Source organism: Neovison vison, chromosome X (assembly GCF_020171115.1).
Source record: "Neovison vison isolate M4711 chromosome X, ASM_NN_V1, whole genome shotgun sequence".
Taxonomy (NCBI): domain Eukaryota; kingdom Metazoa; phylum Chordata; class Mammalia; order Carnivora; family Mustelidae; genus Neogale; species Neogale vison.
Window position 1 is genome coordinate 82233962 of NC_058105.1, and position 141663 is coordinate 82375624.

At 48.7% G+C, this 141663-nt stretch overlaps 2 protein-coding genes and 1 pseudogene across 10 annotated transcripts; 2 read left to right on the forward strand and 1 right to left on the reverse strand.

Moving 5' to 3' along the window:
* Positions 1-9701: 9701 nt before the first annotated feature.
* LOC122896630 lies at positions 9702-10695 on the reverse strand (annotated as a pseudogene).
* Positions 10696-12440: 1745 nt separating this feature from the next.
* Positions 12441-90588, forward strand: IQSEC2 (IQ motif and Sec7 domain ArfGEF 2). 5 transcript variants are annotated; one of them, XM_044234475.1, is made up of 16 exons: positions 12441-13211; positions 37839-37868; positions 50197-50292; positions 70678-70939; positions 71897-72298; positions 74798-75693; positions 77097-77258; positions 77734-77856; positions 78836-79002; positions 81541-81680; positions 82614-82739; positions 84646-84745; positions 85236-85397; positions 86971-87144; positions 87636-87685; positions 88272-90588. In XM_044234475.1, exons 1-16 carry the CDS (start codon positions 12505-12507, stop codon positions 89235-89237), a joined length of 4563 nt encoding a protein of 1520 aa, XP_044090410.1. In that variant the 5' UTR covers positions 12441-12504; the 3' UTR covers positions 89238-90588. The 5 variants fall into 5 exon arrangements, with proteins under 5 accessions (XP_044090410.1, XP_044090411.1, XP_044090414.1 ...); XM_044234476.1 differs by lacking the exon at positions 50197-50292; XM_044234479.1 differs by lacking the exon at positions 87636-87685 and having other exon boundaries at positions 88272-88374.
* Positions 90589-97531: 6943 nt separating this feature from the next.
* KDM5C (lysine demethylase 5C) lies at positions 97532-130159 on the forward strand. Of its 5 annotated transcripts, XM_044235719.1 has the most exons (27): positions 97533-98008; positions 102084-102161; positions 104371-104493; positions 104817-104987; positions 105516-105650; positions 106597-106720; positions 106831-107012; positions 108083-108241; positions 110041-110160; positions 110291-110449; positions 111063-111244; positions 111338-111500; positions 117815-117934; positions 118044-118238; positions 122416-122597; positions 122686-122810; positions 122939-123086; positions 123690-123795; positions 124444-124802; positions 125398-125536; positions 125999-126178; positions 126324-126461; positions 126649-127248; positions 127524-127602; positions 127735-127934; positions 128036-128161; positions 129293-130159. In XM_044235719.1, the coding sequence occupies exons 1-27, from the start codon at positions 97859-97861 to the stop codon at positions 129428-129430; spliced, it is 4581 nt and encodes a 1526-aa protein (XP_044091654.1). In that variant the 5' UTR covers positions 97533-97858; the 3' UTR covers positions 129431-130159. The 5 variants fall into 5 exon arrangements, with proteins under 5 accessions (XP_044091651.1, XP_044091654.1, XP_044091650.1 ...); XM_044235716.1 differs by having other exon boundaries at positions 97532-98008; positions 105519-105650; positions 128036-129380; XM_044235715.1 differs by having other exon boundaries at positions 128036-129380.
* The last annotated feature ends 11504 nt before the right edge of the window (positions 130160-141663 follow it).

The following is a 141663-nucleotide window of genomic DNA, read 5'->3' on the forward strand; positions in this document are numbered from 1 at the left end:
CTCTACCATTTCACTGTGTTCCTACCCACCTCCCCTCTGGCAACCTCCAGTTTATTCTCTATATTTTAGAGTCAATTTTTTTTGTTTGTGTCTTTTTTCCTTTGTTTGTTTCTTAAATTCTGCATATGAGTGCAATCACATGGTTTATTTATCTTTCTCTGACTGACTTGTCCCACTTAGCATTTTACCCTCTAGCTCTATCCATGTTGTTACAAATGGCAAGATTTCATTCTTTTTTAGGACTGAGTGATATGCTTTACACAGTCTTGCTCCAGAACTTCTTTCCTGCTTCATCTAATATCAGTCTCCCCTCTTGCTCTCCCTAGTCAAACTTCCTCCTGAAACCCTTTGAATATACCAAACTCATTTTCATCTTAGGGCCTTTGACCTTGTGTTTCACCTTGTCTGGGATGCCATGGCTCTGGATCTTCAGGAAATGACTACTTTCTTGTCATTCAGTCTTGCCTTTGCTGTCACCTCCCTGGAGAGACCATCCTTGCCTACTCTATTTAAACTTGTTCCCCACCCCTACCCAGTCACACTGCCTTTGTACATTTTTTTTCCATTTGTTTTCAAAGAACTTTTAACTTTTGGAAATGATCTTCTTGTATGTGTTGGTTGTTTGTGTCTATTATCTTTTCTCTAAAATGTGAACACCAAGAGAGCTGGGACCCTCTTAACCACTGAGTTGTCTATACCTAGAATAGAGCCTGGGACCTGAATATATATTGAATGGCTGCACTTCCACTTGGACATCTCCAGTGACTTGGAACTGACTGCATTGATCTATGAGGAGCCAATGCCTCTGTAGGTACTTTTGTAATTTAGAGATTTCATTTTTCTCTTGAGCTAAATACTGCATCCTTGGCCATAAAAACAGATCAGAAAAGAAAAAAAATGACCATTACAAAAGATGCTGAGGAAGGCTTTGATAAAATTTGACACCTGTTAGTGACCAAAACAAAACAAAAAACAAACAAACAAACAAAAAACCTTGCATACTAGGAGTAAGAGGGAACTTCCTTAACCCAATGAAAGCAACCTCCAAAATCCTACAGCAAACATATATAATGGTGAAACATTCAAATTTTTCCTTTTAAAATGAATAACAAAACAGGGATGCCCATTATGGCCCCCTTTGTTCACCATTGAACTGGAGATCCCACACAGTAAGATAAGGACATAACATAACAGGAGTAAGGTTTTAGAAGGAAGAAACAAAACTGTCATCTAAATCTACTTTTTCAAATCTTTCACCCACTCGTCCTCCTTCTGTTTCCTGGAGGCACACAGACCAAAGCTGTCCCCTCTTCTGCATGACAGCCCAGGTCTTCTTCCCTCTCTGGGCCTCAGTAACCTCAGCTGGAAAATGAAGGGTTGGACAAAGTAATCCAAAAAGCTTTTTGTGGTTTCATCTTGCCATGATTTATGAGTCTGTACCCTCTCTACTACTAAACACCTCTATTTTCTTTAACAGTTTCTAATAGTGATGACTTCCAGAACCTTCCTTTCTTACTGACATGCTGAACCTTGTTTTATTTTTTTTTAAGGTATGATGCCCAGAACTGGGCAGAAGGTGAAAAAAGGATAAAGCACGAAAAAGCATGAAAATATTGGAGTAGAGGGAGTTAGCCTGAAAATAGAGCCTAAAAATGAAATGGTAGAGAGAGGTAGCAGAGGGAATGGTCAAGGGACGGCATTTGAGGAAGAAATTGCCTGGTGGGAGAGAACTCCTTGACTTCTCTCCCTGGGATGGGAGAATGGTCCCCCTCATGGTTTAGGGGACAGTGATGGGAACTGAGTTGTAGTTGGTCACAAACATTTGGTGGCTCTGTCAGTCTTTCCTTCCAGCTTTCCTATCCCTAGGCTGTAGGACCCTCCTTTCCATAGCTGAGATTGGGGGAAGAATATTGACTAAAGCCAGCTCAGGGCGGCAAGGGAGGCTGCACCGAGCCAGGTCCCTGTCCAGGAGGCAGGAGCCGCCATCACAGTGGGAGGGAGCAGCAAGCCAACAGCTGAGTGAGACAAGGCCTGGGTTATTTTTTTTCCAGTTTGTTGGCATGTGGGTGGATTTTTCTCCTTTTTTCTTCTCTCCTGCTCTCTGCCGTTTCCACAGAGATGTGGGAGTTTGCAAATTTGTCTCCGTGGAGGGGAGAGGCAAGAGCTGATTTGGGGGGTCCTTGACAGGGACCAGGGGACACCAAAGGACACTGCAATTCTGGTAGCAAGAAACTAGGACCTATTCCCTGATGGTATCACTGGGGCAAAGAAGGCTCTCACTCTCTCTCCTTTCCTCTTAAGGTCACAGATATGCCTTCTCACCTCTGCTCAGCTCTTGGCTCTCAAATCCATCCCACCTGGTAATTGCAAAAAATCTCTCTCTTCTTCTCTCCTTGCTCTGCAGTGCCAAATGCCTTTTCCTCGGGGCATGGGAAAATAGAATATTTTCTATGGGAAATATGGGAACAAACTATGGGAACACCTGACACTCATGCCCAGAGGCTGCTCCCCTCCCCAGTACCTGTGGGGGTTTGGGGGGTGGGAGGCCAAGGAGTCTTACTTTTTTCCCCAGTTATTTATTTAAAGCATTAAAAAACCCCAGTACTTATAGCACATGCTAAGTGTCAGATGAGTGTTTCAGGGGAAAGCTTTCTGAAAGGACTGAGAGGTGGGTAGTTTAGGAAAGGCTTCCTGGAGGATGTGGGACCTAGACAAATTGACAAAGCACACAAGGGCATGCCAGGCAGAGAGCACGGCATTGTGGGTCTGGATACCTACATGTTGATCCCAGTTCTGCTATAAATTTGTAATGTGATGTTGAAAAAGGAATTTGCTTCTCTTGGGCTTTCTTTTCTCATTTGGGAATCAGGCTGGGTAGCTAACGCTCTACAGGTCTCTGGAGCCTGAATCCTCATTCATGGCCCTGGGGGCTATGAGCCATCGAATGAGATCGTGTGTATGCATCGTGCACTAAACATCATCAAGGGGTAAAATGACCAAATTTCACTGTTTGCCTGGGACCCAGAGGTTCCCCAGAAAGTGGAACTTGAGAGCTGAAATGATCCCGGGCAAACCGGAGTGGATGGTCACCCTAATAAGGGCCACATCCATTACTTGATATTATAGTGATCATGAACATTATTACCACTAGAGGGCAACACTCTCTTATGCTTGGGAGAAGGTCTTACGAGACCCCCTCCCCCACCGCCCCGCTGCCACCACCACCAAAGATGTAGAACTGCCCCCTCATTCCATTCCAGGACCAGTTAATCCTCTGGGTCTTTCTCCTGTAGAGGACATCACTGAGAGATCTGTGGATTTCAAATGCCAGCAGCGTCCTTTTGGTCTTGCCAGCCCCATGTCTGGTTCTGCCTTTCGTGCCTGGTACTCAGGTGCCCAGTCTGTGCGACTGTGGCAGAACTACTGTGATTCTCAGGTACTCACAACTTTGGTTTGTCTAAACACAACAGGCACTTCTTTTCTTTCTTCCTTCCTTTCTTTCCTCCTTCCTTTCTTTTTTTAGGTAATCTACACCCAACGTGGGGCTTGAACTCATGACCCCAAGATCAAGAGTCCCATGCTCTAATGACTAACCCAGCTGGGTGCCCCCAACTGGCACTTTCTCAAGGCTATGCTGTCAGTTCCCTGCTTTGATTGTCTGGCAGTGTAATTATTCTACAAGGCCAGATCCGTTGATACAAGAGCTGGCTTTCTCCCTCCTACGGAATTGATTTCTGTATTACCATATATCCCTTATCACAGTGAATTGTAGTTATATCTATCTATATACCCGATTAGGTTGTTGATTCATGCATTCAACAAACATAGATTGCTTATTGCTTACCTACCATGTCCCAGGCTTTTTGCCAGACTCGTGGTACAGTGGGGAGCATAACAGACGGAGTATCTGCCCTTGTAGAGCTAATAGTCTAGTGAAGGAGGCAGGAGGAAAGCAAACAAAGAACCGCACAAATCAATATGTAATTACATACTTGCTAAGCTCAAGGAAGGAGAAAGACTCAGAGCGTTTATCAGAGGGATCTGCCTCGTCTGGGATTGAGAGACGGTGCCGCTGAAGAACTGACATTTGAACTGAGATCTGAAGGATGAATAGGCAGTAAGTAGGCAAAGGCAGTGAAAAGAGCTTTCTACGCCAAAAGAACAGCAGGTGTGCAGGGCCCAAGAAGGGAAGAGCCCAGCTCCCAGGAGGAGCCGGTTGCTCCTTGAGGGCACAGCCTGCCTCTTGTTCCTCTCTTGCTATAGCTCCAGGCCTGGCACACAGATATGCCAAATCAGTGTCTGTTGAATTGAAGTGGATGAAATTTTGTCATGGAAAATATTGTGGGCTGTGGGTGGGGGTGCCAAAAGACCCAGCTTCTACTTCCAGCTCTTCTGGGCAATTCAGTTCCATTTTCCAACTGCCTACTGGGCATTCACCATGTCCAAGGACCTGCAGCCCCATCTAGGTAAACAAAATAGTCCCTTCCCCTTAGTATCACATGTGAAGGGGCTGACAGGTAGACAGGGAGGCCCCTTCCACTCTCTGGGCCTCTTTCTCTCCAGTTCTAAAGTGTGGGGTTGGGATAATAGGATCTCTAAGGCTCCTTCCAGCTCTAAAGGTCTTGATGTGCTCTTTCTTGAATAACAGCACTGGGAGCAATGGAGCTGATTTTTTCGTTTCTCCTGCCCTGTGGGAGTCAGATGGAATAAGACTAGGGAAATTGCGGCCGGGGATTCTGTTTGTGGACCATTTTTCCATGTACAAGGATCTCGGAAGCAATTAGGGTTTGCTGCTTCTGACTAGAATGTTCTAGCATTTGATGAACTTTTGTATCTTTCCTGTCTCTTTCCCCACCTGTCCCTGCCCCAGTCTTCTTTTCTACACATAGAGCTGTGTTTTGCATCTATTAGGGCTGGAAAGGGCCTTTTAAATAATCTCATCCAAGCCTTCCATCCAGTGCTTACATTCCCTATGCAATAAGCCCCTCCAAATGAGGCCACCCAGCCACTATATGAAGACATCCCATGGTAGTAAACTCACCGTCATTGCTAAGCTTTGCCTCTGAGAGGTTTCTTCCCTCTGGGAATTTGTCTTCCTGTACTTTTTATCCATTGCTTCTGATTGTGCCCTTCAGAACTAAGCACAATAATTCCACTGCATTGCCCCTCTGACAGCCTATTGGATATTTGAAGCCAGTAATCATGTCTTCACAAGCCTGCTCTCTTCTAGGCCAAATATCATCTGTTCCTGCAAATGTTCTTCACTAGTTCAAATCCCCTTAGCACCTGTAAATATAGTTTAGTTTATGTAAGATTTATATCCCGCCTACCTTAAAGAGGATATTAGGAGGCTCATCAGTTATAACATGAAAGAAAGACAATTAGGGATAAAAATGTGGAAGAAAACGGACCAGAGACCATGTAAAGGAAGCATGAATAGATGTTGCCAGGTACCCAAAATGAACTGGATTATAATTGGACTCTGAATTTGGCTCAAAATTTTATGGCAGCTAGGACAAATTTGGAAACACATTGGGTTATGTGGTTTTATGTTCTGACAGGATCAAGCTTACAAATCCTCTTCGGAGAGAAAATTTTTCCTGAAACAAAACTCCCGACTAGCCTATTAGGATTGCTTTCTGTGAGACTGTTCAAGACTGACAGGCACTTTGGATATATCTTGTCCCTTCCCCCACTAGGGGAAAGAAGACTGGAAAGATGATTAATTAATTAGCTAAATGCTGTCTCAGTTTTAAGCACTGCTATCTCTTTAGGGATCCCCACAGAGATGAGAGAATTCCTTTTCCCTTCCTTCTTCGTTCTCCTATGTTCCTCACGGATAGGCACTTCCTTAGCATTCCGCTCTTTATAGTCTGCAATCTTAAGACTCTTTGGAGGGCACCTGGGTGGCTCAGTGGGTTAGGCCGCTGCCTTCGGCTCGGGTCATGATCTCAGGGTCCTGGGATCGAGTCCCATATCGGGCTCTCTGCTCAGCGGGGAGCCTGCTTCCCTCTCTCTCTCTCTCTGCCTGCCTCTCTACTTACTTGTGATCTCTCTCTCAAATAAATAAATAAATAATCTTTAAAAAAAAAAAAAAGACTCTTTGGAACACTGGACCTCAGGAAATAGCCCAAGTAAGGAACTGTAGCCTAGCGATCACACAGCAAGTATGTGCAAATCATTTCTCTGGGTCCTCAGCACCCTCATCTGAAAAGTGAGTTAATCTTTAACGTCACTTCTGCTCTGACATTCTGGACCTGTAAACTCTCTGATGGAAAGAACAATGACTTTTAAAAAATTTTTGACTTTCCCATCTCATGTCTGGCAGCTAACCGGTATAAGAGAAGATCTGTTTATGGACAGAGTTGTGAGAACCCAACAGGAAAAACCAATTTGAACAGGTGCCACCTTTACATCTGAGGAAAATATTTCCTGGCTCTCATTATCGTGATGAGTTTTTGTTGACTGGATACTGGTAATGGTGAGATGTGGTTTTCAGGGCTCTTTCCTGCTCTGGCTCCATATTCCTTGGCAAAGCCGGCCCTAGGATAAGGAGAATTGGAGCAATCATGCCAGAGGCTGAGGCTTCTGGGAAATGACCCTGGGAGCCAGCAGGCAGGAAAAAACAAAAAGGTAGTACCACAGTTTCGGCCAAATAACAATGAACCAAGACAAAACTCACCTTATGGTGTGTAATGTTTGGTACATATGATATCCATGTGGAGCCCCCCTCACCGCCTACCATGTTACTCTCTTGCTCAAAAATGTTCCTGACTTTTTATTGCCTGTAAGAGAAAGTCCAGATGCTCCAGCTTGGCAATGGAGTCTTCTCTAAGCTAAATCAAGCCATGTCTTCCCACTACCTCCTATCCCTTACAACACACACACACACACACACACACACCTGCTCATGAACTTATATCTTGTGCTCTCTTCAACCAAACTGTGTGTGGCTCCTCAAACACACACTGTTTTACTGACCGTTCCTTTCCTCCCACCACACGTGGCTCCATGCAACAGGTATTTTTCTCAGCTCTTTCACTTCCACCTGTTAAAATCTTTTTTTAAAATATTTTATTTATTTATTTGACAGAGAGAGATCACAAGTAGACAGAGAGGCAGGCAGAGAGAGGGAAGCAGTCTCCCCGCTGAGCAGAGAGCCTGATGCGGAACTCGATCCCAGGACCCTGAGATCATGACCCAAGCCCAAGGCAGCAGCCTAACCCACTGAGCCACCCAGGCGCCCCCACCTGTTAAAATCTTAAGCTCAGCTCAAATGCTTTCACAGCCATAAAGACATCCCAGCACCCCAGTCCTGCTGTGCCTCTGCTCTGGTCCTTTACACCTTGTGTTGTTAGTCCTGTCTGTGACTTATGGTTGGAGCTCTCTGACTAGACCGGCAGCTCCCTGAGGGCACAGGCTATGTCTGAGTCACCCAGGGCTCTCTATCATCCTTCCCTGTTTGGTCTTTCTCCAGAGCACCAGTGTTAGTCTCCTAGGGCTGTTATAACAAAGTACCCCAAACTGGGTTACCTCAAACAATGGAAATTTATTTATTCTCTCAGGGCTCTGGGGGCTGGAAGTCTGAAATCAAGGTGGTGGGGGGGCCACGCTTCTCTCTGAAGTCTCTAGGGAAGAATCTTTCCTTGTCTCTACCTACCTTCTGGTGGTTACTGGCAATGCTTAGCATTCCTTGGCTTGTAGATTGCAATCTCTTCCTCTGTCTTCACATGTCATTCCCCTTTGTGCATGCACGTTTGTGTGTGTGTGTGTGTGTGTGTGTCTATGTCCAAGTTTCTCTCTTCTTATAAGGACACCAGTCATTGGATTAGGACCCACACTAATGGAGTATGGCCTCACCTTAACTTGATGACACCTGCAAAGACATCTAGTATACCATCCAACATGCTCTGTATTTTCTATTTGTTTATTGTCTCTCTGTTCTACCAGAACGTTAGCTTCATGAGGTTAGAGATTGTTGTCTAGTTTGTTCATTATTCTATCCTCAGCGTCTAGAACAGTGTTTAACACATAGTAGAGACTCAACAAGTATTTTGTGAATGAATCTCCCTACCAATTCACCCCATGCCCCACAGGGAATCTGAATGAAAGAAACAAGGATAAGGATGAGAATGCAGGTATTGCCTAGAACATAATACTCTGTAAGTGTTCACTGGATGAATAGAAGTGTGCGATGTGTTAACTTAACACAAAGATGGTGCATCATTTTTGTATAAAGTACTGAGAAACGATATGAAGAAGCGAGAAGGAAAACTTGGAGCATCCTGGCTATGCCTCCTTGTGACCCTGGGCAAGTCATTCAACCTCTGGGTTTCACTTTCCTTGTACCTGTAACATGGGGGTAATAACACTACCTACCTCATAGGATTGTCATAAGGATTAAGTGATGTAATGTAAAATGCTTAGCACAGTCCCTGGCACATAGTAAGCTCTGTAGAAGTGTTAGTTATTACTACTGTAATTGCTGTTATGTGCTACACTCTGTGCAAGGTATTTGGTTTTTTCTTAAACTAACCTTATCAAAATAAAATTTACATATCATAAAATTCTCCCTTTAAAAATGTACAGTTCAGTGGTTTTTAATTAACAGAGTTGTGCAACCATCACCACAATTGAATTTTATTTTTTTATTTATGGTATTTTTATAGAGGGAGAGAAAAAGAGGGAGGGACAGAGGGAAAGGGATAGAGAGACACGCCCAAGGAGGAGCCTACCTCGGATCTCCATCTCACAACCCTGAGAACACAAACTGAATTCAAGAGTCAGGGGCTTACCCAAGGGGGCCACCCAGGAGTCCCACCAATCTAATTTTAGAACATTCATTCTCTCTCAAAAAACCTCATACCTGGGCGCCTGGGTGGCTCAGTGGGTTAAGCCGCTGCCTTCGGCTCAGGTCATGATCTCAGGGTCCTGGGATCGAGTCCCGCATCGGGCTCTCTGTTCAGCAGGGAGCCTGCTTCCTCCTCTCTCTCTCTGCCTGCCTCTCTGCCTACTTGTGGTCTCTCTCTGTCAAATAAATAAATAAAATCTTAAAAAAAAAAAAAAAACCTCATACCTGTTAGTAGTCACTCCGCTTTCCCCAACACATGCCCCAGCTCCTGGCAAGCACTACTCTGCTTTTTGTCTCTATGAATTTGCCTATTCTGGAATTTTATATAAGTGAAATCACGATATGTGGCCCTTTTTTCTTCTTAATAGAGAAAGAGAGAGAACGAGAGAGTGAGTGCATGCCAGGAGCAAGAGGCAGAAGAAGAGGGAGAGTGAGAAACTTAAGCAGGCTCCATACCCAGCATGAAGTTCAAGAGGGGGCTGCATTTCAGGACCCTGAGATCATGACCTGAGCCAAAATAAAAAGTGAGCCGCTAAAGCAACTAAGCCGCCCAGGCATCCCACAATATGTGGCCTTTCGTGTCTCATTTAGCATAACGTAACATAATGTTTTTAAGGTTTATCCATGTTTTAGCATGGATCAATACTTCAGTCCTTTTTATGGCTGAAAAGTACTCCATTGTGTGGATATGGCACATTTTGTTTGCCCATTTATCGACAGATGAACATTTGATTGTTTCTGCTTTTTGGTTTTTGCAAATAATGCTGCTATGAACATTCATGTACACGTTTCTTGGTGGACATATGTTTTCATTTCTCTTGGCTATGTACCTAGGAGTGGAATTCCCGGGTCATATGGTAACTCTATGGTTAACATTCTGAGCAAATTTCAAACGGCTCTCCCAAGTGACCACACCATTTTGCATCCCGAAGGACCACCCAACGGTTGTTCCTACCCATTCAGTGGCCAAAGCAGTGGGAGTTGCAGACCAGTCTTCTGTAGTGGGTTGAGCGCTCCAGTCTTCAGCAGGGAACTTCTAGGAAGGCACCAAAGGCACATACACACCTTCAGACCAGTTTGGGACCTTGGGTTGAGTAACAGTAAACTCAGGAACTGGAGCAGTACATTCACCTTGAAATTCCTCCTTGGACACAGCCTTTTCATCAGTGGCCTGCTCTTCCTCTTCAATCTCTTCAGGATCTCTGTAGAAGTAGAGATCAGGCATGACCTCCCATGGGTGCTCATGGGAAACGTTGCCATGCATGCACAGAAAGAACTTCCTGGTCCAGACCCACTGAGGGTTCTGCCTTGTTGTTGCATGGAATGGCAATGCCCACATGGCACAGAGGAGTGTCTGTGTAATACAGAGCACTGGTAGGCAGATTAACATAAGACACTTAGGTGACAGGCTGGTGATCAGCCCGGGGACCAGACATCACCAGAAGTCATGGCTCCAGGGAGGCTGTCTGGAGCTGGCTAGTGAAGTTTCGAGGAGTGACGTGGCCAGCAGTAGGATTGGATCCAGGAACAACAGCAAACTTGAACACAGCTCACTGGCCACTATTACTGGAGTATATGACACTGGCAGCAACCAAGTTTTCAATGGTAACAATGGTACAAGCCACCAGCAGAAGCTTCTCCCAGGTTTTCTTCAGATTTAAGCTGTATATGCCTTCATTTTTCTCTTTAGAGATGTACAGTTCCACTTGGAAGTCAAGCTTGGTGCCACTTAAGAGGAGGGTTCTTGCTGCAAAGATTTTAAGGACAGCCGCCTCCTTCATGTGGAGGACACTAAAGGCTCTGGAAATTGTGAAAGTTATGACAGGAACCCACAACACCACCATATGGGTAGCACAGAAATCTCATTGTGTGTGTGCGTGTGTGTGTGTGTGTGTCTCATTGTGGTTTTTGATCTACATTTATCTGGTGGCTAATGATGGTGAGTGTCTTTTCATGAGCTTATTGGCCCTTTGTATCTTCCTCAGAGCGATATCTCTTCAAATTCTTTGCCTATTCAAAAACATTGGGTTGTCTTCTTGTTGTTGGGCTCTAAGAGTTCTTTGTGTATTCTGAATACAAAACACTTATCAGATATAATATTTTCTCGGCAAATATTTTCTCCTATTCTGTGGATTGTGCTTTCTGTGCCAAATGTTTTTACCTGCTTTTTTCTAAGACCACTCCTACCAGACAGGTGTTATTGATTGGGGAAGTGGAAGTTCAGAGAGAAGATAGAATTTAAATCCATTTTTGTCTCACTATAAAATGGTTGCTTTCTCCTCTACCCCAACCTGCTCACAAGGATGAATGAAGACATGTTTCTGGCTTTAAGGAGCTCGACCTGGCAGAGGACATAAAATAAGAACACAAACGAATGCATTTTAAGGCAGAGATCCACTTGCCCCATAGTACCACAAGAGAAGTGTAAAGAAGTGAAATGGGAGGTTGAGAGGAGAGAGAAAGCGAGCACTTCTGGCCAGGGAAATTAAGGTTGGCTTCAATAAGGTGGCATTTAAGTCTTGAAGGATGGGTCCAGTTCCCACTGGATGAAGACGATGGACACAATGGAGAGCATTTCCAAAGGAGGGCAGAAAGTGAGAGTTGGAGGAATGAATGGAGCTTTGATCCTTAGCTGCGATGGGGAGTCCCAAAACTTGTTGGGATGGGATCCTGGGACCTCCTTGGTTGGAGGACCCAGGGACTGGGTAACCTTCCTGATCCTGGGGTTGAGGGGGTGGGGAATCTGGATGTTGCACTGGATGGAGAGTTTAGGAACTGGCTGCAGTGGGGGGTGGATGGCTGTGATGACTGTGGGGAAAGGGAGGTGATGTTCTAGGGGCTGCCTGGGAAGTGGGAGCTGTGGCCTTCCTGGGCTGGAGGGACATGGGGCTGGCTGAGATGGAAGAATGGTCCAGGGACTGGCTAGGATGAGAGATCCCGGGACTACCCGGGATGTGGGCGGGAGGGAGGTCGCCTGAGATAGGACGTCCCGGGGCTGGATGGGATGTGGAATCTGACGCTTGGGATTGGCAGGCCCGGGAATGCGGAGTCCTCGGGAGGCCCGGATCCGGAGGCTGCCTGCAATGGGGATTCCAGGGATGTCTTAAATGAGGATCTTGGGCTGAGAGGACCCCAGGGACGTTGGAACGGACCGAGATGGAGGGCTGCGTTGGGCTGCATTGGGTGAATCCCCTGGGAGCGGTGGCACAGAGAGATTCCCCGCAGCCTATGCTGCCGCCGGCGCGAGTGTGTCAGAGGGGATCTGCCTTCGGGCTCGGGTGGCGGCGGCAGGTGGGGCGCGCGGGGGCGGGCCGGGCGCGCGGGGTGGGGGCAGGGGCGGGGGGCGGGCCGGCGGCCGGGGCGGTCCCGCGCGGCCGCGCTGCGCAGTGACTCCGCAGCGGGCGGAGCGCCGTGGGCCGCGTCCTCCTGAGCCGTGGCGGTGGCGGCGGCAGCGGTAGCCTCAGCTCCTGCTCCCGGTGCCGCCGGCCCCAGAGCTGTCTCCCGGGCCCCCCCGGGCCCCCGGGCCCTCGAGCCCGGTGCGCGCCCTCGCGTCCCGCCGGCCCCCTCCCCCGGCTGGGCCCGGGGGAGGGTGGCGCCGTGAGCGAGCGGGGACCGGGCTCTCTTGCCCCTTCCCCTGCCCCTGGGCCGCCAGAATGGAGGCGGGGTCGGGGCCCCCGGGCGGTCCGGGATCCGAGAGCCCCAACCGGGCGGTGGAGTACCTGCTGGAGCTGAACAACATCATCGAGAGCCAGCAGCAGCTGCTGGAGACCCAGCGGCGGCGCATTGAAGAGCTGGAGGGCCAGCTGGACCAGCTCACCCAGGAGAACCGCGACCTGAGGGAGGAGAGCCAGCTGCACCGCGGGGAGCTGCACCGGGACCCCCACGGCGCGCGGGATAGCCCCGGCCGCGAGAGCCAGTACCAGAACCTGCGCGAGACCCAGTTTCACCACCGAGAGCTGCGGGAGAGCCAGTTCCACCAGGCGGCTCGGGACGTGGGCTACCCGAACCGGGACGGCGCCTACCAGAACCGGGAGGCGGTGTATCGGGACAAGGAGCGGGACGCCGCCTACCCGCTCCAGGACACTACCGGCTACCCAGCCCGCGAGCGCGACGTGGCCCAGTGCCACCTGCACCACGAGAACCCAGCCCTGGGTCGCGAGCGTGGCGGGCGGGAGACCGGGCCAGCTCACCCGGGCCGCGAGAAGGAAGCCGGCTATTCGGCGGCGGTGGGCGTGGGGCCCCGGCCACCGCGGGAGCGGGGCCAGATGAGCCGTGGCGCATCCAGGAGCTCCAGCCCCGGGGCCGGCGGCGGCCACAGCACCAGTACCAGCACCAGCCCGGCCACAACCCTCCAGAGAAAGTAAGGAACGTGTGTTCGTACCACCACCCACCCCTCCGTTCATCCCAGCTCTTCCCTTCTAGTTCCCTCTCCAACTTGTATGGCTGATAAAGTAAGAAGCCCGTGCCTGATTCCATGTCCTCCTCTCCCGTCCCAGCCTGTCAGGAGGAGCTGACACCCCTTCTCTAGCCACCCCAGCCTAGGTTGGCCAGATGAGTGCAGGTGTCTCTTCTTTCTCAAAACCACGAAGTGAGGGCCTACAGCAGTCATCACCCCTCCACTTCTTCACCCCCTTGCTGTACCCTTGCCAGAGGATGGCTATTTATTTATTTATTTATTTTGGAGGTGCTGCTTGGGATTTTTATTATCTGATGGTGTCACCTCAGAGCCCCAAGGAAAAGAAAGCCCCCATTCTCCCCCCGCCCCCTCCAACCAACCTTTGGGTTTCCTCTGCAGGTGCTGAGTGCAGGCCTGATCTTGTCTCTGACGGTCTCAGACCCATCCTTTCCCAGATAGGCAGGTGGGGATTGGAATGGCTGCTGGAGGCTGAGACGCCCCTCTGAGGAGAACTGCAGCACATTCTGGCCAGGGGAGCAAAGACGGGAGAGCAAAGATGGAGGCCAGGCCCTTGGCTAGTTCCTCAAAGACCACCCCTCTCCACCCTGGAGAAAAACACCACCCAATGAAAGAGCTACCAGAAAGGGAAGTCTACAGATCTTCCCTCTTGTTGGATCAGTGCCAGTTTCTCTTCTGGGGCCTGTATCAGCCTATTCGGGACATGTTGGCAGTGTCTCTTGGGTTGGTGGGACATAGGCTGGGTCCACTTCTTCCTTGCAGACAGTACCATGAGCTGGTCGAGATAAATGTCAGGCTAAGAGAGTCAAGGGCATGCAGGCTCACAGGGCTTCCCTGAAGGCTCCCTGCTTTCCCTTCTGCTGTATTGGAAAGAACACTGAACCGGGAGTTAGGAGACCTGGGTCCCCCTTCCAGCTGTGCTGCAGATTGGCTTCGTGACCTTGACTGAATCCCTTCCTCTCTCGGGCCTTCAGCCCTCCCATATCTTGTCTGCCTCGAATGCTCTTTAAGGTCCCCCAGCTTAGATTTGATGGTTCTGTGACTAATACAGCCACACTACAGAGCAAGTCTGAAGTCCTCTAGCGAATGGACAGCCTTCCCCCTCCTCTCACTGCTCAGCTGGTCCTACCATGTGCCACAACCAGTGGAGTGTCTCTTGGAGGCTGGGCTGGGGGTGGGGAAGCCTTCTGCCTCAGGAAATCTGCCGGGAGACAGCTCTCTGCAACTCCCCCGTGGTGAGGCAGCAGGCTGGGGTGCTGGGTTGAGATGGCTGGGCCCCAGGAGCAGCAGCTGCAGCTCGAGGGCTCAGCTGGGCTCCGCTGCAGTGCACCCTCAGCTGAGTTTTGGTGTGCACTGCCCCAGAGTAGTCCGGGGACGAGGGAGATGGGTTCTCCTGTCCAGGCATGACTACTGGGAGCCCATTCCCCGTAGACCGACTGCTTGTGTGGGTCCCACGCTGGAGGAAGGAAGGGGTCAGACCCACTGAATGAGGCTGTTTCAGGAGAGGCCCCTGGTGGGAGTGGGAGCAAGAGACTGGATGGACATGGTGGTCCTTGAGCCTGGCTGTGGAATACTTTTCCATAGTGGTCAGACGTGTGATAGTCTCATTATGTGTGGCTCGAGGGAGCAGAACCAGGAGCAGGCGGAAATTGGGGGATAATTCAGGGAGAACTTTCCAACCTGGCTGGATGGTGATGCAGTGGACTGACTCAAGAGATGGTTGGGGGGCGACGCTGGCCATGTCCAGTAGAGGCCCAGTGGGTGTCGGGAAGAGCTAGAGAAAGCACCATTCCTGAATCAGGTATAGAGCCCAGTGAAGTGACCTGGGTCTTCCCCAGTTCCAGGATTCCATTACCCTCAGATTCTCCATCCTGCAGCCATGGATCTGAATCTCTTGGCTGGCTGGAAGCCCATTTGCTCTTGAGCTCTGTGCTTCTGCCATCCGCACAGGCCTGCCTCTCGGTCCGTCCCTCTTTTGTAAACCCTCCAGGCTGTTTGTTGGATTTCTTTTCCTCAACTAGATTAATAGGAGGGTTTAGATAGTACTTTAAATTTCTCCTAACCATATATTAAATATTTGCACATCCACCTTTGCCTCTTTGAGGCCTCACAACAGGCCCTGTACAGTGATCAGTAGCAACTCCATCTTAGAGATGGGGAAACCGAGGCTCCAAGATGAAAGGGTTTTGCTCAAGGTTATGCTGCGGGCTTCTAACAGAGCTGGGACTCGAACCCAAGTCCACCTGCTCCAAGGCCTGTCATTTTTCCACCAGAGCTTGGCGATCCACAGGAGTCTGTTGGCTTTGGGACCTGGCCAGTTCACAAGCTGGGAGAGGCCAGGAGAGCCTTAGATATCTAGAGGATTTGAGCAGGAGGAGCTGACGCTGGGATGGGTGGGGAAGCCAACGGGGGAGGGAAGAGGGTCCTGTGTCTCCCTCCTTTCCACTCTCCCTCGCAGCCAGGCATCAGGAAGGGGCCTGTTGCTGCGGTAGCCATTGCTGCCACCACAGCTGCCAAGGAGACTCCCCTGCCGGGCCGTTCTGGGTTTGTAAGGAGTGGGTGAGAAGGCTGCCTCCGAAAGCCAGGGCAGGTAGGGTGGGAGTTTTCGCAGCAGAGGCTGCCGCACTGGGGGAGGATAGGTAAAGCGGGTACAGGCTATAGGCGTTTCTGGTCCCCAGGCTCCCTCTGGCGGAGAGAGAGAGGAGAGAGGCCAGCTGCCGCTAGCTGAGGGCCCCGTGTGCCTGGAGACTTAATTCAGTCCTCGCCGCGATCCTGTGCGTCTGTCACCACAATGCACATTTTATAGCTGAAGAAACAGGGGGCTCAGAGGAGTGAAGCGACCCGCCCGAGGTCACACTACCTCGAAGACAGACTTTTGGTCCTGGGAACTTTAGCTCTGCTGCAGCTGAAAGTGGCTGTCTTGTCCACCCCCACCCATATCCTACTCCACTCCCCCCGCTCTCCCCTCCAGAGTCCCACATCCTCCTGCACTGTCTCTTCTGGACAGGTTCCCGGATGCCAGTCTGCCTTCTGCTGTGCTCTGGGTGTGGCCTTTTTAGTGCAGCATAGAGTGAGAGGAGGCTCAACCTCCTTCCGGCCACTGGTCTTCTGGATGTGAGGGCTTTGCTTGGTTGTTTGCGTCTTTGTTTGTTAGTCACTGCTGGGCTCCATCAACATTCAGGTCTTTTATCCTTGGCATGGCTGCCCCTCTCCAGATGATCAGAGAAGAGCTCTGCATTCCTGGTTGATCTTGGCCTGGCCCCCTTGCAGTTCTGGCGCCTGGAATGATTTACGGGTGTGTTGGGGGGCACTGCTGAGACACTCCACACTGAAGAGAGCTGTATTTCCCACGCTTTGTGCATGGGGCCCAGCTCTGGCTCTGCAGTAGGCGGTGGTGGGCTGAAGCTGGTTGGATGGTAACTCTCCATCTTCTGCCCACCCCCCTCCAGGCATACCTCCTCCCCCGCCCACCCACCCTGCAAGCTAGCTCACACTGGGGGACAGCAACCAGAGGGCCCGGCCTGGTGTTCCTGACAGCCAGGGCAATGCATGGTCTACTGCGTGGCTGCTGGGCTGTGTCAGTGTGCTCCCTGCAGGGGCCGAGGGCACTGGGGGGAAGTGGGGGTGATGAGAGTGAGCCCAGGGAGGGGCCCCAGGGAAGTGTGTCTCCTCTGGGGTCTTGGTTGCTTTTCCCGGGGGGGGGGGGCTCTCCTTCTTCCCAGGAGGGTAAGCCATTTATTTTCCCCCCACTGTGTTGGGAGCATTATACTTGTGTGGGAGGAAATGATAATGTTGAGTTGAATGAGAATTAGAGGAGTCTTGCTTCTCCGTTTAGATCTGGGGCAAGAATGGGGTTGTTGTCATCCACAAACATTTCTTGGCTGCGTTCACAGATCAGGAGGGGCCCCCAGGCTGAGTAAACACCGTGCTCTCAGCACTTATAGAGCCCCTTCCTACTGGCCAGAGACACAAGGTGCCAGGCTCAGCCCATGGCAGCGACAGTGCTCAGCACAAAACAAGCAGCAAGGGTGGTGGAGGTGTGCAGGATCTGGGAGGAAGGAAGGATCAGGGCAGGGCAGGCCTCTGGCTGAGTACCTGGCTGGAGGGCTTTGAAGGGAGTAGGTGTCTCCTGGTGTCAGATGGGGGCCTATGCGGGAGAAAGACTGGACTCTGGCTTGCCCTCTGCTACTGTTTGATCTCATCCCCACCACCTCTTTCCTTGCCTACTGGGGCCTCTGAATTTGCTGAGAGCATAGTAAAGGCCTGGAGCATGGAGAAGAGGCCACACACATGCTGAGTGAGTCTCAGCCTTCTGTGTGCCAGGTGCCACCCTATGTGGCTTTATGTAAGAATAGCTAGCTCTTCTTCTTCCTCTTCCTCTTCTCCTTCTTCTCCTTCTCCTTCTTTTTACTGAATTTACTATTCGTTCTAAGCGCTTTCCATGTATTAATTCATTCAGTTGTCACATGAATCCTTTGATGTGGATGTTGTTATTTTTTTTTAAAGATTTTATTTATTTATTTGAGAGAGAGAGACAGTGAGAGAGAGCACAAGCTAGGAGAAGGTCAGAGAGCGAAGCAGACTCCCCATGGAGCTGGGAGCCTGATGCGGGACTCGATCCCGGGACTCCAGGATCACGCCCTGAGCCGAAGGCAGTCGTCCAACCAACTGAGCCACCCAGGCATCCCGATGTGGATGTTGTTATTAAATCCATTTCACAGATGAGGAAACCAAGGCCCAGAAAGGGTTGGTTAACTTGCCCAAGGTCACTCAGTGAATAAGCAGCAGGACCAAGAAGGAGCTCAAAGGAGCCCAGGTGGCAGGCTCCAGAGTCCATCTGCAGTGCTCTCACCCACCATGCAGTCTGGCCGCTTATCTCATTCGCAGATTCCCTTGCCAGGTTAGTGAAGGGGTAGTATTATCTTCATTGTTCAGACAGGGCAACCAGGATTGGAGAGGTACAGCGACCTGCCTGAGGTTACACAAGCTCATGGGGCCCAGAAGTGTCTGGCTTGAGTCTGTGAGACACCATGGCCTCCCGTAGGCAAGGTAGAAAGACTTTAAAGACACTCCAGGCACAGCTCTGGCCTCCCCTCCACCCCCCGGCAGAGCTCCGGATACCACTAGTCGAGTCAGGGTCCGGCTCCTGATTGCCGCCTAGATTTTTGCCACAGTCTCCTCTCATAGATGCCTCCCCTGCTCTTGCTCCATCAAGCCTCTGGTAACACACAGCCAGGCCAAGCTTTCTGCAGGGCTCCTCCACCTGCCACCCAGGGCCCTCTTAGGATCGGCACCCAACTCACCATTCTCCTCTCACCTCTTCTCCAGGACCCTTCCCATATACCGTGCTCCAGCCAGAAGGGCTGGCGTACCCCCTCATTAGCCAGTGCAGCCTGCTCATGGTCTCGCGGTCTTCACTCATGCTGCCTCCTTCTCCTAGGCTGCTGCTCCATCCACTTCCCAAGGCCAAGCTGCCCTCTCCCCTCTCCCATGTTGGTTTGCTGGGTTACCTCCAGCCCTTGAAACGAGCACTTTGCCCCAGTTCTTTGTTTGCATCTCGTGTCCTCCCTACTGGATCGAGAGCTCCTTCAGCTTGAGATTGAACTGACACGTATCGAGAGCATGTTGCCTGTGGCAGGTGCTCTGGGCATGAGTGAGAGAGCAAGCAGCTTGGAAACACAAACACACAGCACAGCACACAGTAGCTGCTCAGGAAACAGTGAATAGACAAATGAATGTCAGATTAAGCCTTGGCGCACTAATGGCCAGAGGTGCCTCTGTCTTTCCTTATTCCAGGTCTCTGGCGGTGTGAAATAACTCCACTTCAGAATCCTCTTGGCTCCTGTGTGGCCTTGTCCTCATGCTCCCAGGAGTGGTTTGGCCTCCACTCTTTGGTGCTTTTTGTACTCGCTCATTTTTCCAGTTGGTAGGATGTCAGGGTAGCAGAGTCAGACAAAACTTTGGGGACGCCACGGCCAGTCCACTCATCGTTACCTCTCCCTCCCACACTGTGGCCATGTCATACCATGGTCCTGCCCCTTGGTGCAGGATCTTCTTCTCTGAAAGGAGCAAAGAGACATGCATAGGACCCATGCACAGTCTGCCCAGTCTAGTGGAAAGTTACTTATTTTTCATCAAGTCTTTATTGGGTTCAGACCCTGGGCCAGGCATGAAGTCTTAGAGTCAAAATAAGACTCAGCCCCTTTGACTCTTTCCCTGCTGTGTTCCCTGGCAGAAGGATAAACCCTGGTCTTGGGGAAGGATGATGAGTAAATGATTGGTTTCCACTTTTGATGTAACTCACGTAGGGCCAGGTAGTTTGCTAGTTACTCCGACTTTCTCCTGGAAATTATTTGGTCTCTCTGCAAGCACCCACATTGAAAGTACTTATGTGGGGAAGCCTGTTCTCAAACACTTAAGAGCCAAATCTCTCTAGGGGCCTTAGCAGTCAGGGAAAATGCAGCACCGTGGAAGGAGGACTTTTCTCCAATTCTGGGCAAGTCACTTAACTCTGAGAACCTCGGTTTTCTCAAGTAGCAAATGAGAAAACTGTTTTCTGATAGAAAATATTCATGTTGCACCTCTCCCCACCCCCACCCCACTGCCAAATATATCAGAAAATTGCCTCTCTGCCTAATATACCCATCAAGGCTCTGATTGGGATGGAAAGCTGAGAGAGAAGGATGGCAAATAATCTGTGGGGCTACCCTGCCCCCTAGAGGTGTAATGTAGCAAACAAAACAACTCAGCCAGGAACCTCACTGCCCATCTTCAAAACAAAGGTAACAAGGCAGAGCCCCATGGGCTCATCAGGATGAGTCCTCTAATATTTTGGAAGGAAATTTATCCCAAGTAGCACCTGATATGTACTGTTTCCCTAATATCGATCCATTTCTTTGTAGCTATGTGATTTTTATACCCTTTTAAAGGGATAATATGACCGCAGATCTGGGCCTTGTGATTTCCTGCTGGATTCTAGGATGCTGCCCTCACCTGAACAAAGCCAGTATTTTTCTCTCTATAGCCACGTTAGAATCACTGTCATCATATCCGTGATGAAAAGTACCTAAAACGTTTTCCCTCCCCAAATTTCCCTTAGAACAGTGGGAGGGAGGCAGTTGTCCATCTGATGGGCTGGCCAGTTCCTAAATGGTTATGAATCTTCTCATGATTATTGTGCAAATTAAATAAGATGACATAGGTGAAGCGTTCAGCACATGGTGTCTGCTTCCTTAGCAAGAAGCATTATTATTATTAATAACTTGGCCAAACTCTGCTGCAGAGGAGCTGGAGGGAGAGTCCATATGGGATCTCACTGCATTTCTGAAAGAGAGGTCAGTCCAGTGAATGTTACGAGCCTAGTATGTGCCATGTCTTGTACTACTGCCGGCAGGAAGTTCTGTGGTTAATATTACTCAGTTCCCGGATTCCCGGCATTCACAGTTGGGGAGGGAAGATGAATATACTGAGGTTTCCTGTGGGCTAGAGGGGAACACAGGGGGGCTGTGGGTGCCCAAAAGAGGGAGATCTACCTAGACCATCAGGGAGAGCTTCCTGGAAGAGGTGATGCCTGAGCTAAGACTTGGAGGATGAGTAGGAGTGAGTTAGATGAAGAAGGACAGTATGTGGGTTGGCGGAAATGGAGAGCAAAAGGGAGGCTAAGGCAGAGGGGACCACATCAGTGAATGTGCGGAGACATGGAACCAGCCGGGTGTGTAGGGGAAGGGAGCACTTACTTTTATGAAGTCAGTACAAACTGAAGCTCAAACAGCGAGGCAGGAAGGGTTGCTGGAGGAGGGTCTTCAGGGTCAGCCAGCCCAGATCAGGAGGACACTTGAATAGCAGGATGAGGAGCTTTATTCTATTGGGAATTGGGAGCCAGGAGAGGGTTTTAGATTGAGGAAAGAGATGCTCATTTTAGACTGTGGGGTGATGTGTTGAGAGCTAGGTTCTGGAGAGATCCCATGAGTGGACAGTGTGGAACACAGATTGGAGGGCATCCAGTGAGGAGGCTAGTGGGACAGTCTGCATGAGAGATGTTAAGGCCTGATCTCAGTCAGTGGGGAGTAGAGATAATCTACTGGAGGAGAAAGACAGTGACAACATAGGGGCAAGAGCCGTGACAGGGGTGTGTAGACAGCTGCTGGGCCTTGTTCGTGACCAGCACGATTTCAGTGATTCCAGCATAAAAGCCAAGAAACTTGAGCCAGAGGGACCCTTAAAAAGCATCCAGCTCAAGCTATTCATTTCACAGATGAGAAGGTTGAGGCCCAGAGAGAAAGGGCTCGTCTGAGGCCAATGTGTGAGTAGAAGAGCTCTGACCAGAAGAGTGACGCTAATGTTAGTGCCCATGTTCAAAGGATCATCCCTCAAACGTGCAGTTTTATGCCTTGAAATCCTGGGAAGTTTGCAGGGCCCATTCTCTCTGTGTCCTACAGATGAGAAAACCTGGGTTTGAGGAGGCTTGATGACTTGCTGGGGAGGAAGCCATGAAGAGGAGGCATCCCTCAGAGAAAGGGTCTCTTGCTTTGATGGCAGACAGACCCTCCACCCTGTCTGGCTCAGCCCCTCAGAAATCAGATCTCCTAGATTCACAGTGAGGGAGAACGCCCAGAATTCCCTTTCTCCACCCAGGCCCACCTTTCTCCCTGCTGCTCTTTGCCTTTGAGGTCCTCATTTAATGTAATTGAGACAGCTCAGAGGCAACTTTCAGCTTGAGAGCTAGGCCAGTCACCCGCCTTTTTTCTGTTTTCATGGGAGAGGGCAGGCTTGTGTCTGTCATCACTTGGGTGCCTCTTGCCTTGGGCAGAGCATCTCCAGCCTGGATGCCTTGGTTTTGAGGCCCCACTGTATGATACACAAAGAATGAGCTTTGGAAATGGAGAGATCTAAGTTTGTCTCTGTTTTTTTTTTTGTTGTTGTTGTTGTTGTTTTGTTTTGTTTTGTTTTGAGTGTAGTGGACACACAATATCACACTTGTTTTCAGGTGTAGGACACAGACTACACAAGTTTACACGTTGTGCTATGCTCCCCACAAGGGTGGCTACCAGCACACAGACCCAAGTTTGAATCTCGGCTGTGCCCCAGCCCACTGGAGGACCTCAGCTATGTCATCTTGCCTTCTCTGAGGTTTAGTTTCCTTGTCTGGAAAATGGCCTGATAATGCCCATCTCTCAGGATTAACCGAGATCATTTCAATGGCATTCCCTGATACCCCTAGGTGCTTAATAGTCATTTTCAGGGGAAGAAAGCATATGGAATCATTCAAGATTGTGCCAAAGTACATGCTCTTATACATTATCTCTCTCTCTTTTTTTTGTATTTTTAAAAATATATTTTTTAAAGATTTTATTTATTTGACAGAGAGAAATCACAAGTAGGCAGAGAGGCAGGCAGAGAGAGAGAGTGGAGAAAGCAGGTTCCCTGCGGAGCAGAGAGCCCGACGCGGGGCTCGATCCCAGAACCCTAGGATCATGACCTGAGCCCAAGGCAGAGGCATTAACCCACTGAGCCACCCAGGCGCCCCTTTTAAAAAATATTTTATTTAATCATTTGAGAGAGAGAGAAAGAACAAGTGGGGTAGGGTAGGCAGAGGGAGAGGGAGAAGCAGACTCCCTGTTGAGCAGGAAGCCCCAACTGGGGCTCAATCCAGGACCCCGGGATCATGACTCGAGCTGAAGGCAGATGCTTAAATGACTGAACCACTCAGGTACACCTCTTATACCTCATTTCTATAATCATGATATTACCTGAGATTCTTTAGTTTTTATAGGCTTTAACTCATCCAAATATCTGGATAGCACATCATTAAAGTAGGACAACTTTAAGTTTAAAAAACAAAACCAAACCAGTCCTTTCCTTCTCCTTCATGAAATCTCCCACAGACAGTGATCTGCAAAATTTCTTGCCCAGCAAAGATTTATGTCCCTGGAGAACGGCTGTATTTCCTCCTTCCTAACATAAGGCTGTCATGGCTCATTGTATCTCGCTCTAGTTCCCCAGCTACCGGCCAATTTGAAATACAGTTTGAGCATCTTTGTTGATCTCTTTTTCTGAGTCCTATTTTCTAGTTCAATTTTTTAATTCTTTCTTTATCTGTGTTATTGGAGTAAGCCACCTCAAATCCTTTGTGACTCAGGCAGGTATAAATAACTAACTGGTGTAAATAGTCAAATGAATGGAAGGCTGGAGAGGCTGGACAGACGACCGTGGGGCTAGAAGGGGACTGGAGGGCCATACAGGCTGGAGCAGCTGAGAAGGTACCCTCACCGACTACTGTGACTCCAGAAGGAGTTGAGGTGTTAGTTGGGGGTGGGGGGTGGGGGGCATCCTTCACTAGCCTGTCTCATTCCTGCTCTAAAAAGAAGGCTGCACTGGAGAACGGGCCCTCACATCACGTGGAGTCATCACCCTCCCTCTTCTGTCCGTCCTGTGAGGGAGACTGAGGTCCAAAGAAAGAGGAAAGAGGAGGGGCTTGTTCTTTTTTTTTTTTTTTAAATTAAGTTAAAGCTGTACATTTGCATAATTTTAAAAAGGCAAATACTGGGCAGGAGGCTGGCTGGTTCAGGCATTAGAGCATGCGACTCTTGATCTCTGGGCTTTGTGGGTTCTAGCCCCACGTTGGGCAGAGAGATTACTTAAAAATAAAACATTTTTTTTAAAAAAGGCAAAGAGTACACAAAGATGTATATAATAAAAAGCCTATGTCTCCCTATTCCCCCCTTCCAGCCCTCAGAGGTGACTGCTTTTACCATTTAGGTTTTCTGGTGGTGATTTCACATCTCTAAATAACATGCTTCTGTGGTTATTTCTTCATTTATCAACTTGATCTTTTTTTTTAAAAGATTTTATTTTATTTATTTGACAGACAGAGATCACAAGTAGGCAGAGAGGCAGGCAGAGAGAGAGAGAGGAGGAAGCAGGCTCTCTGCCAAGCGGAGAGTCCGACGCGGGGCTCGATCCCAGGACCCTGGGATCATGACCTGAGCCGAAGGCAGAGGCTTTAACCCACTGAGCCACCCAGGCGCCCCTTCAACTTGATCTTTTTTAAACATTTTATTTATTTATTTGAGAGAGAGCGCACTGTGAGAGAAAGAGATCACAAGAAGCAGGGAGGAGGTAGAGGGAGAAACAGACTCCCCGCTGAGCAGGAAGCCTAGTGCAGGGACCCTGGGATCACGACTGAGCCACCCAGGTGCCCTTCATTTATCAACTTAAACATTATTTACTGACTTCTTTCTACTAGGACAAATGAGGATCTAGCTTCTTTACAACACCCTGACTCTTTCTCTCCCTTTCATAGATTGCGATAGTTATACAACTACTTCGGTTCCTCTGTTAGTTACCTTTGTAACTTTAACAAGCAGTGTTTTAAACTACGGTTTCCTATTCCATCCATTTTCCACACTATCTCTTCACCACTTGGTCTCTAAGACATAGTTATTAGGGCCCCATCCTTCCCTCCCTCTCTCCTCCACCCTGGCACCTCCCACATTCTGTGCTCAGTACTTTTGCATTCCACAGGGTTGACTGCATTTGCATTCTGTAATAATTAGGTGTTTGGTGGTTTATCCAGACAAACCGATCACCAATAATGCACTGTGTTGATGTGCTTAGGACTATAATTGCACCTCAGTTTCCATGGTCCACTGTCACAATCTCTGTACTCCCAGGAAGATGTTCCTAGTGTGAAAAGCAAATGCAGGGTCACCTGGGTGGCTCAGTTGTTAAACGTCTGCCTTCGGCTCAGGTCATGATCTCAGGGTCCTGGGATTGAGCCTCACATCGAGCCTCACATCGAGCCCCACATCGAGCCCCACATCGGGCTGAGTCAGAAGCCTGCTTCTCTCTATCCCACTCCCCCTGCTTGTGTTCCCTCTCTCGCTGTGTCTCTATCAAATAAATAAATAAAATCTTAAAAAAAAAAAAGCAAATGCATTTTCCTTTCTTATGTTCTACGACATGGCTCAAAATAATGCCACTGTTTACTTTGCTTTGTATTTGAGACCAGAACTTACTTTCTCCCTTATTTGTTCGCTCACTTGCTCATTTATATCGTTACTGTCCCATGGAGTTCCTTGAAACTGCAGATAATCATAGCACACCTTCTGGAGAGAGTTTGCTGGGAGATTTCGAGAAGGTGTTTTTTTTTGTTGTTTTTTGTTTTTAGATATCACATGGAAATATGATATGCATACAGAAAAGTGCTCATGTCACAAATGAATTGCTCAGTCAATTTTTACAAGCCAAATACACCTATGTAACCAGCTATGTAAACTATGTAATCAGTTCAAGGTCTGTTTTCCATTCACCCAATCTGGTACTCAGTGAGTCGGTTCAGTTGGATTCTTTTGATCTCTCCTTACATAATTTCTTTGGTAGTTTCTTTCCTTTCATTTTCTCTGTTTTCTCTTTCTGGAATGTCCGCCAGTTAGATGTGCAACTTCCTGGGTTGATCCCCGAGGCTGCCTATCTTTTCCCTCATACTTTCTATCTTATAGTCTATGAATGAGTTAGGAGAAAGTCTGATTGAGTTGCCTTACACCCAGACTGGCTTGTCCACTTGCTGGCTTTATTTTAGGTGAGACTCCAGCGGGCTGGCTGTCATAATGGGTGCCCCCTGAATGCCAGAATGAAAAGCACTTCATCCTGGGGACACCAGCAGGCCCCTGGGGGCCCTAATTGACTGCAGATAGGTTCATTCCCTTAGTCAGGAGCTCTCTGATATCTTGCCTTGCCAGGCAGCTTGGATTCTGGATTTGGGGCTTAGGGGAGCAGGGGAGGATTTCATGTACTTACCTTCAGCATATACCCCCATTTTCAGATCCTGACCATTCCTGCCCTTCCTCATACCTACCATCTCCATGTCTGCAGTCTCTTTGGAACTCTGCTGGCCAGATTGGCTCCCACCCTGGCTGCAACCCCCTGAGCGGTGTCCCTGGCTCTCCTTCAACTATGAATATTCTCCTCTTTCATTGTTTTTATTTTTGTTTTGCTTCCAGAAATTTGTTGAAATCTCTCATCAGTACCACTTTCTTCCATCCTCTTCACTGTTAGGACTTCATACCTTGTTTTATTTTTCACATTCGTTTTAGTGGGCTCCCAGGAGCTCAACCCAGCCTCCTTTGCTTAGGCAGTAGGAGCAGGTAGGCCAGAGATGGGCCCCTAGTGCACAGGAGGGGGCTTTGAGTCTGAGCTGAGGTTTCTGCAACATCGAGCTGCTCTAAGCTGCTCCCCTTTCCACCCACTCTCCTCCCCATCATCACTGAACCTCCATCCCTCTGCCTCTAGCAGAGGGAGGCAGGAAGGGAGGGCTGGAGAGAGAACCAGTTCCATTTTCCTTTTTTCTCTCTCTCCCCCTTCTTCTTCTTTCTTTTCTTTTCTTTTTTTTTTTTTTGGTCATAATGTGGAGCTGATCTGGGCTGCAATACCTGTACCTAACACCACCTTCCTGTTTTGGCGCTCCCCCTCTGACCTTGAATGATTGCTTCTTTCAGAAGCACTCCCCCCCACCCCAATGCTCATGGGTGGTGGGAAGGTGGGGGCGGGGGGGGCACGGGCTTGGGCGGCATGTTGTGTAGGGGAGATTGGAGCCAGGTGAGGGAGAGAGGCCAAGCTCACAGGCTGGTATGGGAGATGAAGTGCCACTTAGCTCTGACATGACAGAAGGAAACCACAGCTGTAGCAGTTAAAAGCATTGGTTTTAGAGTCAGACCAACCCAGACTTGAATCTCAGCTCCACCGCTCATTAACTGCGTAACTCTAGGCAAATCACATTGCTACCCTGAGCCTGAGTATTCATATCTATACAATGGCAAGAAGAATAACCATCTCGCCCAGCTGTCAAGAACATAACACAAGCCTGAACCTTCGTAGGTGCCTAATAAATAGTCACTTTATTCTTTCTGCATTACTAAAAGGCAGAATAAGCGAAAGACCAAATAAAGCCTGCTTGACAGGAAGGAGCATGAATTGGGGGAAGGCAGCTTTTGACCTTATCACGCCCAGGGCTGAGCTCCCCAAGGACTCCCCAGAAATTACAGAACAATATACCCTTGCCTGGTATTCAAGGCTCTTTGTTGTAGCCTCTGCCTGTCTTCTTTTTAAAATAAAAAATGTGAAGTGGCACTTGCCTCATTATTTTCTGAGGAAGAAATTTAAAAAACAATAGCCAAACATTTCTTTGAAGTATGCAGCCATCTTCATCATCATCCTCAGCATCCCAGAACTTGTTCAATGGATAGTGGTAATCAAGGACCCCTTAGGAAGAGTAATCACCAGCAAAAGGATAAACGGCAGCTGAAGTTGCCACGGCCTTCATTTTGCTTCCCTGCCACCATTTTGGCCTTGGATGTCAGGTGGATCCATTACTGAAAGTGGCTTCATTATCCCCCAAGCTTTCTGATTTGTCCGGTGGTTCATCTGGTTGTTCTCTCTTATTAACCCTTATGAGATTTTCTTGCGTGTCACCATTCTCTTACCCTCCTGACCTCTCTACCTCCCTCTGTGTCATTTCTAGGTCTGATTCTGGGCTCAGATTGGTCCCTTAGGCAGGAGTCTTTTTCTCCAGCTGAATTATCTTTCAAGAGGTTTTTTACAATCACTTTTCACATTGTCATGATTTAGGTGGCTCTTGAACTTGGGAGGTATCTTTGCCTCTCCCCGAGGGCTTTTCCATTCCCTGGCCATCATCACAAGTAAGTCTTTATACCATTTGTGGTCTAGGAAAGCTCTCTTGTGCTCCTTTTGATCAGACCATGGCTCCACTCATCTCTCTAGCCACGGTCTTCCCTTCCTGACCAGTATTCAAGTTGTACTGAACTGTCTAGGGTTCCTAAGCATAACAGACTTCTGTGTGCCCCCATGCCTATATTCTGACTATTATATTCGCCAAGAATGCCTTTTTGCCCCTAAGGAGCAGATATCCACTTAACTGTAGAAGAACATCTTCTCTGTTCGCATTGTTCTAGGTGTTTGGACCCAGTGAACAAAAGAGATAAAATCTCTGCCCTGTGGAGCTGATATTCTATTGTGTGTATGTTGGGGGGCGGGGTGTGGAGCAGGGGCAGAAAAGAAACAAGATGACACAGAAGATGTCCTATAGTGGTCAGAGCTATGGAAAAAAAAAAAAAAAGCTGGGCAGAGGGGATGGGGAGTACAGGAGGCCCCGTCAACTCTACCATAACCAATATTTGTACAACGATTATTAAGCAGCCTTTCCTCATTTAAGCCTTTTCCAATGTTATTACATATTCTTTACAACCACAATCCTTCCAACAACTCTGTTAGGTTAACCCTGTTGTTATCTCCATTATACTAAGGAGTAAACGGGGCCTTATAGATGTAAATCACATAGTTACTGAGGCCAGAGCTGCCACTGAGGCCTAGGCCCCTCTGACCCAAAGCCTGTGTTCATAACCACTAGGCCTATCTGTCCCTAGCAAACCTCACTGCAACCCTCTGAAGTTGGAATTACTATACCTATTTTACAGTTGGGGAAATTGAAGTTCAGAGAAAGGAATGGATTCATTCATGGTTTCACAGCAAATAAGTGGTTTTGAACACAGATCTGTCCACCTCTAAGTATTAGGCCTTTCTGTAAACCCTGAAGGCACAAGGACCTATGGACTTGCCTGCCTCTACTTCTGCAGGGCCCATCAAGGTACTAGCTGAGGCCCTTGGCCCTCCCCCCTTCTCTTCCCACCTGTGGTTCATATAGAACCTTGAGATGTATATGGACACTCCAGATGACATCAAAGCCCCACCTCCACTCCAACTTCCCCTTGGCCACCTGTTGGCCCTAGCAGATGGACCTGGATAATAAGACCAAAAAATTCTTGCAAATAACCTCAAGAGATATGAGCAGGGAATTCTGGGGTTCTGGGTACCTGGAGTGCAGTCTGGAAGACAGAGAGCCAAAGATCCTGACAGTCATATTCCCTTGGCCCCACAGACTCTTCACCTCATGGAGAGGGGCATCTGAAGTTTGGAGCCCATGTAGAGGTCTCTGTTTCCCAGTATGGCCCATGGTGGTGTGATTTTTAAGAAGCTAGACTCCCAAGATCCTCCTCCTTTGGCTTCCAGAGCAACGTCCTTCTTTTGCAGTGAGAAGGGGTGGTGTTCCGTGGGTCTGAGTCTTCAAGGCCTCTGGACAGTGGAGAACAGAGCCTTCCCAGCAAGCGCTGCTGGACCTGCACTCAGACTCTCAGGTGCCCTTCACAGTGTTTTCTCCATGGCACTCTCAGTACATTTACCTTCGTTTCTTAGGACCTTTTTAAAAAATTAGACATTTAATGCACTTGCATTAGAAAATGTAGAAGAACTCGGAAAAGTAGAGGAGAGGGGCGCCTGGGTGGCTCAGTGGGTTAAAGCGTCTGCCTTTGGCTCAGGTCATGATCCCAGAGTCGTGGGATCGAGCCCCACATCGGGCTCTCTGCTCCTCAGGGGACCTGCTTCCTCCTCTCTCTCTCTCTCTGCCTGCCTCTCTGCCTACTTGTGATCTCTGTCAATTAAATAAATAAAATATTTTAAAAAATGATTTTATTTATTTATTTGACAGAGATCACAAGTAGGCAGAGAGGCAGGCAGAGAGAGAGAGAGAGGGAAGTAGGCTCCCTGCTGAGCAGAGAGCCCGATGTGGGGCTTGATCCCAGGACCCTGAGATCATGACCCGAGCCGAAGGCAGAGGCTTAACCCACTGAGCCACCCAGGTGCCCCAAATAAATAAAATCTTTAAAAAAAAAAAAGTAGAGGAGAAAAACATTACCCGTAATTAGAGCGCACAAAGATAGCCACTGCGAGCATTTGGTGTATTTCCCTTGTTCTTTTTATTCTTTTCATATAGCTGAAATGATATAGCACATATAATTTTTTCTTGCTTCTTTTCACTTGAGCATTTCCTGCATGTAATTGCATATTCTTCGCAAGCATTATTTTTAACGGCAGCTGATATACCATAATGTACTTAACCATCCACCAAATGTAGGGCATAGAAGCTGGGCCCATTTTTCCATGGCTTTAAGTCACGCTGCCATGGGCAAGCATGCACATATAGCTTTTAGGGAACTTACAGTTTTTAGGGAACTGTTCTTGGAGAGGAAAAATCATCTTCAGCTTATTTCCCTTTCTGGATGATCCCTCCAACTGGGTCTGATTCATTTAGGTAGTCATTCATTTATTCATTCATTCCATCACCACATAGTAGCTCTGTACCTCTGTGGGCCAAACCGTGAGGTCTGGAGGTACAGGCATGACTAAGTCACAGCCCTAGACTGCTCCTAATCTACAGGGGCTCCTAATCTACAGGGAGAGTGGGGCATGGAAATGGACACTTTCAGAATAAGTTTGATCGGGGCTGTGATGGAAGCAAGAAAAGGACACTGCAGGAGAACAGAAGAGGGCCTCCTCATCCAGCCTAGAGACATTCAGATAAGCTTTCTGGAAGAGGTCCTCCCTAAATGAGTCACTGAAGATGAATAGGAGTTGGCTGCAGCAAGAAGAGGAACTTCCTGTTAAACATAATGAGTTGAATAAACTTATTTATCTCTGCTGCTTCCCCAAACCCAACTGAAATATGAGTAAAGAAATAAAAAAGGTAGAAACACACAGGGTCTGGGAAGCTGACCAGAAGTAATCTATTCTGCCCAGAGAGACCCAGAAATGCTTAGGATTCAGAGATGCTAGGAACCACAGAAGGCTGGGTGAGGTGTGGAATTAAAAACAGGGAGAATATTGAAAGTCTGTGAACAGACCTTCTTGTCCCTTCCTGGCCCCATCTAGTGAGGGACCTCACCCCCCCACCACCAAGCCCCAACTCGGCAGATGGGGGTTGACTCTTTGGAGAAATTGAAGTTAGGGGGCCCTGGGCTTGGGGATATCAGGCACAATGAAGTGTGGGATGAAACAGGGATGTAAGCAAAGGGATCTGCATCCCAAAACAGTGGGACCCCAACCTCCTCCCACTCCCCTACTTCTAGGACACCAAAGTCAGGAGCATACAAGAGAGGAAAGTAGTCTTCTGTGAGGAAACTAAAAGGCTCTAGAAAAAGGCCTCCAAACGATGACACGTGGGAGTCTTTCAACAAAAGAACAGGCTTCAGCCCAGCAACTGTAGTGAAGCCCACCACTTGGCAAGCTTCAGCTATGCAGAGAGCTTCCAATCTACTTGTTAGTGTCATGGGAACCAATTGCCAAGGATCACCAGCCAAGGACCCTTAAGACAGGTATATTTGATTTTTGATTTTATGTACATTAAACCTCAGTACAACATTTCTCACACACACACACACACACACACAAACACACACGCCTGCACGCGTGTGTGCTCTCATGCATGCACACATGCACGGGCAAGTCTTAGGTAGCTAGAGATGATCAGATAGTACAAAGCTATTTGAACCTCTAAGAGTGACCAAAAAAGCAAGCAAACAAACAAACAGAAAACAAAGGAACTTGGAAGGAACTGAGGTCAGGAGGGAGGAGAAGAAACCTGGGAAATTAAAGATAGCGAGAGTCAAAATAAAGATTTCAGTGGGAAGTATTAGAAAATAAAAGGAGACAAAATATCCTAGGAGGCAGAATAACAAGATGAAGGAATAGACAACAGAAGAGAAAAGATGAGAAAATTGGAGGATCAGTTGAGGAACTCCAACATCCAACAACAGGAGTTCCAGAAATAGAATGGAGGAAACAGCAGGAAGGAAGGGATCAAAGCCAAAATACAAGAACATGTCCCAGAACTGAAGGATGCAAATCCCACTGAGTAACCAGCAAGATAAATGATAAAAAGATCCACACCAAGGTATGTCTGTGGAATTGCAGAATGCCAGGGATAAAGAGATGATCCTGAAAATTTCCAGGGGTTGGTGAGAAAAACATATCATGCACAAAGTTTCAAGAAAGAGAATGGCATTGGATTTCTCAACAGCAACACTGGAAGCTAGGAGACAGTGGAGCAGTGTTCTCAAAATTCTGAGTGAACATAATTTCCATCCTAGAAGTCTATACTCAGTCAAATTATCAATCAAGGCAGAGAGCATAAGAAAGACATTTTCAGACAGATGAGGTCTAAAGATTTTATGTCCCCGGCCTCTTTTCTCTGGGGAGCTCTGGAGAATGTGCTCCAGCAAAGTGTGGACCTAAAGTCAGAAAAAAGGCCAAGGGATATAGGAAATAGGAAATCCAACACAGAAGACAGGTGAAAGGAATCCCAGAGTGCTAGGGCAGGGACAAGACCCTCCATGCACCATTATGCGGGTCTAGAGAGCACCCAGCCTGAATTGCAGTTGGGACAAATTCTCAAAAGGAAGAAAAAAGAAAAGAAAAAATCTGATGGGTTATCTGAGGTGTCAAAACACATTGAGAAGAGAAATATACTCCCAACAGAGTTCGGGGAAAACCAATCATAGATATGAAGAAAACTAAGCAAGCAAAGACATCACCATCAATACCAGGGAAAAAGTGGGGTGCCTGGGTGGCTCAGTGGGTTAAGCCGCTGCCTTCCGCTTGGGTCATGATCTCAGGGTCCTGGGGTCAAGCCCCGCATCGGGCTCTCTGCTCAGCAGGGAGCCTGCTTCCTCCTCTCTCTCTGCCTGCCTCTCTGCCTGCTTGTCATCTCTGTCAAGTAAATAAAAATTAAAAAAAAATACCAGGGAAAAAGAAAAGTTGTATGGGAAATGAAGTACAGTTACCGCACATACTATGGTGAGCATGAGCAGGGGAGGGGAAGAGAGAGAAGCAGGCTCCCTGCTGAGCAAGGATCGGTCCTGGTTCTCGATCCCAGGACCCTGAGATCATAACCTGAGCCAAAGGCAGCTGTTTAACTGACTGAGCTGCCCAGGCGCCCTGCCTGGGTTCTTTAGAAATGAGAAGGCAAATACCTGAGCAAGCAGTTAAAAGAGATGAAGAGGGTTTGTCTCTGACAGTGGGGGTCAAGGGTGGGAAGGGCGTAGAGTGGGGAATTTGTGTTTTCTGTTATAATCCTCACAGTCCTTGTGACTTGAAAATCTGCATACATTTATTACACAAAAAATGTAAAAAGACACACAAGAAAATAAATTTCACAAGCAGATTAGCAATATAATATGAACATATACTTTAGAAATCTGAAAGTGAACTCAGAAAAAAAATATCATTGAAAAGGAGTCTCATTCTTTTGAGATCCTTTCACAATTTGACTTTTTAAACTATTTCACATATCGCTGTAACACAGTTAAAAGACCTAGAGAGGGGCAGGAGTGTTCCAGGTAGCAAGTACCAGATGTGCTAGAAAAGTCAATGGGAGGGCAGAGTGAGATGGAGAGCTTTGGAGTGCTTGGGCTGAACAGGCAGGGAAGTCAATGAGGGGAGTTACTGAATACTTGAAGCAGGAGAACCACCTCAGCTGATTTGCATTTTAGAGATGTTCTTTCAGCGGTGAGGAGGGAGTGCTCCACTAAGGAGACTTGTAGTTAGACTAGGTGATGGCTAGGAGAGAAGGTCCATGGCTACCCCAGGATTGGTTCTGTGCTTTGCAAGAGACCTGTGAGATCCGTGGGCTAGTGTACCCCTCTTTCTCCTCAGGGCACTGCTGGAAGGAGCCCTATTCACAGTTGTCCTTCAAGCTTCCTTTTTAAATAAAAAAAAAAGATTTTATTTATTTATTTGAGAGAGAACTGAGAATGAGAGAGAAAGAGCATGAGCAGGGGGAGGAGCAGACTCCTCAATGAGCAGGGAGTCCAGTGCGGGCTGGATCCCAGGACCCCAGAATCATGACCTGAGCCAAAGGCAGATGCTTAACCTACTGAGCCCCTCCTTCAAGCCTCCTTAAAAAAATATACCTCCAGGGGCGCCTGGGTGGCTCAGTGGTTTAAGCTCAGGTCATGATCTCAGGGTCCTGGGATCGAGTCCCGCATCGGGCTCTCTGCTCAGCAGGGAGCCTGCTTCCTCCTCTCTCTCTGCCTGCCTCTCTGCCTACTTGTGATCTCTTTCTGTCAAATAAATAAATAAAATCTTTAAAAAAAAATCTACCTCCATGGGTGTCCAGTCTCCTTTCCTTTGACACCAATTTTTTAGACATGTTACTCAACTCAAATCCTGACTTGAGGACCAGTCTTTCTCTTTCAAGTAACTTTGCATGTCTCATTTTTATGTATTTTATGTTTATTAATTTAGCTCTCAGAGGATCATCTTGTTTATCTAATTCTAGGATATTAGGGCAAAGCACCTTATTATTTCCCCACACACTGTTTACAGGAGGCTCAGAGTACCAAAACCAGAGGCAGGGAACGAGTCAGGAGGCTAAGATAGAAACCCCAATATGGCAAATCAAGGGCTTACATTCTTTTCAAGTATTCCGGCCTATTGTCCCCTAAGTCCCTCAAAGTTTCAAGAACTTCCAATATTTTGCTATTTATTGTCCCATCTGCCAAACTGCTTCTCGTACCTGGAAGCAGCAGTGTCAAAGTCCTTGGTCAGGGGCTCTTGACTGGCTCAGTCAGAAGAGCATGAGACTCTTGATCTCAGGGTCATGAGTTTGAGCCCCACATTGGGTGTAGAGATCACTTAAAATCCTTGGTCTGATTACAATGGCCAAGTTTTAGATTCAGAAAATGTGGTCACTGTACTCACAGCTTATAGTAAGTTACTGTTTATTGGGGACCACTCCTGAGGATAGGAATTGGCCCAACTAAACCTTTTGAGACTGGGGTCCTAAGAGGCATTTCATAAGGAGAAGACATTTGGAGTAGCAGGAGAGATGGATCTCTTCTCCTGACATGGATTGATAAAGAGAGGCCTGGTACCCCCAAGTCTTTGGGTCTCTATGTAGGCAGCTGAACCCAGCTGATGCAAAAGAGAAACTCTGGCATTCTGAAGAAATGAGATATTTTAGGGTTAAGGTTAGGGCCTAAGATTGTCTGGAACTCAACTAACATAGCCCCATTATTTATAGATGAGGAACCAAGGTCCAGGGGCAGTGACTTATCCAGGTCTACGCTGTCTCCCAAAGAATGGTCCTGGGATTGAGCCCTGCTCAGTGGGGAGTCTGCTTCTCCCTCTCTCTCTGCCCCTCCCCACACATGCTTATGCACTCCTTCTCTCAAATAAATAAATAAATAAAATCTTTTAAAAAAGAGAGAGAGAGAGAAATGCTTTTGGAACAGAGGTGCATATGTGGTAATCTCTCCGAACAAAGAGTGCTGGAGAAGAAGATTCTGTCTTGACATTAGGGAGGTAGGATAAGGGAACTCATCTTAACAGTGTGTATGTGTCCAGGGTGGTGGTAAGAGCATGGATTTTGGGGTTTATGCCAAGCTCCCCTACCTGTATGCTATATGGCAAATCATTTTGACCTCTCTGAGTCTCAGTTTCATCATCTTAGTATATGTGCTGCCGAAGCGAGCACAGTTTCATCATCTTAGAATTGGAGGAGCAGTTCCCATATTGCAGGATCAGAGAGTCTGCCTGGTGCCTAGCAGGGGCTCAGTGATTATTCACATGCTGATGGCAGTGATTATATAGGTTGCTTATGCTCTAAAGAAGATTGGGGCAAGGGGGTCCACCTGTGAGCTCCTGGAAGGCTCCTATTTATTCCCAGGTCTGGGTCTGATTAAGTGTGTGCTGGGGGTTAGGGATGGGGTGGGGTATCCGAGAAGACAGAGCCCGCTTGGAGCAGAGTATTAGTGTTAGGGAGGGTGGCTGAAGGGTTTGGCCTCAATTCTGTTGACAGTTGGGGAGCCAGCGAAGTCAGACCCCTCCAGCCTGGTCCCTATGAAGAATTGGGCCAGGCCTCAGAAGCAATCTTGCTGCTACAGTGTGAGATGGAAAGTTTTAATAAATGCAAAAAGGTGCTTTGTGGCCCTGGTCCTCTGTCCCTTTAGGGAGCTCTGAAGGCTAAAGGTTAGTGCTACTGTCCTTGGCTGAACACAGACCACGGCCACGCAGACACTGTCCTAGGCGGAGCCTCACAGCCTCCCGGTGGAGGGGAGGGCTTCTCTCCCCCACCCCATTTTCCAAGTGAAAAAGCTGAGGCAGGGCATAGGGGAGTGCCTTCCCCAGGATTATGTGGCTAGCAAGTAGCAGAACTGGGCACTTCGGTGGCTCAGATAGTTAGGCTTCTGCCTTTGGCTCTGGTCATGATCTGGGTCTTGGGATCAAGCCCCACTTCTGGCTCCAGGCTCGAGGGGAGTCTGCTTCTCCCTCTGCCTCTCCTCCTGCTCATGCACTCGCTCTTTCTCGCTCTCTCTCTCTCTCCCCGTAGCTCTCTGTCTCAAAAGAATAAATAAAATCTTTAAAAAAAAAAAAAAAAGAACTGGGCATGCTGTACTCACCCAGTTAGAGCTCCAGCACCCTGAGGCCTGCCTGCCCACCCGCCCCGTGAAGGCTCCATTCACTCTTCTAACAAATACTCCCTCCTGAGGTCCACCTCCTCTCCCTGTGCATCCGTCTCTCACTTTGCACCCAACATAGATGATGCTCCTCTCACTGAGGTTGAGTCTTGGCTCTCTCACCTGAGGATGGAGCCTGTGATGTGTTTTCTTTCCCTTCTCCGCAGGGGAAAAGGTGGGGCAGGGAGTGGGGAGGGGTGTGAAGGAGGAGGAAGAAGACAAAGGGGATGAGAAAGGCTGCTTCCCACACTTTCCCACTTCTTCCAAGTTCATTGGTATCTCTTCCTCCCCTTCCCCACCCCCAAGGCACCAGCTCCACTGTCTAAGTGCCCCCCCAACCCCACCACACACCCTGCCCTGAGGAAGAGCAGCCAGAGGGGCGGGTCTCAGATTTCCTTCATTCCCTCAGTTCCTTCAAAGCTGTCCTGCACTCCATTCTCTTCTCTCGCCCTTCCTTCACCTCTGAGGGGGCCTCACAATGAAGAAGGCAGACCAATGTAGTAGAAAGGAGCCCAGTGGCTGACTCACTTACCCCCTCAGCCTCTTTCTCTTCATCTAGAAAATAAGCAGTTTGGACCAGGCAATTGGCAAAGCCTTTTCTGTGTTGTTAATAATACCTGGCATTTGTCTGCTGGGTTACAAAAGGCTTAATCATCCCAACAACCCTGCCAGAATTGGCCTTGTATTCCAAGTGGGGAGACTGAGGCTCAGGTCCTGAGAAGGGAGGTGGCTTGCCTGGGTCACTGGGCTGGTATGTGGCAGAACGAATATCCAAGGGGAGGTCCCTCTGTGTTTAAAGCTTGGGCTGTGCTTTGGCCCACAGCTGCAGGCTGCCTCTCAGCCACTTGGATTTGGGCCTCGCTTCCCCCTCTGACCCACGAAGCCCCAGGTGGTTGGTTCCAGGCTCCTCTCTGACCTCACCACTTACCACTCCTCCCCTTGCTCCATCCACCCCAGGCACACTGTACCCCTCCCTGTCCCAACAACCCAGGCAGGCCCATCACCATCTCCCAACCTTCGTGCTGGCTCTTCTCTGCATGAAATACACCATCCCTCATATTCGTGATATGTGTTGGCCATGAGGGCAACAGGGAGAAGGCACAGGGAGCCTTTTAGGGCACAGGGCACAGGGAGCCGTTTAGGGCACAGGGAGAAGCAGCATTGAGAGCATATTGCTGATTGTTGATTTTTTTTTCTGTTTCCCTTTCAGATCTGATGGTGAGAATTCCAGGACAGTCAGGTCAGTACCCCCTTTCTCTAGTAGCAGTTGGGAGATGGGACAGAGATTGGGGTGGGGCCCTCTGGTTTGTTACTTGGGGAATCCATGGGCAGGGGCAGGGGTCAACCCCAGGGGTTTTGCCCCATTGGTATTAGGAGTGGGTATGGAGCCGAGTGGGAGGGCTAGGGTGAGTATGGCAGGCGTGGGCAGGGGGGTGAAAACTGTTCCTCAGCCTTTTTGACCCTAGCTCCTCTGGGCTGGTCTGAATTCTAGAGGGACTCATGGCTGCTGCCCCGGTGGGAACGCCAGCCTGCAGAGAGGGTGGCTCTGGACCTGGGACCTTCTCCATCTTCTCCTTTTAGGAGAAGTGGGCATGAGAGAAGGGGGGCTTCCCTGGTCTAGCGCTGGTGCTACGCCCCAAACTGCACCAGCCCTTAGTGGTGGGATCCAGGTGGACTTCCGCTGACACACTCTACACATTATAAACATACCTTATGGTGACTAGGGCACATTTTTTATTTACATGCTGGCTAAAAAGGGCTTACAGGCTTTAGTAAGTTGTCACGGTGTGATCAGTCTGCCACTGGGGGAGGTGGGGTAAAGACAAGGGCTGTTTGTGCCTTTCTGGGGCCTTAACCCATTAGAGGCTTCGTGAGGTCACAAGTATCAAGGATACGGTCTATATGGGAATGATGGGGGACCCAGGCTGAGGCCCATTCACTCTTAGCATCTAGGCCAGGGGCGATGCGGTGGGCTTCTGAGATGAGAGGGACCCAGGCAACAGAGGCATGGGATGGGTACACTGAGTCCCAGCCAGGGCTACATGGTGCCTAACTAGCATACACAGTGCTTTTGTGAAGGGTGGAATCCACTGAGTGGATCGGTGGAAGAATGTTTCCTTCCTGCTACCACAGGGTTACCACAGGGTACCAGGGGCTACCACAGCCTCTCACCAGGGTTCCCAGCTCAGTGAGCAGAGCACAGGTTGCATGTCAGCCCCCGTTTGTTCACAGCCCGCATCTTGGCTGTGAACCCTTGCACAGGGCACAGCTTGCCCAACCGTATGCAGTGGCCCAGGTCTGGCCATTCAGGCAGTGCGGGAGGAGGACTGAGGACCCAGTATCCAGCTGGGAGTGCATAATGAGACACTCCGCTTCCTGGCATCCCAGGCAGGGACCACGGGATGAACACGCTGATAATAGGCCCAGGGTAGGGTCTGTGGCCAGCAGGAAAGCAGGGGACCGTGACGGAGGCAGTCAGGCCTAGCGTCCTGGCAAAGAGTACATGACAAGATGCGATTAGTCCCAGCATGTAGCCAAGGAGTAAAGCATGGGCACAGCCTGTCCTAGCTTTTAGGAAGCCACTAGTCTGACAAAGGACACAGATCCCACTGTCCCACTGCAGGTTTGGAGAAAGACAATGGGGCAACACCACTGAGAGCCCTGCTACTTACTCGTCAAGGAACCTGATCAAAGCCATCTCTAGCTCCCAGCTCTCTGCAGCAGAGAAGTCCCTGGGACCTAGAGCTCAGGGTGTTTACTAATGATCCTAATCATAAGCCACAATGACATGCGTTGGTCCTTTACAACTTACAAATGTTGTCAGGGCCTTCCTTTTGTTTGATCCTCCCAGTGACACTGTAGGAGGGACCTGGGCCGGCTTTATCATCACTGTTTTACAGTTGAAGAAACTGAAGCTGGGGCTGGGTGTGGGTTTTGCCTACAGCCACGCAACAAGGAGATGGCTGGGCCAGGATTCAAACCCAGGTCTGCCTGGCACCAAGCCCGGAGCCCTGCCCACGCCACCACTGCGGGAGCTCTTGACAGCCTTGCAGATAATAATAATCCTTCTCATCATCATCCTAATATTAGTAATAATAGCGGTGATCATTTGCTTCTTACATATTAAGAACTCTGAACATGATCTTATTTAGTGCTCACAACAGCCCTGTTATATGTGTTTTGGGATCCCTGATTTACAGATGAGGAAAAGGAGGTGCCCCAGAGGGTCAGCGCCTTGCCTGAGGAAAGAAGAGCAAGAGGTCAGGGTGGAATCACTCTGCTGTTTCCAAAGCCAGCATTTGTTTTATTAAGGCATACTTCCCAAATCCGTCCTGGGCCCCCCCATCCAGGAGTCTGCAGGGGCCTGGAAGACTCAGCAGTTGGGAAGCAAGGGTCACATTTGGGCTGTGGAAGGGTCCTCAACATAGCCCCTATGCGGCAAGATCTGGCAAACATGGTGGGAAGAGCCTGGAACTTGGAACTGAGGGCTATGAGCAGGGGCCGGGGGCGGGGGGCATGTGAGGATGCTACCAGGACCTCACCTAGATTCTTGAGCTCACTTCAGTTAGGAGTCTGGGAGAGCTTCCTGGAGAAGGCAGAATCCGATCTGGGCTGTGGCAGACTGATAGGCTGACTCTGCATGGAGGCTGGGTGGGGGTGGGGTGGGGGTGGGGGATGGGGTTCACATCTCTGGAAGTGGAACCAGTGTGCATCAGAAGTAAGGACAAGATCAGAATGGGTTCGGTGGATTGGGCTGAAATAGATCTGGGCAGGAAAAGAGCTAAAGTTCAGAACACGGACGGGAAGGGAGCGGGGGTTAGGTCAGATACCGTCTGTCATCAGTGGGAGCCAGGGAAGGCTGGCAGGGAGAGACTGGACTCTGCAGGGTAGCAAGGGCAGTGACTGGATCTGGGCAAAGGGCTCTATTTATGGCCAGGTCACTTTCTAGCTATGTGACTTTAGAAAAATCTGTTCATCCCTTGGAGCCCCCAGTGTCCTCATCTAATAAAGGTCGTGTGTCTGTGTGTGTAAAAGGGAAAGGTTTAGATGGGGAGAAGGCATGCCAAGGAGAGGGGCTAGGCCTTGGCTATTTCGACAGCAGTGCAGCAAGGAAGGAGCAGGGTCAGTAAATCGAAAAGCCACTGAGGCCTGAGGGCTTCTAAGTATGGGGTGCCAGAGGAAGTGTGGAGTCTAATTAGAGCTGAACAGCTGGTGTTGCGTGAGGACTGTGGCAGAGGAAGGTGCCTGGACTTCCTGTGGATTTGTGAAAAGTTGTCAAGCCTACAGGCACTCAAAACCAAGGTCTGCAGAGGGTGATGGCTCAAGCTCACAAAGCTAGTTCTCAGTGGAGCCTGCTTCCTAGCTATGTGCTCTCTGCAAAGTCTCTGAACTTCTCTGATCCTTGGCTTCCTCATGGTGAAATGGGGACAATTCTGACTTCTCTGGGTGAGGTGGAGAAATGAAAGTAAAACAGGTTTCAGCATCTAATAGTGCACAATACAGAGTAGTGCTCTCTGCCCTCCTCTACCCCAGTCCATTGTCTTTAATGGATAGTCAAGCTTGAGGATGTGGAGATGTGCCCCAAGAGGTAGGAGGGCACGATACCTCTGCTGCCAGAAGCCAGAAGCCTAGGAATCCCAGGTTTGGACGCACTGCCATGGTAGGGAGGCTCTGGCTGAGACTTAGGGGGCTTTGGGGACCAGGCTGGGGTTGCCAGGCACGCAAGGATGAGAGCCGAGGAGGTGGCCCGTTGCTAGGGAAGGAGGGAGAAGGGGGAGTCAGTGACACCCGCAGAGTCAGGGATGTCCCCATGGCAACAGGAGCCGCTGCATTGGGGAGGAGAAGTGGGAGGAGGAGCCACTGCTGGCTTGGTTCCCAGAGGAGGCCTCCCACTCTGGGCTTCCGTGCCCCCATCTGTCCAACAGCGATGGTGATGGTAGTTTGAATTAGATAATCTGTAAGATTCTTCCTTGTTTTGACCTCTTGGCAATCCAGGGTAGCTGAGACCTCACGAATCTTCTGTGGCTCCCCCAGCCACATATCAGAGATGCCACCAGTCCCCGGAGGCAATCCAGCTGTGTTCAAGTCTTCCCTCACATGCGGCCTCTTGTTCGGTGGTGTAGCCTTGTTGCCCTCCCTGTCCAACTCTCTGTTCCCACCACGTCCTGTGCCTGGAACCCTGTCACTTGAGTGTCTGCTGAATGCCTTCTGGCTCTGGGGGCCCAACGCCATCCTGCTCACTCAGGGAAGTGTTCCCTGGCTGCCCCGGTCCATCCAGCCTGCTTCCTCCCTCCTGGGATGCTCTGGCCCTGAAGGTCTGAACTCCTCCCTGCTGCCCTGAGTATTCACTGCTGCCATTTCTCAGGCAGCTTCTAAGGACCGGGCTCCACATGGAATGCCTGACAGGCTCAAGTCTCTGGCATCATGTCACGAATCTCCATTTTTCGGGTGAGGCAGGCTCTGTGAGCATATGTGACTCTGTTTGCCGTTCCCCGGGGTACTGCAGGGTGGAAATGGGCTTGAAACTCGGCTCTGCCTAATTGCTGCTACCCCAGGCCTGAGGTGGGGTGTTGTTCACAGCGGCAGCACTCAGTGAGCCCTGCTGAAGCCGTGTATGCCAGGCCCCTTGCTGACCACTTTACCTGTACTCTCTCATTTAATCTCCATAATAATGCTATCGGGTGTATATTCTTGTAATTTTACCAGTGAGGAGACCAATCTTAGCTGAAGTTATTTAGCCCACAGGAGACCTAGGATAGAAATTCAGACCATCAGAGCTGCAGTCACCACTGTATACTGGAGTCAACCCAACTGCATTCCAGAAGTCCGCAGAGCATTCCTTGGGTACTGGACCTGGTTGGGTGGTCTGATGGGGCTGGGGCTGGGGAGACAAAAGCGGAGTACACACAGACAAGCCGGCTCTGGCAAGCCCATATGGGAGCGTGCTGAAGAGGAGAAGCCAGTTGTGAGGACAAGAGTTGGGAGTGGGTAGAGCTGGAACAGCAGTAGGATAGAGGAGGAAGGGGGGGGTAGTTGGGTAATTTTCCCAAAGGAGGTGCCATTCCAGGAAGCTCATGAGGGACAAGAAGGGGTAAGAGGGTCTTCCCTCCCCTTCCTGTTTTGCCTTCCCCTGCCTCTGCCTGGCCCAGCCCCAGGAAGTGGGTGACCCCTAAGCTGGCTTCGTGCCTAGTTGGCACCAAAATAAACTTGCCTTCTCTCTCTTCCCCTCCCCTTGCCTCTGTCCCCTCTGTCCTGGCTTTAATTAGCAGCCCTAGGGATGAGTCACTTGGCAGCTGGGGAGGGAGGCTGCGCAGAGCCCAGTCAAGGCGCGACTCTTGCCCTGAGCCTTGTGGGCAGTGCCACTGAGTTCATGTGTGTCGGCACACTCCTGTGTGCCACTGATTCCATGTCCCTGCGGGTGTGGAGAGCACAGGGGCACTGGAACTTGTCCATGGGCATCTGGGTGTCTGCATGAAAGCATCTCTAATCATCCCTGCCTTTGTTTCTGCATGCCACTGAATGTCAGCGTGTGTGGGTGCGTGGCTGTAGCGTGTGTCTAGGGTAGCAACTGTCAGGAAATGAGGGAGCGTTTGAGTAAGCAAACACAAACACTTTATAATTGCCTTCCCCCCTCCCTCCATCATGTTCTCTATGTGGTCTTGCTTATGCAAGCCCTGCACTTATATCCCCAATTTTCCCTTGTCTTAGTCTGGGTACATTTTGTTGCAGGAACAGAAGCCCACTCAAACTCGCTCCAGAATTAAGAGTTGGGGGGGGGGGTACTACTGTGAGGCTATATCTCACAGAATCTGAGAAATGAAGTATACAGAGCCAGGCCTCACACCAACTGGAAGCAGGCCCAAGAAGTCAAGAACCCATATTTCTTTCTCCCTCTCTCTCTCTCTTTCTCTCTCTCTTTCTCTGCATCTCCCAGGCCCATGTCTCATCTCTCTATGTATCTCATGGCTTGCTTGGTCCCTGTCATCTCTCTGTCACGGACTCGTTTCTCTGGACTAGCCCTCTCTGCTTTCAACAAGACCTGCTGTGGCTGCCAACCCGCAAGCTACGTGACCTTCCAGCTTAAGGGTCCATTTCACGTGCCTGCAGTGTTTCTGTCCAGCCCGGGGTAACATAAGACAGCAAGGGGCTATCGGTGGGAGTCCGTTCCCTTAGAAGTGGGTGAGGGGAGAGAGGTCAGATATTTCCACGGTAAGCAGTTTTTCTTAGTGCGCAAATGAGGTCAGCGCCTGGGGTGGGGAAGGTCTGCTCAGAGCCCAAGGAGGTCAGATTGCCCATCCATCACGACTTCCATTCCCACTCTAATGCAAGTTGACCTTTGCTGACTATGCTTTCAAGTTCCATGGTCTTCCATCAAAACACCCCATTTTATCAAAACAATTCCCCCCTTTAAATGCCAGAGCAGTTTTTAAGGGCACAGTAAATATTACCATTGCTACAAGTGTGTGGTGGTTTTCATAGCCTTGGAACAACTGGCATAAATGCTACTCATAGTACCAGCTGCTACCAAGTTGTTGGTAGCTTTGGGAATTTTCACATTTTATTAGCGCATGACTGAATTTATAGTTATCTGCAGTATATAATTACAAGCACACATTATCAATATTATCAGCTTGACGCTTGAGCTTACTTTTCCATTAATACAAACCCCTGCCGTTTTTACATTAATTACAGAGAGAATTAATGACCTCTTAGACAAGTTTTCACCTATGAGTAAAGAGTTTGGAACCAGCTGTGCCCATTATGACTGCTCTCCAGATGCAGGAGCAATACCCACGGCTCTGACTTTGGCCTTGGCCTCACACGCTCTGACTGAGACTTAGAGGCTGCCCACCGCCTCCCCAGCGGCCTCCTGTTTCTGGCCGGTGGTGCTGTTGTTATTTTTAATAAGATTGATAGTTTTCTCATTATCATTAAAACCATCTTCCACGTGTAAATCGTAAATGTGAGTGGGAGAGATCATCCCAGGTTCAGGGCAGAGTCTCCTTCAACTTCTCCCCTCCCTGCCTTTTAAAAAAAAAAACTATTCCAAATATTAATAATTGCTTTTGATCCACAAAATGTCCGCTGTGTATTAGGTACTGTTAGGGAGAATTTGGCACACATTCTCTTTAAACCTCCTGGCCACCCTGCCGAGTAGGGGCAATTGTGTGCACATCACAGCTGTGGGGAAACTGAAGCCTGTGGTGGTAAAGTGAATTGCCAGAGTCCTCCATCCATCCATCCACCCACCCACCTGTCCACCCACCCTTCCATCCATTCATCCACCGATCCATTCACTCACTCCAGGATGATTTATTGAGTACCTCCCGTGTGCCAGGCATTGCGCTAAATTAGAGGCAGTTGATACAATGGTGAAGACTAGAGTCCTGCCTGGAACAAACTCACTGTCCATTAGGGAAACAGACGAGAAAACAGACAATTACTGGGGAAGTGCAGGGCGGGATCATCTCAGTACCCAAGCAAGCCTGAGGGCCAGGAAGGCGTCTCTAAGCTGACATCTAAGTTGAGATTGGAGGGCAAGTAGGAGTTGGCCAGGTGAGGAGTGGGGGTGCGGTGAGGTGAAGGGGAGAGTGTCCCAGGCAGAGCAGAAAATATATGCCATGACTGTGTGAGGTGTGTTTGTCACCTGCGTTTGTGAAGAACTAAAGCTGTATCTGTAGAGGAACGGGGCTGTCGTGAGAAATGGTCCAAACGGGAGCAGAAGGTAAATTGGGAGGCTGTGACTGGGACCCTGATCAATTGGGCCCAGAGCTGAGGAGCTGCATGCCCCAAGAACAGAGTTTTTCCCTGCTTCCCTGCGCACCTGGTCCTGGGGCCCCACCTCGGTTCTCCTGGGCAGCATCAGGCCAAGATTCCAATGGCCGCAGTGCCCTCTAGTGTCCACCAGCCCATCTTGCAGCCTCCGCCTCAGGCTGGTTTGTCTACCACCACCTCCACTTACTGACCTGTGTGACTAGGTGCCCTGTGCTGGGTGCTGGGGACAGGCGGATAAGTAAGCCTCAGCCCCTGTCCCCACAGGGCCCCGGCCCAGAGGGAGCTTCAGCATGTGAACAGACCATGCAGAGACAAGCTCAGGATGGGAAGGAAACAGGGGAGGGGGGTCAGGGTGGTTTCCCAGAGGGCACAACCTCTAAGCTGACTTGTGAAGAACAAAGGGGAGCTAGGAAGGTGGAGATGGGGCAGTGGGGGTGGGGAGGTGGGGAATGGCTTTTGAGTGGAAGCCAAGGGAAGGCTTGAACAGCCTTGTAGGCAAGAATGTGAGCGCTTCTGTCTGGGTGGAGCACTGGTTGAAGTTGAGGGTGGGGTGGGGGAAGGCTCAGACTAGCAGCCAGCTCAGAGAAGGTTCTAGGGCGCCTGCCCCTAGCTTAGGGTTGGCACTAAGTGAATGGAATCGTATAAGGAGCTTCCCTGCCCTTTGGGGATCATAAACCCATCTGCTCTCCCCTCAGACATGCTGTTACTCATTAATATTTTCCATACAATTTCAAGGGCTTCAGAGATACTCCCCCTCCCCACAGTGGGCACACCCACGAACCACAGGCTGCCAAACTGCTCTTAGTATCAATACTGAAACTTTATTGTGGCCTCAGAGGCTCTGCAGGATTGGACCCCCCGCCTACATCTCCAGTCTCCCCTCTCTCCCCCTCGCTTTTCCCACTCAGTTGCATTGGCCTCCTCGCAGTTCCTAGAAATATAGCCTTGGGTCCTTTGTCCAAGTTGTTTCCTCAGCCTGAAACACTCTCCCCTGCCACCTCCCCTTTTTGCCCAGCTTCATTCCATTTGTTGGTGAATGTCTGTCTCCTCTCAGATACAAGCTCCATGAGATAAGGCCCTGTGCCTGGTCCACAGGACCTGTTGAATAAGTGAGTGAAGGCCCCACTAGTGCCCTGCGGCCGGGGTCAAGCTCCTCACCCTTAATTCCTCTTCTTTTTGGCTCACTGGGTCATCACATGAGTCTACCCAACGTGCTTAGATATGTCTGGGTTCCAGGAGTGGCTCAGAGATATTTTCCAAGAATTCTCCTCTTCCCTGAAACAAAGAGGCTTCCCCGTGGGTCTCCCCAGTCTTCCTGGGAGAGAGGTCAGACTCTTTCAGGCTCAAGCTGACTCTTCATCATATATGCACATTTGTTTCACTGAATCCTCACAAGAACCCGTGAAGTAGAAATTTGCCACTTGTCTCTTAGAGATAAAGAAACTGAGCCTCGGAGGGGTTATCTAGCTAGAAAGTGGTAGAGCTAGGACTTGCACTGGCTCTACCTGGCCCCCAGGTATAGGCCCTTTGCCTCACCACAGAGGGGAAGGAGTTTGCCCTGGGTCACACAACCCTCAGGCCGGGACTAGAGCTTCTGTCTCTCAGCTTCTACCAGGCCAAGAGGAAGGTCTGGCCAGGGGTGCGTGGGCACAAGGCACAGCAACTGCAGGAGCGAGAAGGGCTGCTGAAGGAGAGAGAAAAAAGCAGTTGAGGCTGGAGCTGAGCCCTGAGGACCAGGGGCTTTAGAGAGTGGGAGGAGGGAGAGGAGGCCACAACTGGCCCACAGATGCCAACTTTGCGGTGGTCCAAAGGGCGTATCTCTCAGCGGCTTTGGCTTTCTTAAGAGGAACCAGCTGCCCCAGCAGGGAGGCAGGAAGACAGGAAGGCTGGCCTGTTGCCTGTCAGTTCCTATTCCTTCTAGATCACTGCCCCCCTGGCTCCTCCCAGGGCCGCCTTCTGCTTAGAACAGCCAGGGGCCTGGGCTCTGGGGCCGTGAAAGGATAGGAGCACTCTGAGCTGGAGCTGGGGGACTCTTCAGGATCACCACCCCCCCAACACACACAATCCTTCACATAGTCCAAATTCTCTCCTTTCTCCAGCCCCACCCATATGTGACAGGTAGGTGGGAGTCAGGGCATCTGGATTCTAGTCTGACTGACTGTGTGAACATTAGCAAGACTCTTCGCCTCTACAGGCCTCAATTTCCCCATCTATCAGGTCAGGCAGGGCAGTTTCCCTGGGAGAAGAGCCTCTTGATCCAGAATGGCGTTTCTTCTGATTTTTGCTTTTCTCTTCAGGTAGCATTTCTCTTAGCCAGTCCAGGAAACTGGACTGTGAGCTTATTGCAGTGGTCAGGCATATTGGCCAGGGCCTCATCTTGATTTCCCCAAATGGTTGATTTGAATATTACTTGATCTGGAGCATCAGGGCACAGCAACAAAACAGAGTCTCTTTAATTGCACGGAAGATGAGAATGTTTGTTGAAGAGCTTCTGTGGAAAGTTTTCAGCAGTATGGCCGAGGGGGGAAGAATCCTGATCTGGGGAATGGCCAAATCAGGTCTTGAACTTGAGGTTCCGCCACTTTGTAGCACAGTACCTGTGCCCAGTTACTTAGTCTCCCGGCCTCAGTTTTCCCCTTAGGAGACTAGGGCTAGTGACACATAATTGAGAAGGTGCTTGGGGAGATTCCAGCAAAGATGCATATAGGGAGCTTAGCCTGGCTTTGGCCTGGAGGAGTCAACTGTGAGTTCTCAAAACTGCTTCCTCTTACTTGGCGTTCCCAGGCCTCCTGGGGAAGCAGGGGAAGGAGCAAAGTTTCCAGTTGCAGTTTGGCCTACCGCCCAGCTGGCCTGGCCCCGCCTCTTTGGTTCTTCCTTCTAGGGAGGGGCAGGGGAGGAGGGGGTGGTGACAAAGTGGAGGCACCGCCGGCCAGGGGGCCTGCCCTCAGGATAGGTCCAGACCCATGGAGACCCCCGAGAGGAGTAGCAGGTAGGAACCTAGCCCCCCACCTCCCACCCTGTAGCCTGACCCCCTCCTTCCCTGCCCGGGCCACCGGCCTTGGGCTGCTGATTCAGCAGCCTCCTGTCTTCCTGGTTCCTGGCTCCCCTTATGGACTCTTGGAGGCCTTTGGCTTTAGGAGGGAGTTTGTGAGAGCCAGTGCGCATGGACCTCTGGGTGCCCAGCACTGGGAGGACCCTGGAGCCCTGAGCAGCACAGTCCATGGGCCCTTGAGTGGCCCCCTTGGCTTGTTAGTCTGGCTCAGCACTGTAGGGCTCCCCACAGCTGCTGAGCTTCTCTGATGCGAACATTTCAGCAGCTGGAGGGGCTCTGCATCTCAGGTTTAATGAGATAAGGAGTCAAGAACTGGGGCTGCTGACTGGCACATAGATGGCACTTGAGAAACACTCTTTCTGATGACGACAAGTACTTCAGAGTCTCTGACAAGAACAGATTCTAAGATGTCTATAAGGATATAAGATTTGGGCATCCTCCAAATCACAAGTGAGATACTGGGTAGCTGGAATGGCCTGCAGCCACATTTCCCAGCCTTTACTTGGGCTCTGGAATGGCTGGGCCCTGACCACAACCTGCCTTCAGGGGCTTGTGGGGGACAGGGGCTGGCTGACCTGGAAGGGCCAGCTCTACTCCCAGGGTCCGCCCTGCACTGGATAAACCAGGCCCTCAGCCTCACTCCCCTTACGTCCCTCCAGCCCCCCCCACCCCTGCCCCCGCCAGTCTCTGGACTTTAATCATGGGAAGCAGGAGGCAACGGGGCCTTTGGACCCAGCAATAGGGGTGGGGGCACAGCCCTGGGGGGTGGAGTATGGGCTGTGCCCTGGGCTGGGGGCACAACACTGACCTTGGAAGCCAAGACTCCTGCTGGGAACCACCCTGTCCTCTGGCTCACTGGGCCCCACCCACCCACTCAGCCCCAGTCCCCATCCTGTCACCTAGACCACTGAGACCTTGTCAGCTCTCCTCCACCCTGGCTGCTCCTTTCCTTTGCTCTGGTGCTCTCTGCCTCTCCCTGTCTTCTCTCCGTGTCTTTTGTCTCACCCTTTCTCTGTCTTCCTCTTTCTCTGTCTTTTCTCCTTTTCTGTCTCAACTTTTCCTTGTCTCTTTCGGTTTCTTTCCGATCCTTCTCCCTCTCCTCCTACAGTGTTTCCTCCACCCACCTGGCCTGCGTTCTTCCCCCTCTTTGGATCCGGAACCTCTTCTCTCTCCATCTCTTCCTCCCTTTCTATAAGGGAAAGCCCTCCCATACAGCTTTCCCCTTTCTCTTTCATCTCCCCTCCCCTACCCTCTTCCCTACCCCTGTAGCGTCTGGTGTGAGGAGGGCTCCCTTCCCCCTTCCCTGCTGTGGTGTCCCAGTGTCTCCGTGGCTCAGGTCCCCACGGAGTCACCTGGAACACAGGAGGCCCAGACCGGCTCTTTTGTCTCTGCTGCCCCCTGTTGTCATTGTGTTCTGTTTGTGGTTTGAGTGCCGTCCTCTCTTTCTTGACTTTGTGGTTTTTTTCTTTTTTCTTCCTTCCTTCCTTCCTTCCTTCCTTCCTTCCTTCCTTCCTTCCTTCCCTGCTTCCTCTCCCTCCTCTCCCTCCTGCCCTGGCTCCCCACCTCCCACCACTCCACTTCCATTCCCAATCCTCCTCCACCCATCCTCCCAGTCTTCCCTCCCCTCTCACTTCCCCACTCACTCTCACTTCCTTGTCCCTACTCCCCACCCTGCCTCTCCCCTCCCTCCCTGTCTCTCTCTCTGTCTCTCTTTCTCTCTCTGTCTCTTGCTGTCTCTCAGGTCCACAGCGTCTCATACTCTACACCAGTATTGCTGTCCTACTCAGGTCCTTGACTCCATGAAGCTTACCCCCTCAGGCAGGCTGGCAGAGAGCAGGTAAGAGCTAGACCCATCCCTCCCCTCCATCCTTCACCCTTCTGGACAGATCTGCCATAGGATTGCCAGACCCCCTTTCCCACCTCCCTCTAGCCTCTGGAATGAATGGGAAATGGATGTCTGAGCATGTGAGGAGAGTGACTGGGAGACCAGGTAGGAGACGAGGTAGGAGATCAAGGAGGACATTCAGATTCTTTTTTGTTTTTTGTTTTTAAGATTTTATTTATTTATTTGACAGACAGAGATCACAAGTAGGCAGAGAGGCAGGCAGAGAGAGAGGGGGAAGCAGGCTCCCTGCGGAGCGGAGAGCCCCATGCGAGGGGCAAGGCTCTATCCCAGGACTCTGGGATCTTGACCTGAGCCTAAGGCAGAGGCTTTAACCCACTGAGCCACCCAGGCGCCCCGGACATTCAGATTCTGTTTGTAGTTTGTCCTTCCTTAAAAATCCTTCCCTAGATATCTGCCCCCAAAAGTGGGAGTGGTTGGTTCAAGAATATGTAATATTTGAGCTGTTTTGAAGGATGAGTAAGAGTATGCCAGTTGGCTAGGATGGGGAAGGGTGTTTAGGCAGAGGGGAAAATCGCCCACACCTCTGAGAACAACATTATTTCCAAAGTAATTGAAAATCACATTTTACGTTTTCTAATTATAATACAATAACATGAAATATTCATAGCAATGACAAAAAGGTTAGGCCTATTTGAAAGCTGAAAAAAATACTTGGGTGAAAGAGGAAATAAGAATGGAATTTATAGACTTTTTAGGGTAAGTATCAACTATAGACTCTTTAGAATAAATGTCAGCGGGAATACTATATATCAAAACCCATGGGATGTGACCATGGGGGATTCCTGGAGGAAAATTTATCATCTTAAATGCTTTTATTAGAGAACAAGACAGTTTAAATTTAATGAACTAATTATTCCACTCAAGAATTTAGAAAAAGAACAACTGAAAGAAAGCAGAATAAAGTAATTACTATAGATAAAACCAGAAATTCATGGAATAGAAAATAAAAGATTTGATAAACTATGAGGTGGTTTTTGAAAAGACTGGTAGACTAGACAGACTGTCCGCTGACAGATATGACACAGAAAAAGGCAAGAAAGACATAAATAAAATAAGGTATGATGAAGAGGATTTAACCACAGATTTTAAAGAGATGAAAAAGTCATAAAAGATGCTTTGTATAATTTTATACTAATAAATATAAAACTATAGATGAAATGGGTGGTTTTCTAGGAAAATATAAATTACCAAAATGATATAAGGAGTGACAGAAAAGCTGACTAGAATAGAACAATACAGAAGAAGTTAAAAAGATGGTCAAAGTTTTCTCCTTAGAAATGGTACCAGGGCCCAGTTGGTATCATGGACGTTCTGGTATGATGGAAGTTCTGTCAAATCTGGAAAGATCAGGTAATAGAAAAAAATGGACTCTCTCTCTGGGTAGTTGGTTCATTCCAGAAAGCTAGTGTAACTGGATAGGTTTAGACAAAAAAAAATGAAAACTATAGCCTAATTTCATATATGAATACAGTCACAAATATTTTAAATAAAAGTATCAAACTGAATCCATCAGTGTATTGAAAGAAGAATGCATTGTGACAAATGAAGTTTTGTTCCAGGAATGCAGGGATTGTTCAACATTAGGATTGCTGTTATTGTAATGGATTACATTAATAGATTAAATTAAATGGAACATATAACTATCTCCATAAATGCTGAAAAAATAATCTGACACAATTACACATCCATTCTTGATTGTAGAACTCTTAGTAACTGTCCTAGTTATTTCTTGCTGTATTGGGTAATTTGTTACACAGCTATGGATAACTACTATAGTAAGCTATCAGTGAAAACGTCCTTAAGTTGGTAAAGAATTTTTTATCAGAAACCAAAGACAATCATCAGATGTAATTGTGAACTACTAGATAAATTGCCATTAAGTTTGGGAACAAAATAAGTATGACTGCCATTGCTGTCACTAACCAACATTTTTTTTTTCTAGAAGTTTTAACCAGTGGGCTTAAAAAAAAGAAAAAAAGTGGTATAAATATTAGAAAGAAAGACCCAGAATTAGCACTCTTTGAAGATTGTGTGGCTGGCTACTTAGACAATCAACGAGAATAAGAGGAAAATTTATTAGAACTAATGTAAAAATTATGTGAGATGGCCAGACACAAGATAAATATGCACCCAAACCATTAGCTTCTCTGAATACCAGCAATAACTAATTAGAAGACATAATAGAAGTAGTAGGGAAAAATGATAAAATTCCTAGGAATTGACAAGAAACATGAAATACTTCTCTGTAAAAAACTATAAAATTTCATTAAAGGCTGTGAGAAGACTTGCATAGTCAAGCGTCGTATCCTGTTCCTGGATGGGAAGATTGAATATAGTAAAAATGATATTTTTCCTCTCAATTTGGTCAAAAGGTTCAATGCATTTCTCATTAAAATTTCATTGGTATTTTCTTCGGGAATTGGGCAGTTGGATTTTAAAGTTCATTTGGAAGAGTGAATGCCCATGGATTACTAAGAAAATTTTGGAAAAGGAGAATAATGAGGGGGACCTTGCCCTACTAAATGCAAAACTTAACATAAAGCTGCAGAAATTACATATAATAACACAGAAATGGAAGATGGCATACATGGAACAAAACAGAGTTTAGAAACAAACCCATATATTCATATGAGAATTTAATTTATGATAAAAAAAACACATGTCAAATCAGTAGGGAGTCAGTAAGTGGGATGGGACCACTGGCTACCATTTGGGGGAAAATGAAGTCAAACCTCTGTCTCATATAAAATTGAATACAAAGGATAGAACTATAAATGTTCCAGAAGAAAATACGGAATATTTTTATAACACTAAGGTGGAGGAGCCTTTCTGAGCATGACTGAAGAACCCAGAAGCCATAAAGTAAAGAGCAGTTAATTCTGGCTACATCAAAGTTAAGAGCTTCTGTTTGGACAAAGATACCATACACAAAGTTAAAACATAACAACAGGCTAGGAAAAAAAAAAGAACAATAACATAGATATCAGGCAAATGTTAATATCTATGTCTGTATATCAACACCTGGAAACTAATAAGAAAAAGTTGTATACCACATTTAGAATAGAGAAATAACACGATTTGGCAATTCAGTGAAGAAATCGACATCCATTAGCTGATGAATGAGAAAGAATACTCAAGCTTGCCAATAGCTAAAGAAATGTAACTAAAACATCAACGAAGTACCAATTTTAAAATGCCAAATGAGAAGATTGAAAGAGTTGTGAGGAAATGGGAGCTCTCACATTCCTTGACTGGAGTGCAAATTGGTGCAATTTTTTTAATGGCACCTATTTGTCTGTTGTCCCCAGAATCTTAAATGTGCATATACTTCTAACCTGAGAACCATGTCTTGGAGGGAGGTAGACTTCTCTAAGGCTTTACTACTAGGCGGTCCCCCAACCAGAGGTCTTTTCTTAAACATTCAACCCCAACTACAAGCTTAAACTGTACTGTGCAACTCTTTTATCACGTGCCCTTGTAGGATAACATTCTTAGCCAACTCTTAATGAAAAGGTTGCATGATGTATGCTACTCAAAATAAAGACAAGATTATGTGAGTAGGAATAATCTTTTAGCCAGTCTATAAAAATGTTAAAGCAACAACAAAAAAACTTTTAGCCACATTTCACACAAAATATGCATTCCTTTGGCCCTACAGTTCAACTTTTAGGAGCCTATCCTTCAAAACTACTTCCAGACAAATGCAAAGATGTTCATTGCAGCATTGTTTATAATAGCGAAAATTAAAACAATCTTCCTGTCCGTTATGGAGAGCAGGTTTTCCTTCATGATTCACCCCTACTATGTGATACTCTTACAGATCAAAAGAAAAAGATCTATCTCTGTACTGGCATGGAAGGATCTCCAAGGCTTATTGTTATATGAAAAAAAGCAAGTTGCAGAACAAGGCATGTAGTGTTACCCCATTGTCGTAAGGAAAAGAAAATCCACATAACAATGATGAAAACATGTTATACATATCCTGTCATGATATCAAAATCACTGGCCTTTTTCCTTGGTCTCTTTTCCTCCCTTTTACTAATTGATTTCCTTCTTCCTCTATACCATTTCCCTGTGTCCAGTTGTTCAGATCTTGCTTTTTCTTTTAATAATTAGCTCAAATACCACCTGATTCATTTAGCAAGATTTGTCTGGCCTACCCTTGGTTAAGCCTTGTGCTGAGCCTCTGTGGGATACAGGACTGAATTGTATCTGGTCCTACCACCAGGGAGGTGAAGTCTAGAAAGGAAAGACAGGTAGACAATGACAGCATAGTGTTGTTTGGTATGGGACAAAAGTAGGTTCAGAGGACCTCCTGAAGAAGGGCACCTAATTGCATTTGCTCCTACAGGAGGGGACATGGGTACTGAGTCTTGAAAGAGCAATAGCTTTCTTTCATCCCCCAACCCTGACTGAACTGGTCTTGTCTACTTTTTGGCTATTCCAAGCAGGATGATGTAATGGGGGGAAATAGTTGAGTCAGTACCTTTCTTTATTCAAATCTAAGTTTGACCACTTACCAAATCTATGACTGTGGGCATGCCGTTTAACCTCTGAGCCTCTGTTTCCTCATCTGTGTAATGAGGATAATGCCTACTTAACTCTCAGAGCTGATATAGGATTGGAGATGGTACATGTAAAATTCCTGGGTGACTATCAACTCTTGAAAGACAGGGACCACCAGTGTCTTCTGTTCCTCATAGGCAAGTGTGTTGCATTGGATTGGATTGAATTGGATTAAATTGGATTGGATTGGATTGGATCTGGGGATGGTTCTGGAGCAAAGAATGGGCCTAACCATAGTGGGACTTTGAGATGAGAAGGCTGAGAGTTGTACACAGGACGGAGGGGACTGCACTATAAGAAGAGAGAGCCACGTCTCTGGTCTTGCCATGAAGGTGGCACAGGAGGGAAAAAATGGGCAGGTGGCCCTGGGAAATGGAGCCTATACAGGGCATTCTGCCCCTGGTTCTTGGCCCTGTTCTACTGATCCCATCTTCCAGTCTCACAGTCCAAGGCAGGGAAGCATGGTGGACCAATATTTGCACTGGGGCCAGCACATCTCAATTTCATTCCCAGTTCTTTCACTCCCTAGCTGGGTGACCGTAAACAACTCCCTTCACATCTCTGAGCCTAGTTCCTCATCTGTTAAAAGAAACACAATACCACTAACATTGTGGGGTTTATAGAGGAGATCAATTGCTGAGTGCCTGGCACATAATGGGTACTCAAAAAAAAAAAAGCATAACTCTTCTTAGTGTTTGTTTCAGGAGACACTTAGAGAGTTCTGTTGTAGCCAGGACCTATGCTGAGTAATGGTTCTTGCCTTCCACAAGTCCCCAGTTAGTTAGGGAGACCAAGGAGCGCTATGATAGAGGAGCTCATTGTGGGGGGTGCTGTAGAAGCCCCAAAGAGGGGATCTGGGCCTAGTCCAGGACTGCTACAGGTCAACTCAACCTAAGAGCTGAGTCTTAGAGGATGAGTAAGAGGTAGTCAGGGATAGAAGGCTGAAGTGTGGAAGAACATTTTAGGAAGAAGGAATGGCATATGCAGAAGAACCTAGATGTTATTGGGTAGGGCCAGATGTTCTTAACCTGGGGTGACAGGGGCTACAAGTGGTCCATGAAACTCCTGAAATTGAGTGCAAAATGTTTCACAAAACATGTGCACTTATTTTTTTTGTGCATTTTTTTTTTGTTGGGGAGATGGTCCATGGCTTTTGTTATATGCATAAAGTGTTTGTGCTCCTACAAAAACGTCAAGAACCAGTGTTGCCAGTGACAAAGTATCTTGGGAATGGATCCTAAACAGGAGAGAAATTTGCTGAAATTTGTGTTTTAGAAACATCCCATTAGCAGTCATTATGAGAAGTGGATTATATGCCTGGGGGCCAGCTGGAGGGCCTAAACTGGGGTATTGGCACAGAAGGGAATGGATTTGAGCAGAACTACCCTGTTGCACTACTTCAGTGGGCACTGGTCATATAGAAGCATTTTAATTTCAAATTACAGAATCAAAAGTCTTTGAGAGTTATTAATGAGATAGACTCCATGGAAGATGAAGGGAAGGGAGGAGACAAGGATGAGCTGGCATTAGCAGAGGGCCACAGGGACATGAATCCAGGGTAACTGCAGGAGGAAAAGGGAACCTCTATTAATGCTTAACCAGCACTCAGTGTCCTTGGTGGTTACTAGCTTCCAGCCTGCTTGGTTCTTGGAGATCCCAGAGCGACACTGAAGATACTTCTCTCTCTATGGACTTTGGAGAGGATTTACGTCTGGGTTGTGAGTCACATTGTTTCCTAAAGAAAGTGATGTTTGAGTCTGTCATTCAAGGTCCCTAAAGATCTGAAGAGCTAGGGATGGGGAGGATGCTCTGGGAAGACACACAAAGGCCCAGGGGTGAGGGATGGTGAAATCAAATGTGGGAGGGGGTGGAGTTTAGACCTGCCTCAAACAGCTCTCTGGGGACAGTCAGTCTTCCTTCTTCATGGTAGGCAGCTAGGGAGCCAGGAGCAGATCTTGAGTAGACAAAGTGACACGTCAAAGAGGCTTTTTAGAGGAAGGGAAACTAGGGAGGAGGCTGCTGTGGTAACTCAGGAGAGAGAGAAGCTAAGGTAGCAGCCGTGGGGATAGAGCAGAGGAGATGCATTCGAGAGGTGATTGGGAGGAAGAGAGAACTGGAGTAGTAGGCTGAATAAATAGTGGGGATGGGAGGGAGTGGAGATGACAGAGGTTGGAATTCACAGTGAGTTTCAATGTTCGGGACTGGCAATGGAGTTATGCATTCAATGAATATTTCTTGAGTGCCAGACGCCGTGCTGGGCATTGAATACAGCACTTAACAGAACAGATGCTGGTCCTGATGGATCTTATGGTGGGTGAGATGGATAATAGATAAATAAACCACAAAATATATAGAATGTGTCTGGTGCCACGCCTCTCTGGGGGACGATGTTCCAGACAGAAGGAACATGGAGCACAAAGACCCCGAGATAAGCATGTGCAGGTCATGTTTGAGGGACAGCAGGGAGACTAGTATGATTGGAGAAAAAACCAACAAGGAGTGAGAGGAGTAGAAGATGAAGAGGTGGAATCGGCAGAATTTGGTGACTGACTTGTTAAGGGAGCAGGAAGAATCTAGCATGGCTCCCAGGTGTGTTCTGCGCTTGGACCACTGGGTGGAAGGTGGTGCTTTTCATTAAGGTGCAAAATGCAGAGGACAGGTATGCAGTGGTAAGATGCTGATTTTGAGGTCACCGTGAGCTCTGAAGGCCGTAAGGCCATCCTGGCGGAGCTTTCTGCAAGCATTAGGCTTGATGGGTCTGAGACCCAAGAGAGAGATCCATGAGACAGAGACAGAGATGGGGGAGGGGGCCTAAGCCATCCCTGACGTTAGGCCATAGAGTGGGACTGCTGAAAAAGGGTGTGGAATGAGAGAGAAGAGGGCCAGAGCAGGACTAGGGTAGAGGAACCAACGCACAAGAGATGGGGAGAGAAGAAGAGATGGGGGTGGTCAGAGAAGTAGGAGGAGAACCAGCAGGGAGTGGGCTCGCAGAAGCAGAGGAAGGCAGGAGCCATCCGCGCACAAAGGAGGGGCTTGTTAAGAGTGGCAAATGTTACAGCTGGGGGAAGGAAGATGAGGGTGGGAGAGAGTCTATTGGCTTTAACCACTAGGAGGTCCTCGGCGACCTGGCTAAGAACAGTTTTGGTGGCAGGGTGGGCGCACAAGGCAGATTGCAGTGGGTTGGAGAGCTCGTGGGAGGTACTGAAGTGGAGATGGCCAGTGGAGATGAATTTCTCAAGAAGCTTAGCTGTGAAGAGGAGAGAGGGACAGTGATTGCTAGAGGGAGATGTGGGGGCAGATAGAGGGTTTTTATTCCCAGATGGGAGAGACTTGAGCTTCTATAAATGTTGGTAAGAAGGAGGCAACAGAAAGAAAGAGAGAGAGAGAGAAGTTGAAACACGGGAGAGAGAGGGGATGGTAGTTGTGGAGGAGGTAGCAGGGGTAGGCCCAGAGCCCGAGTGGAGGGGCCAGCCTTAAATAGTATAGGGGCCCTCTCTTTCTCACAGAGAGGCAGAGCAGGGGTAGTGGGGGCGAAGACAAGGGCGTTGAGGGGGCTGGTGAAAGAAATGCTTCAGTGGAGTTTGGAGCAACCATCAAGAGCAGGGATGGGGAAGCTAAGAGGAAGCAAGGAATACTCCTCCTTGTGAGTCAGGGAGGACTTCCTGCAAGAAGCAGCATTTAAACGGGGCCATCATGTTCAGATGGGATCTCAGTAGCAGAAGATATGTGCAGAGGGAAGAAACAGAGTCAGCGAAGGCATGGAGGTATAAAGAAGCTGGCCGTCCTAATGGAGTAATGAACGAGCTGGTTTGATGAAGGCTAAGCATGAGGTGAGTCACTAATAATGACAATAATAATAAGAGTTACTGTGTATGAAACCCCAAACATACCCTGTGGCAGGTGCTCGACATACTTGACTCCATTTAATTCCACCACACCCTGCAGAATGGGCATTTTCTCACTTTGTAGATGAGGAACATAAGTCCTAGAGAAGTATAGAAGTGGACCCAAGGTCACCCAGCTAGTAGGAGGTGGGGCTGATATTCGTACCCAGGTCTGGGGAACTCTAAAGCCCATGTTTTCTCTACCAGACAAGACCAGGTGAAGCCGTATGGTGGTGGAGCCTTGAATGCCAACTTGGAGAGTCTAACCTTTTATCCAGGAAGTGATGGGGAGCCAAGGTGGGCGTCTAAGCAGAGACATGCAAGAGATTTGTACTTGCAGACTCTATTAGGAAGGCTAATGGGTCCAAAAGGGTAGAGAGAAAAAATCGGGAGGGGATGGCAGGGTAGGGTGAGCGGTGGCAGAGACCTGACCTGAATGCGAGGGGAGTGAGCGGTCGGACTGGAAGATCACTTGTCCTTCCTGATAGCCTTGAGGGGTGTGGTATTTGCTCCTTTTCTAGATGAGGAATGAGACTCAGAAGGGCGAGTGGCTTGCCCCAGACTTGAGTTCTGCTTCACGTGGTTCTGCTGACTCACTGACTGTGGGACAATGTGTTAGAGGGAACTTTGAGTATGAAGAGGGAGTGCATGTGTGCTCGGGTGCCTGCGTGCGAGTACGTGTGTTACCTGTGTGTGTGGGGGCTCGTCTGCCTGTCTGGTGGACAGCAGTGCTTTCCCTTGCCTGTCCCTGTCCTCTTTCCTTCTCATCTCTTCCCAATCCTCCAGTTTCCTGGCTTCCATACTTTTGCCTCCCTTGAGCCAAGGGGTCTGGGAGCAGGGCGATACTGTTTCATTAGCTATCTCCAGAAAATCAACCTTTCCATTCCCAAAGCAGCTGGACCCCCGAGCCCTAGTGTCTGTCCATCCATGCCACAAAATTGTAGCCTGGCTCCAGGGACTGCCACGCACAGACTGGCCCCTGGTGCCTGTGTGCAATACCCTGGGGCCAGGAGCTTCTTCCTGCACCATCTCCCCGCGGCCCCCCGCCACCTTGGCGCTTCTGCGCGGGTGCCAATGGCCACCTTGGGAAATATATTCCGTTCACGAGCAGTTAACAGTAACCACCATGTTCCTGTTACTCTTATTTGCCAGGCACTTGATGTATGTTCCAGTCCTTGCAACAGTCCTGTGGGGTTGGCATCATGAGCCCCATTTTTACAGATGAAAACACTGAGGCTTCAAGAGGGGCAATAGCATGCCGGGGCACATAGCCTGGAAGCACTTACAGAGCTGGTGTTGGAACCCAGGTCTGTTTGCTTCCAAAGCTGTGGGCTTTCCACACTCCATTTCTGACATCGCCAATTTCCCTGACCCTGAGACTCCAAGAAATACAAATCTTTGTCTTTCAAGGGCAGGGCGGATTTCTAGCGGTTGTGCCAAGTTCACCTAAAGGACCCAGTGGAATGAGTCTGAGACTTGGAGCTCTGAGAACTCCCGGCTGAAATCCTGACTCTACCACTCAGCCAGCTATGTGACCTTGGGAATGTTATCTCAACCTCTCTGAGCTTCAATCCCCTCATCTCTAAAATGTTGCCGTGTTGTTGCAGTGGTTAAATGAGATGATGTCTGCAAAGAGCCAGCACCAAGCAGGCTATTTCTATTCAACTGAAGTTTGGGCACCTGTCAGGTCTGAAATGGAATTGGTATACTCTGGGCGTGACCTTGAACGAGCCCAGCCTGGGTGTGGGGGAGGGCTGTTGCAGGCTCCTTGGAGACTGAGTTGGGCATGGCCCTAGGTAAGCTGTCACGCTGGCCTCCCCATTCAGACCCCACTCCTAGCCCACCACCCTGGTTCCAAAGCCGTTCATGTATCTCCCCTGCTCTGCAAACTAATGCCTCTGCCTCTCTCTGTCACCCGCCCGCCTGTGGCCTCTACCCTGCCCTTCCTGGCCCCAGGGAAGAGGAGGAGGAGGAGGAGACTGAGGAAGAGGAAGAGGAAGACGCTCATCAGTTCTGCTGTCCGGCCTCCGAGTGCAGTAGTCCCTCCTCTCGGTAACTGAGAGGACAAGGGTCATTTTCTATGCAGAAGCAAAAGCCTTAACCAGCCCCCTCACCCCCCGCCCGCTATCCCCTATGGGACCCTGTCCCTGCTTCAGGTTGGGCAAGCATCGTGCCCCTTCCTCCCCCACCTCCTTGGAATTCCCACACACCCCTACTGCTGTTTCCCCTGGACTCCAGCCCCCGAATTATAAAGGCTGGAGCCCTAGGTCTGACTAAAATATGGGAGCAGCAGAGCTTGGAGCTTGGAGCTTGGAGCTTGGAACCTGGACCCTCCCGCACCCGCACCCGCACCCCATTTCCCAGGCACCCTGGAGCCTGCCACTCCTGGAAAGGTCTCCAAATGACATCCCAAGGACCTACCTCTGTCCTCTGTGAGCACAAACAGAGATGCAGGGTGCCTAGGGCTCAGAGGACCAGACGGGGGCGGTACCCAGCCTGCCTAGTTCCCCGTTGCTCATTCCCTCGCTGCGGCCATTGCTGCCATCTCCTCCGCCGCTTGAAGGCCTCATCCCGTGCCCTCTGCCACTCCCATAGTGCTCTGTAAATATGATCAGGAGAAAAAGGCCTTTCAGAGTGCGTGTGTCGCTGTGTACAAAGGAATTTCCATCAATAAAAGCTGATCTCTTCTCTCTGTCTGATGTATGTTCCACCCTACCCCCCACTTCCCTCTCTTCATCCCCACCAGGGCTTTACCTTCTTTCCTATCCAGGGCTGGGGACAGGGCCTGGGAGAGAGAATAGGGTTTGATTGTTGGTATTGTCAACACCCTAGAGGTAGGCACTCAATGAATGAATGAATGGTGTGGTGCTCTCACTCTCACCCAGGGCAAGCTTGCTGCCTTCTCCAGCCTGTCAACCTGAGGCCAGCTCAGACATGCTGCTTGGCCCCTCTGCTACCTAGTTCCCCACCTCTGCCATAGGGGGGTTGGGTCAGAGGCTCTCCAAGGGCTCCTCCAGCTCCAACATTCTGTCGATCTCAGGTCCAACAATTTTAAGGAAGTATAATTACACACATTTAAAATATGATGATTCAATGACACATTCCATGCAATTCTGTGGTTTCTGTTTCTACAAGAAAACTGATTTGGGGAGTCTCCAGTCCTTTGGATTTCATGATTCTATTATTTTAAAAGATTTCATGATTCTATTATTTTAAAAAGCTTCTGATGGTATGATTTTAATACTCTGTGATGGTTTAAGAGTCCTTGATTCTTTACTTTCAAGGTTCTGATTCTAAAACTTTAGGGATCTCTGAATCTAAGCCATTTCCTCCAGTTGCAATGACGCTAAGTATTTCCTGCACCTTCCAGAAGCTGGTTCTATGACTCTCTGGAGGCTGTTGGCAGGAGGGTGGAAGGTATCCTTTAGGGACTGTAGGACCCACACCTTCCATAATGTGTCATCACATTATGTAGCAAAGTCAGGAGACCCCCATGCGGGTTCATACCCCCAGCTTTCCCTTTCTAAGTCTTTGGCATTGAACAAATCTGAGCTTACCTTCCAGTTCTCTCACTTACTGCCTGTGTAATCTTGAGCAAGTATTTTCTTCTCCTTGAGCTTGAGCTTCATCTTCCTCCTGAGCACAGTGAGAATATATCTACCTCTGTGGGTTATTGTGAAGATTAGCAAAGAAACACAAGGAGCCCAGCACAGGGTCTGGTGCACAGTGGGGCAAGTGTGATTAGGGTCCACGTGAGAGTGCCTCCTCTCCTTTCTTTCAGCCCTCCCTTCAGCATCCCTATCACATTGGTCCCGTCCTTTTCACAGAGGCTCACCTTATTCCCTCACTCAGCCACTCAACTCATCTACTCACTTATTCAAATTCTAATTTATTTCTCAGCTCCCTCTGGCCTTTCCTCTGTCCCTTCCTCTCTCTCTTCCTCTTTTCCCTCCTTTACTCTTCCAGAAGGCATTGCTTGAACACCTAACTGTAGGCAAGGCTTTATTTTATTATTTTTTAAACGGTTTTATTTATTTATTTGTCAGAGAGAGGGAGAGCTGTAGGCAGAGGGAGAAGCAGGCTCCACCCTGAGCAAGGAGTCCGATGCAGTACTTGATCCCAGGACCCTGGGATCATGACCTGAGCCAAAGGCAGATGCTTAACCTGCTGAGCTACCCCAGGTGTCCCGATGAGGCTGTAAGCTAAATACTGTGAGGGCTCCAAAAGAAGACAGTGGCTCTGTTCTCCCTGAGTTCTCCATCTCCCAGGGGAGGTGAGAATTCCTTTGGAAAAAGAGGCAGGGCATGAGGGGCAGAAATGATAGAGTAGATACGGCTTCACTGTTGAGCAAAATTGGTTCCTAGCCCAAAGAGGAGGGAGTGTGTCAGGATGGGCTGAGGAGGGTGGTAGTGTCAGGGAGGGCTTGCTGGAGGAGGAGGGGCAGAGTGGAAGGCTGAGAAGGGTTCGAACAGGTGGCAGACATGATGAGGCATCACAGGAGACAGGCACAGCCTGGAGGAAACCCTGGCGGGGAGCTCCAGGGTTATGCTGGGGAATGGTGTGTAGGATGCTCTGCTCAGCTGGTCTCCAGGGGTGTGGGAGGCTAGATGACCTGTAGATGGAGAGACCATTCTACCCTTTATCTGACTGGAGGTAGGGTGGGGGTGGGGGTTCAATGAAATGGAGGCAGAGGCCAAATAAAGGTCAGGCGATCACTGTGGAAGCCAAGGAGGTGTGGACACCTGTGTAGGCAATGGAATTGGCCAAGGGCCTGTGCTGCAGGAAGGGGGAAGGTTACTGTCAGCTGTGAGGGAAATGTGTATGCCTGCACATACGTGTGCGTGTCCTTATGTGTGGTGGGTGGGTGGGTCAGTATTAAGAGACCATGCGTTGTTATGTATCTAAGGGTATGTGATTGTGTGAGGCTGGGTGTGAGGAATTCTGAGTACGTGTGTGAGATTGATTGTGCAAGAGGCCGACCTTCTGTGCCAGGCAGGTTCTGTGTCTGCCTGGTAGAGATAATCATGAGACTGTGTGTGGGTGGCTTTTGAGCATGTGGGGCCATGGCTTTTAGGATGACAGTCTTCGGGCAGGATGGTTACACACACTCAGACATGCACGACAGTCACTTGTCATAGGGGACTGAAGTGGCCACTGAGCATGTGCCGTGTGCTGTGCCCTGGCCTGGGCTTGCAGGGCCCATAGAGGTAACTCATATCGGCCACTGCCATTGGGAGACAGGAGCAGGGAAGGGGAGGGACACATCACAAGTTAGCTGCCGGTAAGGACTACCAGTGACGTGAGTGTGCACAAGACACAGAGTGGGGAGTAGCTGACCCTGTTGGGTTCTGTGTGTGTTGGGGTGGGGGGGTCGCAGAATGAGTCAGAATTGACTCTCCGGGAGGGCTCACATGCTCAGAGTGCTGCAAGATGCAGTTGAGGTCTGGGGCCAAGGGGAGAGGGAGGCCATCCTGGGCAGAAGAAACCAAGGAAGAGTATGAGCAACGGCACCGGGCTTACTAGACTGGCAGGTGCAGGTTACATGCTGTTGCCCAGCCTTTGTCTATGAGCTCAAAGGGGTTGGGGGCAGCTGGACAGATTCAAGGGGCTGCTCAAACTAAAAGCGGGGACACTGGCCTGGAAGGTAGGAGATTTGGGTTCTCATTCTTCATGACCCTGGACACGTCATTTTGACTATGTGGGCCTCAGTTTGGATCTCAGGGATTGGACGGTTCATAAAGCCCATCCCTGTTCTGTGGCTTCTTCTCCCTGTGGCCAGTTAAACCCATGACTCACTCTTCTCAAAGTCAGGCCCTTCTTCCATTTAACCTCAGTATTTCCTGCTTCCTCCTGGGTTGCTGCTTCTCCCACTCCACAGATATTTACCCAGCCTCTGCCCTCTGCATGTCACTGTGGGAAGGCACAGGGAACTGGAGAATACAGATCAGACTTGGGAGGGGTGTGTGTAGGGGTTCAGTGTCAAGGGGTGGGGGCACAGGGGTAAGAGCGGGAGTGTTGATTTGACTCCTGGCTCTACCACTGCTGAGCTTTGAGACTTTGGGCAAGTTACTCATTCCTCTGCATTTCATTTTCCTCATCTGTTATCTCCCTCAGGGAGAACAACCTGGACCTAGCAGAGTTGCTAGGCCTAGCCAAAAGTAGGTACTCAGTAAATGACAGCAATTCTTTTTAGAGCTGCAAAGCAGTAGAGCTGGGATTCAAGCCCAGGTCTGTGTGCCCCCAAGCCCACATTTGCCTGCTGTCTCCCTAGTCAGCCCCTTTGGTGGCCCCCTTCCCTGTCAGCCCCTATGCCAAGTGGGGCTGGCCTCGGGTTTGGAATCTCCAGGGCACTGGGATTGGGTAGGCGAAACAGCTTGCAGAAGAACCATCAGAGGAGATGGAGGTGATTGGGGTCCCTCCGCTCCTCTGCCCCACCCACCCCTGCGTCCCATTTCCCCCGACCGGTTCTTTCTCCAGAGCCCCAAGCCTCTGCTCTCATCTAGGTGCGCCAACCTCCTCCTCTTGTTTTTTTTTTTTTTTTTAAAGATTTACTTATTTGACAGACATAGATCACAAGTAGGCAGAGAGGCAGGCAAAGAGAGAGGGGGGAGGAAGCAGGCTCCTTGCCAAGCAAAGAGCCCGATATGGGGCTCGATCCCAGGACCCTGGAATCATGACCTGAGCCCAAGGCAGAGAGGCTTTAACCCACTGAGCCACCCAGGCGCCCCTCCTCTTGTTTTTTTGTCTCCCACTTCCGGTCCCGCCCCTTCCAGCCTAAGTTGTCATGGGGATAGTCCTCAGCATCCCTAGCTTCCTCTAGCCCTCATCTTATGGTATCCATAGCAACAGCCCCCATTCATTTCCATGGCAACTGCATCCTGATCCTGTCCCCTGCTGGCTGCCTGGCTCCGGGCAGCACCAAAAAAGGGAAGGAGGGAGAGAGACTTCCCATTAGGAGCAGCATCAGGGAGAGTCTATGCCCATGCTACCCTAAATCCTTACAGAATGTCCTGCCTCTCCCCATCTTAGTGCCTTGGCTCATAAGGTCACTCACTCACTTCTACCAGCTCCTCCGAGGCAAGGTCCTGGTCAACGCTTCCTCCCCAGGGAAGCCTTTAAAGCTGCAGGGGAAATAGTCCAGACTCTGGGCTTTGGATTCCTGTTCTGCCACTTGCTCTCTCTGAGACCTCTGGCAGTTAACTTTCCCCCTCGGAGTCTTTTTCCTCACTTGCAAAATAGGAATCCTAATTCTTCCTTCACGTTTGTCATGCAGATTAAATAATGTGCGGAAAATGCCTGACACAGGGAAGGTGCGCTGCAAGTGTGAGTTTATTTTTATTCTGCTCAGCCACCCCCAAGCAGAAGGAATCTCTCTCCTGAGCTCCCCCAACACTTCCTCTGTTCCCCAGCCTTGAGAACTTTCAGTTTTGTACTGTGGTTATTTGTGTAACGTGGTTTATCCCCCCCCTTCGCCCCCCGCCCTGCTGCAGAGGATGCTCTTCAGTTTCTCCCACAGAATGGCCCAGAAGACAGTGCACACAGGCACGTGTGTGTGTGTGTGTGTGTGTGTGTGTGTGTGTGTTCTTGTGTTCTTTGCTCCAGGCTGGGAGAAGTCCAGAGCAGGGCGGTGGTGGGGGGCGGGCCTCCCAGGCCCTTTCTGAAGTCCAGGAATCCAAAGAGGGAATTGCATTTCCCTCTAGCCCTGCACAGGTGAGAAACAAGTGCAGGGAGGTAAGGTGACATGGCCAGGCTCGCAAAGCTGCTAAATGGCAGTCAAGACCTGAAGCTGGGCTTCCCAGCTTTTTACTGCACATATCGTGTGTGTGTGTGTGTGTTCATGTGTGTGCATGTGTGCATATGAGAGAGAGAGATTTTCCATGTGATCAGCATATCCCTCAGTGTTTTGGGGGCCCTGAGCAAAGGGATTTCACATCTCCAGGTCCGGTTTTTTCAGCAATATGTATGATATCAGGAAGGACACCCTCAAACACTGTCCTTTTTGCCAGGCCCTCTTGGGGGACACTGCACTGACAGCCTGACCTCCCTGCCCCCTTCCCTTTGCAATTAAAGTTAGGGGCCAGCTCCGAAGGGAAGAATTGCCAAAGAGCAGAGAGCCAGGGGCAGCACGGAGCCAGAAGTGGCGAGAGGCAACAAGTTGTCTTGCAAAGACAGCCTGGGCCCTGTGTCTGCTTTCTGACTTTCTCACTTAATAGGCCGTGTGACCTTAAGCAAGTTTATATTACCTCTCTGAGCCTCCCTGTCCTCATCTATAACACAGGGCTAATGGGGTCTGCCATAAGTTTCAAGGATTCAGTCAGCTCATTGATGCTCTTGCCCTAGGGATGGGGGTGACTCTAGGGCCCTGTGGCAGCAGAGGAAGGACCTGTAAGCCAAGCCATGTGGAGGGGGCAGGTAGGCATGAAGGGGCACACCTGAGCTAACTGTTGAAAAGTGAGCAGGATGTAGTCAGATTGAAGTCATGGGGCAGAAGGTATATGAGGCAGGGGTCAGATCAGGAGAGCCATCCACGGCTCTGCTGAGGTAGTTAGAGGTTATCCCCCCAAAAGTTGATCCCTGTAAAGCCTAAGGTAGATCACGTCCCTCTTCTGCTCATCTCAATCAGACCAGAAGTCGAAGTCTTTATCATGGGTTCATTGCCCTTCACGATTTGGCTCCCATTCCTCCTCTAACTTTACCTCTTCTCACTCTCCCCTCATTCACTCTGCTCCAGCTACACTGGCTTTCTTGCTGTTTCTGAAACATGCCAGGCATTGCTCTACCTCAACATCTTTGCGCTGGCTCTACCTTCTGTCTGGACTCCTTTGGCTTCAGGTGACCACAGAACTCACTCCCTCACTTCCATCCGGGCTCCACTTCTATGCCATTTCTTCAAAAAGACCTTCCCTGATCGCCATATTGAAAACAGTGCATTTGACCATTCTGCCATATTTTCCTCCCTAGCACTTATCTCTACCTGCAATGATAGTATGTATTTATAGTCTGTTTCTCCCACTAGAATGTCACCTCCCCCAGGGAACACATCTTATGTGTCTTGTTCACTATTATATATTATATTCTATAATTATATTATATTCTGTATAGTCCGAGCATCCAGCACTGGGCCTGGCATACCAAAAATGCTCAGCTGTTGTTGATTGAATGAGTTCGGATGAGCCCTGGGAAGGTTTTAGTGGGAGAGCAAAATGGACAGATCTGTATGTTGGAGGGCTCTCTCTGGCCACAGAATGGAGAATGGATTGGAAGAGGACACTGGCGGGCGGAGGTCAAGGCTCAGTGGGGAGGATCAGCATGGTCACCGGAGCTTATTCATTGACTCCTTCACTCCAGAGGTTTTATCAAGCTCTTCTGTCCCAGGCCTTGTGCTTGGTGCTGGCTAGGAGATTACCAAATTCTCTTCCTGTGCTGGGATTCTGGGAGTCATGAACACAAATAGCTGTCACGCTTTGCCAAAGCTAACCTGCACCATAAAAAGAAGGACAGACATGTGCTGTGAGTGGGAGCTCTGAACAGGATCAGCAATAATTTCTGGCTGGAGGCGGGCTTCAGGAGGGCTTCTTAGTGGTGGCATATGACCTGAATCTTGATAGAAGTAGGGTGTGGGGGGATTTCTCAGATTGCAGATGGCAGAGATGATAGGGACTGCATTCCAGGTGGAAGGTACTGTATGAGCAGTTTGGGAGGTGGAAAGCAGAGGAGTATTTGGGAGAAACAGGCTCTGGGCCAGGCTGAAGGGAAGGGTGGAGAGGATGGGAGGCTGGCAGCTCACCCTGCAGTCTGGCTGAATGTTTAAGGGCATGAGATCTGGAGTCAGACTGCCTAGATTTGAATCCTGACTCTAGTATTAGGAGCTGTGACCACTGATAAGTTACTTAACCTCTCTGGGCCTCAGTTTCTTGATGTATAAAATGAAGATAAATCATAATACCTATCTCATAGTGTTGTTTTGAAGAATAAACAAATTATTAAATGTGAAGTGATAAGAACAGTGACCGATGTGCTAAGTTCTTCATAAGCATTAGCGATTGTGTCTTTGAGAAGCCTCTGGTGCCAGAATAAGAAGCTTGGGCTATCTCTTGTGGGCAGCAGAGCTACAGAGGAGACAATTGGCTCAAAACTGGGTTTAAGCTGTATGCTGAGAGGGAGAGGTTTGAAAGGTTGATGAGCAGGATTCTTCAGTCCTGAGGAGCATCTTAGATGCCTGGGTTGGCGAGGAGCGGGGCGGGGAGGGTGGGCTAGACTAGGTCTGACGCCTGAAGTGGGAGTTCACAACCCCTGAGGCCCAGGAAGAGAGAGGATTTGGGGTAGAGGGCAGCTCCCCAGTCTGCTTCTGCCTTGTTCCTGGCAGTGTTATAGCATGATGTTGGGAGGTTAGAGGATGAATGGTGGGCGGGGAGGGGGTCCTCTAAGGTGGAGCTGAGCTCTACTCCTGCAGCCCAGGACTCAGCTGAGTGGGTGGGTACTGGCTCCCCACTGCACCCAGCCCCCAGCCCGAAGTGCTCTCCCACAAGGCTGGCAGGTCTGATCTAGCTGAAGTTCTTACACTGGTAGGGAGTCCCCCTACATCCACCCTAGCTTACCCTGCCCTGAGCCCTGGCCTCTGCCAAGTAGGTCTTGAGGAGTGGCCCCTTAAGCCTTTCCAGCTAAGAGCCCCCTCAACCATGTGCCTGCCCAAACCAGACCATTCTCTGGGCTCTACCACACCCACTCCCCCCATAGCCCCCATGCCTCACTCACCTGTCCCTTCCCTCCCAGCCCCTCTCCTCCATTCCCCTCACCTCTGTGGCTCCTCACCTTGCCTACTAGGCTCAGGGTGCCTGGGCGCTGTCGCCACCTGGGTTCCCTGGCAGCCTGGTTGCCATGGCACCATGGGAGCAAGTCTGGCGGAACAACAGCTCTGGGTAACCAGGGCGGGCAAGGCCCCGTGTCCCGCTTCTGCCAGTCTCCGACCTCAAGACTTTTGCCTCCCCCCTCCCCCAGCTGAACAGAGGAGGCCATGAGGAGGAAAAAGAAGTTGCCCCGCAGGGCAGCTCTTTATCTGTGAGGATGCTGAATGGGAGGCGCCTCTTTCTGTCTCCGAGCCTGAGCCCTTGCAGCCAAGGAACCCTGGGAACTGGCCAGGCCAGTGTCCAGGCAGCAGAGGGCAGGGGCAGGGCTGTAGCGGGCAGGGCTGGGCAGGGGAGGGATAAGTCTGGGCACAAGATTCAGGAGTGGGCCCCAGGCTTGGCATCAGGCTTGGTTGATCTGGGGTGGTGCTGGGGGATCAGGCTGGGAGGGAAAGTACAGCAAACGGTGTTGGGGACAGAGCCATGAGGGGGCTGGAGCTGAGAGGGGAAGGCGCCTGCGGTGGGGAGGGGGCGCTGTGAAGGAACTGGTCTGTCAGGGGAAGGAAGGTTTTGGGATGGAGTTGTTAGGGGCCAGGACTATTAGAAAAAGGGACTTGAGTGGACAAGACTGGGAGGAAATTGGTCTGTGGATAAGGCTCTGAGGGGACGTGACCATGGTGGGCCAGGTGTGAGGGGTGAGAAGGAACCAGGACAAGTCTGTGAGAAGACCCAGCTTTGAGGTAAAGGAGTCTAAGCAGCTGGAGCTGTGAGCGGTGGGGCAGAAGGGCAATGATGGTAAGGCTGTGAAGTCAAGAGGGCCTGCAGGGAAGGGACTGCCAAGGGCAGCTTGGGGTAAGGGGTATACCTCCCCTCTGGCCTTTAAATGTTGGGGTTCCTATGTCTGTGAGGAAGCTGGGGAGGATGGGGTTGTGGGAAGGGATCTGGTCCACCCACGTTCAGTCTGGCTGAGCAGGCCCATCTCCTGGTCCCACATCCTGGTTCATCTTATCTCATCCCCACAGTGTGGAGGGGGAAGCCCCAGGCAGTGACCTGAGCACAGCGGTTGATAGTCCTGGGAGCCAACCCCCCTACCGGCTGAGCCAGCTGCCCCCAACCAGCAGCCACATGGGGGGCCCCCCAGCTGGGGTGGGCCTTCCCTGGGCTCAGCGAGCTCGCCTCCAGCCAGCCAGTGTCGCCCTGAGGAAGCAGGAGGAGGAGGAGATAAAGCGCTCCAAGGCCCTGTCGGACAGCTATGAACTCTCCACGGACCTGCAGGACAAAAAGGTGCAGAGGAGATAGCTCTGGCTGGGAATGGGAGCTGGGAAGGGGAATGGGGGTGTGAGAGAACCAAGGGAGGGATCCCCAAAGAGGGATACTTGAGGGTGGTATCCAGGGAGGGAAAGGAAACCCAGAATGGGAGACTAGCTCTAGGATCCTTCGCCCTACTAGAGACTTACCCACTCATTCACCACCCATCCGCTGAGTCTCCTGTTCACTCAGCAAACATCTACTGAGCTCCAAGCCCTCACTGGAAATGTAAAGAAGAATAAGACCCGGACCCAGTCCTCCAAAAATCTAATATGAGAAGCACACACATCCATTGACACTTTCAGAAGACTATGCTATAGTACATCACATCTATCACACAGGATATCATTTAGTTTTAAAAAAAAAAGGCTGGGGGGCACAAAACGCCATGTATATAGGGGGGAAAAAAACCCTGGAAGGTTTTCCTTCCAGGAAAATTTCATATACCAAAATGTTAATTGTGGTTATTCCTACATATCGTGACTTTAGCCAAACCGATCTTCCTTCCTCTCTTCTTACCTTCTTTCTTTCTTTCCCTCTCTCCCTACTCCCCCTCCCTCCCTCCCTCTCTCTCTCCTTTCTCTCTCTTCCTCTTTCCTTTCCTCCTTCTGGCTCTCAATTTACTTTTTACTTTCTCACCGTTTTTGGCTTCTCTGGGTTTTTTTCTAACTTTTTTGGAATAATGGACCTCTACCTCTTGTAAATAAGAGAGAAAACCACCATCCAGCCTCATGTGCCAAGTGCTATCAGAGATTAAAATGAGGACACCACACAGAGCCCAGCCTGGCGTGTCCAGGCAGCTCTAGGCAGTTCGCTGTGACTTGGGGCTGGTGGGGAGGGGAGAGGAGGGGGTGGTGTGTGGTTGAGGCTCAGGGAGATGAATGAGGCTGGCGTGAGTTTCTGACCTTGTTCCCCTCGACCCTCCCCTGCTAGGTGGAAATGCTCGAGAGGAAGTATGGGGGCTCCTTCCTGAGCCGCAGGGCTGCCAGGACCATCCAGACAGCCTTTCGCCAGTACCGCATGAATAAGAACTTTGAGCGGCTCCGCAGCTCAGCTTCAGAGAGCCGCATGTCCCGCCGCATCATCCTTTCCAACATGAGGATGCAGTTCTCCTTCGAGGAGTACGAGAAGGCACAGAACCCCGCGTACTTCGAGGGCAAGCCTGCCTCCCTGGACGAGGGTGCCATGGCCGGTGCCCGGAGCCACCGGCTTGAACGAGGGCTCCCCTATGGAGGCTCCTGTGGAGGAGGCATTGATGGTGGGGGAAGCTCTGTCACCACATCTGGAGAGTTTTCTAATGATATCACAGAGCTCGAGGACTCCTTCTCCAAACAGGTCAGTATCCCTGAAAAGAGCCTTTCCTCCCCATCCCCATGCCCTAGCTACTCCTATGCCTCTTTATCTATGTTCCGTACTAAAAGGAGTTGCCTGGCGAGCATTTGGCGAGGGGCTGTGAGATTGAGGAGAAAGATTTGGCCAGATGGAAAAATCAGGTCGTTAAAACAGCAAGTAAAAAATCTAGGCATGGAGAACACAAAGAAAATTTATGTTCCCACTCTCTGGAACGTGACCCACTATGGAGTTCAGGCCTAGCCAACAGGTGATGAGCTCCTACTCCGTGCCACGGGCTGTGTGTGAGACCCCCGCGAGACCAGGGGAGGGGACAGGGGTGGTGGTGGTGGTTTCCCAGTTTTACAAAGAAGGAGACTGAGGCTCCAAATCCCTGAGAGGCGAAGGGACTTCTCCAAACTGGAGTGGAACTCAGCTCTGTCTAGTTTCAAACTCAGCCCTTTCTCTTATACCGCACTTACTAGGGACCAGGCTCTGGGCTGGGCACCTTGATGGAGACAGATGAGAGCTGTCCAGGGTCAGTTTTTAAGGCTCTCCGGAGCCAGTAGAAAATAGCAGACATGTGTGCGTGACTGTCCCCTGAAACAGAGTGGGCTCCAAGCCATGAGGAAGGACCACCTAGAGTACCATGGGAACCCAGAGGAGGGAAAAGAAACTTTCTTTTGGGACTAACAGAGAAAGCTTCTTTGGGAAAATAGCACTGGAGCTGGGCCTTACCAGACAGATAAGATTTAGCAAGTTAGAGACTGTTGGGAGGGTGTTGCTTGCCCAGGCAAAGCATTGGCAAAAACACCGAATGGCAGGAATGTAATAGGCTGTGGTGGTGGTGGTGGAAGGAGACCATTCTCAGCTCAAGGGTGTAGTCTGTGGAGCTATTCAGGTGCAAATCCCAGTTCTGCCATCTCCCAGAAATGTGATCTTCAGCAACTTGCTTAACCTCACTGAAACATGATCAATAAAACAGAGATAAAACCTTCCTTTTAAAGCTGGTGTGAAGAGTCACTTCAGCTAGGAAATATACATGACAGCACTTATGCATGGTGCCTGCTAAGTACATGTTAGTTTCCTTCCTAAAACCAAGGAGGTATTTGGCAGAGATTATTGAATGAAAGAATGAATGAATGAAGCCTTGTAAGAGAAGAAATCATTCTTCTCTAATCTCTGTGATCTGGCCCTGCCATCAGCCAGGATGGGCTTCCCTGGAGCCCTGGGCTATCCCTGGAGGGGGTATATGTAGGGGGAAGGAAAGAAGTATTAAAGGGAAGATTGAAATCATCCATCCATTGATAACAACAGACATTTAATTGAATACCTCTTCTGTGTCAAGTGTGTTGAGCTGAGCTGAAAAGAGGGAAGCCGGACCTGGACCCAGCCGTCAAGGAGAGAATGAGGGTTACGGGATCACAGTCTGGTGATCCTATGAGGGACGAGGCCTGGGCCCAGCTGTCAGTGCTGTCTACGTCCAATGGAGAAGTATGTTAGTTACGTGTATTAGTTACATTGCTGCATATCAAATGATGCCGAAATTTAGTAGCTTAAAACTGAACTTTAAGACTGAGCTTAAACAAGAAACATTTATTCCTTCATGCAGTTTCTGAGGGCCAGGAGTGGCTTGGCTGGTGACTCTGGCTCAGGGTCTCTTATGAGGCTGCCATCAGGCTGTAGGTTCAGACCACAGTCTCTGAAGACTTGACTGGGGCTGATGGGTCTGCTTCCAAGCTCACTCACTTGACTACAGATGCTCACCACGTGGACATCTCCAAAGGGCTGCTCATGGTGTGGCTTCCCCCCAGAACAAGGGGTCTGAGAGAGAGAGAGAGAGAGAGAGAACAGGAGTTCTCAGGAAGGAATCTAGTCTTTCATAACCTAATCCCGGAAGTGACATCCCATCCCTTCTGCCATATACTGTTGGTTCCACAGACCACGCCTGGGTCAGTGTGGTACACAAGGGTGTAGAGACTGGATACCACAGAGAAGCTGAGTTACCAGCCACAGTTTGGATCTCAAATAATAACTATATGGATTTCCTAAGACAGAACTAGATGGAGGGCACTGGGAGCCCAGAGGAAGCCGAGATTTTGGTTTACCCTGGGGAATGGCAGAGGCAAGAAATAGGGATTGAATGCGGGAGGAGATGGTATTTGTCTTGGGTCTATAGGGACATGAAGGAGATACTGAGATTTCTGAGAAGAGAACTTGTCGCCATTACCCAGCTCCTGTGAGCTCACAATGGCTCCCTGGGAGTTGTTTTATATACTGCAGAGAACCTGTGGAGGTGGGGGAGGGGACCCACTTCTTCTTGGCTGACCCACTAGGAAGATTTCCCCTTTTTCCCTCCCTCCCTCCTTCCCTTCTACCCTCCTTCCCTCCCTCCCTTTTACCCTTCCTCCATTCCTCATTCCTCCCTTCCACCATCCCATCCTCCTTCCCTTCCTCTTTCCTCCCTTTCTCTCCCTTTCCCCTTTCCCCTTTCCGCCCACACAGGTAAAGTCTCTGGCTGAATCCATTGATGAGGCCCTGAACTGCCACCCATCAGGGTCCATGTCTGAGGAGCCAGGGTCAGCCCAGCTGGAGAAGCGGGAGTCAAAGGAACAGCAAGAGGACAGCTCGGCCACATCCTTCAGTGATCTTCCCCTCTACTTGGATGACCCAGTTCCCCCACCATCCCCTGAGCGACTGCCCAGCACAGAGCCCCCACCCCAGGGCAGGCCCGAGTTCTGGGCACCAGCCCCTCTCCCACCAGTTCCTCCACCAGTGCCACCAGGGACCCGGGAAGATGGTGCCCGTGAGGAAGGCACTCGCAGGGGTCCTGGGTGCTTGGAGTGCCGGGATTTCCGGCTGCGGGCCGCCCACCTCCCCCTGCTTACCATTGAGCCTCCTAGTGACAGCTCCGTGGACCTGAGTGACCGCTCAGATCGCGGCTCTGTCCACCGCCAGCTGGTGTATGAGGCTGATGGCTGCAGCCCCCATGGGACCCTGAAGCACAAGGGGCCACCAGGCAGGGCCCCCATCCCACACCGCCACTACCCAGCCCCAGAGGGCCCAGCCCCAGCCCCACCAGGGCCCCTGCCACCAGCCCCCAACAGTGGCACCGGGCCCAGTGGTGTGGCTGGGGGTCGGAGGTTGGGGAAGTGTGAGGCAGCAGGTGAGAACTCTGATGGTGGAGATAATGAGAGCCTTGAGAGCTCCAGCAATTCCAATGAGACCATCAACTGCAGCTCTGGCTCCTCTTCGAGGGACAGCCTGAGGGAGCCTCCATCCACAGGCCTGTGCAAGCAGACTTACCAGCGGGAGACGAGGCACAGCTGGGACTCACCAGCCTTTAACAATGACGTGGTGCAGAGGCGGCACTACAGAATTGGCCTCAACCTGTTCAATAAGTACGTGCTCCCTGCTCCTGCCTCTTCACCCCCTCCCTATCCTGCCGGAAGCACTTGGACCATGGGGGCTGGACTCCAAGCAGAGCTCCTGTTTCTGCTGTCCTCTCTCATTTTGTGGATGGGCTTTCTCCCTGGCCTGGGCAGCGGGGTGGCAGAATAGAAAGCCCTCCTCACCACACACACACACACACACACACACACACACACACACCCTCTTTAAGAAGCAGCTCTAGTCCTAATACTGCCTCTGACTGGCTGTGGGACTTGGGGCAAGAAGCTTCCTTCTCTGGGCCCCAGTTTGCTGTCTATAGGGATAGGTTTTGAACCTCAGTTCCCCCACATCCCATTTTCGGTGAGGAGGTGATACAATGTATCAAGAGCCCTGCTCTGAGTCCCAGGAGCCCTGGACCCGTAACCCAACTTTGGCCAAACTGTGTATGCAGCCCTGGGCAAGGTGTGTTCCTTCCTTGGGCTTCAGGGCTTCCATCTCTTAGCAGGGTGTATATCTGAGGCACTGGGGGGCAGCGTGGGGTGCTGGAGTAGTCCGTGACCATGACCGAGCTCTTTCCAGATGCCTGGTTTTGTGCCAGGTGCCTAGGAGCGGGGTGGAAGCGTGACATTTGGTCAGAAAAGGAAGAGAAAATGGATGCCCTATGTCTTTATAGCTTAGTAGATGCCGTCACCTGTATTTACTTCTTGCAATAGCTCAGTAAGGTGGGAAGTAGTGTCCCTGTTTTATAGAGAAGGGATTGAGGCTTGGAGAAGTAAAAAGGAGTTGTCCTGAGTCATGCAACAGGTAAGTAATGGACTTGAGACTCTAGTGGCACCAAAGTCCCTTCCAAATTCCAGCCTTGTGGGGGTCTAAGGCTCTGGGGTTCTGAATATGGGATAGTTCAGACCCAGATTTGGCCTTATGGAAAGTGGGGAGTATCTTGTCTGTTGAACCACCCACCGAGGCTGGGTAATACCTTGTCTGGGTGGAATGTGAGATGCAGACAAGGTAACCTCTTTGCTTTCCTATTCAGAGGGTTTGTGACTGGGAGAGAAGGGCGTAGCCTGGAACTCACGCCTTTTCCCAGGATTCCTCTGTGCCTGCTAGGGGTATGGAAGCTCCTGGCATAGAGCAGCCTCTCATTAGATCTTAATTTTCTTTCCATCATAGTGTGGCTCCCATGGAGGAGGAAGTTGGGTTGAGGATACCTTGGAGTTTGGAAGCTCTGTGAGAGTGGCTTCCTCTCCTTGGGCCTTGGTTTTCACATCTGTGAAGGGATTGAGCCGAATTATGTATTCAACTTCCTTGGTTCTTTGAGGCTGTGGTCGGACCTCAAATTAGTTCAAGTAGTGGGACAGAGGGCCAAGTTCTCGGAGGATAGTCATCTCATCTACCTCCCCTCTTTCTGCAGGAAGCCAGAGAAGGGCATCCAGTATCTGATCGAGCGGGGCTTCCTGTCAGACACACCGGTGGGAGTGGCTCACTTTATCCTGGAACGGAAAGGCCTGAGCCGGCAGATGATAGGGGAATTCCTAGGGAACCGGCAGAAGCAGTTCAACAGAGATGTGTTGGAGTGAGGACCCCAGGATGGGGCAGACTGGGCCAGGGATTCCTGGAAAAGGAGGGCAGGAGGGAGGAAGTGGGCAACTGGTCCTTTTTGCGCGGATAAACTTTACAAAACAGGATGAAGAGACCTTTCTGCTCCCATGCCCCTGTACTTCAAAAAGGTCTGATCTCTTTTGGCCCTATTTCTACAAGTCTTCTGGGTGGCCCTGTTTGTCCTCTGACCTGCTTTGGGCCTCAGTTTTCCTGTCTCTGAAAAGAGTGGGTCAATGGAAAGGACCCTTAGTAACGATGTGTCTGGCCTTGATTTTTCTGGGATGGATTCCATTTCAAACATTCCATCCTTGAAAGTACTTGCTAGGGCCATGGGTCCAGATTTTGGAAGTCTGGCAGTGGGGGTGTTTGTCTATTCGGGCAGGTCAGGATAGGTCAGAGGTTTTCTACAGAGGATTTGAGAGTGCCATACCCACTTCTTTGTTCCACAGCTGTGTGGTGGACGAGATGGACTTCTCCTCCATGGATTTGGATGACGCACTCCGGAAGTTCCAATCCCACATCCGAGTTCAAGGCGAGGCCCAGAAAGTGGAGCGACTCATCGAAGCCTTCAGGTGTGCCTGTCTCCCATTCCCAAAAGTTCCCTTAACCTCCTTCCAGGGGGCAGCGGAGTCTGTGTCTCCAAGTCACCTCTCTGAACCTCAGAATTTCCTCACACCAGAAAATGGAAATTATAAGTCCTATCTTGCCAGGCAGTCATGCAGTTGTGAGGATCAGAGGTAGTATACCTAGAGTATCTAGCTCAGCACCTGAGATGTGGACATCCAATAGTTGACGACAGCAGCCCCAGCTAACACTTGTCGAGTCCTCACCAGATAGCAGGTGCTGAGCTAGGCACTTTGTATGATTATTTCACCAAATACTCATAAAAACCCAATGAGGTAGGTGCTTTTATTATTATCCCCTGTTGCAGATAAGAAATCGGAAGTTTAGGGGGTGAAGTAACTTGCTCAGGGTCATACAATGAGTAATAGGTGGAGCCGGGATTTGAACTCAAGTGTATTTTCCTCCATGACCCAGTGCCCTTAACTCTTATCCTCCACCATTGATGCTTTGGGAATTAGGCAGACCTGGATAGAAATCCTGGCCCCAACATTTCAGGGTATGTAGCAGAGAAACAGAAGAATGACGGAGAACTTGTTGCTCATAATGGGAGAAGGATTTGCCTTAAAGTCAGAAAGATCTTCACCCTTTGCCAGCTCTTTCACCTCAGGCAGTTTACCTCTTTGCTTTGGGTCTCATTACTTCCTCTGTAAAATGGGGCTGCCAATCACTACCTTGCAGGCTTGTGGTAGGATTCCATGACACAATATACCTAAGTCCCCTAGCGGAGCTCCGTAAAAGGTAGTGGTAGTGATTTTTACATGCTGGTCATGGGGAAACTGAAGGAAGAATACATGCCCAAAAGGCCTGGGGACATTTCTTGGGGGAGAAGGCTGGGGGCACCAGACTGGGTTGGTGGGGCGGGAGCGAGGGATGGTGGGTAGGTGAAGCTTACTGGTGACTAACCTTGGCCATGATCCTGCCCTGCAGCCAGCGGTACTGTGTGTGTAACCCAGCCCTCGTGCGCCAGTTCCGAAACCCAGACACCATCTTCATCCTCGCTTTTGCTATCATCCTCCTCAATACTGACATGTACAGTCCCAGCGTCAAGGCTGAACGCAAGATGAAACTAGATGACTTCATCAAGAACCTGAGAGGTGACCCTATACCTCCCTATCGGCTTGTCCCATTCTTCACCTGGGAAGGGAGAGTGGGAAGATTGGAGGTGGGCTGGGGAAGGAGGGGAAAGATCACATAGACTCCCTGGAGATGAACCTGTGGGGTTCTCTCCTTTTCTGCCAAAGCTGCCACGTTCCCTTATTAATTCGCTCGAATATTGTTTGTCTGCTCATTCCTGCACCGAATACTGAGCAAGTGGGTTCTGGGGTTATTATAGCAGTAAGCATGAGAGCTAAAAGCCCTGGCTCTTACAGAGCGTGTACTGATCCACTCATTGACATATCACGTCCTCTTTCCCTCTCCTCTTTATTTATGCCCATAAAGACTCATTTAATTCTTCTCTGTACCCTTTCCTCCATCCATATGTTCACTTATTCCCTTGACCAGCCAGCTGACCCTGAGTGCCTCCCATGTACCTGGCCCTGTGTTGGGCGCTAAGGACACCCCAGCCCCTGCCCTTGAAGCTCCTGGTTTGTGGGACAGACTGACTTACTAGACCAGATACCCAACACAAGAGAAAGAGTGAATCGTGATGTTAGACAGGCCACAAGTGCAGTCAGAGCTCAGAGGAGAGAGAGCCCACCTCCAACGCACTTTCTGGAGGAAGTAGCATTTTCATTTTAAGGTAGGCCTTGAAGACATGAATAATGTGACAGAATAGCAATAGAGGAGGCTTATGTAGCAATAAGAATACAAGGCACAGAGGTAGGACAAGTTGTTGAGAAAACAGTCAAGATGGGGTGGACGATGCAGTCAGGAAGGTCGGTGGGAATCAATACAGAGGGCCTTGAATGCCAGGTGAGAAAAAAGGTCAAGGTGAACTTTTTTTTTTTTTTTTAAGATTTTATTTATTTATTTGACAGAGAGGGGTACAGCGAGAGAGGGAACACAAGCAGGGGGAGTAGGAGAGGGAGAAGCAGGCTTCCCACTGAGCAGGGAGTCCACTGCTGTGCTTTCTCCCAGGACCCTAGGATCATGACCTGAGCCAAAGGCAGACACTTAACCACTGAACCACCCAGGCGCCCTGACCTTTTTTTCTTAGTTTATTGTATTGATGTCAAGCCCTGGCATCTCACCAAAGACCAGCCTACTAAAAACAGCACAGACGTTAGGATTATTTAAACAGAAATGAGAGGGGGAAACAGAATTGAGGAAAAACAAACAGATGAGACAAATTGGCTGACCGGCAGGCTGTGCACGGTTACTGGGCTCAAGCTTTTTGGCAGCTGAGGTAAAAAGGCGGTGTGATGACGGATGTTCCCTTAACACCTGCCCAAGGAGGAGGTGTGGCATTTCCAAAGGAGAAAACATCTTCTCTAGCAGAAGGTTTAGAGGGAAGAGTGAGTGGGTTTCACTCAGCAGACAGTCAGGAGTGGAGAAGGATGGTAGACTTGGGAAGAGAGAGTTAGATTAGAGGCCATCTGGAGCTGTCTCCCAGAATCCTGCTATTAGTCATTTATTCATTCATTCATTCATTCATTTCACCCATCCTCTCTCCTTCCGTCGTCCTCTCTCTGTATGTACACACACGTACATGTACATACACACATATACACACTTATATGCGTGCATACATATGTATATGTGTGCATATGTATTTGGAGAGGTACTTCCTGAGGTGTGAGGTGTTAGATACAACAGGCTTTCTGGAGAGGACAGCATTCAGTTACTTCCTGTAACTGAAAATGTGAGGACCAGAGGTACTTCCTCTCCAAATACATATACACACATATAAATACATATATGTATGTATATGTATGTATATACTTGTATATGTATATATATATTGTATATGCATATATCTTTCCCCTCCAATTATTAAATAAATAAGCAAACAAACGAAATGAATACTTTATATGAAGTTAAGATCGCGCCGTGAATGTGATTTATTATCCTGCTCTTTCTACTTACCTTGCTACAGGAATTTTCTCATGCTTTTTTGTAAACACCAAGTTTTGAATAGTTGTAAATTATTTTAACTGGATACACTCAGCTTTAATTAATTGGGCCTCCATTGTGAGAACTTAGGTTGTTTCGAAGTTTTCCTGTAAGTAGCACTTGTACATGTATCTTTGCATGTATTTCTGAGTAATTCCTTAGGGCAGATTCCGAGGAAAAGAGTCATGGAGTATTCAAGCTTTTGCGAAGTTATCTTCCAAAACAGTTTTGTTCATATACATGCCCACTTCCCTGCCCTCTTTTTAACACTGGATATATAATTTAACATTATTTTTGCTAGTTAGAAAAGAAAAAAAGTATCTGATGATTTTCATCACAGCGTGCTCTGAGTTACTTAGAAAAAATCCCCATGCTGGGAAAGAAAGCAGCTGGTCGTCCAGTTGCTTGGCAAAGGACGCCTTTTCTGGCCCGGTCCTGACCAAAGGACTGAGGGTGCACACTCCTTCCAGTCATAGCCATTGTTTGCACTCCTGCTTCAGTGTGGGATATTGTGGAGAACCCCTGCCACCCACCCCCCACATTTATGCTATATATCCCTGTGTTGCTCCCCTCCACAGGGGTTGACAATGGTGAAGACATCCCCCGAGACCTCCTGGTGGGCATCTACCAGCGTATCCAGGGCCGTGAACTGCGAACCAATGATGACCATGTGTCCCAGGTGCAGGCCGTGGAGCGCATGATTGTGGGCAAGAAACCGGTAAGTGCCTTGGGGGGCTGCAGGGGGGACAGGATTTGGGCTGGTTTCTGCCACTGAGTGGTAGGTAAGTCAGTACCCCTTTCTGAGCCCCAGACTCCCCGTCTCCTGCTGAATGGAGTGGGTGATAATGCATTCTTTGGGGGTCGTGGTGCAGAGCGAGATGCTCTTGGGGGAATGCCTCTAGTGCACATCCTTTCCACCTGTAGTTTTGCCTCTCCATCCCAGGTGAGGAGCCAAGGTAATAGTTAGTTGATAACCAAAACCAAGAACACCCTCTAGTCTTATAGTCAACAAACATTTACAGATGTTGGGACACCTGGGTGGCTCAGTTGGTTGAGTGTCTGCCTTTGGCTTAGGTCATGATCCCAGTGTCCTGGGATCAAGCCCCGAATCAGGCTCCCTGCTCAGTGGAGAGCCTGCTTCTCCCTCTCCCACTCCCCCTGCTTGTGTTCCCTCTCTTGCTGTATCTCTCTCCATCAAATAAATAAATAAAATATTTTTTAAAAAAACATTTACAGATGCCTTTCCACAGAGCCCAGCATTTCACTAGGGAATAGGAAAACTGATAGAATCAGACAGAGTCTCCATCTTTGGGGAGATTCACAGACTGGGAGTGGGGAGTGTCAGCATAATACTTCTTTCTGCCTTATAGTCAGTCTAAGGGAGCAGAAAGGAGGGAAAAGTCATTTTCAGTCATAGAACTGGGATGGGGTGGAAGAGTGGAATATGGAACTGGGCAAGAAAGGCACTCCAGACAGAGAGAGCTCTAAGAACAAAGGCAAGCCGACACCTCCATTGCTCGGACTCCTTGTGTCACAGTGACAGTGATTTGTATCAGAAGTAGGCTTCCTCCTGAGGTTAAACGGTAAGGTGCTGAAGGACCGAAGCTGGCATGCTAGCCTTGCTGACACCTATTTCTTCATGTCTGCCTAGGTCTTGTCTCTTCCTCACCGTCGACTGGTTTGCTGCTGTCAACTCTACGAGGTGCCAGATCCAAACCGCCCCCAGCGGCTAGGGTTGCATCAGCGGGAAGTATTCCTCTTCAACGATCTCCTTGTGGTATGTGCCTTGGGGTACGGAGGGCAGGGGAAGGAAATGAAGAGGAGGTGCTGAGCTTGGACCCTGGGTCTAGGGTGAACCACGTTAACGGTGGCGGGTGGAGGTGTGGTGGGTGAGGTGCTTCGCCATGGCCTCTGTGCCATCTTGGATAAGGCACAGGCCCCCTATGCCCCTCTTTCCCCTTTCGGATCCATTTGGTGGTGGTGGACGCTGCACAGGGGAGAAAATGTGAGGACCAGGGGACTTGACAGACCTACAACCTGGGAAGCCGTAGAAAAAGTCCCCATCCATCTCTGTAGCCCAGAGTGTTGGCTGGAAGGAGAGGAACCTGTGACCCTGAGGTTACTCTGAAACCTTCAGGTGGTCAGGATGCTCAAAGTGATTCTGAAAACCAAGCTTGTCACCACTGTAGACATGCATCTTTTAGAGCTGGGACTTTTATTGACTCTGCCAGTGGGAAGAGAATTTCAGGGTTTCCCTTCCAACCTGGAGCAAGAACCAGTATCCTGCATGGCCCCCTGGTTGCATGACTGCGGAGATATAAGACTGCCTTCCTCCAAGGCAGCCAGTTTCCTGGTTAGACAGCTCTGATTGGTAGAAACTGTCTCCCAATGGGTTTCTTCTAACCATCTTCCCTGGGCCCTTGCAATCACAGAGAACAAGTGTTTCTTCTGCTCCTCAGGGATTTGAGGACAGTGGCCTGTTCCCCCTGACCCTACCCCCGTGGTCTTCTCTAATTCTTTAGAACAGGGTCTCTCAATCTCAACACTATTAACATTTGGGGCAGGATAACTGTTATGGGGACTATTCTGTGCGTTGGAAGACATTTAGCAGCATTCTTGGTCTCGACCTCCTAGATGCTAGTAGCACTCCTTTAAGCAAAACTGTTTCCAGACATTGCTAAATGTCCCCCAGGGTTCGAAGTCATCCCTAGTTGAGAATCGCTGCTTTAGATGAAGCCCCTCCAATGCCTTCTCTAAGCCTCAATTTCCTCCTCTGCGAAGTGGGGCTAATCCCTATCTCATGGGTTGTCCTGAGGATGGAGTTAAGAAGTCAGATGGGGAATAGCCTAACCCAGAGGAGGGCCTGGCTCACACAGGTGCTGAGTAAATGTCTCACCACCTCTCACGCACTGACGCCAGAGTGTGTCCAGCCCCGTGCTAAGCACGGGGTTCACAGAGATGAGCGAAACTCAGTCCTTGTTCTTGGGAGCTCATGGTCCGAAGGATTGAAAAAAAAAATGCTTTGCATAACCACACGCTGTAACAGTCCTGAAATGAAGTATTTTGCTTTTAAATGCCACTCATAGACTGCCTGAGGTGTTCAGAGCCTATGGTGGTCGAATCCAGAGTGCCCAACCACTTGACAAAGACCCTGGGCTATTGAGAGGAAGACCCGTTAGCTCTAGACATGGGTTCACTGGCATTTGCCATTGTTGGCTGGGATCTTCAGGGATGGGCAAGAAACCCGAAAACCAGACTCCTCTTGGTGCTCCCAGTCCAGCAGGGGGCGACCACTCCCACACAGTGCTCAGCTAAAGCCTCCTGGTGAAAGGCATGGAAGCAGCAGCTTACCAGAAGCTCAGAGAAGGGGATGGGGTAGGGGAGTGCGTGTGAGGTGTTAGATACAACAGGCTTTCTGGAGAGGACAGCATTCAGTTACTTCCTGTAAAAATCGTATATGCCTGTTGTGCGTCGTCATTACATATGAGGAACTTGCATTTTCTCCCGTCTCTTCCGTTCTGCTTCTCAAGCTTCAGTTCTTCCCAGCTCATGGGTATGTGTGTTTGTGTGTATGTGTCCGCTAGTGGTGGTGGGAGGGGAGAGGGCGGCTTTGAGAAATAGGTGTCATGTGGAAATTCCCCACCCAAACCCTGCCTCTTGTCTCTACCTCCCCCCCGCCAAAGGTCACCAAAATTTTCCAGAAGAAGAAGATCTTGGTGACGTACAGCTTCCGTCAGTCCTTTCCTCTCGTGGAAATGCACATGCAGCTCTTCCAGAATTCATGTGAGTCCCTTCCTGGATTCCTGCATCCCAAAAGTCTATGCCATGGCCCCCATGCTCATCCTTCATCTGTACCAGCCTCCGGTTTTTTTTGGAGCCCTTTACAACGGGACTAAAGATCTCCAAAGCACCTACTTGGTCCCGGGATGCAGGGCAGGCCAGGGTGAAGTATAATTTGGGTCCGTGCCCTGGGGAGCTCGTGGTCTGGCAGAGAGAACCATGGGGTGTATATGTTTTCTGGTGGGCCGAAGAGATGGTGATCTTGCTGCACTTTGAAAGACCAAGCCAGAGGAGCTTTGTTGGGTGGCTGCAGAAGCAATGTGAGTAGAAGCAGAGATGTGAAGGAAGGGGTTTGAGAGAGCAGCTAGAGTTCAATTTGCCTTCATATCTGGAGTACAGGGAGTAACGGGGCCATGAGTACCAGAAGCTTGAGGGCTGCGGGGTGGGGCAAAGGGGAGCTGCTGAAGATCCCAGACCTCCCCCTTCCCCACAGATTACCAGTTTGGGATCAAGCTGCTGTCCGCGGTACCTGGCGGGGAACGCAAAGTCCTCATCATCTTCAATGCCCCCAGCCTCCAGGACCGGCTTCGCTTCACATCCGACTTGCGCGAGTCCATTGCCGAGGTGCAGGAGATGGAGAAATACCGCGTGGAGTGTGAGTAGCCCAGCGGCACCTCTTTCCCCTTTTCCTGACACAGCACCCTGCAGACACCAAGAATCCTGTCCTTTGAGAATCTCAGAGCCAAGGGTGAGCTTGTCCAGCCTTCCTACCCTCATTCTAGGAAACTTTCAGCCTCTGCTTGAATACCTTCAGTGACAAGAGGCTCACTACCTCTGAACAGCAGATTATTACGCCAACCCCTAATTATGAACCAACTCTTCCTTCTATTGAAAGGCGGCAGGGAGAAGAATCAGGGTTCTGGAGGTAGGACTCTAGTTTCAGATCCCAGGTTTGCTACTTATCACTTAGGTAAACCAGGGCAAGTTGCCTGACTCCCTGAGCCCCAGTTTCTTTATATATGACATTGGGAAGATGAAAGGTCCTTCAGAGAGTTGTGGAGATTCGATGAGGTAAGGTAGACAACGTGTCCTCTTCCCACATTCCAGTTCCTGAGCTGAGTCCCTATCACCCATTCTTTTGGCCCCCAGAGGCCGCATCAAGTCACTTTCAGCATATATAAATGGGAAATAGTGATGACATCTCATTCCACTCGATGCCCTCCAAGTTTTCTCTTCTCCAGGCTAAGCAGTCACAGTTAAGTAACATGGTGTTGAGGAGAAAGAGGCAGGCAGACACACAGAGAGAAACTGAGGCAGTGGACAGCTGCTTGGTGAGCTCTTCATGGTTCCAGGGTCAATGCTTCTCCTCAGCAAGGCAGGGTCATACATATCAGTTCACCAGATCCTTGAGACCCAGGGGCTAATTAGAGAGGGGTGAGCGTACCAATATGAGGGGGAGGGCGATAGAGGTCTCCATGACCTCCTCAGGGAGGTGGGGTATAAAGAGGCTGGAGAATGTAGGCTTTGGACTCAGGCAGAACTGCTTCCAGAATATGGGCTCCCCATTTCCAGCTGTATGACTCTGGGCAAGCTCTATGACTTCTTGGATTCTCAGTTTCTTCCTCTGAAAAATGTGGATAATAATGCCTTACCTCTGAACTGTCGTGAGATGGAGTGAAATCAAGTAAACACAGCTCCCAGCATACTGCTGGCATATAATAGAGGCTTCGATTCCTGTTGGTTTCCTGCTCCTGTCCTTCCAGGAGCCCTCTGCTTTGGAGCAAGATATCTGAGAACCGAGCAGACTTTGGAATGATTGCCCTTTGCCATAATCCTTCCTGCCCCTGCTGTGACCAGCAGCTGTGAAGCTGTTTTGAAGGGCAGGGGTGGTTTGGAAGACCAGACTGCGAGTGGGCAGGGGAGCTGGGAGCAAGAAGGGTGAGAGGAAGAGGGGAGGAGCAGGAGAAACGGGAGGAGCAAGCACCAGAGAGGAACAGAGGGAAAACCCAGCCAGAGGACATGGCACAAAACGGGGCTGGGCAGTGTGGGTAGCGGGGAGGGGGGCTTCAAAGATGGAGCTGAGGTTTGGGGGTAGCATGCTGCCTGTCCAGTGGGCAAAGCAGGAGCCCTGGGGAGAGAGTGGGCAAGGATGGGGAAGGCTCATCTCTCAGGCGGCCTTTCACTCTTATCCCTGACCTTCTCTCCCTGTCTCTCCCACTACCACCCAGCGGAGCTAGAGAAGCAGAAAGGTATGATGCGGCCTAACGCCTCACAGCCGGGAGGGGCCAAGGACTCAGTGAATGGCACGCTGGCCCGCAGCAGCCTGGAGGACACGTATGGGGCAGGCGATGGGCTCAAACGGGGCGCACTCAGCAGTTCCCTGCGAGACCTCTCTGACGCAGGCAAGTCTTTGGGGCCCTGCCCTGGCTGGGGAGATGTGGGACAGGGCGTCCTTTCTGCCTCCTATCACACTGACCGCCAGCCTTCCCTGCACCCACCACACACGCACGCACCCTGCCTTTATCCAGAGCCCTGGGCACCATGCCACAGGGGGCCTGGGAGCCAGGTCAGATCAGGTGGAGCCCAGAGTCTGGGCCATGGAGTGTGAAGTGGGGCCACAGTCTTAGCCCCTCTCTCTCGCTGCTCCACCTCTCCTCCTCTCTTTCCTCTTCTCTCTCTCCAGTACCACCTCTCCTCCTTCTCCATCTTTTCCTCCTCTCACGCCTCCTCCTCCACCTCTCCTCCTCCCCACCTTCCCCTCTTCAATGGGGGAAAGGGAATAGGGGTGTCTGTCCCCGGGAGGGGCCCAGGCCTGGTGCCCAGCTCTGGAGCCCAGCAGGGTGGGGAGGGGGGGTTGCTGCTCTGACGCTGGGCTCCTTGCTTGTGGGTGCAGGGAAGCGGGGGCGGCGTAACAGCGTGGGATCGCTGGACAGCACCATCGAAGTAAGTGCCAGCTCCTGCCCCACTCACCCTCTGCATGAGCCCTGCCCTGCCTCAGAGCCCCAGAGGAAGAGGGGACCTGTTCTTCCCCCTCTTCCCTGATGGGAACCTCGAGGCTGCCTCTCCCAGCCAACCACTCTCTCCATCTGTCCTCAACTCTGTCTGTCCTCACTCTGCCTGTCTCTCAGTCTGTCTTCCACTCTCCCTAGCCCCTCTCAACCCCAGGGCCGGCTCTGAGTAGAGATGCCCTTGGAGTTGGACCGTGAGAAGCTCTCACCTCCAAGTCCTGCTCCAAGTCACTCTGTGTCTCTCCGGGCCTAGCATTCTCCCTGCCTGCAAAATGGGGATAAGGAGGAGGTCCTACTGATTCTTCCTCTCCTGGCGGAGGCTCAGATGAGATAGTGGATGTGACAGCAGAGCTCTGCAAGCTGGGGAGCTCCGCGTACAAAGTACAGGACTGTTACTGGCTTTCATTATGCCCTGGGTGTTCCTGTCTCCCCAGCTCCAGCCCTCAGGGACTGGGTGGAGTTTAGGGTTGGGAGTTTAGGAAGTCTAGACTGGCCTGACTGTCCCCCCTCCCCGCTTCCAGGGGTCTGTTATTAGCAGTCCACGCCCTCACCAGAGGATGCCACCTCCGCCCCCGCCCCCGCCGCCAGAGGAGTACAAGAGCCAGAGGCCCGTCTCCAACTCCTCATCCTTCCTGGGCTCCCTGTTTGGAAGCAAGCGGGGCAAGGGGCCCTTCCAGATGCCACCACCGCCGACAGGCCAGGCTTCTGCCTCCTCTTCATCTGCTTCTTCCACCCACCACCACCACCACCACCACCACCATGGTCACAGCCACGGTGGCCTGGGGGTGCTGCCTGATGGGCAGTCCAAGCTCCAGGCCCTGCATGCCCAGTATTGCCAAGGACCAGGCCCTGCCCCGCCGCCCTACCTCCCACCCCAGCAGCCCCCTCTCCCCCCACCTCCTCAGCAGCCCCCGCCCCTGCCCCAGCTGGGCTCCATTCCACCACCACCTGCCTCGGCCCCACCTGTGGGGCCACATCGCCACTTCCACGCCCATGGCCCCGTCCCAGGCCCCCAGCACTACACCTTGGGCCGGCCAGGCAGGGCCCCCAGACGGGGGGCTGGAGGACACCCTCAGTTTGCTCCACATGGCCGCCACCCCCTGCACCAGCCCACATCCCCATTGCCCCTGTACAGTCCTGCCCCCCAGCACCCGCCAGCCCACAAACAGGGCCCCAAACACTTCATCTTCAGCCACCACCCACAGATGATGCCAGCAGCAGGGGCCACTGGGGGCCCTGGATCCCGGCCACCAGGGGGCTCCTATTCCCACCCTCACCACCCCCAGTCACCCTTGTCACCACACTCACCCATCCCACCCCACCCTTCCTACCCACCCCTGCCCCCACCCTCACCCCACACCCCACACTCGCCCCTGCCACCCACCTCCCCCCATGGCCCACTGCACGCCTCTGGGCCCCCTGGCACGGCCAACCCACCCAGTGCGAACCCCAAGGCCAAGCCAAGCCGGATCAGCACCGTGGTCTGATGAACAGAGGGAGTGAGCTGGGGCCCAGGGAGGTCTGGGGAATCCACAAGAGATTCCCTAGTTTTTCCAAAATATATGTACACATAGAGATGCCCTCCTCCCCACTTCCTCCCTGCCTTGGAATCCCTCCTCTAACCCACAACAGCTGCCGTGGGGTTTCCTTCCAGATTCAAGGATCCTTGCCACTTGAAGCCTGGACGCAGGGCTCTCAAGCCCTGGGGAGTGGTGAGGACCTTTTGGAGATCCTCATTCTTTCTTTTTTTCCCCCTCTACTCTCTCCATCACCACTCCCCACCCCCAACCCTCACTCCCTGAGGTGGCCTCAGACCTCTGGGCCAGTGTGGGCTCCCTGTTAGCTCTGGCTGGTAGAGAAGGGCAGACAGGTGTCAGGAGCAGTGAGGGTAAAGGTTTCCCCAGAGCACCTCTAGCCACGCAGGGCTAGGAGGGAGCTCCATAGAGTTGTGGCCAACCTTCAGTTGGCTCTGTCCTCTCTCAGACCTCAGGGCCTGGCTAAATTCCTCCATGTGTCTCTCCATCTGCCTGAGGAACAGAGCTGTAGGTGCCCTCAGTGGGTGGGCCCCCACTAACGCTGGTCCCCCATAGGGGCAGTCCCTCCCCTCCAGAGCCAGCCTCTGTCCTCTTTCCAGTGGGCCCCAGCCCAGACCTCTTCAGCTCTGGGACCTTGCCTCTCACAGCAACGTTCTTATCCTGATCAAAGTCCAGACAGGTTTGGGCGGGCGGCGGGGGGGAGCGAGGGGGACTCAAGTCTGGGATGAGAAGGGCACTGCCCTCCCTCACCCATATTGCATGCCCCCATTCCCTTACACCTACCCCACCTACAACTGAAGACAATGCACTTTACAGATCTTGCCCACATACACCTCGCTGGGGCAGGGCAGCCAGCATCAGCCCTGGGGAGATAGGCTCCCAGAGGGCCACCATAAGCCCATGATGTCCTTCCTGAGGCAGATTGAAGCCATCAGAGCAGGGACTGGGAGCCAGGATACCTGACTCCTTCTGTACGTCAAAATCTCTGCCGCCTCTCCAACTCCTTTACAGCCCTGTTTATTTATTATAAATATATTTTTTACAAGCCCCAGCTCTTCCTCTCGCCCCACATACCCAGCTCCTTTCTCAGTTCCTGCCTCCCTCTGCCCCCCACCCACCATGGGCTGCAGTACAGACAGACAGACCCTGGCTGTATGAAGGTCCAGGGACCCAGGGGCTTGGGGGTGGGGGAGGGCAGCAGCCAGGGGCTGTACGGAGAGGAGCTGGGGTTCAGGCATTGTCTTTTTTCCTCCTTGTATATAAGAATGTATATTTGATGCCTCATAAAAGACCTTGTGCTCACCTCCCGCCTCTGCCTCCTACTTATGCTCCCTCTCCCTGGGGTGGAGCCCATGGAGAGAGAGGCCTTTAGCCCAGGGAGGTGAGGAGTGAAGGGTAGCAGCCCAGGCACCTGGGTGGGTGAGATGCCTTGGGTGGGTGGAAGGTGGGGGAGGAGGGAGGTTTCCCCATCTCAGCTTGTTAACTGCCATGTGACAGCAGCAAGGGTGTGTGGGCTTTGGAGTTGAGCCAGTTCAAATCCTGGGGTTTTCCCTCCTGAGGCACACACACTTGGGAAAAGCACCCTCTCAGACTTGGTCGTCTTGATTTAAAACTGGAGGGGATGAGCTGTTGTCACATGGAATTGTGATGATGATAGGCAGTGACGAATGTCAAGCAGACAGCGTGGAGTAGGTGCTTGGGAAATTAGTTCCCTGCTCTTCCTTTCTCAGGTTGGAGGCTTCCTTCTGCTCTCCTGCTATCCATGCTTACCCTTCCTGTGGCTGGCCTGGCTTTGTCCTGGGGCTCTCCCCACACCCCTGGGGCAAGCTGTGTTTCTGCCCTGGAGGGTAGGTGGGCAGGTAGGTGACCTGAGCCAGGAAGCCAGGGGCTAGATCCACTGTAAGAGCTCTCAACATGTATATACTTAGGTTGTCAGGTAACAAATAGCTGGATTCTCTTCAGCTTAAACGGGAGTGGACAAGTCGAGAGAAGAGAAGGGTCTTTTCCAAGTCTACACAGCAAGTTGGGACAGGGGCTCCTGCCACTCTCCAGTCCCCCTAACCGCCCCCTTAGGAAATGAACACATTTCCAGCCCCGCCAGTTATGTCTTTGCAGAGTCCAGGAGGAATGGGGCTGAACATTGGCTCTTGGTTAGGGTCAGCAGTGTTCCCAGAAGCAGCAGTCAGTAAACATTTTTGGTGCCTTCTTAGAGTCTGGAATAGCCAGAGGTGTCTCAGTTTTTCCAGTTCGTATGCACATTCTAGTGGAAGAAGAAGCTGGGGCCATCTTGATGCCTCCTCCAGGATCCAACCTGAGCTTTTGAAGAACTTAGATCCAGAGGGGCCAGAATGAAGTCCAATAAGCATTTTCCTTGTTGGTTTCTTCCCTGGTTGCTCCCCCTTCTCCCACCTTCAACCTAATGCTGGTTTTGTCTTCCCAAAGTTTAGCTGTTAGCCCTCGAATCCTTGCTTAGTCACAGACTTGACCAGGTTGCTGTCGGCAGCTCACCTAGCCCCTCAGAGGCTGGTCTTTCACCTGTACAGAGGCTGGTCTTTCACCTGTATAATAAGGATAATAATCTTGCAGGGAAATTGTTCACAGATGCATGTGAAATGCCTGCCTCCTGCACAGTAAGCTGTTCTCTGCCACCTACAGAAATGAACGCAAACTCCTTGTCTTGACATTGGACGTCCTCCACCACGTGGCCCCAGTCGATCTCCTCGTCCTCATTCCTTGCCCACACTTCGACCACCCACTCACTGTTCCCGGAGAAGGCCTGTGTGTAATTTTCCGGCTCCGTATTTTACCTGTGCCTGCCCCCACCCCCGCCAAAGGTGCCTCCCCAATCCCCTGATGAAGATTTCCTCCCTCTGGTGAGATTGGGCTTAAAAGACCTACCCCTCACAAAATGTGCCCTTGATCACATCCTCTGACATCTTTCATGTCATCTTTCTTCCCCACTAGGCCACAAGTGGCTCAAGAGTGTTAATGGTCTGAATCATTGCTGTCCAGAGTGTTGCACGGCACAGATGACACTGAAATTTTGTTGATTTGAGTCAGTGTATAGTTCTTTCTAAGCTGAATCTTAGAGTAGGTATCTTTGCATTGGTTGGTTTACTGATTGTTACAACCTGTGTACCGACAGCCCCCCCCACCACTGCCCCTGGACTTCTTCATGCCTCCTTCAGCTCTTTCCTATGTTCTCCCCTACCCTCCTCAGTGCAGCACCAGCACTCGGCTGTCCCTGTCCCCCCTCCCTATCCTCTGCTTCCCAGACCCTCACCGTCCAGACAGTGGAGGAGGGGTATTTTGGCTCCTCACCTCCCCATTTCTTTGAGGGCCTGAAGACAAGAAGCCCAGTGGCTGTCCAGCCTTCCAAGGTTCTACTGCCCATCTCTTTGGGGACATGGATGGGAAGGGACAACATATAACAAAGGACAAAGGTCCTAGACACTCACAGTGTTCTTTGTCCTAGACCAGTGCTGTCCAATAATCCTTTCTGTGATGGTGGAAATGTCCTATATTTGTGCTGTCCAGTATAGTAACCCCTAGCACATGTGGCTATTGGGCCCTTGAAATGTGGCCAGTATAACTGAGGAACAGATTTTTATTTTTATTATTATTATTTTTTAAGATTTTATTTATTTATTAGAGAGAGAGCAAGCACAGGCAGACAGAATGGCAGGCAAAGGCAGAGGGAAAAGCAGGCTCCCTGCCAAGCAAGGAGCCCGATGTGGGACTCGATCCCAGGACGCTGGGATCATGACCTGAGCCGAAGGCTGCCGCTTAACCAACTGAGCCACCCAGGCGTCCCTGATTTTTATTTTTTAATTTAAATAGAAATAGCCACGTGTGGGTGGTGGCTGCCATATTAGAGCAGGACAAGACCTTCAGGAGGGAACAGCCTGGCAAGGATAATGTCCACACCATATGATACTAAATACAGGCCCAGAAGGGAGCAGAGTATGTGGGGGGGGGGTACAAAGAAGGGGAAAACCCAACTTTGGGTGGCGGGATGGGTGAGCAAGGAGGGCACTGCCCCTTTAGCTGAGTCTTGAGTGGTAAGTAGGAATCACCCTGGTAAAGAAGGGCATTTGTCAGAGGGAGCAGGGTAGACAAGGGTGTGGAGGGAGGTGTGTGAGTATGTGATTGTTAGTGGCATAGTGAGACGGAATGGGAGAGGGAAGCCCAGGTGGCAGGCATGGCATATTCTTGAAGCCCAGAGGCTGGCAGGCAGTGTGCCCTCTTTCCTCTATTGCCAACAGGTTTTTCCCCCCTAGTCTCCTGAGGACCTAAAGAATGACGCGGTGACACATTGAGCTACACAGTGTTCCCCACTGTAAAGTTACTGTTTTTCCCCTTATAATAAATGAGCATCTCGTGGAGAGCAACATTGAGATTGTATAAATATCCCGTTCTCCTCAAACTTTCACCCACCAGGATTCACTGATGCTTATCCAGATTGCCAAATGGTGATTTTCAATTCTTTTTAAAAAATATTTTATTTATTTATTTATTTGACAGACAGAAATCACAAGTAGGCAGAGAACCAGGCAGAGAAAGAAGGGGAAGCAGGCTCCCTGCCGAGCAGAGTCCCTGATTCCAGGACCCAGGGACCATGACCTGAGCCGAAGGCAGAGGCTTTAACCCACTGAGTCACCCAGGCGCCCCCAAATGGTGATTTTCAAATGCTATCATACTTTTGACATGGATTAGTTGACTTTCCACTGTAAGGGAGAGCTTTCCCCTCTTTTACAGGTATTTGTTTGTATCCTCATGGACTCTTGATTGTCTTTTGTATTCGATGGTTATAACACATTAGTATCATTCTTTATTATGGTGTTCAAAATGTCCCAGATTTGGCCAGCAGGAGGCTCTCTAGGAGCTGGCTTCTATGGCCTTTGGGCAAGTCTCCTTTTTTTTTTTTTTTTAAATTTTTTTTTTAATTTTAGCACTTCCTTGTTTTCTGGCACCACAAGATGCTCCAGGCCCATCATGCACTTTCTCTGCCCCAGTCTTGGAATCAGCCACTTTTCCCAAGGACCCCTGGTTCTTTTTAGTAGAGAATAGCATTTAGGAAGCAAGATTTGGGCCAAAATCTCAGTGTTAGAGCTATGTTTTAAGAATTTACTTTTTTGCTTGGAAAAATTCTGAGCATCTGTTGATGATCATCTTACTCCATCCTTCCTTTAAGGACAAGTTTCCCCTTTTCTCTCTTTTTATATATGTATATCAGTGTGGAGTCATGGATTTTTATTTTATTCTTCAATGAGTTAGAAATCCATTATAGTAATTCTTTTGGAATTATCGCTATTTTGAACATATTTTATTGTTCTGCATATAGATATATTCATGAATTCACACAGACACCTTGATACTTTGAAGAGGCTCTTTTAATAATCCAGGCTAGAGATAGTAAATGGCTCTCAGGGGAAGAGAAGATTAGAAAATGGTAGCGGGAGTAGGGGATGGATTCCAGAGCTATTCAGGAGTTAGAACTCACAGCTCATACCTACTTCAGAACTAGAGGGGACCCTATTTTGCAAATCAAAAAGTAAGGTACAGAGTCACTCTCATCCTGTCCGTTCAGAAGACATGGATGGGATGAATGTTGTGGAGAGGCCAGCTGAAGCTTGCAGTCGCTGTTTTGCCTCGGCTCCATGCCAGACTCACTCTCCCAGGTGGGTGGGTGAGGCCAACCTAGCCCCCAGCCCATGGTGAGCTCCCTGGTGCTTTCCAATTCTTAACTCAGCAGTACCCGGATCTAGGTTGATCTCCAGCAAGACGCAAGGGTTGGGAAAGGAGCCCATTTCCTGAGCACCGCACTGGGGTTGGGGGGTGGGAGCAGGAAGCCCCATCTGAGACTTTTACAGGGAGAATTGCGTAGCAGTCAGACAGACCTGGGTTTGAACTCCAGCTCTGCCCCTTACTAGCCATATGACATGGTAGGTTCATACTTCTCTGAGCTTCAATCCCCTTATGTGTAAAAGAGGGATAACCATACCTATTTCATAGCTCTTGGTCCTTGATGAGTGGCAGTTATGGTTATCTCTAATCTTCATAACTACCCTGTAAGAAAGGGATTACAGAGCCTCTTTGGATAAATGAGAAAATCAAGGCTAAGGAAGAAGAGGTACTTAGCAGATCTCTGTTGGTGAATGTCAGCTTCAGGAAAGTGGGGACCATATCTGTCTTGGTCGCCATCATATTCCAGGGCTCAGAAAAGTGCCTGGTGCATAAGAGGAGTTTAATAAATATTTGTGAGTGAATGAATTAGATCTGACTGGCTTCAAAGACTCCGTGCAATTTACATTTGCGCTTCCAAGACGGTGGGGCTGGTGTCTGGGCTAAGGCCATCAGAGAAGGCTATGGGATGTGTGGGCTGACCTGAGCCCCCAAACCTGGTCTTCTGACTCCTGATTCTTTGCTCTTCACTGAGCTGCTTTTGATGGAGATGCTGAGCTGCCTTCAGCCTAGTATTTGGCATATCTCCCACTTTCTGCATTCTCCTCACCCTTCTGCCTGATCCTATTCCTGGTGAGAGCAAATGACAGGAAGAGCATTTGACCTGGAGGTAGCAACTTCCTGTGTAACAGTAGGGAAGTTGTTTAATCTTTCTATAATATAGTTCCTTGCCTACAGAATGGGTAAGTTAACCTACATCTTTCCTAAGACAAAGGTTAAGGGAAATTGCAAAGATTAATAAGGATTAAAGTAATTAGGCCTATCTGACACTAAGATGTGGGCTCCTACTGGTGTGTACTGCTCTATCAGATAAGATGTCTTCAGCTCCATCCCAAAGTAGGCAGAATGATGGACCTAACTGGGACATGTAGGTACATTTATCTGTTCCTAATTCAAATGCACTCAAGCTTGTCACAGATGCTTAATATATACAGGAAATATTTGCAAAATCATATAGTGTATTTTCAGTCACTATATACTAAAGATGCTTAAAAATACACATTCATTTTTTCTTTTGTTTACTCAACATTTACTGCTTATGGTGACAAGTGCAAGGGATGTGTAAAGCCACATGGTCCCTGCCCTTAAGGAATTCAGTCTGATGCACACAAAATAAGCATTTAATCAGCATGTATACATGTACTCTAATATGTGCACAGTAGGTGTTCAAATTGTATGCAACGGGCCCACAACCAAGGAATAACATCTTCTTCAAATGCTTCAGATGCCTGATGTCTGTGTGGGCAAGGTACTGGTCTGATACTCAAAGTAGTTGCAATAAAACTATTCAGAAACTGCTCAATGACCATGCACACAATAGGAATAGATGTACACATAGTAGGTACTCAAATGCATATGACAGGGGTTATACACAATAAATACAGCTCATGTACACATACGTTTGGTAAGTACGCTGTAGGCTCACAACTGGTAGGTGTTTCATACAGTAGGCACTAGTAGGCAATAGGTAAATATGCTGTTGTTAAAACAGCCAACAATCAAAATATATATACACTCAGGCCTGTTTTATAGGAGTCCGTTCTACAAATGTGCCCACAATAAAAGCTTCATACAGAAGAATTAAAAGTGTTCATTTTTTTAAAATGCTGACAATGACTCTTTGCGGAGTATGAATGGAAGCCCGACCTCTGAGAGGCCTCTACACATAACCTTGGATGAAATATGTATTTCCTTCTTCTCCTTGGGACCCATTCTAAAAATCCATAATCCCCGGGGGTGGGGCAGCATCTTGCTTTCCTCCTTTCAAAGCCCCAGAGGTGTCAGCACCTAGAACTGGGAGCTCCCTAAGTCTTTCCCAACATGCTTGCCAGCATAAGAGGTCCCTAGCAATCAGGCACCTAAAGCCATTTTTTGCATCCCACACCGGAAAGACCCTGAAGAAGAAAATGTTGGGGCGGGGCCCGAGCCAGAGCTGAGGTCATAGAGGGGGGAGCCAGTTTGGGCCCACCACCCACCAACGCCAGCTCCTCTTCCGGTCTGTCTTCATAACGCGCATGCGCACCACTGGCCTTTAAACGTGCGCCGCCGGTCCATCCGGAAAGAGGATCCGGCAGTTTAATTACAATTTTGCTCCTCCGCCGCCGAAGCGGACTATTTGCTCTCAGTCTGGGAGGTGCTTTTGAGTTCCCGCTTTCAAATAGGGAGCCTACACTTGCAGATTCAGCTCTCCCTACGGGATGAAAGTTTCCTAGGGCTTGGCCTCACGCAAGGTATACGACGCTCGGAGGGACACGCCGCGGAGGGATTCGGTTTGTTGTGGTGAGGGGAGGGGGGGGAGACGCTGACAAACCAAGATGGCGGCGGCGGCGATGAAGGCCGCGGCAGCTGGGAGGTAACTGGTGGTGGAGGCTGCGGTAGCTGGGAGGCAGCGGCAGAGTTTGGAAGAAACGGAGCAGGACGAAGAGGCGGTAGCAGTAGCGCCAGCCTGAGCCTTCCAGAGCGCGACAGCTACACGCCCCCCAAGGCCCTCGCCGGGCGGCGGCCGCCCCGCTTAGGGCCTAGTCCCCGAGCAGTGCCTCGGCTTCATACAGTGGCGTCCGCCATGAGTCCTTAAGGGTGGTCCGAGCCCTCCAGTCCTAGGGCCCACCATGGAGCCGGGGTCAGACGACTTCCTGCCGCCGCCGGAGTGCCCGGTGTTCGAGCCTAGCTGGGCAGAGTTTCGAGACCCTCTAGGCTACATCGCGAAAATCAGACCCATCGCTGAGAAGTCGGGCATTTGCAAGATCCGCCCACCCGCGGTAAGGCCCGGGGTTTGTGGTCGCCCCCGCGAGGCTGGGGATGAAGAAGTAGGGTAGCTGGCTGAGAGCTCTGGGGCGGAGGGCATCTCGAGGTGTGGGGAAATGGGGTGGCTGGGACCACGGTGGATGTGGTGCGGGGTCGGAGAAAGGATGCTGGGGCCAGGGGCCCTCGCGTGGTGTGAGGCCCCCTAGGCACTTGTGGGTCAAAGACCCACTCTCACTTCCATTCCGCCTTTTAGATTCATCCCTGGTAAGGTTCAAAACAGGGATGCCTAGTGGGCCTGGTTGAGTTTAGAGAGGTACCTGCACATTTCTTAGTTACCCCGGACCACCCAGGTCAAGGCTGCACTGAATAAGCCATTTTTCCGTTTTTTGTCATCACTTTCCTTAAGGCAGGCCATGTGCTGTAGTGGAAAGATCATAGCTGTAAAAGGAGACAGACTTGAGTTCAAAATTCCACTGTGCAGCTTACCACTTGTGTGACCTTGGACCAGTAACTTAATCTTTCTGAGCCTGTGAAATGAGTCCCATGAATGGTTATTTTGAGAATTGGATTAAACTAGGTAGAGTCTGTGTGTGGTAGGCGCTAGGTAAGTGGTAATTATTGTGACTGCGAAGGTGTTTGATGTGGTCATTGGTTTGCTTCTCTGTGGGTTGACTCATATTTACTCACACCCTGCCAGAACAATCCATGATAATGTCATGGCAGATCAGTCAGGAAATCAGGCTCACAGGGAATGCTCTATCTGGCTCCCCTGAGATAGGTTTAGGGAATTGTCCCCTTCTTTTCCTAGTTGAAGGCAATATCCTTCCCTACAAATCACCCCTCAGACTTGACTTCTGTGGATAGGCTTAAGCCAGTCAGCTTGTCAGCGGGGTATGAGTCCTACTCAGATTTGTACTGTGTTCTGTCCCAGGATGTAGCCGGTCCTGGAGGATAGGGGTTCTTGGACTCCCAGAAACAGAATGGAGCTATGGAAGTCTGTCTCCTTTAGAACACTTGATTCCCAGAGGTCAATGACAAAGGACAAATGACAAAGTGTGTGTGTATGTTCCTATGCCTGGCTTCAGGCCGCAGGAAGTCCCCCCAAGGGCTAGGATAGGCTGCCACCTTGCTGGCATGGAGGAGAAATGATGATATGCGTTGTTCAGTCACCACTTGGGGTTCCAAAGGCAGGAATTGAGTTTGAAACAGGGTGTTTTTGAGTGGGTGTCTCCTGTCTGAAAAGGGATGGGAGGCCTTACTGCCACCTGAGGAGGGCACCGCAGGCCTCCTTATCCAGCTTGGTGTTTTTCCGGTGTTCAGTCACAGATGTAGGCTAGTTTCAAATGGATCTCCTCAGAGGTGTTGGGTAAGCTCATTTTTTCCTAGTTGGAGCCTGGCCACAGATCTCTGAGGTAACGTTCATAATGAAGGAGTGAAATTAGGTAGTGAGAAGTCAAGAAGGCTAGCAGAAAGGAGAGGCTGGAGTCCTGGGCAGCCTCAAGGAGGTACTCCCTGGAGTGGTCTAGGAGGCCTCTGGAACAGAAGTGTATCTGACATAGGGGGTGGCTGAGGCCTGTATTTCCATGTTTCTGTCTTGGACTTAAAGGGCAGGCTTTGTGTAGGTGTTGTTACCCTTCCTTGGGGGACCAGGAAGGGGAACAGTGACATGTCCCAAGCACATGAGTGTGTGTGTGTTTGTGTGTGTGTGTTAGTGTTAGAGAGAGAGAGACCTGCAGGGGGCCATCTTTTGTTGTGCTTCTTGTCTCTACCTCAATAGTGTGCTTCCCTCCAATACAGGAGAGCTGGTCTCTGGTTTTGTTGTTTTTTTTTCCTCCTGTAGGGCTGCTCCTACGCCACCTTTAGGCAGCCAGGCCTTCTAGCTGGAATTTGAAGCACTTGCCCAAATGATCCTTGGGCCCAGAATGGGAAAGTGTGTGTATGGGTGGGTGCTTGGAAATTGGAGGTTTGCCTGAGGAAGGTCGATTTGGGTTTTGAGTTGCTACACGGTTTACTGCTAGTCTTGGAGAAAATGGGTGGGAGGAGAGTGTTGGTACCCCGGAGGAGACCCAGGGGATCTTGGAAGGGCCTTGCTTCAGGCATCAGGTAGCCAACTTTTTAAAATCACCATCCTGATAATACTGGTGTATTTGGCACACAGGTGTATGAGACCGAAGGCAGGATGAGAGAGCTCGCAGGTCCTGGGGAGGTGTGCTGGACCTTCCCCAGCTATCTGTTGCACCCACAGCTCCTGCTCTAGGTTTTATTGTTTCTTGTCACATTGCTTGATGGTATACTTATCTAGAATTTGATTCAGCAGGAAAGAAGGGTGCCTGGAATTTTGGGTTTGAGTACCTTTCCACCTGCACTAAGGGGTGTGCGCTACTCATGGGTGGCAAAAGGGCACAGGGAGCTTGTCTGAGCTTGAGCCATACCATTTTAGTCTTCTCTCTCTCTCTCTCTCTCCTTTTTTAAATTTACCTGTGCTTCACTGAGCCTCAGGTGTTTGCTGCAAACCTGCTTCAGCTGGGGGTTAGCGGGGAGTATGTGTGCATGCAAATATGAATCCTCTGGCCCTTTTCTAAAAGTGTATGTGCAGAAGAGGCCAACAGCTTTTTCTTTTCTTTTATTACTGCCCGCTTCCATATGTATGCATGTGTATGTGTATGAATACTGGTGTTGTGCAAAGAGCTTTGGACTGGAGGTCAGAAGACATGGGTTCTTGGCTGTGCCACTAAATCAGCATGTGATTTTAGAGAAATCACATTTCTTTGGGCCTCACTTTCCCCATTCGTAAAATGAGGGCATTGGTCTGGGTTACTCTAGGTTCTTTTTACCACTCCAGCAGGAGCCGGGGCTCTGAGGAGGAGGGGACTGCATAGGAGGTTCTGGGGGAAAGGGCATCAGTGAGGGGCTCCCCACAGCCACCCTTTGGGTAGGACACAAGTGCCAACCTGGCAGAGCAGAGTCACCCCCCCACTTCCATTATTTTTCCCTGACTTCCTTCCTCCTCCCCACATTCTCCCATTCTTTGCCACTACAGTTGGCTGTTCCATCACTAACCCTACCCCCACCCACCCCCACCTCTTCCTGTACTGGGCAGGTGTTTGAGAGAGGAACCACAGGAAGCCTTCCAGACTGGGTGAGTGATGCAGATTCTTGCTTTTCCCTGCAGTGTTTATCTCAGGCCCTTTAAACTGAGAGAACAGACATTAAAGGCTCAAGCCTTTAAATCTTGCTGAAATCAGAGCCACCCAGTGTGTGCGGGGTCAGCTTAAGATACCAAGTCTTAAGGACAACTCCTTTGGATAGCATTTCCATTTGAAAACGAGTTTAATTTTTCATCTCAGTCTTATGAGGAAGCTACAACAGGTGTTCATATTCCCACCTTACAGATGAGAGAAAAAGCTTAGAAGGGTAAAAATCCCCTAGCTCATAAGTAGCAGAGCTGGAACATGAACCAAAGTTGTCGTCTTCTTCTTTCTTTTTTTTTAAAGGTTTTATTTATTTATTTGACAGACAGAAATCACAAGTAGGCAGAGAGGCAGGCAGAGAGAGAGGGGGAGGCAGGCTCCCTGCTGAGCAGAGAGCCCGACGCGGGGCTCCATCCCAGGACCCTGAGATCATGACCCGAGCCGAAGGCAGAGGCTTTAACCCACTGAACCACCCAGGCGCCCCAAACCAAAGTCTTATGACTCCAGATCCTTTGTGCTTAACAGTACCTCCAGCCTGTGTCCTATAGCACATGCCTGGGGGACAAGGAATTAATGTGGATGTAGGGAGAGTTTGGGGCCAACTGTTTTGGGCCCCTTACCTCTCTTTCTTGAAATCTTGGCACTGTACTGTTGGGAGGGACTTGGGAGAAATTTCCCAGGACACGTGCTTGTGGCATTGAGTGTGGACTTGAGGGGCGGGTAGTGCCTTGTTGTGAGTTCTGGGGAGTGGGTAGTGTGTTGGGTGTTTGCCAGGTTAAAGGGTCTGAGGTGACCAGGGGTCTGATGGTCTGATGGGATGCTGAGCTGCTTGTGGTGCCCTCGGGTCTTACACTGTGCTGGAATAACCTAACTCCCTCTCCCCTCTGTAACCTCCCAGGACTGGCAGCCACCATTTGCTGTAGAAGTGGACAACTTCAGGTTTACTCCCCGAATCCAGAGGCTGAATGAACTAGAGGTGAGAAGACTAGCAGCTGGTGGCAGGGTTGGGTGAATGGATACCTGAGCTCTGATCCCACTTCCCCATTCCTTCTTGGGCTAAGGTACTTTACCCAACTGATCTTTATTCTCTCTTCTGTGAAGTTGCATGGAGGTCATAGAGGAAGCTTTAGAGCTCTGAATATAACCCAAGAGCAGGAGCATTTAGCATATCCAGTTCGATAGCTCAAAGACTGGGCATGTCCGTTTCCCTAAAGGTTTGTTACTTCTGAAGCTCTCCTGCCAGCTAACCTACTGTACCTGAGTCAACAAAGGGAAACAGGTTGGCTAGGCCTTTCTTGGCCAGCTGAATGTGGCCTCATGATCCATTTCATCCACAGCCCTGTGCTTCCTACCTTCCTTCTATGCGGCTTGATAAGGTGGGATGTGAGGTGGATGGGCAGGAACAACACAAGAACTGGTCTGTATGGAGGCTAAAATGGTTATAAATTTGAACCGGGGTCAGGCAGGTAGGCTTTTCCCTCTCCCTTTTGTTCTGTACAGGAAGTCCTGGCCCTTCGCATGGATAAATGAGGTTCTCCACTAAAGGCCTGAGAATGCCCTAGAGTCATAAGAGTGGGTCTTTTGAAGCCAATTCCAGGGAAGATCCTGGAGTTTCCCACAGAAGATGTAGTTTAGAAGTTTGCTTCCACCTTTCTGCCTCATTGTTACATATCCACGAACCCTACCAGATGTCCTGGGGAGGGGTCATATTAGGCCAAACTGGAAACCCATGACCTAGAGGCTTACTTGTTTCTAGACCACTATTCCTCAGCCTTGATACTATTGACATTTTGGCCCAGATACTTTTTTGTCATGGAGGGGCTGTCCTGTGCATTTTAGGATGTGTATCAGTATCCCTGGCTTCCTTCCACCTATTTGATGCCTGCAGTACCTTTTCCCAGTAATGGCAACCAAAAATGTCTCCAGGCATTGCTAAATGCCCCGGTGGGGGTGGGGTGGGGTGGACACAATTGTTCCCCTCATTGAGAACCACTGTTTTAGAGTCAGTCTATGTGCTGCCCTGGTCAGAGCAAAAATCTTCTCATGAAGAGGGTATAAGTTTCTTGAAGAAATGGATCTGACCAGATCTGTGGGGTTACAGCCAGTGCAATATGTCACCTACCATGGGACAAGAACAGGTTTTCTAGAGATACTGTGCTGGCTAATGATGGGGAAGAGCAGGGATGAGGCCGAGATTAGAAAGCTAAGGGGTTAAAGTAGAGGGAGTAGAGTTCTTGGCCTCTTCCAGGTTCTGACAGCTAAATAGCCATAGGTTGTTTTTCCTACATACAGACCTTAGTTTTCCCAATCTATGATCTAAAATTGTTTCTGTTCCTCTCATAGGATCTGAGCAAGGTAGTGAACGGTAATGACTTCCTCTAGTTCTTCCTAGAATCAGGCCATCTGACCCGTGCAAGGTGATTCTAGACTTGGGACCTTGGGGAGCCTTTCTTGGGTCAGTGAAGTTTCAGGGAAGCATGATACATGCCTTGTTCCCAGGATCCTCAGCCCACATTGGGTCCTGGGTTGGTCAGGTGCTAGTGCTGCTCTGGTACACTTATCTCTTAGTTCTTTAGTAGGTACTCAGCCTTCAGCTACCATGGGACAAGTTTCGTGGTGCGTAAGAAGAGGTAAATGTGCTTTTTTGGACCTTCAATCTCTGAAACATGCCTAGAGCTTAGATGCAGTTTTGGAGGTTCCAGAGGACCTTCACTGTCTCTCTTGTAAGTTCACCCTTCTGGAGTAAGCAGTTATTTCATTTCCCTTTTATAATCAGAAGATGGAGGTCCAGAGGCTGTACAGCAATTCAGTAGTAGGAAATAGCCAAAACTTAAGTTATTTGACATTCAGATCTCTTGGTATCTGCTCTGTGACTTAAGAAAGCAGAGGCTCTCTATAAAAGAGATGATGATACTCATACAGCCCTGCCAGAGAGTTTGAGAGGGTGTGCATGTAAGGTCCCAACCTACTCCGTGTTGGGACCTTGGGCTTATACTGTTGACTAGAAGGTGGCAGAGATGAGAGGTAGGCAGGCTGAGCACTGTCTAGAGTTTGGGACCCGTTTCACTGGGAGAGGCCCTGGATGGTGGGCTGCTCTGTACCCTTTCTCTTCTCCTAAGAATAGGCCAGAAGACAAGGGTTAGGTGGAGGGGGAGGCCAGCATCTTTGAGCCATTTCTTTTCCAGGCCCAGACAAGAGTGAAGCTGAACTACTTGGACCAGATTGCCAAATTCTGGGAAATCCAGGGCTCCTCCTTAAAGATTCCCAATGTAGAACGACGGATCTTAGATCTCTACAGCCTCAGCAAAGTAAGAAAAGGCTTTTCTCAAGCCCCTCCCCACCCCTTAATGTGTTTTGTACTCTGGGGGCTCCCTTGGTTTGGATATTAGAGCTCTACACTGCAGTGGAAGGGGCACACGCAGCCTCATAACACATGAGGTGTCATCGGAACTTCTTGGCATCTCTTATGCAGTTTGAACCTTGGCATCTCTTATTGCAGTGGTGGTGGTAGGAGGAGGGGATAGCCTCCAGTGAGGTGAGGGGCTGGAATTGTCCTTATCACCCTTTCCTCAGGCCTTCACCCTTATGTACATACACACAGCACATCCACATCCCTTCCTCGTCCCTGCAGATCGTGGTGGAGGAAGGTGGCTATGAAGCCATCTGCAAAGACCGTCGGTGGGCCCGGGTAGCCCAGCGCCTCAACTACCCACCAGGCAAAAACATTGGCTCCCTGCTACGCTCCCACTATGAACGCATCGTTTACCCCTATGAGATGTACCAGTCTGGAGCCAACCTGGTGGTAAGGATGCCAGGCTGGGGTGGAAGAAGGCTTTCCCCCAGACCAGATGCAGATTTCTCATACTTGCTCTTAATGGAACTGGTTCAGTGGGCTGGAGACCTGGGAGCTAGACTCTATCCTTTTCTATCCTGGTAGTGCTTATTCTTTTTCCATGCTGCCCAGGGTCAGAGGTCCTGGAGTTACCTGCAGGGCCAGCCTACTATCCAGTATGACAAGGTCGTAACTGATAAAGGAATTCCAAGGAGGGAGAGACATTCTGGGCTAGAGAGGTCTGGAAAGAGATGGCATCTGATTTAGTTATGGAGATGCTTGGGAGGAGGTGGTTTGAAGGTGGAATGACATAAGCAAAGGCAAGAAGAATTCTCAAAGTGTGTGCTGGTATCCCTGGTAATGACCAGTGGAACAGGGCCTCTTGTGGGTCAGGTGAGTGCAGCCACAGCTTTTTTTGCCATTGGTTAAGGATAAAGGGATGGCATTGTTGGGGGCTGTGGCCCCATATCCTGAGCCTTACTCCTCACTTGTCTCCAGCAGTGCAACACGCGTCCATTTGATAATGAGGAAAAGGACAAGGAATACAAACCCCACAGTATTCCCCTTCGACAGTCCGTGCAGCCTTCCAAGTTCAATAGCTATGGCCGACGGGCCAAGAGGCTGCAGCCTGATGTGAGTACTTCTAACTCAGAGCTTTGAGGGTGGGAGTCCACGAAGTTCTGACCAAAGTTCTTTTCCCTGTCTCACTCTCCCTTCACTCTGTTCTCTGAGTTCTGAGCAGTAGTGTGCCCCCTCTTGCTTCACTCTTGCTCTTTCCTTCACTCTCAGCTGAACTTCTGAGTTGGATCTTGATCTGCTCATATAGTATCTTTTGTGTGTCTGCCCTTTTTTGCCTATCTTGTTCTTTCTGGACTCACTCTGCTTCTGGGGTAGACCTCTTTCTCCCTATACCTACATCTTAACTTCAGGTAGAAGCTTATGTGCGAGGCATTGTTCTAGGCACTGGGGATGCAACAGAGAACAAGATAGACATTGTCCCTGGGCTCACCAAAGCATGTCATTTAGTAGATCGTATTAGTCACTGCCATTTATTGGTAGTGCCACACACTATTAGATTTCTTTCTATATGTTATTCCCAAAATGCTCTGTAAACTTTGTAAGGTAGGAGTTAATATTCTTATGTTACAGTTGGGAAAACTGAAATTCCACCTTAATTTCTTTCCAAGAGGGCTAATGGGGGAGCTCACTTAACCCTAATCTCCAAAAGGAGCTCTGAATTCTTGCCCAGGCCTGCCTCTGCCTCCTGGCATGAGCCCAAGTGGTATATAGTCCAAGCTATTGTTCTTTTTTTTTTTTTTAAAGATTTTATTTATTTATTTGACAGAGAGAAATCACAAGCAGATGGAGAGGCAGGCAGAGAGAGAGAGAGGGAAGCAGGCTCCCTGCTGAGCAGAGAGCCCGATGCGGGACTCGATCCCAGGACCCTGAGATCATGACCTGAGCTGAAGGCAGCGGCTTAACCCACTGAGCCACCCAGGCGCCCTAAGCTATTGTTCTTTTAAGATGGGGCAGTTTGCATCAGATAGCAGATTTGATTCATTTCCTTTTTCCCTCCCAGCCGGAACCCACGGAGGAAGACATTGAAAAGAATCCAGAGCTGAAGAAGCTGCAGATCTATGGGGCAGGCCCCAAGATGATGGGCCTGGGCCTCATGGCCAAGGATAAGACCCTGCGGAAGAAAGGTAAGGCCTGACAGGCTGGGGCAGTGTGAAGGATGGCCTCACCTGGGGAGAGGAGGTGGGGCCCTGACTGTTCTAGACCTGTGCTTTAGAGCCCCTCTTCCCTCTCCCAGATAAGGAAGGGCCTGAGTGTCCCCCCACCGTAGTGGTGAAGGAGGAGTCAGGCGGGGATGTGAAGGTGGAGTCAACCTCACCTAAGACCTTCCTGGAGAGCAAGGAGGAGCTGAGTCACAGCCCAGAGCCCTGCACCAAGATGACCATGAGACTGCGGAGGAACCACAGCAATGCCCAGTTTGTAAGGACCCAGCCCTGACTTCTTAATGCTCTGCTTCTCATCCCTTCAGCGAGCATTTCCCCAGCATGGCTCTGGACCAGGTTGCATTAAGCAGAAAAGTGGGCCTGCTGGGCCCTGCCCTCAGGTAGCTCACTTAATTGGGGAAACAAGGCCAACTCACAAGGAAAATGGAACAAAGGACAAGAAAGGGTGATCAAGTGCTGTCAACAGGAAGTGCTGGAAGGGTCCAGAGAAGGAGGCTCCCTCCATTGCTTCAGGATAAAGGCTAAGCTCCTCATTACCATGCATGATCCAGTCCCTGCTGACCTCTAGCCTCATTCCCCAGCACTGCCCACCTCACTCCTCTGCTATAGCCACACTGAACTACTTGTAGGTATGTTCATTTTTTCCCCTGAGATGCGCCATGCTCTTTCTTTCCCCCATCCCTTTGCACCTGCTGTTTCTTCCACCTGGAAGACTTTTCCCAGTGCTCTGCCCCATTGCCAAACTCAGTTGGCCTGCAGATTCCAGTCAGTTTCAGATGTCAAGTGTCAAGTTTTCAGTGAAGTTCTTCCTCAAGGCTGTCCCTCCTTATCTCCATCTGATTTGAGTGCTCTTTTCTCTAGGCTCCCCTAGTACCCTCTGCGAGCTGGTATTGGCAGTTTCCATGTTACCTTTTAATTTTTATGAATATGTATCTCTGGAGTACTTTGTGCCTTTTGAAGGCCGATGAGTCTTATTCATTGCTGTACTTCAGAGTCTAGCATAGCGTTGAACACGTAAGTGCTCAGTGTTTATTGAATGAATAAAAATGGGAGATTTCATGACTGCCTGATAAAGACTGCTCTCACAGCTCTACCAGTTTATTTGGGGAGATGGTATGTGCATACAGTTAAGCTCCCGAACAAGCACGACTCACCCATAATGGGGCTGTGAATGATCTAGCCAGCAAGCTCGATGGGTTTCTTTTTTTTTTTTTTTTCCGATGGGTTTCTGACAGAAAGCTCTGTGGACTAGGGTGCTGCTTGGAGGACAGTTTGAAGGCTGGACAGAGCTTCAGTTGATGAACTGTTGCCTCCTTTTCCTGGCAGATCGAGTCATATGTGTGCCGGATGTGTTCCCGAGGGGATGAAGATGACAAGCTTCTGCTGTGTGATGGCTGTGATGATAACTACCACATCTTCTGCCTGCTGCCTCCTCTGCCTGAGATTCCCAAGGGTGTCTGGCGGTGCCCGAAGTGTGTCATGGCGGTAAGTCCTTCCCAGCCCTAGTTCATGGCTGCCTCAGAGGGTATTCTTGCCTGCCTCCATGAGGCCTTACTGACAGCAACTTCCCAGCTCAGCCCTGGTTTATGTTTTGGGTCCCTGGAGTGGGGCTAGGCTAGGCAGAGTTTAGGGAGAAAGAATAGGAGACATAGCCTTTATTTATATCCCCTGGGAGACCCCAGATTACCTGGGGAGGTGAGTCATTATTGAACAGATTGTATGCCGACGTGTAGTCAGATGCTAAATTATGTGTTAGAAATTCTGAGGCATAGAAGTTCAGAGGAGAGGAAAATGATTAAGGGTAGTAATCAGGGAAGGTGTCAGGAATGAGATTTGGAGGATTGGAATAGGGAGAAAAATCGTTCTTTTGATTTCCAAGTTTTTTATTCTTTGTTTTATTTAGAAAGCTTGGAAAATAGACAAATCACCTATCATTTCATCACCTAGAGACAACTGTTGTTAATAGTCTGGTGTATTTTCTTCTCATCTTTTTGTTGTTGCATATATATAACTATCTTTAACCAGTTTAGGCTTTTACTGTGTATTTTCATTTGCTATTTTATAATTATTTTTGTCTATCTTGCATTTATTAATGGGTAGTGATTTGTTTTTCTTGGGGGGACTATCATACGAGTATAATACTTTGTTTTCCTTTTGTTTTGATTATTTGATTAAGTTTGCAGTGGTGCAGGCCTTGTAACCTTGGGGATGGGGCATGCTGGAGCAGGGGTATTTTGGGAGGATGTACTTAGGGCAAGAGGGGCAGTCGGGAGAGCATCTGAAGTTGCAACAACAGCGAGGGTTAAGAGGCTCTGTAAGTCTGCCAGGTCCGTTTCATGAGTTTCCTTCCCTCCTTCATCCAAATTCTGGTGCTCATTTGCATTTCTCTGGAGAACAGATGTTGATGGTCTCTTGTCTTATGTTAGGGACTCATCTGTGGTCCTAGAGACCATCTACGTGCACATGCATGCACACACAGACACACACAGACACACACACACACACGGCTGAGGAAAGAGATCATGGTGGTGCATAATGGCCTTGGAAGTGGTGGAAATCCCTTCAGGGAGGAGTGTGGACACTAACAGTATGATAGACAGTGAAGGCTGTCAGCTGTACTTGGCTCTCTGTAAGTGGTTGAGGGCCAGTGAACCAGATCGACATTGATTTTATTCAGACATGAGTGAGTCTGTCTAACTCTGGGATACATAAAGCTCTCCTCTAAAACCATGAACCTCAGTGTAGTCTCACATTCTGCCTTCCGAGACCATCTAAAGAACAGGAATAGTATAGGATTTAACAGTGTAGAAGCTGATGCCTTTGACTACCATCCTCTGAGCTATTAGAATATTCAGTGCCATTTCCTCAGGCTTGTAGTTGCAGTCTGGGCATAAGAAAACTTCCTTAGGCATTTTAAACTTTTCGGGGCATAAGAAAACATTCGTTAGGCAGTTTAAACTCCCTGTTTTAGCTCAAGAGGAAACAACAGTGGCAGAAGAGCATAGCATCGCATATTTAAGTCAGAGGTCACGGTTTTGATAGTAAAGTCCTAAAGGAAGAGAAGAGCAAAAGAATGGCAGCAGTGCATGTGGGGAATGAAAAGACTAATTAAGCTGAAGCGCTGGGAGAAAAAGGTGGAGCTATAGTGAGGCCTGCTTCCAGGGCCTTGAGTGCAGACCTTGGGCTGTTCTTCCTCCCTGCTTCCCCATATTCCAGCTTTGTTTTTAAGGGTTCTCCACCTCTGTGCCCTCTGTCTTGGTGATATGTTCTCCTTTGGGTTTCAGGAGTGTAAGCGGCCCCCTGAAGCCTTTGGCTTTGAGCAGGCTACCCGGGAATATACTCTGCAGAGCTTTGGCGAGATGGCTGACTCCTTTAAAGCTGATTACTTCAACATGCCCGTGCACGTAGGTGATGGAGGGCTGGGGTAGCATCAGGGCTAGGGTCGTAGGTGTTGGTGCCTGATGGGCTTAGCTCTTCTGGGTCACTGAGCCAGGATGTGATGGGCCACGGCCATCTGCTACCCCTGTTCCTCAGATGGTGCCTACAGAACTCGTGGAGAAGGAGTTCTGGCGGCTGGTGAACAGCATTGAGGAAGATGTGACTGTTGAATATGGGGCTGACATCCATTCTAAAGAATTTGGCAGTGGTTTCCCTGTCAGTGACAGTAAGCGGCACCTAACCCCCGAGGAGGAGGTGAGTGGATGATTCGTGGTTATATGTCAGCTGTGTGCACTTTGGCAGGTCATTTAGTATCCCTATTGGGTTGGGGTAATTATGCCCTCTTCCCACGGCTGCTCTGAGATTTGGATAAGATGGTATATGTAAAAAAACACGGTCTGGTATCTGGCATGGCATCTCTAGCCACGAGATTGGCTATTTCTTTGTAGGGTGGGGTTAGTATCTATCTTACAAATTTGTTGTTAAGAGTTAAATGAGAAGGTGTATGAAATACTTGCCAGAGAGCCTGGTTTATTCATAAGAAGTAGACTAGTATTGTATGTGCAGGAAAAAATGAGGGTCCAGGCCTACCTCCAGAGAAGGGGGCATTTTGGTCCAGAGCAGGGATTATAGCTTGCAGGTATTTTGGTGAGTTGAGTATATCTGTAAAACTCCCTAAAATTGAAGGGAATTGGAATTTTGTGTGTATGCATTTGGTGGGTGGGGGTGGGTAGGAGGTGGAGAACATCTGTAATATTTCTCAGATGTGTGAAAGGTCTGGGACCTCAAAATTAAGGTTCCCTGGGCTAAAGATCTCAGCTTCTTAACATAACCTTCATCCCCTTTCCACAAATACCTAACCTGACAGGAGTATGCCACCAGTGGTTGGAACCTGAATGTGATGCCAGTGTTGGAGCAGTCTGTACTGTGCCATATCAATGCGGATATTTCTGGCATGAAGGTGCCCTGGCTGTATGTGGGCATGGTGTTCTCAGCCTTTTGCTGGCATATTGAGGATCACTGGAGTTACTCCATTAACTACCTCCATTGGTGAGCGGGGCCCTGGGAAGCCAGGGAGGCAGGGTAGGCTCCCTCAGGACCACATGTGTGACCACTCTGTTTGTCCCCTTTCCACGTGGCCAGGGGTGAGCCGAAGACCTGGTATGGGGTACCCTCCCTTGCGGCAGAACATTTGGAAGAAGTGATGAAGAAGCTGACACCTGAGCTCTTTGATAGCCAGCCTGACCTCCTGCACCAACTTGTCACCCTCATGAATCCCAACACCCTCATGTCCCATGGTGTGCCGGTGAGTGCTCAGGAAATAGGGACAAAGGGTAGGAATGATGTAGCATGTCCTTTGTGCCGGTGGTTGTGGTGGTCATGGTCATGGTGGTCATCATGTGGAATCTACTCCTGCCTCTTTCTCATTCCTGTTCCATTTTATTTTGACAACTGTAATAGAGACTCTAATAGTGGTTAGATACGCAATGTGATGGTGAGCCCACTAGGCCATGCATTTGAGGGTGACACCTCAGGATGGCTTCTTTTCATGTCTGTATTCTACCCAGTGGAAGAGGGAAATGGGAGAAGGACAGGGCAAGACAAGTCTCCTTATTTTTAAAGACCTACGTCGTTTCCATTCATCTCCTGTTAGTCACAAGGCCACATCCAGCTGCAGAGAAGACTGGAAAATGTGATTCTTAGCTTGGATGGTAATGTACCAGTTACAAATTCATACTGTTGTGAAAGAGGGTGAGAATGAATAATGGGTAATTAGCCCAGTCTGACTTGTTCTATATAGTAGCCCTTCTGGGAGCAATGGGTAGGTTTTTTACTTCTGTAACAGGTGGTAAGTTCTATGGTAGTAATTCTTCTGCAAAATGTAAGTGTATCAAGTCAACATGTTGTACACTTACATAGTTTTATGTCATATTTCAAGTTGGAGGAGGTACATAATCTCTTTTTAAAAAGTGCTAATATCCATCAACATTTAAAATTTTAAAAGTTGAGTGGTGCCTGGGTGGTGCAGTCGTTAAGCATCTGCCTTTGGCTCAGGTCATAATCCCAGGACCCTGGGATCAAGCCCCACGTCAGGTTCCTAGCTCAGCGGGAAGCCTGCTTCTCCCTCTCCCCATGCTTGTATTCCCTCTCTCACTGTGTCTCCCTCTGTCAAATAAATAAAATCTTTAAATAAATAAAAATAAATAAATAAAGTTGAACCCAGAGTCCTAGACTGAACCTATTCTCCTCCTCTGTGGACTCCTCTCCCACGCCATAAAATGTTATTTTGCTATACGGTCTGGTTTGCCTATAAGGGAATTTCTGGCATTAGCTGATCAGCCAGTTTTCTGGTGTGGATCTTAAGACAGCCTGATCAGTTCTTTAGGAACAGTAGTTAGTACATCCTCCACCTGTGTTTTGAGTCTTATTATGTGCTGCTCCTCCTCCCCACTTCCTTCAACTCCCCTCCCCACGTCCCCCCGCCACTACCACCTTGGCTGCCCTGTCATTTAGTCTAATGGACACGATATGGCAGGCAGTCACTACATACTGAATTAATGTCTCCTTGAGATCCCCAATCATCTGTACAGTAGAGCTTTGGACTAGGTCAGTAGTTCTCACCCACATTTCTTCTTGCCTTCAACTTGTTTTGATATACTACATACCCTACAGTATTTTTTATTGTATACTTTAGTGATACTTAACTAATCATTGAGGGATCTAGGGAATTAGAGGAAGTGTATCCCACAGCAGTTCAGGCAACCTTCCTTTACTGGAGGCAGTGGGGGCTAGGGTATCCTTTTCCCTCACTGCCTCACTCCGTTTAAGAACTACTGGACTTGAGACGTAGAGGTGATCAAGGGCCCTTCCACTTCTGCTCTTTACATAAGTAGGTGTCGGGTCTGAGTTTTCCTCACATTCCTTTCTTCCGACCCACAGCACAGCCTTAGTCCTTGCCTACAGTGTCAAGAAAAATTACAAGAGTGGAAGAGGATCCTTAAGGATTTAGGCAGCTAAGATATATAGCTATTTAATTCTTCCTCTTTTTAAGAAAACTTTAATACAGATTTTTAAACATGTGCTCTTTGCTTCCACCTCCACAGCATTTGTCCTGCTCATGGCTCACCAGCTTTTCTGGCCAGCTGCTGCTTCACCCCCCACCCACACCCCCGGCCTTGCCCCTCCTGTAGGTGGTTCCCACCAGCTCCAGGCTCTCTGGACTTGGCAGTATCCCTTCAATCCAAGGCATTTGATTTTCATATTCTCATGCTGGCAGGCTGTAGTTGGGCCAGCTGAAGCTCCCCAAGGAGCTATCTTTAGTCCACTCCCTCCCCCCTTCCCCTAGGGTGGAAGGCAGCCATTTCTTTTTATAGCTATATAGAGTAAGTATTATTTTCATTATAAAAGAAATCTGTTCCCTTTCCAGAAAATGGAAATTTAGAGTGGTCATCCCTATTTCCTCCATACTTCATTATGTTTCTGTTATTTTTCTACATGAATTTTGACATAACAATAATCAGTGTATGGATATTGTCATTTCTTTTTAAGTCTAAATGATCTAGAATAGCACTGTCCAGTTTGGTAGCCACTAGCCACATGTGGCTGCTGAGCACTTGAAACATGGCTAATCTCATCTGAAGTGTGCTGAAAGTATAAAACACATGTTGGATGTCAAGGCTTAGTATGAAAATATCTCAGTAATAGTACTTTTATATACCATTTACACATTGAAATGGTAATATTGTAGATATATTAAAATACAATGAAGTTAGTTTCACCTGTTTCTACTTTTTTAATGTGGCTACTAGAGTATTTAAAATATATATGGCTGGCGTTATATTTCTATTGGATCATGCTGGTCTAGAATGATTTTTGCTTCCTTACTGTGAACTCTTTATAACCGTCTTTAAAAAAAAAAAAACTGAACTTTATTGCAATATAATTTACATACCATAAAATTCACCCATTTAAGTGCACATAGTTCATTGAATTTATAGAGTTGGGCTACCATCACCACAATCCAGTTTTAGAACATTTGTCACCCCAGAAAGATCCTTTGTGCCCTTTTGTAGTCCGTCTCCATTCCAATCCCTAGTCCCAGGCAGCCACTCATCTGCCTTCTGTCTCTAGAGATTTCCCTTTTCTAGATAGTTCACATACACAGGATAATATGTAGTCTTTCACATCAGACTTACTTCAGTTTGCATATGTTTTCGAGGTTCATCCATGTTGTAGCATGTGTTAGAACTTTGTTCCTGAATTTATGATGGAATACTACATTTTATGGAAGTACCACATTTTGTTTATCAATTCACCACTCGATGGACATTGGGTCATTTTTAATGACTGCAGAATGTAAGGAGAGCCTTTTTAGATAACTGCATAGGAAATAGTAAAGGGACATGGCCAAAGTGAGGGTGGAAGAGTTAGGAGCCTTAAATTCTATTTCTGGCTCTGCTGCTTAAAGCTTCTCTGAGACTCAGCTTTCGCATCTATAAAATTAACTGGGTCTAGATAGTTCAGCAAGTATTGCTACAACTCCCCCTCTGTGTACAAAGCCTCTGGCCAACACCTTGAAGACAAATAAACTGGTCCCTGCCTTTGGGTATGTGCAGTTGAGTGGAGAATAAAGGTGAGTAAATGTTAGAGGTGCTTCAAAAGGGCAACAGACTGGGTCATTAGAAACAGGGGGTCAGGAAAGCGTTTGTAGAAGTGGTGATTCTTGAGGGAAGATAAGAGTTTGCCTCTTGGAGCCTTGGAGCCTTGGCTACATCATGTGGACATGGGGTTTCAAGTAAGGGGTTCTCAGCCATGGGCTTGCTGGTCAGATTTGCGTTTTTTGGAAGATCATTCTAGTGCTTAGTAATGGGAACCAGTTCAATAATCCGAGCAGAAATGCTGGTGTTGCCCCTAAGTAGGGATAGATTTGCAAAGAAGAAAATGTATTGGAGGTGGGAACTGATGTATGACCTGAATAAATGTGGAGATGTATTCATGAATCAGCAGATTCAGTATTGTGAGGATGTTAATTCTCTCTGTAGTAATCTAGAATCCTCACAGAGGAATTGTTGGGTTGAAGGGTATAAACATTTTAGGTTCTTGATCTATAACAACAATTTGGTTTTCCAGAGAGTAGAAGTTACTGGTACCATTACCAGCAGTGTACCTTTTTCACTGTGTATTCATCAGCACCAAATGTTCATCCTAAAAACCTTTGTGGGATTCCTCCTATAGACTGCAAATTAAACATGCATGTGGCTGCTTCCATTCCTTTCTGAAACTCTGCTCAAATGGCACGAGGTTTTTTGGGGTTTTTTGTTCATTTGTTTGTTATTTTAAGGTTTAAAAAATGACTAAAATGGAGAAAACGAGAGGATACAGCGATAAAATTCTTGAAGCTAGAAAATAGATGATGTAACTGAGTCTTAGGCCAGTATTGAGACATCTGAGAACCAACCAACCTGATTTATACCTCAGAAATCCTCCAGATGTTCAGTAGTCAGTGACACCAGGCATTCTGGGAAGAAAGACAGATGAAAATAAGGATTGGTTCATGTCTATATAGGAAGCTATGAGGTCCCCTTCCACACTGGGCAGCTGGAAGTGTGACCATCCCACACTAAAGAAAAAGACTTTACTCTTGAAGAGATTACAAGAAAAGATCTCTGGACTGAGGTCTTCTAGGTACAGTTGAGGGTGGAGGTAATATAATGACAAAAGTAGGATTCATCATTGTGTATGTAGTGGATGCCAAGGTTCCCAGCTGTCTTCTTCCACTTGGCTCTTAGAACACTGGCAGACAGATCTTCCTTCAGGCCAAAAATGAGAGAGTTTTCTCTGGAGAATATGAGTGGCCCAAAAAGAAAAACCCAGTGGCACTTCCAGATTACCTTACAGTGAAGCTCACAGTTGACACATTTCACCAGTATACTCGGAACTTCCATTCAGCTTTTCCATTTCTAACTCTTAAAGTTGACAGTCACAGATTAACAGCTGAGGAAACTCTAGAACAATCAAACAAAGCAACTTGGATAAACAGGTGTTAGGCAGGCAGAGGAATACACTTCAAAAAGGGAAAGAAACCTCATGAAGCTCTTCAGAGATAGTATATAGTGCAAACTGAAGTAAGAACAGGATACTATTTGAAAACATCCTGAAAACAAAAAAGAGCTCTTGGGGGGCGCCTGGGTGGCTCAGTGGGTTGGGCCGCTGCCTTCAGCTCAGGTCATGATCTCAGGGTCCTGGGATCGAGTCCCGCATCGGGCTGTCTGCTTAGCGGGGAGCCTGCTTCCCTCTCTCTCTCTGCCTGCCTCTCCATCTACTTGTGATTTCTCTCTGTCAAATAAATAAATAAAATCTTTAAAAAAAAAAAAAAGAGCTCTTGGAAATTAAAACTTTGATAGTAAAAGGGGAAGAAAAAAGTTTAGAAGATAAATATTTAAGGAAATCCCTCAGAAAATAGAATAAAAAATAAAGATGGGGAAATGGTAAAGTTGAAAGGAGATTTTGTTCAGAAGGTTCAATGTGCAAATAATGAGTTCTGAAAAGAGAATAGATGAAAACAAAGAAATTATTAATGAAATTATTTAAGAAAATTTCCCTGAACCAAAAGACTGAATTTTCAGAGTCAAAGGGCCTATCTGGTACATGAATGAAAATAAACGCACACCAAGGTGTAGCTGGTGAATTTTTAATTCAAAGCATTAGAAACCAGAATGGCTTAAGACTTTTCAAAAGCAGCACCAGAATCTAGAAGACTAGCACCATGCCTTCAAAATGGTTTTCAGTTTAGAATTCTAATGGTCAAATTATGAAGTACAAGAGTAGAGACAATTGAAAAAAAAAAAAAAAGTTCTTTATACCACTTCCTGGGAAGCTATTGGAGAATGTGCTCAAGTATAGCCAAAGAGTAAACACCGAGAAAGAGGAAGACCTGGGTTCTAGGGAGCAGGAGAGATCATCACAGGAGAGGGACAGTCTGGGGAAGACAGCTGGTTCAGGTTGGAACAGATCATAGGGCTCTGCTGCAGAAAGGTGAAAACTGACAGGCAAGAGCAGGGTTGGACACTTGTCTTAAAGGTTGGGATTAAATTGCTAAGACATGTGCAGAAAACTATGCAAACAGAAATTATAGGAGGTTATTTTTAAAGTCTAGAGGCAGGTTATTTAGGGTTGTTAAGGTAAATGCCAGAATGATCAGAAGAGGTGAAAGTGATTGGCTCTGGGGAGTGGAGAATGGCAGGGACTGCTGATTTTAAAACATATCTTGTAGACCATTTGGCTCTTAGAACTGCCTATGTGACTGAAAAAGCCATTGCCAGCTTAATGAAAAGTGGTATTTTAAATTTTATATAAAAGTAGAAAAGTTGAGATGTTTTGGTATGTACATTTCCTACTTTTGACTCAAATCTTCCTGTTGCTGGCAACATAAATCTCAACTTTGAGAGCCAAGGCCAGTGGTCCTTTCTTTTTAGAATTGGAGGAACTGAGAATCTGTTGTCACACTGTTCCTTCAGGCTCTCCTTTCTCCTTTGTCTCCTTAAGGATCCTGCTCTTAAATCAAGTTTCTCCTGACTCTGGAAAACCTATCTCAGTGACCTTGGCCTTCTTCTTCCTCAGGTTGTCCGCACAAACCAGTGTGCAGGAGAATTCGTCATTACCTTCCCTCGTGCTTACCACAGTGGCTTCAACCAAGGCTACAACTTTGCAGAGGCTGTCAACTTTTGCACTGCTGACTGGGTGAGTCGGGGGTGTGGTGGGCTGGCAGGGAAAAGCAGGAGGCTTGTGGAGAAGCTGAGGCACAACAGCCTTCAGACTTGGCCACACTCAGCCTTGAATCTGTCCACAGTTGCCAGCTGGGCGCCAGTGCATTGAGCACTATCGCCGGCTCCGAAGATACTGCGTCTTCTCCCATGAGGAGCTCATCTGTAAGATGGCTGCCTGCCCAGAGAAGCTGGACCTGAACCTGGCAGCAGCTGTGCATAAGGAAATGTTCATCATGGTGCAGGAGGAACGACGTCTACGAAAGGCCCTGCTTGAGAAGGTAGGGTGGAAGAAGAGGGCCCTGAATTAGGCATGCTGTCCTGGTAAAAGTGGGGGAAGGAAAAAGTAGACATAGCTTCTATTCTTGGGGTATAGTAAAAAGAACTAGATCCATCTGGATTGGAAATCACATTCCAGGGCTCCTGGGTGGCTCAGCTGGTTAAGGGTCTGTCTTGGGCTCAGGTCATGATCCCAGGCTGGGATCAAGTCCCACGTTGCATTCCCTCCTCAGCAGGGAGTGTGCTCGTCTCTTTCCCTCTGTTCCTCCCCCTGCTTGTGCTCTTTCTGGCTCACGCTCTCTCTCTCAAATAAATAAAATCTTTAAAAAAAAAAAAAAAATCACATTCCATTCTCTGCTCTGCCATTTATCAACAACTATGAGCAAGTTAATTTACTTCACTGTCAGTATCCGCCTCTGAAAAATGGGGATTATGATGTTTGTCTTTTGGGATAGTTGATAGATTAAAGATTATGTTTATTAAGTAATTGATACATAGCAAGTGCTGTTGTCACTGCTGTTTGTCATTGTTTAATTAACCCAACAGGACAGGCTGGCATATGAAACTATAACTGCTGATTTAGCTGGGTGGCTTAATTTCAGGTTATTTAACCTCTGATAGTCTCACTTTCCCACTCTGTAAAATGAGAATAAATACCTAACTTGCAAGGGCATTATAAAGCTTGATGAAGGTGATTTATGTGAATGCATTTACTAATTGGACTTGCATTTTAATAGCTGCTATTATTGGTAATATTAATACATGAAGAAAATGATTGAAATATGGAACATTTCTTAGGAAGTGCCCGTTATATTACATTCAGATGATTTAGTAGTTCATACTGGGGTGATACTTCAAATACAAGGCAGTCCTCCTTTATTTATTTTATTTTATTTTATTTTTTTAAAAAGATTTTATTTATTTATTTGACAGAGATCACAGGTAGGCAGAGAAGCAGGCAGAGAGAGAGGAGGAAGCAGGCTCCCTGCCGAGCAGAGACCCTGATGCGGGGCTCAATCCCAGGACCCTGGGATCATGACCTGACCCGAAGGCAGAGGCTTTAACTCACTGAGCCACCCAGGCACCCGTATTTTATTTTTTTAAGGTAGTCCTCCTTTATTCTCTCATAAGCGTGTGGTCAGTTGCGTTTATAGTTGAGTGGGACTGCTACTCATATAGTTCAGCTGCCTTCCTAAAGCCGCACACTTGCCCAATTAGGAAGTAACTTGGTAAGAGTCCTCTGTAGTATTACAGAGGAATGCTGGTCCTGAGGGACCCCTTGATGCCCATTTAGGGTAACACTTTCTAATTTTAAAGCTCATTTATAACTTTCCCGTGAGTATGGGGTATAAGGAGAACTTCAACTGTGGTAATGTTGGAAGTTTATGGTGTTAGTTGGTAACCCCCTGGGCTTTCCCAGGCATCATTTTCTCTCTCTCTTCGATGCTGTTATTAAATGACCCTGGGGTTGTTCCAGACTATAAGAAGGGAGTCAAAGCAAGGTGGGAAGACTAGGTATTCTCATCCTGACATTGAGAAGTATTTATACTTGGCTCTTACTTTAGAGAAGGGTTCTGGACCCACCCCTCACAGTCTTAAAAATCTGTAAAAGGGGTGTGTGTGTGTGTGTGTGTGTGTGTGTATTTGAATAATTTTATAGGGAGAGTGCTCCTAGCTCACATCCAGTTCTCAGAGGAATCTGTGATCCAAAAATGCCTAGAGGCTACATCTGAACTTAGAGCATTCTCTGGCTTTAAAGTCAAAATACACTGTAGTCAGATTCTTATTTTGAGCAGGTTACAGACCCTCTCTCTGAGACTTAGTTTCCTCCTTATTAAAATGGGATAGGCCTATGAAATAGGTATCCTTAATATGAAAATTAGAACTAATAATAGTAAACTTCTAACTGGAATATGGCCTAGACCAACATCTCTTCATTTCCCACACTCCCCAGCCCTTGAAAACTACCATGCAACTCTTGTTTCTGTGAGTTTGGCTTTTTTAGATTCCACATATAAGTGACATTTTATAGTCTTTTGTCTTTCTGTGTCTGACTTACTTAGTATAATGCTCTCAGGGTCCATCCATGTTGTTACAGTTGGCAGTATTTCCTCCTTTCTCATGGCTGGATAATAATCCATTGTATGTCTATACTGTGTCTTCTTGATCTGTTCATCCACTGATGGACTCTTAGGTTGTTTCTGTATCTTGGCTGTTGTGAAAAATGCTGCAGTGACCATGGGAGTGCAAGTACCTCTTTTGAGATTCTGATTTCATTTCCTTTGATATATATCCAGAAGTAAGATTGCTAGATTATAGGGTAGTTCTGTTTTGAATTTTTTTGAGGAATCTCCATCATGTTTTCCAGGTAGTGTTATCAATTTACATTCCCACCAATAGTGCATGAGGGTTCCTTTTGCTTCATATCCCTTGCTAACAGTTATTATCTCTTGTCTTTTTAGTAATAGCCATTCTGACAAGTGTAAGGTGATACTTTGATTTGCATTTCCCTGATGATGATGATCGTCACATTAAGCATCTTTTCATGTACTTCTTGGCCATTTGTATCTCTTTGGAAAATGTCTGTTCACGTTCTCTGCCTATTTTTGATCAGATTGTTTGTGGGGGTTTTTTGCTACTGACGTTGGATGAGTTCCTTATATATCCCTTTATCAAATAGATGGTTTACAAATAGTTCTCCCATTCCATAGGTTTCCTTTACATTTTGTTGATGATTTCTTTTGCTATGCAGATGCTTTATAGCTTAATGTAGTCCCACTTATTTCTGCTTTTTTTGCTTGTGCTTTAGATTTCCTATCCAAGAAGTCATTGCCAACCAATGTCAAGGAACTTTACCACTATGTTTTCTTCTAGGAGCTTTGCAGTTTTAGGTATCATGTTTAAATCTTTAATCAATTTCAAGTTCATTTTCATGAGTGGTATAAGGACCCACATTTGTTCTTCTGCTCATCGTTACTCAGTTTTCTCAGTGCCACTTACTGAAGAGACTATCCTTTCCTTGTTGAGTATTTTTGGCTCTCTTACCAAGTGTTAGCTGACTGTTTATGCAAGGGTTTATTTCTGGGGCTTAATTCTGTTCCACTGGTCTGTGTCATTTTTTATGCAAGTCCCATACTATTTTAATTTTTACAGCTTTGTAGTGTAGTTTGAAATCAGGAAGTATGATACCTCCAGCTTTATTCTTCTTTCTCAAGATTGTTTTGGCTGTTATGGGTCTTTGGTGATTCCACTTATTCTAAATGTTACGATACTTTTCTAAGTCCTTAGTTGCTGTACTTTTGTTAATCTTCATGACAACACAATGAAGATGGTGCCATTATCTCCCATTTTATAAGATGGGGAAATAGAAACCTAGAGAGGTGTAAATTTAATTTACTCCATGTCACACAGCTAGTAAGTGGCAGAGTGGGATTTGTAATGTACAACAGACTCCTATCTGATGCAGAGGTTAAGTGTTAGAGTCAGTATAGAACAAAAACTGTTAGTCAAGAATTTCCCTTTAAAAATCCCTAAAATTGGCCATAATCCATAGCATCATATTGTCTTTCAGTTACTTCAGCATAGCTGTCTTTTCCTCCATTTTTGGAACAGGATTCTTTTTCTTCATCTGAGTAACAGATGAAGTCATTGGCATAGGTTTAGAAGCCGTGTTGTTGAAAAAAAAAAATAGTATCTTTAAACACTAGACACAAGCACAGAATTTTATTTCTGTGAGTTCTATATGTGCTTTGCAGTGTGTCCTGCCTGCCAAGCTGCCAGCGCGGTGCCTGGAGCACAGTGGGTGCTGAGTGACTACAAGCCAGCATAGCCTTGTTCACAGCCTTTCCCTTGGCCACTCCCACACAGTGCCACCTCTCTGGTGCCTTGGCCCACCACTTTCCTCATCTTCTCTCACCCTACAGGCCTTTTCTGCTGATCTGAATCGTGCCTGATTTTTTTTTTCCTCTCAGCCCACACTGATCTTGCCCTGGTTCATCTGATTTCCCGGTTTCAAGAGCTTGAACTTCACAGAGGCAGTATATTCTGTGGAGTTTGCTCTCCAAAACTCTCAGCACAGATTGGAGTCTGACTAAAGTGGGCCTCAGTCGTGGTAGAGATAGGGCCTATCTGCAGCCCTGTTCTGGTTCAATATAATGCGCATGGGTTGAATGCCCCCAGGGCATCACGGAAGCTGAGCGAGAGGCTTTTGAGCTGCTCCCAGATGATGAGCGCCAGTGCATCAAGTGCAAGACCACGTGCTTCCTATCAGCCCTGGCCTGCTATGACTGCCCAGACGGCCTTGTCTGCCTTTCCCACATCAATGACCTCTGCAAGTGCTCCAGTAGCCGGCAGTACCTGCGGTGAGCAGGGGACCTACTGAGGGAAGTGGTCTGAGCAGGGGGCTGCGGAGCTGGGCCAGACGTGTGCTTCCCTGCCATCTTCTTCCAGGTATCGCTACACCTTGGATGAGCTCCCTGCTATGCTGCATAAGCTGAAGGTTCGGGCTGAGTCCTTTGACACCTGGGCCAACAAAGTTCGAGTGGCCCTGGAGGTGGAGGATGGGCGGAAGCGCAGTGAGTGATGGGGGGACGGAGGGACTCCACAGGCAAGTTCTCTTCCCTTTTCTTCTGTGCTCCCCCACCCCCTTCCTTGGCCTTTACTCAATACTGCCTACTCCTTGCTGCTTTCATTCTCTCTCCAGGCCTTGAAGAGCTGAGGGCGCTAGAGTCCGAGGCCCGTGAACGGAGGTTTCCGAACAGTGAGCTATTGCAGCGACTGAAGAACTGCCTGAGCGAGGCAGAGGCTTGTGTGTCCCGGGCTCTGGGACTCGTCAGCGGCCAAGAAGCTGGGTATGGCAGTGGGAAGTGGCAGGCTCAGATTCTGCCTGCTGAGGAGCCAGCGTCTAGGGGAAGTGGACTCTGAGTGCCACTAGGCAGATGACGTCAGCAGGAAGCTGACAAGTACGGTGGCACAAGGTGGCCTAAGAGGTATTGGGAGGGCAAGGAGATCAGGCAACTAGAATGGAGAAGAGTGCTAAAAAAGCTAGAAAAGGTTCTTTTTATCAGTACCTGGAGATTTCCAGTGGGCTTAGGGATTTTGTGGGCAAAGAGGAGTTGTGGAAAGCTTAGGGACAAGAAGAGAAGCATCAGCCTGATCAGAGAGTTCAGAGTAGAGGATGAGTTGAAAAGTCCAGCTTCTGTTACCGTCATTTAATTTCTAAGCTACCCCCCCCACCCAATATATCCTGTATTCCCCTCTTCTCATTCTTTGCTTTCATCATATGAATGTGTTGGTTTCTTACACCCCCCACCCCCAATCTGGACAGTTGATGGGCACTGTGGAGTAGGAAAGATCAAGGTGGGCAGGTATGAGGAAAAGCATTGGGTCTGAGCACAGAGATGGAGGGAGGGGACTGGGTTTGGACCTGAAACCCCACATGTGAAACTCCATAGGCCCCACAGGGCGGCTGGTCTACAGATGACCCTGACTGAGCTCCGGGCCTTTCTGGACCAGATGAACAACCTGCCTTGTGCCATGCACCAGATTGGGGATGTCAAGGTGAGGAGGAGTGCACTCAGAGTGCTGATGAGGGTTCAGGGGGATTGGGAGACCTGAGCAGCAGGCCACTCTTGGCTTCCTTAAATGTTAAATGTTAGGGCAAGACAGGATGCCCCTGTGAGAGTAACGGGAGCTGGGAGACAAGGAAGGCATAAGGGGCAGGTGATGTAAGTATGGGATATGGAGTCAAGAGGTAGAGATGTAAGAGGAGAAAGGAACAAGGATGTTTGTGGGCCTGGAAAGCGGAGTCAAGTTGAGGAAGGGAGAGGAGAGGTGGGACAAAGAGGGCAGTAGACACCAGTGTGAGCATAGGGGTTTGTGAGGAGGCCAAGCATAGCAGAGTGTTTTTAGGGCAGAGGGTCTCCTGGTGTATACATCAGAATGCTCTGGGAATTTAAAGCATAGACTTCTGACCAAACCCTATTAAGACTCTCTAGAGGTGGGGCCCAGGAATCTGTGTTTTAACAAGTTCCCCAGGATATTCTAACGGGAAGGGAAACTTAGGGCATGGCAGAGGAGAGCACAGTCCATGTTAGGCTCTCTTCCCAAATACTGGAGGGTAAGTAGGTAGGTGGGGCAAAGGTATTTGGTGATGGGACCTCTGATGGGCCCAGCTGAGGAGTTTGTTCTTCCTCTGTATCCTGGTAGGGTATTCTGGAACAGGTGGAGGCCTACCAGGCTGAGGTCCGTGAGGCCCTGGCCTCATTGCCCTCCAGTCCAGGGCTCCTGCAGTCCCTGTTGGAGAGGGGGCAGCAGCTGGGGGTGGAGGTTCCTGAGGCCCAGCAGCTCCAGCGGCAGGTGGAACAGGCGCGATGGCTGGATGAGGTGAAACGCACATTGGCCCCTTCAGCCCGAAGGGGCACCCTGGCTGTCATGCGTGGACTGTTGGTCGCGGGTGCTAGCGTGGCCCCTAGCCCTGCTGTCGATAAGGCCCGGGCTGAGCTGCAGGAGCTGCTGACCATTGCTGAACGCTGGGAGGAGAAAGCCCACCTCTGCCTGGAGGCCAGGTAGGTTAACCACCCTTCCACCTATGCCCCAACCTTCACAGTTTAGTGGAAAAGCCAACAGTGATTCCCATGGGTGGCCTTGAGTACCAGACTCTGGTGTTGGTGTATTGACTTTCTTCCCTTTTTTTGTTCCCTAGCTCTTTTTTTTTTTAAATCTCCATGTATACCTAGAGGCAGAAATAGGCTTATGGGGAAGCAGAGATGGACAGATTCAGAGATGCATAGAGGACTAGCTCCACAGGCTAATGTGGGCACACACACAGGAGCAAAAGAACTAACGGGCAGATGGACAGATGTCAGGAAAAGCCACACACGGGGCAACCTGACAAACTACAACACCAGATGAATATCACCAGTCGTGTACGCAGTGCGAACAGGCTGGCAGACTGGCAGACAAGCAGAGGCTATGGTGGAAGTTGGGTGGGTGCGTGCAGTCTGGAACGGGCAGGACTGGCAGACCCCTGTAGGCAGAGTTCTAGCAAGCAGGCCTAAGTGGCAGTTCCAGGGGCCCCTGCTGATACATCCGGTGGTCAGGCCAGGCTGCTTGTTAGACAGGTCACTCGAGACTGAGGCCTCTATTTCCCCCTGTCTTTAGGCAGAAGCATCCACCAGCCACGCTTGAGGCCATAATCCACGAGGCAGAAAACATCCCTGTTCACCTGCCGAACATCCAGGCTCTCAAGGAGGCTCTTGCTAAGGCCCGGGCCTGGATTGCCGATGTGGACGAGATCCAGGTCAGGACCTTGTTGCGCCCTGGCCCTCCACTCTAGAGCTTCAGTCCAGCCAGGAGAGCTGGCATATGTTGGGTTGTGCTGGGTTGGGTTGCCTTGAGAAGCAGGCACAGTACATCGAGAGGAGGGAAAATGCTTGGTGGTAAGCCATGTGATGCGGGCTCACAAGGCCAGCCTGAGGGTGGAGAAGTTGCAGAAAGGGTCAGAATGGTAGAGGCCGGGGAGGGTATAAGGGGCAGACCACAACAAAGTGATGAGTCTGATGGTCATGGGGACTCACTGGATTATCTGCAGGCTGACCCAGTGGGTGCGGGAGTTGTAGGGGTGCTTCCCTTAGCATGATCCCTCTTCTGTTCTGCCCGAAGACTGCAAGTCTAGTGCCTCTTCCCAGCTGAGGACTGGGCACAGAGAAACTTCGGTAGATGATAGCAAGTTGACTTGAACTTTCTTTTGTCCCTGTCCCAGAATGGTGACCACTACCCCTGCTTGGATGACTTAGAGGGCCTGGTGGCTGTGGGCCGGGACCTACCCGTGGGGTTGGAGGAGCTGAGACAGCTAGAGCTGCAGGTACTGACAGCGCACTCCTGGAGGGAGAAGGCCTCCAAGACCTTCCTCAAGAAGAATTCTTGCTACACACTTCTGGAGGTGAGGCCTGGACCCTGATCCCCAGCCTCTCCTGCCTCCAGTCCTGCTGTTGTGAGATGGCTCAGAGGAGGATGTCGGGGTCGGGCAGTACTGGGAGTGGGAGGTAGGGGAACCTACTCATCTGCACCCTGTCTGCCTGCCTTAGGTGCTCTGCCCGTGTGCAGACGCTGGCTCCGACAGCACCAAGCGCAGCCGATGGATGGAGAAGGAGCTGGGCTTGTACAAATCTGACACGGAGCTGCTGGGACTGTCTGCACAGGACCTCAGGGACCCAGGCTCTGTGGTAAGGAGCTGGGGCCCACAGTGAGAGGAGAGCCTGGCAGTGATAAGTGTCTGAGGGGAGCAACTCTGGGCATACTGCTTGCTCCCTGGGCCTTGCTTCTCCTGGTTTGGGAGTAGGATGTTAATGGTGTCAGAGCAGGGAGGGGATAGGCTGCTGATCTCTTCTCCTGCTGTCCTGGGCATGCCAGATCGTGGCCTTCAAGGAGGGGGAACAGAAGGAGAAGGAGGGTATCCTGCAGCTGCGTCGCACCAACTCCGCCAAGCCCAGTCCACTGGCATCATCGGCCACGGCTTCCTCTGCAACCTCTGTCTGTGTGTGTGGGCAGGTGCCAGCTGGGGTGGGAGCTCTGCAGTGTGACCTGTGCCAGGACTGGTTCCATGGGCGATGTGTGTCGGTACCCCGCCTCCTCAGCTCCCCAAGGTCCAGTCTCAACACCTCCCCACTGCTGGCCTGGTGGGAGTGGGACACCAAATTCTTGTGTCCGCTGTGCATGCGCTCACGGCGCCCGCGCCTGGAGACCATCCTGGCACTGCTGGTGGCCCTGCAGAGACTGCCTGTGCGGCTGCCTGAGGGCGAGGCCCTGCAGTGTCTCACAGAGAGGGCCATCAGCTGGCAAGGCCGCGCCAGGCAGGCTTTGGCCTCTGAGGATGTGACTGCTCTGTTGGGACGGCTGGCTGAGCTTCGCCAGAAGCTGCAGGCTGAACCCAAGCCTGAGGAGCCCCCTACCTACCCTTCAGCCCCTGCCTCTGACCCTCTCAGAGAAGGCAGTGGCAAGGATATGCCCAAGGTGAGCTACCCGACCCAGTTCTTGCCCTCACATTCCTATCTCCTAGCCCCTGCCCCCGTGTAGGCTCCAGTCCTGTCTCTGTTCTCTGACTTTGATCTCTCTTGGCCTGGCCTCCCTGCCCCATTCTACATTCTGTCCAAATCCCCAGATTGCTCCCTGCCGCAGTCTTTGTCTGCTCTCCTCCTCCAGGAGGCGCATCTTCCCAAATCTGGGTTCGGTGGGTAATAGGACCTGGTTCTTCAATTACCACCATCCGTCCTTGCTCTCCTTGGCAGGTCCCGGGCTTGTTGGAGAACGGAGACAATGTGACCAGTCCTGAGAAGGTAGCCCCTGGGGAGGGCTCAGGTAAGAGAGGTAGGTCTAGGTGTGGGTAGGCTGTTTTTTGCATATCCCCAGTGACCCCTGTGTTCCTCAGCTCTGTGGTGGTGGTGGAGGGGATACAACCAGGAGCAGCCTCTAACCCAGCCTGTCCCTGCAACCCACCAGACCTGGAGCTGCTGTCCTCACTGTTGCCACAGTTGACTGGCCCCGCATTAGAGCTGCCTGAAGCAACCCGGGCCCCTCTGGAGGAGCTCATGTTAGAAGGGGACCTGCTTGAGGTGACCCTGGATGAAAACCACAGCATCTGGCAGCTACTGCGGGCTGGGCAGCCTCCAGATGTGGAGCGGATCCGCACGCTTCTGGAGGTGAGGACAGGGATCGTGGACAGGGCCAGGAGGTCAGGCCAAGGAGGTAGAGATCCCCGGCCTGACCACTGGCCCACACCTCTTTCTGCCTGTCTGAACAGCTGGAGAAGGCAGAGCGCCATGGGAGCCGGGCACGGGGCCGGGCATTGGAGAGGCGGCGACGGCGGAAGGTGGATCGGGGTGGGGAGGGCGATGACCCAGCCCGAGAGGAGCTAGAGCCAAAGAGGGTACGGAGCTCAGGGCCAGAGGCCGAGGAGGCCCAGGAGGAGGAGGAGCTGGAGGAGGAGACTGGGGGTGAGGGCCCCCCCCAACCCCTGCCCACCACTGGCAGCCCCAGCACCCAGGAGAACCAGAATGGCTTGGAGCCGGCGCTAGGGGCCACTTCAGGCCCCTCGGCCCCTTTCTCTACTCTGACTCCTCGGCTGCATGTGCCCTGCCCACAGCAGCCACCTCAGCAACAGTTGTGACAGTGGCTGAGCCTAGCACAGACCCCCAACAAAGACCCCCCCTTGGCCTCAAGGATCCTCTTTCTGACCATCAAGCCTGCTTCTTGGGAGGTGGGCAAGAAGGGGGGATGGCCACCCCCCTCCCCAAGCCCACCCCTGAGTCCCTTGACTTTTATATTCTGACTCCAAGGTATTGTTCAGACCTCAGCTCCTGGGGGCCGGCCCCTGGAGTCCCCCTCCCTGGTAGCCTCTAACCAGCATTCCCAGACACCTGAGGCAGATAGATGGATGGGCAGGTGGGCAGGGGGGTGGCTGGGGCTGGGCCAGTACCATTCCAGAGACAAGGCCAGTGCGTATGCAAACTGGGGGAAACTCCTCTCCCTTCGCTCCCCAGTTCTGGCCCTGGCCAGGCCATGCTACACTAACCTCACCTCCCTCTCCCTCTCACTCTTTCTCCTCCTTCCCCTTTCCTGCCTCCCCACCCCACCCACTTTCTATCCCCTTCCCTCTCCTCTCCTTTCTTCCCTCCCCCCTTCCCCTGACTGTTCTACCCAGGAGGAGGAAACTTCACATAGCTGTGCTCACAGTTTTTATTTTAAATGAATTTGGTTGGGAGCTGAGCTGGCTCCCTGTTATCTGAAGAAAGCTTTTGGTGCTTGTCCTCACAATCACCTTGACCTTCTCTCCCTGTCCTACCCTGTCTCCTTTCCTCCTCCTGGGTTCATGTTGTAATAAAAGAAGATTGTTGGTGTGTAATTAATTTGTTCAAAAAAAAAAAAAAAAACAAAACAAGAAACTTGGTTCCAACTGAAGCCTATTTTAATTTTATTTTATTATTTTCCTCTTGTTAGAAATAAAACCCTTAGCAACATTTTTTTGAAATATGTTTCTGAAGTGCATTTCTCTTTGAAGGGGGAGAACAGTGCCTCCATCACCTGTCAGCGGAGCAGCTGCAGTGCTGGCGGGAGCACTAGGGCTGAAGTCTGGGAGCTCTGGGTTCTGAAAACAAGTTCTACCGGGTTCTCCTTACCTGTGGGCAAGACATCCTGAGTCTCCCCCTACCCCATCCCCAGACCAGTTTTCCCCATCTCCCAACAGGTGGGCCTAACACCTCTCACCTAAACTTCTGCCACAGTCCCCTCCAACCTTACACCCTCCAGTCCATCTTCCTCGAGCCCCCCAGAGGCATTTTTGGTTTTGGCTTTATTGAGATATAATTTATACATCGTAAAGTTTACCTGTTTTAAATGTAAAATCCAGTGATTTAGAGCGATGTTTCTAAAGTACAGATCTGTCACTGTTGCTGCTTAAAACCATCCATGATGCTTTATTGCCCTTAATATCAAGGTTATATTTATAATCTCATTCTTTCTGGAATGCTTTCCTGTCCAACCCATATGCCATGTTCAGGGATGCTTCCCTGACTTTTCTTTACCCTAAAGGGTTTCTTCTGCCCCTGTGAATGGAGACTAAAGCTCAGATGTGTGGTCATTTGCAGCCCAAGTTCACTTTTACAGCTTTATTGTGATATAATTTATACATCGTACAGTTTACCCACTTAAAGTATACAATTCAGTGGCTTTTAGTATATTCTAGTTGTGCAACTGTCACTGCAAAATATTTTAGAATGTTTTTTCATCATTCCAAAATGAAACCACACTCCTTAGGCATTACCCCTGTCCCCCCAGCCCCCACCCCCCTGGCCCTTCAACCCTAGGCTACTACTAATCTATATGGATTTGCCTATTTTGGACATTTTATATAAATGGAATCATACAATTTGTGATCCTTTGTGACTGTGTTCTTTCACTTAGCGTGATGGTTTCAAGCTGAGTTTGCTTTTAAATGTAGATATGAATGGTTCCTTTATATTGGACAGAGTCCCCCCACCCCTTTCTGGGCCCCAGAATTTTGTTTTGATTTGCAGATTTCATTTATTTAGAGAGAGAATGAGTGTGTGTGAGCGGGAGAGAGGGGCAGAGGGAGAGAGAGTCTCAAGCAGACTCCTTACTGAGTGCAGAGCTCAACCTGGGGCCTGATCCAACGACCCTGAGCATGACCTGATCTGAAACCAAGAGTTGGATGCTCAACCAACTGAGCCACCCAGCACCCCCAGAGTCATGAAAATGAGGGTGTTGGACGAGATCAGGGACTGTCACTAGTCCACCCTTTCTCATCGTGGGTGATCTCTCAGTGGGTTCATTTGGTTCCATTTCTCCCCCTTCTGAGATTTCCAGTTGATAAGAACCTAGTGATGAGTGAGAAAGCCCACCCTCTTCTGGTAGCTTTGATTGGTGGGAGGGACTAGCTTAGCCCTGCCTCCAGTCTTCTGGTCAGAAGGCCTGGGCTGTACAAGTTAAGGGGAAGCAGAAGCCAGTGGACACACAGGTGTTGGACCCAGTTCAACCCCAGCCCTCCATCAAGGGGAAAAGGCTGGCCTTATGTCTGGGCACCTATTCAGAACTGATCATGAAAGGAGGGTTGGAAGAGACATCTTAGAAGAGACGGGCTTGCGAGCTATGACAGATGGGAGGGGGCTTAGGCTCAGCACTTCACTACCATTCCCACTCAAGGCAGTCTGCCCCTTGGAAGCAGACCAACAGGAGAGGAAAAGCGGCACCTGTGACCTCCAGCAGCTCCCAGGCCAGCAAACTGCTGGGCCTAGGCTGGGGTCCTCCAGGCTATGGCCCAGCCCTCAGCAGTTTGCAGACAACCTTTTCCATCTTGGCACAGTCCTGCCTCATTCCTCACAGTGGACGTGCGTCCTGTGAGTTCTGCAAGAGAGGCCCTAGCTCTGATCCTGTAAGACTGGTCAAACATGGCCTCTTCCAGAGAGCTTGCTCTGGTGGCACAAATGTCCCCCTTCCCAGGCACTCACCTAGAAAAGGAGGAGTGACTGGCAGTGAGTGGGGCAGGGTGGGGGGGTGGCAGGGAGAGCAGATGAGTGGGGGATGGGGAGAAAGAGGAACCCTAAAGAAGAGATAAAGGGCTGATACCCAAGATCTATAAAGAACGCAAACTCAACACCCAAAAAAGTCAAAAAGTGGGCAGAAGACCTCAACAGACACTTCTCCAAAGAAGACATACAAATGACTAAAAGACACATGAGAAAATGTCCAACATCATTAGCCATTAGGGAAATTCACATAAAAACCACATTGGGATACCACCTTATACCAGTTAGAATGCCAAAAATTGACAAAGCAAGAAACAACAGGAGAGAGAGTGGAGAAAGGGGAACCCTCTTACCCACCCTGTTGGTGGGAATGCAAGGTGGTACAGCCACTTTGGAAAAAAGTGTGGAGGTTCCTTAAAAAGGTAAAATTGGGCTACCCTACGACCAGCAATTGCACTACTGGGTATATACCCCAAAGATACAGAAGTGAAAAGAAGGGGCACATGCACTCCAATGTTAATTGCAACTATGTCCACAAGAGCCAAACTGTGGAAGGAGCAGGATTGCACTTCAACAGGCGAATGGATAAAGATGTGGTCCATATATACAATGGAAAATCACTCAGCCATCAGAAAGGATGAATACCCCTTTTGCATCAACATGGACAGGACAGGAGGAAATTATACTGAGTGAAATAAGTCAAGCAGAGAAAAGTCAATTATCATATGGTTTCACTAATTTGAGGAACATAAGGAATAGCATGGAGGACATTAGAAGGAAGGGAAAAATGAAGGGGGGAAATCAGTGGGGGAGATGAACCATGAGAGACTGTGGACTCCGAGAAACAAACAGAGTTTTAGAGGGGAGAGGGCTGAGGGGAGGAGTGAGCCCGGTATGGATATTAAGGAGGGCACAGATTGCATGGAGCACTGGGTGTTACACACAATTACTCATGTAACAGCACATCAATAACTAGGGGCGCCTGGGTGGTTCAGTCAGTTAAGCGTCTGCCTTTGGCTCGGGTCATGATCCCAGGGTCCTGGGATCGAGACCCACACTGGGCTCCCTGCTCAGTGGAGAGTCTGCTTCTCCCTCTCTCTCTGCCTGCCGCTCTGCCTACTTGTACTCTGTCAAATAAATAAATAAAATCTTAAAAAAAAACTAATGAAGCACTGTATGGTGACTAAAACAGCATAATTAAAAAAAAAAGCTATCTTCACCTAGAAGTCATTTTCTATAGAGACACCTCCTTGCTGCTGCAGCTGCATCCTCCCAGAGGTTACCACGTCGCTCAGGATGGCTCCTGAGTCTGCAGGTGGCAAGGATGGGAAGAGAGCACTTCCACTGAGGACCCACCCCCAACTCGTTCTCTGGAGCCCAACTGACAGCTTCCCTCCTGCTAGTGTTTCCACAGTGCGTTACATGGTGTCTGAAACACTCTAGGATTAATGGGTCTGTTTCTCCCACCATTCTGGGAGCTCCTGGAGGGAAGGCAAGGCCCAGACCCAAATCCTCTGTCCCTACTTCTAGTCAGGGTCCTGCATAGTCAGGGCTCAGAAGGAGGGAGGACAGGAGCAGCATTTGGAGCCCCACTGCATATGAACTCTTTTCCCTTTGCACTACATAAATCTCATTGGTAAAGGTGTTAACCTATGAAAGTGAGATCTGGGGCCCAGGTCCATGGTCACCAGGGAGAGGTCTGAAGAAGCAGACACTGATCATGCTTCTCAGAAGTCCTGAAATTGTGGTGATGGGAGAAGAGGGATATCAAGGCAGATAGGTCCTCGGCCCCTGGGGCACTCTTAGGAAAGGGAAGGGAGCAGTTCTATGGGAGACATTTCACAAAGTTCCTGTTGGACATGTGGGAATCAGACCTCTCAAAAAATAGGCCTGGTCTAGGCATATCAGCTTGGCAGAGCTGGGATTTGCACCAAGTCTGAACCTACAGCTCTGTAAGGCATGATGGAAGGGGACCGAAGTAATCAGCCTGCACCCAGAGAATATTTCATAGCGGGGGCTCATTATTGATCTCTGCCACTGGCAGGTGGGAACTCAGCAATGCTACAACCAGATTGGCCTTGGTAGGTAGAAGTCTATATTGCAGAACTTGTGCATAACCTATTCATGCCTGTATTCATTATTGTTGAGTAATTAATTACTCCAAAAACTTAGGGGCTTAAAAACATATTTATCTCATAATTCCTGTAGGTCAGGAATCTGCGCACAACTTAGCTGGGTTTCAACTTTGGGGTCTCACAGGCTGCAGTCAAGGTGTTAGGTAAGGCTACAGTCATCTCAACACATAACTGGGGAAGAATCTGCTTCCAAGCTCACTCACACGAGTGTGGGCAGAATTCAATTCCTTGAGGGTTGTTGGCCTAGGGCCTCAGTTCCTCACTGGCTGTTGGTTGTCCTAAGTTCCTTGTCATGTGGGCCTCTCCACAGGGCAGCTCATAACATGGCCACTTGCTTCACCAGACCAGTCAAGTGAGATGAGACCGAGAGAGAGAGAAAGAGAATTGCATGAGTGCAAGATGGAATTCAGTCTTCTTGACCCAATCTCTGAAGTGACATCCCACCACTTTTGCAATATTCTCCTCAGTAGGAGTAAGTCACTAGGTTCAGGTCACACTTGAGGGAAGGGGATGACAAAAGGGCGTCAATACCAGGAGGTGAAGATCATTGGTGCCATCTTGGCAACTGACTAGTTAATTATGATTTATATCCCTTCCACTTGCAGAATACATTTACCCATTCCCGATCCATTTAGGCATTACCTCAAAGTCCACAATCTCATCTAAATCAGGACCAGGTGTGAACGTGGCCCCTTGGGTGTATTCCTGAAGTACTATTTTTCTCGGCCTGCAGATCTGTCAAACTTACAAGTCACCTGTCCCCAACACACCCACCATGCAAAGGTGGAACAGGTGCAGGATAACCACTACAGACATTCCAGTTCGAAAAGGGGGAAAGTGGGAGACACAAAGGAGTCTCTGGTCTATAGCAAGTCTGAAATCCAGCTGGGCAAATGGAAGTTCCTTGATTAGGTCATACACAACTGCCAGGGACATTGGAAAATGTAGTCTGAATTTGTCCTGAAAAGGAAGAGGAAATGGGCTTAACGACCACCTAGCTAGTCTCTGCCACACCTCATAATGTATTTCTTTTTTTAAAAAAAGATTTTATTTATTTATTTGACAGAGAGAGATTACAAGTAGGCAGAGAGGCAGGCAAAGAGAGAGAGGAGGAAGCAGGCTCCCTGCCGAGCAGAGAGCCCGATGCGGGACTCAATCCCAGGACCCTGAGATCATGACCCAAGCCGAAGGCAGCGGCTTAACCCACTGAGCCACCCAGGCGCCCCTCATAACGTATTTCTCAAAGCCCTTGTGAAAGGACTGTCCACGTGGCCAGAGGGTGAGTTAAATGGATTACACCTGGCATTTAGTGATTCCTCCCTCTACATTGTATATCTGGCATCTTAACCTCATTTAACACAGACTGCTATTGAGTACGGGTTTCAGTCGATCAATAGAACAAATCTTACAAATGCTCCTAGCTGCTTCCACTAACACGGTACATCCAGGACTGCTGATAAGTGCATCTATATTGAAAAGTTTGACTCTACCAATCAAAAAAGCTCCCCAAAAGTAAAAGTCCAGGGCCAGAGGGTTTCACAGGCAAATTCTACAAAAGAAGAATTAACACCTATTCTTCTCAAATTGTTCCCAAAAATAGAAGAGGAAAGAAAGCTTCTAAATTCATTCTCTGAGGCCAGTATCACCCTGTTACCAAAACTGGATAAGGACACTACAAAAGAAGAGAACCACAGGCCAATATCTCTCATGAGTATAGTTGCAAAAATCCTCAACAAAATATTAGTAAACCCAATCCAAATATACATTAAAAAAATCATTCACCAAGATCAAATGGGATTTATTCCCAGAAGGCAATGGTGTTTCAATATTCACAAATCAATTAACATGATACAACCACATTAATAAAAGAAAGGATAAGAACCGTAAGATCATTTCAATAGATGCAGAAAAAGCATTTGACAAAGTACAACAGCCACTCATGAAGAAAACCCTCTGCAAAGGTGGTCTAGAGGGAACATATCTCAACATAGTAAAGGCTTTATATGAAAAAATCCATAGCCAACGTCATACTCAATGATGAAAACCTACGTGTTTTTCCCCTAAGATCAGGAACAAGACAAGGATGTCCACTCTCACCACCTTTATTCAACATAGTACTGGAAGTCCGAGCCACAGCCATTAAACAACATAAAAAAATAAAAGGCAGTCAAATTTCTAAGGCATAAGTAAAACTTCCACTATTTGCAGATGACATGATACTATATATAGAAAACCCTAAAAGACTCCACCAAGTAACTACTAGAACTGATAAATGAATTCACTAAAGTCGTGGAATGCAAAATCGATGTCCAGAAATCTGTTGCATTTACATGCACTAATAATGAAGCAGCAAAAATTGAAATTAAGAAAATCCCATGTATAATTGTACCAAAACAATAAAATACCTAGGAATAAACTTAACCAAAGAGGTGAAAGACCTGTGCTCTGAAAAGTATAAAACAGTGATGAAAGAAATTCAGGAAAATGCGAAGAAATGGAAAGACATTCTGTGCTCATGGGTTGGAAAAACAAATATTGTTAAAATGTCTACACTACCTAAAGCAATCTTACAGATTTAATGTGATCCCTATCAAAATACCTACAGCATTTTTCACAGAACTGAAACAATCTTAAAATTTGTATGGAACCACAAAATACCTCAAATAGGCAAAACAATCTTGAAAAAGAAAAACCAAACTGGAGGCATCACAATTTCAGGGTTCAAGTTATATTACAAAGCAGTAGTTACTAAAACTGTATGATACTAGCATAAAAATAGACACATAGATCACTGGAATAGGAGAGGAAACCCACAAATAAACCATGATTATATATATGGATAATTCATCTGTGACAAAGGAGGAATGGCTATCCAGTGGGGGAAAATTGTCTTCAACAAATGGTGTTGGGGGCACCTGGGTGGCTCAGTGGGTTAAGCCTCTGTCTTCGGCTCAGGTCATGACCTCAGGGTCCTGGGATCGAGACCCGCCTCGGGCTCTCTGCTCAGCAGGAGTCTGCTCCCCCCGCCACGCCTGCCTCTCTGCCTACTTGTGATCTCTCTCTCTCTCTGTCAAATAAATAAATAAAATCTTTTAAAAAAATGGTGTTGGGAAAATTAGACGGTTATCTACAAAAAAGTGAAATCACTTTCTTAAACCATACACAATAATAAACTCAAAATGGATTAAAGACCTAAATGTGAGAAAGGAAACCATATAATCCTAGAAGACAGCACAGGGGGTAATTTCTGTAACATCAGTAGGAGCACCATTTTTCTAGATACGTCTTCTAGGGTAAGGGAAATAAAAGCAAAACCAAGCTATTGAGACTATATCAAAATAAAATGCTTCTGCACAGCAAAGGAAACAATTGACAAAACTGAAAGTCAGTGTGCTGAATGGGAGTTGGTATTTGCAAATGACATATTGGATAAAGGGTTAGTATCCAAAAATAGATAAAGAACTTTCACAATTCAATACCAAACCCCGCTCTGGAATATTCCAATTAAAAAATGGGCTGAAGACATGAGCAGACATTTCTCCGAAGAAGACATATAGGTGGCCAACAGACACATGAAAAGATGTTCATCATCACTTATCATCAAGAAAATGCAAATCAAAACCACAAAACCTATTGAAAGGGCTAAAATTAAAAAAAAAAAAAACCACACGCAATAAAGAAATGTTGGCAAGGATGCCAAGAAAAAGGAACTCTCTTGCACTGTCAGTGGGGATGCAAACTGATGCAGCTGCTGTGGAGAACAGTATGGAGGTTCCTCAACATTTAAAAGTAGAACTACCCTACGATCCAGTAATCGCAGTACTGGATATTTACCCCCAAAATACAAAAACACTAACTCAAAGGGGTACAGGCACCCCTATGTTTATAGCAGCATTATTTACAATAGCCAAGATATGGAAGCAGCCCAAGTGGTGTCCACCAACAGACGAATAGATGGAGAAGTGAGAAACACACACACACACACACACACACACACACACACAGGAACATTATTCAGCCATAAAAAGGAATGAAATTTTGCCATTTTCAACAACATGGATAGAGCTAGGGAGTATAATGCTAAGTGAAATAAGTCAGTCAGAAAAAGACAAATACCATATGGTTTCACTCATACGTGGAATTTAACAAAACAAACAAGCGAAAGGGGATAAAGGGGAGAAAGAGAGAGAGGCAAACCCTGAAACACACTCTTAACTACATGACTGATGGTTACCAGAGGGGAAGTGGGTGGGGGAATGGAAAAAAAAGAAAAGTTTGACCCTACCAGAATTAGATAAAGACATCATGAGAGGGGCGCCTGGGTGGCTCAGTGGCCTCTGCCTTCGGCTCAAGTCATGATCTCAGGGTCCTGGGATCAAGCCTCACATCAGGCTCTCTGCTTGGCGGGGAGCCTGCCTCACCCCCCTCTGCCTGCCTCTCTGCCTACTTGTGATCTCTGTCTGTCAAATAATTAAAATCTTAAAAAAAAAAGACAATCACAAGAAAAGACAATTATAGGCCAATTTCCCTTATGAATATAGACACTAAAATCCTCTACAAAATACTGGCAAAACCAACCCAACAGTGTATTAAAAAGATTATACACTATGATCAGTGGGATTTATCCCAGGAATGCAAGACTGATTCAACATCAGAAAACTGATTAATGTTATACATTACAATAATAGAACAAAGGGGAAAGCCTACATGATCATCTCAACTGATGCATAAAAGGCTAATAAATTCAGCAAAGTTGCACTGCACAAGATCAACACATAAAAATCAGTTGTGCTTTTATACATTAGCAATGAACAATACAAAAATGAAATTAAGAAAGCAATTCCATTTACAATAGCATCTAAAAGAAATACCTAAAAATAAATGTAACCAAGGAGGCCAAAGACTTGCATATGGAAGACTTGTATAAGACTTGTATACTGGAAAACATTGTTGAAAGAACTTAAGCGAGACATTCTATGTTCATGGATTGGGAGGCTGTATATTGTTAAGATGTCAGTACTACCCAAAGTAATGTGCAGATTCAACACAATTGCTATCAAAAGTCCAACAGCCTTTTTGCAGAAACATGGAAATGCCAATCTTAAAATTCATATGGAATTTTAATACAATTTTAATAAATTTTATTATTTTAATAAATTAATAAAAAATAAAATAAAATTTTAAATAAAAATTTAATAATTTTTAAAAGGTTTTATTTATTTATTTGACAGACAGAGATCACAAGTAGGCAGAGTGGCAGGCAGAAAGAGAGAGGGGGAAGCAGGCTCCCTGCTTGGCAGGGAGCCTGCCAAGCAGGGAGCCCGATGTGGGGCTCCATCCCAGGACCCTGGGATCATGACATGAGCTGAAGGCAGAGGCTTTAACCCACTGAGCCACCCAGGTGCCCCAAAATTGTAATAATTTTAATAAAAATTTTAAATTTTAAATAAAATTTTAATAAAATTTATATGGAATTCAAGGGGTCCTGAATAGCCAAAACAATCTTGAAAAAGAAGAACAAAGTCAAATGGCTGAGTTGTTTTCTTTTTTTTAATTGAAATATAATTAACATATAGTGTTATATTAGCTTTTGGCATACAATATAATGATTCAACAATTCTATAAATTAACGCAGATCCCAACAAGACTTGTAGAATGGCAAAGAATCAGAAGCAATCTGGGTGTCCATCCCTGGCAAGTAGACAGGAAAAATCAGGCTTAGGAGGTAGTTGAGGTTGATAGAAAATCTACACACAGCCTATCGAATAAATCTTCCAATATATTGTCGACATTTTTCATCAGAGGCAAAAAAATGGAAAAAACCCAACTGTCCATAACTGATGAATATACAAATAAAATGGGGTCTATCCATACAATAGAATATTATTTGGCAATAAAAATGTGTGAAGTACTGACCCATGCTCTATAATGGGATGAGCCTGGAAGACATTTTGCTAAATGAGAGAAGCCAGGCACAAAAGATACATATTGCATGATTGCATCTTTATGAAATGTCCAGAATAGGAAAATCTATAGAAACATAAAAGAGATTAGTGGTTGCCTTGGGAGGCAGTGGGTGGAGGTTGGAGGGAAATAGGGAATGACTACTAAGGGGTACAGCTCTTCTTGAGGTGTACACCTCTTCCTGAGGTGATGAAAATATTTTATACTTACATTGTGAGGATGGTCAAACAATGCTATGAATATGCTAAAAGACACTGAATCATACACTTTAAGTGGGTGAATTGAATGATGTATGCATTACACTTCAGTAAAGGTTTTATATGTATCACGTACATTTTAGAGATAACTATATCCCAATAAAGGTGATACATATATAAACATATTTCTAATACATAAAATATCTATATCATCTATCTATCTATCTACCTAAACATATTATTGCCCCTTGGGAGAAATGGTTGATTCCAGGGCTGGGACTAGAGAACAAAGAAGGGTTTAAAAAAAATGAAAGAAACATCAGAAGCACAAAGAAGCCAACTTAAAGGATCTCCTAATTGTCCAAATCAGGGACAATATGAGCAACAAAATAAATAATGGATGAATGAATTATAATCCATAAAATAAAACTTCATGAGTCTGTATAAAAATAAACACATAGGGGTGCCTGCGTGGCTCAGTTGGTTGAGCATCTGACTCTTGCCATAATCTCAGGGTTGTGAGATCGAGCTCCATGTCAGGCTCTGTCCATGCTGGGGGCGGAGCGTGCTTACGATTCTCTCCCTCTGCCCCTCCCCCCCTTTCCTCTCTAAAATTGGAAGAAACAAACAAATGACCAAATAAATGAATGAATGGCAAACTCAACACCCAAAGAACAAATAATCCAATCAAGAAATGGGCAGAGGACATGAACAGACATTTCTGCAAAGAAGACATCCAGATGGCCAACAGACACATGAAAAAGTGCTCCATATCACTCGGCATCAGGGAAATACAAATCAAAACCACAGTGAGATATCACCTCACACCAGTCAGAATGGCTAAAATCAACAAGTCAGGAAATGACAGATGCTAGCGAGGATGCAGAGAAAGGGGAACCCTCCTACACTGTTGGTGGGAATGCAAACTGGTGCAACCACTCTGGAAAACAGCATGGAGGTTCCTCAAAATGTTGAAAATAGAACTGGCCTAAGACCCAGCAATTGCACTACTGGGTATTTACACTAAAGATACAAACGTAGGGATCCGAAGGGGCACGTGCACCCGAATGTTTATAGCAGCAATGTCCACAATAGCCAAACTATGGAAAGAACCTAGATGTCCATCAACAGATGAATGGATAAAGAAGATGTGGTATATATACACAACGGAATACTATGCAGCCATCAAAAGAAATGAAATATTGCCATTTGCGACAACATGGATGGAACTAGAGCGTATCATGCTTAGTGAAATAAGTCAAGCAGAGAAAGACAACTATCATATGATCTCCCTGATATGAGGAAGTGGTGATGCAACATGGGGGCTTAAGTGGGTAGGAGAAGAATCAATGAAACAAGATGGGATTGGGAGGGAGACAAACTATAAGTGACTCTTAATCTCACAAAACAAACTGAGGGTTGCTGGGGGGAGGGGGGTTGGGAGAAGGGGGGTAGGGTTATGGACATTGGGGAGGGTATGTGCTTTGGTGAGTGCTGTGAAGTGTGTAAACCTGGCGATTCACAGACCTGTACCCCTGGGGATAAAAATAAAAAATTAAAAATAAATAAATGAATGAATGAATAAATAAAGAGGGGAGAAGGCAACATCTTCACCACAGTAGAAGTCTCATAAAGTCTTAATAAATGTAGAAGGAATGATTGAAATAGAAACTCCCTATCTGGTAAACGCCACAGTAACAATTGTGTCAGGCACAGATCATCAGTGGATGCTAAAATTAGTGGGTGAAAGCTTGATGAAAAACAGGATATTTACATAAATAATTTGGGTGTCTTCTCACGTGTTAGTCACTAATTACTACTTCACAGTGGTGAACACCACCTTAACCAAGTGTTAAAGTTTAACATCACCAAAAATAAGACATATAGATGTTATATACCTCCTGTTCTGATGGACTAGGGTGAATCCCTTTTGTGGTATTCATTTTTTCCCCCAAGTTCTTATTTAAATTCCAGTTAGTTAAGATACAGTGTGATATTAGTTTCAGGTGTAGAATTTAGTGATTCAACACCACATATAACACCTGGTGCTCATCACAACAAGTGTATTCCTCAATCCCTATGACCCACTTG

Coding starts and splice junctions, on each gene's coding strand:
- IQSEC2 (XM_044234475.1), top strand. CDS start 12,505: ATGGAGGCGGGGTCGGGGCCCCCGGGCGGTCCGGGATCCGAGAGCCCC. Junction 72,299..74,797: donor AGGACTCCTTCTCCAAACAG/GTCAGTATCCCT, acceptor CCGCCCACACAG/GTAAAGTCTCTGGCTGAATC. Junction 77,259..77,733: donor TTCAACAGAGATGTGTTGGA/GTGAGGACCCCA, acceptor TTTGTTCCACAG/CTGTGTGGTGGACGAGATGG.
- KDM5C (XM_044235715.1), top strand. CDS start 97,859: ATGGAGCCGGGGTCAGACGACTTCCTGCCGCCGCCGGAGTGCCCGGTG. Junction 111,501..117,814: donor TCATGTCCCATGGTGTGCCG/GTGAGTGCTCAG, acceptor CTTCTTCCTCAG/GTTGTCCGCACAAACCAGTG. Junction 127,249..127,523: donor GTGGCAAGGATATGCCCAAG/GTGAGCTACCCG, acceptor TCTCCTTGGCAG/GTCCCGGGCTTGTTGGAGAA.